At 33.9% G+C, this 105,627-nt stretch overlaps 7 protein-coding genes and 1 pseudogene across 19 annotated transcripts; 4 read left to right on the top strand and 4 right to left on the bottom strand.

Moving 5' to 3' along the window:
• Positions 1-9,488: 9,488 nt before the first annotated feature.
• LOC134268490 (serum paraoxonase/arylesterase 1-like) lies at positions 9,489-16,114 on the top strand. Its single transcript, XM_062750758.1, has 9 exons — positions 9,489-9,665; positions 9,948-10,018; positions 10,197-10,252; positions 10,333-10,519; positions 11,628-11,751; positions 11,895-12,092; positions 12,177-12,258; positions 15,369-15,503; positions 15,757-16,114. Exons 1-9 carry the CDS (start codon positions 9,601-9,603, stop codon positions 15,925-15,927), a joined length of 1,089 nt encoding a protein of 362 aa, XP_062606742.1. The 5' UTR covers positions 9,489-9,600; the 3' UTR covers positions 15,928-16,114.
• A 1,924-nt stretch (positions 16,115-18,038) lies between these two features.
• Positions 18,039-21,814, bottom strand: LOC134268487 (death-associated protein 1-like). The gene is made up of 4 exons (XM_062750755.1): positions 21,691-21,814; positions 20,770-20,875; positions 18,711-18,768; positions 18,039-18,523 (listed from the first exon to the last, which is right to left on the bottom strand). The coding sequence occupies exons 1-4, from the start codon at positions 21,740-21,742 to the stop codon at positions 18,413-18,415; spliced, it is 327 nt and encodes a 108-aa protein (XP_062606739.1). The 5' UTR covers positions 21,743-21,814; the 3' UTR covers positions 18,039-18,412.
• Positions 21,815-22,091: 277 nt separating this feature from the next.
• LOC134268488 (UPF0449 protein C19orf25 homolog) lies at positions 22,092-23,959 on the top strand. The gene is made up of 2 exons (XM_062750756.1): positions 22,092-22,278; positions 23,372-23,959. The coding sequence occupies exons 1-2, from the start codon at positions 22,146-22,148 to the stop codon at positions 23,674-23,676; spliced, it is 438 nt and encodes a 145-aa protein (XP_062606740.1). The 5' UTR covers positions 22,092-22,145; the 3' UTR covers positions 23,677-23,959.
• Positions 23,960-25,688: 1,729 nt separating this feature from the next.
• On the bottom strand, positions 25,689-28,251 carry LOC134268485 (toll-like receptor 2). The gene has a single exon (XM_062750754.1). It carries the CDS (start codon positions 27,942-27,944, stop codon positions 25,875-25,877), a length of 2,070 nt encoding a protein of 689 aa, XP_062606738.1. The 5' UTR covers positions 27,945-28,251; the 3' UTR covers positions 25,689-25,874.
• Positions 28,252-30,113: 1,862 nt separating this feature from the next.
• On the bottom strand, positions 30,114-32,056 carry LOC134268486 (toll-like receptor 2; annotated as a pseudogene).
• Positions 32,057-48,768: 16,712 nt separating this feature from the next.
• LOC134268483 (neurogenic locus Notch protein-like) lies at positions 48,769-57,451 on the top strand. 2 transcript variants are annotated; one of them, XM_062750752.1, is made up of 8 exons: positions 48,769-48,870; positions 49,310-49,410; positions 52,711-52,761; positions 54,444-54,503; positions 55,303-55,443; positions 56,107-56,258; positions 56,464-56,593; positions 56,675-57,451. In XM_062750752.1, exons 2-8 carry the CDS (start codon positions 49,326-49,328, stop codon positions 56,836-56,838), a joined length of 783 nt encoding a protein of 260 aa, XP_062606736.1. In that variant the 5' UTR covers positions 48,769-48,870; positions 49,310-49,325; the 3' UTR covers positions 56,839-57,451. The 2 variants fall into 2 exon arrangements, with proteins under 2 accessions (XP_062606736.1, XP_062606737.1); XM_062750753.1 differs by lacking the exon at positions 54,444-54,503.
• A 328-nt stretch (positions 57,452-57,779) lies between these two features.
• Positions 57,780-89,924, bottom strand: LOC134268482 (spectrin alpha chain-like). 12 transcript variants are annotated; one of them, XM_062750739.1, is made up of 52 exons: positions 89,766-89,924; positions 84,938-85,198; positions 83,539-83,889; positions 83,316-83,420; positions 83,076-83,167; positions 82,798-82,942; positions 82,319-82,609; positions 79,913-80,014; positions 79,564-79,701; positions 79,063-79,407; positions 78,769-78,911; positions 78,561-78,622; positions 78,316-78,428; positions 77,451-77,465; positions 76,320-76,388; positions 75,151-75,267; positions 74,839-74,965; positions 74,448-74,638; positions 73,928-74,077; positions 73,581-73,673; positions 73,334-73,468; positions 71,404-71,549; positions 70,922-70,939; positions 70,049-70,066; positions 69,223-69,421; positions 68,963-69,070; positions 68,738-68,829; positions 68,358-68,619; positions 68,120-68,184; positions 67,909-68,008; positions 66,796-66,915; positions 65,416-65,564; positions 64,982-65,171; positions 64,519-64,785; positions 63,972-64,241; positions 63,762-63,866; positions 63,558-63,667; positions 63,350-63,448; positions 63,121-63,241; positions 62,883-63,004; positions 62,443-62,674; positions 62,040-62,276; positions 61,517-61,843; positions 60,936-61,115; positions 60,690-60,802; positions 60,412-60,429; positions 59,618-59,672; positions 59,442-59,536; positions 59,160-59,315; positions 58,764-58,910; positions 58,312-58,459; positions 57,780-58,105 (listed from the first exon to the last, which is right to left on the bottom strand). In XM_062750739.1, the coding sequence occupies exons 2-52, from the start codon at positions 85,181-85,183 to the stop codon at positions 57,980-57,982; spliced, it is 7,425 nt and encodes a 2,474-aa protein (XP_062606723.1). In that variant the 5' UTR covers positions 85,184-85,198; positions 89,766-89,924; the 3' UTR covers positions 57,780-57,979. The 12 variants fall into 12 exon arrangements, with proteins under 12 accessions (XP_062606723.1, XP_062606729.1, XP_062606725.1 ...); XM_062750745.1 differs by having other exon boundaries at positions 66,796-66,873; XM_062750741.1 differs by lacking the exon at positions 60,412-60,429.
• A 662-nt stretch (positions 89,925-90,586) lies between these two features.
• LOC134268480 (proprotein convertase subtilisin/kexin type 7-like) lies at positions 90,587-103,204 on the top strand. Its single transcript, XM_062750738.1, has 16 exons — positions 90,587-90,694; positions 92,345-92,993; positions 94,521-94,719; positions 94,979-95,074; positions 95,167-95,257; positions 95,522-95,576; positions 95,693-95,831; positions 96,024-96,124; positions 96,340-96,507; positions 96,761-96,868; positions 97,333-97,438; positions 98,275-98,431; positions 100,376-100,470; positions 101,424-101,517; positions 101,974-102,088; positions 102,580-103,204. The coding sequence occupies exons 2-16, from the start codon at positions 92,364-92,366 to the stop codon at positions 102,886-102,888; spliced, it is 2,463 nt and encodes an 820-aa protein (XP_062606722.1). The 5' UTR covers positions 90,587-90,694; positions 92,345-92,363; the 3' UTR covers positions 102,889-103,204.
• Positions 103,205-105,627: the final 2,423 nt, after the last annotated feature.

The raw sequence follows: 105,627 nt of genomic DNA, 5'->3' as shown, positions 1-105,627 counted from the left end.
CCTTGTCCACTTCTTCCAAATGCCTTTAATTGTCAAATTATCATCATGTATCTCAGGTGAAATTGCATACAGTAAAACATTACAATTCTGTCAGACAATCTGATACAATTTGTATTTTTCTACTTTTTAATATTTAAAAGGTTAACCACTTAATTCACTTTATTGGAGTTAGGAATTTTAAGAAGGATTTATATTGCGTTTGAAATTATACCGTTTTCTGGTGCTGTAAAGCCATGACATTTATTACTAGTCCAAAAACTACATATTTTTTAAATTCTCTGTTTTATGAAATGGTAGTACCTGTAATAATTATTCATATATAATAGGCATTATGAAATGGGCATTATTCATTTACATTTTACACTTGGTAATTACATTTTTCATTTGAACAGCATGACTGATAAACATAGATTTCTTTTATATTGATACATTTATTGCCATAATAGTACATTATACAATCCTCGTCCTTCCCGAGTAAGAGCATCAACAAGTTGTTTCATAATTTATAGTTATAGCTTATATTTTATTTATTCTTATTAATTAAAAGTAAATTTTCATTCCCTGTATTTTAAAATGTGTTTTGAACTGTACATTTATGAAATTTGTATAAAGGAATCAATTGTTTTGGTCCATAGCACTTTTAATTTATCTGCAGCCCTTTTAAATTCTGTTGAAAAATTCTTTTTTTTAAAACATGTATCTTATGCAATTAGACATCAAAATGTTTAAAATGTAATACACACTCATCAAAATGTTCAAGATAATACATCGAAATTTTTCCAGTAATATATCATTATGTTTATTAAACCTCTAAAATTGTATTGTGTTCTGTTTTCATTATTTAACTTTCATTCATAAAAACAGAAACCATCAAAATATCAGTACATGTATTTCAAAGGAGTTCATTTTGACGACAAGCTGATAGCAAATGTTCATAACCTTATCATAGAGCCAAGAAATAAGACCACCACCTTTTTAGTTGTTTTCAGGTTTTTTTTATTGAGATTGTAAAACTTTCACCACTTTATATAAAAAACTAATTTAGCAAAGTCTAGGGAAATGTCTGTTGACCACTCATGATTTGAGCAATATGATATAAAGTGTGCATAAAGTATTCCAGCACAACTATTGTTATGCAGTGTAGGAGGTTGCATTTTCTTTCCGGACCGAAAAAAGATTAAAATCTTTAATAATATTTTGTGAAAGATTTCATAAACTTCTTATTGAATGTATCAGATGTATGTTAAAATCTTGCATTAAGCAAATGAGGGACAATATGAAAATCATCTATCCTTCTGTGTTCAGTAACTAAGAAGTAAAAAAGAATTGGATAGATTAAACTAGCAGTACTTACCGGTCCCTGCTGACAAAGCAGGTAACAACATTGTCATTGTTTGTAAGGCTCACTATTATACATGTTTATTTAAAGGAAATTTGATTTGATTCTACACCTGGGTAATCCAACTTATCTCTCCTTTTCTAATGAAAAAAAACATCAAAATCATATCTCCGTTTTGAATACTGTGAAATCACTAATTCTCGTGGGATTTATTTATCGCTGTTTTCGAGGTAAGGAGAGACCCACAAATTTAAGAACACCACGAAATGTAAACTTTCATATGCATAACTACAAGACATTTTCCAATCACGAAATCAAATCCCCACAAACCAATAATATTTCCCCAATCCTCGAAAATTTGACCTCACAAAAACATGATGTTTCTGTATTTTCAAAAACCAAAATGAATTTGAATTACCATATGTATGGCACGCCAAATTCACAAAAATGAGCTAAACCTAGTTTCACAATTGATAAACTAGGTTTATCGACTGTAAACTATAATTTACAAACTGTAAACTATAGTTAACGATTCGTTAAGTATAGTTTTCATTTGTAAAACTATATTTAACGGTTGTTAACTATAGTTTACGAATGCTAATACAAGTTTATCTGTCTGTAATAAAACGTTAACAATAGATTTTGTTGATAAACATAGATTCACGTCTGTAAACTATAATTTACGATCGTTAACTATAGTTAAGAGTTGTAAACCATAGTTTACAAATCATGAAACTGTATTTATCAGATAATCTATGTTTTGCGATCACAAATGATTGTTTTTGGTGTTAAGTATAATTTATGGTTGTGAAACATAGATTATCGCGTTAACTATAGTTTACAAACGTAAAATATAGATTAACATTAACTATAGTTAACAGTCCGTAAACTATAGTTTACAACAGATAAACCTAGTTTATCGACTGTGAAACTACGATTAGCTCATTTTTGTGAATTTGGCGTGCTAAACATAGTTTCACAATTGATAAACTAGGTTTATCGACTGTAAACTATAGTTTACAAATCGTGAACTATAGTTTACAATTCGTTAATTATAGTTTTCATCTGTAAAACTATACTTAACGGTTGTTAACTATAGTTTACGAATGCTAATCTAAGTTTATCTGTCTGTAATAAAACGTTAACAATAGATTTTGTTGATAAACATAGATTCACGTCTGTAAACTATAATTTACGATCGTTAACTATAGTTAAGAGTTGTAAACCATAGTTTACAAATCATGAAACTGTATTTATCAGATAATCTATGTTTTGTGATCACAAATGATTGTTTTTGGTGTTAAGTATAATTTATGGTTGTGAAACATAGATTATCGCGTTAACTATAGTTTACAAACGTAAAATATAGATTAACGTTAACTATAGTTAACAGTCCGTAAACTATAGTTTACAACAGATAAACCTAGTTTATCGACTGTGAAACTACGATTAGCTCATTTTTGTGAATTTGGCGTGCTAAACATAGTTTCACAATTGATAAACTAGGTTTATCGACTGTAAACTATAGTTTACAAATCGTGAACTATAGTTTACAATTCGTTAATTATAGTTTTCATCTGTAAAACTATACTTAACGGTTGTTAACTATAGTTTACGAATGCTAATCTAAGTTTATCTGTCTGTAATAAAACGTTAACAATAGATTTTGTTGATAAACATAGATTCACGTCTGTAAACTATAATTTACGATCGTTAACTATAGTTAAGAGTTGTAAACAATAGTTTATAAATCATGAAACTGTATTTATCAGATAATCTATGTTTTGCAATTGCAAATGATCGTTTTTGGTGTTAATTATAGTTTAGGTTGTGAAACATAGATTATCGCGTTAACTATAGTTTACAGATGTAAAATATAGATTAACGTTGTTAACTATAGTTTACAGTCCGTAAACTATAGTTTACGACCGATAAACCTAGTTTAGCGACTGTGAAACAATGTTTTGCTCATTTTGACTTTGAATTTGGCGTGCCATACATATGTAAACTGAATTCCGAAACTTCATAAAAATCAGATACATAGCGGGTTCCAGTAACTTTTTTAACAAGCCTCTTTCTTTACTCCTCACTAAGTTACAAACAGTAGTGAAGACGAAACTTCAAGAGTACTGTGCAACAATTTATTCGAGAAGTGGTGTAAATCAGATGTGGATACTAAAAAACTCCAAGGAATTTTGGGAACATGTAAAATCGCAAAATTTCACCAAAATCGACAATATAAAACTTACGACTTTTCAAATTTATTATACAGCTATGCCAGAGTGCAGGTTGTCTGGGCGGTCGCAGACGTGTGTAAACACTGAGACAGGGAAATTCCTACACGGGAAAACCCTTAATATTTTGTGTGGTAATGGTATACGTAACAAGTGCTTGTAAGCTATACCACGCAAGAAATTAAAGTCCATGGATTTCTGACATCACTGACAGCTGCTTTTTCAAAATTACACTGTACGTACTTTGTTAAAACAATCTGGGACCTTATTCATAAAGCCTCAAATTGTACACACAAGTACTTTAAAGTTTATTCATTAAAAAAGAATCTCCAGTTTCTGATTGACAAAGCCTATGTGGTTTTGGAGACCTGATCTGCCAACAATCTATTGGAATTCCCATAGGTACCAGTTGCTCTCCGTTATTAGCAGACCTATTTTTGCATTCATATGAAGCAGAATTTGTTCAAATTCTTTTACGTGAAAAGAAGAATGCACTTGCTTTAGCCTTCAATTCGACATGTTGATATATCGACGACGTATTGTCAATAAGCAATGGTTATTCCGTAAGTTCTATATTATATATATTCCAGTGAGCTTGAAATAAATTATACCACAGAGTCTGACACGTCTGTTTCATATTTAGATATTTAACTAGAAAAAATCCTTATCGGTAGTTTAACAGTAAAGCTTTGTGATTTAAGGTTTCGTCTAAGTTCAACATGTCCAAAAAATTATTTTTACAATAGCTCCAAAATTATGTGTGATATAAGGTCAAAATGTTTACAGTTTATAAATATATTATTGATTAATAGATAGAAAGTATCACTTGATAACAAATATTTTTAAAAAGATTTTTATTTGAGAAAAAATGTGCATATTTAAAGAGAAATGCACCTGCTTAATTCTGTTCTTTTTGTGAAAACCATCACTGCAGAAACAAAATACGTTTATCATTGAAGGGCAAGTTGGATGTGAATGGTCTCTGAAATGCTGTTATTGAAAGCATGACATGTATAAAGACAAGACCCTGTAGTGTAGAACCCGCCATTTGCAATGTACTTTCGCTTTCAAGTCTTAACATTTGGACAAAATAAACAGGGAAAACAACTTTTCAGAAGCTATCCAAGTCCAACTTGCCCTTCATTGATAAACATATTTTGTTTCTGCAGTGATGGTTTTCAGTAAAAGCACGGAATTAATTAGGTGCATTTTCTGAAAAAATATGCATTTTTTAAAAAGATTTTTTCTCAATTTAAATATTTTTCCAATTATTTTTTATCAAGTGATACTTTCTATCTATTAATCAATGAAAAATATATAAACTCTAACAGTTTTAACTTTATACCTCACATAGTTTTGGAGTTATTGTAATAATAAATTTTTGGACATGTTGACCTTTGACGAAACCTTAAACCACCTTCGCCAGCCAAGGGTTTCTGATACAATGAAGCGTATTGAAGTGGTAAAATTTCCCGTTTGAATGGAACGTTTTGAGCTATCTTTAGAACGTTGATTGTCATACAATGACACGCCCATTTCTTTAGAAAGTAAAAATCGGTCGAATGGTTCATTGAAATACCTGTAGAACAGGTATTCTAAAAATATAATATCCAATCAAATTGACGGTCTACATAAACACAGCTAGAGTACGCACGTGTTCGACCAATACATGTGTTATGGAAACTCCAATAAACATGATAAATTCATAATTATGTACAAATTCATTGCAATACGTGTTTTATAGAAGCTGGAACTCTCTAAATCTCTCTTATAACTTTAAAAATCCCCATTTCGGTGTAACTCATGATAACTCACTCTTTTCTCAAAGAGTGGGGTGTCCTAAAACATTACGACGAATATTTCTTGTACGTTTCTAAAGAAATGGGCGTGTCATTCTGTAATAATTGACGTTCAAAACATGACTCAGAACGTTTCATCCAAACGGAAAATTTTACCACTTCAGTGCGCTTCATTGTATATACGCTACTCTCCTCATAATCCCTTGGCATACGGTCTGATTGGGATTCTGTACGTACACCCGGTCGACCAATCAGCATTTGTTTTTTATGAGTGACGATATTTGCGTTCGGGTTACTTAATTCTTGGCTCTTTAATCTCGGAAATGAAAAACGCAAGTAAACAACGATCCGTAAGATAACACTTTCAATTTGCTACCGACGGGTATGTATAAGAAAAAAGAATTTGACGGAGAGACTTTCTATATACTCATCTTCTTGTTCTCAATGAAAGTCAATCAATACATGTAAATTAAAACGTTTTTCGAAAAATATAATCATTACAAAATAATTACTAAAATCTAAGTCTATAATTTTTGTTTTGTACATATTTTTTCAAAGTGCGTTAAATCTCCACATGGTAAAAATTGTTTAAGCTACGTTTACACTATGTTCCCGGCAGCCACGGCAATCACGTTTCAGGCCACCGTGGAAAAAACGGGACGGGCGTGAGAAAACTTGGGGCAACGGGATGGGCAAACGTAACTCATCGCGATTGCCGTGGATGCCGTGCCAGATTTTTAAACTGTCAAAAAATTTGCCACGGCGGCCACGTTGCAGATGTGAAACTTAGTAGGTCGTAGTAAAACGGAATAAACGCAACAAAACACGACAGCACGTAATAGACCGTAACAGAACTTGGAGGCAGTCCGCAGTGGGACGGGAGAATGTATATTTCTATTCATCTCACGGTCCATTCACATTTTGAGACGTTTTGCTGAGTTTAGTCCGCGTTCTGTCACGGCTAGTTCACGGTTGTTGTCCGTTTTATCACGTTCTGCCACGTTTCATCACGGTCCTCACGGCAAACTAGGGTGTATGGTAGCCGTTTCCTCGCGTTCAATCGCGGTTCGTCCCGCCATGTTACGGTTTATGGTCCCGGTGCGTTGCGTTCTACTACGGTCTGACACGGCGCACGCGGTCTGAGAGGAAGCATATAAAAGCCGGGCACTGCAGAGATGGATCTCCGCCTTCCGTCTTCCGTCCGATCATCCGTCTTATTCGTCTCATTCCTAGTTGCTGCACTCCTGCCTTCCCTCTCTGTAACTGCTGCTGGTTCTCTTCATTTTGACGAAGTGATTTTAGGTATGCACCCAGCAAACACGCGAAAATAAAATCTTCGTCTTGGGAATTCATGATGTTTTATCTTCGAAGGTTCATGATACAATGATTGTTTCTGGTTAGGAGACCTTCTCTGGTACAAACGTGATCCATAGTTTCCCGGTGTCCATGTTTCATACGTAGAAAGACTTGACAGAACGTGAGAAACGTATAAGAACTTCATAAGAACGCGAGAAACGAGAGGGGACCTATCAGAACGTAAGAGGCCTGGGGGCAACGTGCTGGCATACGTGGCAGAACCGTAGTGCGCCGTGAAGCCTCCGGCACTCCACGGCAACTTCTTCCTACGGCCCATCACGGATTCCGTAGAAGACCGCAAAAGAACTTGTCAAGACTTGGATATAGAGGGGAAAATAACCAAAATCTCACGGCGCACTACGTTTCGGGCAAACGGGGCTGCCGTAGCTGCCGGGAACATAGTTTAAACGTAGCATTATGTACACTCTTAACGCACTTTGAAAAAAAATTTCAAAGTGCGTTGAGTATGTCCCAAATTTAACGCAATTTGAAATTTTTTTCAAAGTGCGTTGAGTTTGTCCCAATTTTAACGCACTTTGAAAAAAATTTTCAAAGTGCGTAATTTTTTCAAAGTGCGTTGCCACACTGCGTGTATATAGTTGCAATTTCTCTAATTTTTCAGAATCGATGGATAGACAACCACCCCATACAACTGAAGCCTACTCAAGTTGGGGACGGATAAATGAAGTATACATAAGTGAAAGGCTTTTTCGATTTATTTTAAACTTAAGTTTTTTTAAAAGACCTAATTTTTTGTATGCATTAGACAGCAAGATTTCAATGTGAGATGACCAACTTAAGTTGTATGAAAAAGTTACCCCAAGATGCTTATGAGTTTGAACATATTCTAATTGGCTATCTTGGAAAAGGAGTTTTGGAAATCTTTGTTTTTTCTTGTGTTAAAAAATACCACCTTAGTTTTAGAGGGATTAAATTTTAGCAACCATTTTTTAGACCACTCTTCAAGAGATAAAAGATCATTATTCAGATGACTTTTATAGATTTGACACATTTAGATGCATACTGCAAACTGTTATCGTCTGCAAAAAGTCTACAGAAGCTTGACATCTTATCAGCTACATCATTCACATAAATTAAAAATAACAAAGGACCTAATACAGAGCCTTGTGGAACACCTGCATATAGGGATTCAGTAGGGGATACCAGGTTTTTGTATATCACTCTTTGCGTTCTGTTCTCTAAAGAGCTTTTTAACCAACTATACATATCTTTCTTTACACCATACATGTTTAATTTAAATAAGAGTCCTTTGTGCCAGACACGGTCAAAGGCCTTAGATAAGTCACAAAAAATCATACAGCAGGATTTGCCTTCATCAATATTTCTAACAATGTTATCATATGTTTCTGACAACTGATATACCGTAGAGTGACCAGGTAAGAAACCAGCCTGGAATTTATAAAAAATATTGTTAGAGTGAAAATAGTTGTACAAGTGTTTAAATACAATACGCTCCATCACTTGACTGACACGGCTGAACAATGAAACGGGTCTATAGTTAGATAAAACTGCAGGATCATCTTTTTTAAACAAAGGGATTACATTAGCTAATTTCCATTTTTTTTTTGGAAAAACACAGTCTTTCAATGAACGGTTAAACAATAAGCACAGAGGTTTGACAACAGATAATTTTGTTGATTTTAACATTTTATGGCTAATACAGTCTTCTCCAATGGCTTTATTGACACTTAATATAGATAAAATTTCAATAATTTCTTGTTCACAAATAGAGATATTGTCAAAAACACTATCACACTCAATGTTTTCTTTAGGTAATTCAGACGTTTCATCATCAACACATGTAATTGAAACAAAATAAGTGTTGAGTACCTGTATCTTATCTTCATCAGAAAAAGCAAAATTAACATCACCAGATGCAGATGTGTATTGTAAAGGGGGATGTCTGTGGTTGATTTACTTTTAAATGTATCTCTTAGAAGTTTCCAGAAAAGCTTAGAATTGTTTTTACTTGAATCAATTAGCTGTAATTCAAGAGTATGTTGATAATTTTCAATAGCATGTTTTTCATGTTATTAAATTTATTTCTTATATGCTTTTAAAAATCATCCCAGTCACTCTGTTTATCACTTTTTTGTGCTTTTCGTCTCAATCTATTTTTTCCCAATGGGTTTTCCTTAATAGTGAATCAAACCAAGGTTTGCCTTTAGGTCTTATTAAAACTGATTTTTCCGGTACACATTCCCTAACGAGATCTAGATATTTGATTGAAAAATTTTCGGCAGCTTCGTCAGTTGATTCTGCATTACAAATGAGATTTTCCCAGTTAGCATTTTCTATAAGATTATTAAGTTTTTCTATATTAGCATTTTTTTTTGTTACTTTATCCTCCACAATAACAATGAACTTGGTGATTAGTTTCATTGTTTATTTATATGAACCCAAACACAATACCTTTTTTTCTGATTTTATTATTCTGAAATTCTGATATGTAAGACTAAGCTAAGTTCTGTAAAATGTTTCGTAAATAATTACATACCTGAATTCCCTACAATATAAACATTAAAAACTGCAATATTATAAAAAAGAAAACGTGTTATATATTAGTTAAAATTTGTATCTATGTATTCAACATTGTACACTGTACAATAAAGTAAAAAATACAATGTATTACACTTACAAATTAACAATAAAACACTTGTATTAGTCAAGTAGTGAATTAACATGTTTTCCTTTTTAGATCCCCTTCCTTTTCCCCTGTACTTTACCCTTGTCCTTAAATGTTTATCTAGTGAGGTTACCCAGGGATTGTTTACACTGCGTTCAAAACTATTGATCCACATTATACAGCTGGTCTACTGAGTCGACTTTGGTGGAGACACAACAAAAAGCCATGCTTTTTAGAATTCTGTTTGGGATAGCATTGGCAGCGTCCACTACTTTTATTCTAAAAATGGTGTAAGTATCATTTGACCATATAAAAATATCTTGTTTCATACTTATGTAAAGGCAAATTAAGATCTCGTTTTATTGAAGTGGTGAACAAGCTTTGTGCAGCAGCGTAGCAGAGTGTTAGGGTACCTTACTATAAAAAAAATTCAATGATATTCGCTATGCTACGACGGTGCCACGAGTAACCTGTCAATTCTATAAATATTGAATAAATTTCAAAGTGTTCAGTATGCCATAAGTATGCTTCGTTTAAATATTGGACGGATGTATTTTTCATTTTTACTTCAGTTTGTACATGGGCTATCACAAAACCCTCTGGAATCATAGGCCCGGAAAATGTCACATTGTGGAAGGAATCGGTATGTTAATTATAGTGACTGTCACATCCGATCTCATCGGATCTATTAAATTATTGTAAATATTCTATATCATGACCTGTATTGTTTGACAATGATTTCCAATCTAGAAAATCATTTTAATTCTAATGAGCATGTTTTCCATATACAAACAAAAACATCTTTTTTTTTGCAATTGAAGACTATGGTTCTGAGGACATGCAGACCACCAAGTCTGGTTTGACTTTCATCACGTCTGTAAGATAAATTTTATTTCAATGATGCGTGAAATTGATTTGATATATAATATGTTGCATAAGTAATCTTAAATTTTGAAGGGGGTTAATGGAGGGTTTTTTAGCCAAAGCTATAAAGAATACTACGAGAAGCACAAAGTAAGAGGGCGGATCATGTTATTTAACATGGAGAAACCAGAGGAGGGGGTCAAAGAATTGACGATTATTGGAAACAAGTTCAGTTATGACGACTTCTATCCTCATGGAATCAGTGTGTTGGAGGACAAAGGTAGCTTTAATAATGTAGGAAAACTAACAATAGGAAAATGGCATTTTATAATAAAAATTATATGCTAGTATATATACCGAATAATACGTGGCAAAATGTGTATCACGCCCCATCAACTTAAGACTGCAATGTCAACTTCAGAGCTTAAGTCCAGAAGGCTGAAACTGGTTGAGGGTTGATATGTGGTTTATGATTCAGATTTTGTCATGGGTTATGGGGGGATCGGGGGGGGGGGGGGCACTTGCTGTGGCCTTCAACTCGACATTTAGATATATCGACAACGTACTGTCAATTAACAATGGTAACTTTCATTCCTATGTCGATACGATATATCCTATATCTAGTGAACTTGAGATAAAAGATACCACAGAGTCTGACACATCTGTTTCATATTTGGATATTTTACTTGAAAAAGACGTTAATGGTAATCTAACAACCAAGCTCTATGAGAAACGAGATGAATTTAACTTTTCAATCGTCAACTTCCCTTACTTATTTGATTCGATACGCAAGAGCATGCTCTGTATATGAGCAGTTTCTAAGACGAGGTAAATTATTGACAAACAAGTTGATGAAACAAGAATTTCAGCTGTCTCGTTTGGGGTCATCATTTCGTAAATTCTATGGTCTTAACAATGACCTTGTCAGCAAACACAATTTATCATTGAGTCAAATGCTGACTGACGTTTTTCATACTTATTGTTAGTCCATTATTTACACACTGAATTGACGACGGATTTTTCCGTTATTTCCCGAACATGACAAGGAGCACACGGCGGGTGTGACTGGTCGGCAGGGGGATGCTCACTCCTCCATGGCACCTGATTCCACCTCTGATGTTTCGGAGGCCCGTGTTTGCTCTGATCCTATTTTGTGTTGTTTTATGGACTTTTGATCTTGGATACTATTCGTTATCTCCATATGTTTCATCCAAAACACTTCATCGTATTATTGAAGGGCAGTACAAAGAGGGACAGAATTAAATAAAAATCAAAAACTTATACAAATAGAAAGTAAATTATTTTATTGCAGTTTAAAGACAATGAATTTTATTTGTTTTGCAAAAATAAACAGAATTCAGCGTTTTTTAAAATCTATATTACTTTAGGAAAAGTATTACTATTTGTTGTGGTTCATCGGAAGGAACAAGATACTGTGGAGAAATTTGAGTTTCTGGAGAAGACCTTAGAACTGAAGTACCTTAAAACTCATACAGGAACTTTAGCTCACGTGTAGGTTTTCATGAATTACGTTCATTGCTACCTTATCATATAATGCATCCAACGTTGCTCTTTACATATACATTTTGCCATAAATAATGGCTTCTGGACTTTTAGGATTGATGTAAGCCGTATACTCTTCTTTGATTTTTCAGTCTTAATGATGTAGTGGCAACAGGACCAGAAACCTTTTACGCGACAGACTATTTTTATTATCGAGATTCTAGACACGTCCTAGAGGCACTTTTCGGACTTCACTTTGGACATATTCTGTACTACAATGGCAGCGATTTTACCATTGCTTCAGAACCAACATATTTGGCAAACGGGTTTGGCCTCTCCAAGAATGGGAAGTTAGTGTCTTTTATTTTCTTCTCGTTTTGTTGTTTTATATTTAGGAATGAAGCTCTTTATTATCCTTTTGTTCTTTGTAATAGATTTCTGTACGTTGTCTCCAGTGGTGGTCAAAAAGTGATGGTATTTAAAAGAGAGTCGAATAACAGACTTACGAAAGTCAATGTGAGTGGGAAAAAAGATAATTACATTCCTGATATCAAAAAAATTGACTTCTTTAATGTAAATGTGTATAATTTCACAACATTGGATATCCATAGTATAGTCATCAACTCATCATGTAATCAGCCAAGTTGACAGAATGTTTTATTTTAGACGTTGCGCACGGTGTTGGTACATTGACGTTACGTCAAAATAACGTTAAAAATTCATAACGTTGTTGTAACTTTTTGAACCGTATACATGCATATTTTAGATCTTTGAATGAATTATATTTTTCAAAAGTATAAAAAATAAAAGGGCACACAATGTTCAATGTTTGAACCTTCTTTATTGAAATATTTAGATGTTTATTAATAAATCTTAATAATAAGATTTTAATTACTGAAATGCCAAAGGCACTCAGTGAATATTCCTCATTCTATTTTTCTCACTTGTCTGTCTTATAAGGAGAAAATATATAAGTATTATTCCCTTTCAACCTCCTTCAAAATTTTTCTTCAGTTAGGTCATTGCAAGTCTTTTATTTCTATATAGTGTCCGCATGCGCTTTGGATGCATAGAGAAAAAATGAGTTAAAAGGATGTAATCACTTTAACAAAAGAATTGACCTATAGGAGAAAACAATTTCCGGGAAAAAAACGACATTTAAAAATCAATCTTTATTTGTTGTTTTCTACCGTATAATATGTCTAAATTTTTCAAATTTGTATTTGATACCTCAAATCTATTATTTACAACTTAACAATAAACCTCCAAAATTGACCGAAACAGCATTTTGTCCATAAAAGCATAGATTTTTGCATGAATTTTGGCCTTGAAGTCCTTCAGGGCAGGCCTGCCCCTAAATAAAATTGCGATATTTTGATAAGTTAGGATGTAAGGAATAAATTAAGATAAGATTTTTTTTAGGGGCACCCCTGCCCTGGGGTCGAAATTCACAAAAAACCTACAAAAAATAAGGAAACTTGATTTTCATCACCTGCTTTAAATTTATGCCACTAATTCTTACAGTCAGACTAGCTCAGTTGATATAAGACCTGACTTTTACACCTTGGATACTTTCTTTTTAAAGTCGGGGGTTCAAATCCACCTGGCACAACACTTTCAAACTTTTAAATTTCGCCTTTTTAAAGACTATTTAGGTTTTTTATATAGATTTGTGTATTTACCTGTGTTTTACCTGTATTTTTTCAAAATGTTGGCTAAGTGGGAAGACACCAAATAAGCACAGTTTTTTCGAGGACAAGAGTAACTCACTATTTGTTACACAATACAGGTATTCTTAACAGCACTGAGCTGCAATGAATTTCAATTGTATATATTCCTTATAATTAAATCACATTGATTTTGGCTGCATATTTCAGTAAATGCACTCCCTTGGATTTCATTTAGGCCTATATAATTTGCACACTTTAATGACATGTTTTATTATATCCACGGATAAATGGCCTAGACATGAAGAACAGAATTTCAGAGAAAGTAGACACTACCTTTATGAACCATGAGAAGTAAAGACAAATATCAATTAGTACATATGGAGATAACAAGCTCATAAAATCAATGAAAGTGTTCCTCCTACCTCTACTAACTGAAATAAAAATTTAGGAAAAACATTATTACATGTATATGTATTTAGCCTAATGTCATTAATCGGAACGGAAATCGACAAGCTTTTTGTAGAGAAAAAAACCAAGCCCGGTCCTACAGGTCAGATCCCTAAATAATGAAGTGATCCTTTTTATACCTACTACGTTTCAATGAAACTGGTGTCATTTGAATAAAAAAATCAGTATCAATTTAGTATATTGAGGGGATGAAAAAAAGGAGGGATGGAGACGTTTCACTATTATTGAATATCTGGTTTATCATAAAAATTCTTGGTGAAAGAAGGGGGGGGGGGCTTTTATAATGCATACTTCGTTTAATAGGGTATTTTTGTGGAACGATATCATTTTGGGCTTTCATAATTTTTTCCTTTGGAACATGTACACATGATGATTAAGTGTAATAAGTATAAATTGTGAAAAAAATCTCCAACAAGCTCCGGGGTTGAATTATCGGGGGTGGGATGGGGGTGGTTCCTGCATGCATGGCCACATGTTCTGGTACTACGGACCTGTATGAAAAAAAGCCACGGTGATAATAATTTAACGCTCCCGACGTCATATGTATGCATTGCGTAAAATGACGTTTTTCGTACCTGTGACAAAATGGCTACACTTTTATTGATGCTTGCATTTATTTCATGTAGACCATTATTGTAAAGATTGTGTAATTAGTAAATGCAGCATTAAATGTTCTTTCAAGCTATATATATGATTGCTTTATATCTTACATTAATTGATATATTTTTGATATGTAATTGAGACATGTTTAGTAACAATACAGTGACTCGTGCGTGCATAACAAAATGGCTACACTTAAGAAAGCCTTTCTATCATTTACGTTGGAAAAGTAATCAATTCAAATAATCTAAGAAACATATGTACTAAAAGATTATTCACCAAAATTAATATTTGTCTGGGCTTTATGTCTAGTACACATCTCCATTTCGGCTAATGTCAGTGTAAGGAAACGAATTCTTACTGTTAGACATTTTACTTACGCACTGTAGATCCAGTCTAAATTCATGAAATTGATAAAATGATGTTAAAAACTCAACAATATCTTAAAGAATGCATATATTTTATTCTACCCCCTAAATTTTATTTAATTCAGAGAATTTTAAGTGCATTTTTCATACCTTTTAGTTGCGCGAACAATAATTGATGTAACGTCGGACACTGGAATTTCGCCGTAAATGACCAATACCGAGTAACGCCTCATTATAGTTAAAATAATTCTAAATTATTTAAAAGAAAATTTTAAGAATTATTCATTACCTTAGGTAACATAAATGATTTTATTTTTAATTTAAAGTAAATATGACATCACAAAACCGCCAATTTCTTTGCGGCATAAAGAGTTAGTTACTATAGTACCAACACCGTGCGCAACGTCTTTAAACTTTTTACATACAGGTAAATTGGTAACATGAACTATTTACAAAATGCTACTCAAAAAGTGTACTTCTCATTTAATTTTACTACATAAATACATGTATGTACATGTAGGAAATTCCAGTTGATACTGTCCCAGACAACTTAGTGGTGGATCCTAAAACGGGAGACTTGTTGCTTGGATGCCACCCAATAGTATTTAAAACCGCTCACCATCTCGATAACCCAGTGGAACCCGCAGCCTCACAGGTAAGAAATATTTGTAATTAATTTTATAATTCAGTAACTTACTTACTAACAGATGTAAGGCGTGACATTGATGAGACAGATGGTAGTCACTCGGGAGAGGGCAAACGAACAGTTGTTAAAAGATGTCCTCAGATTAATTCTTTTTTAATTAACTAAGTTTAATTCTCTCTCTTTTTTCCCTCTAAATACAGTTACCGGTATTTGTGGTGAGGTATATATGTGACTTGTCTACACTGTGAACTTCTTTCTTTAGGTACTGATGTTACACATGGATAGCAATGGTACCAATTTGACAGGTATTACGGAGCTATTCTCAGACGACCTTGAACTTTATGGTTCCACCGTGGCTACATTGTACAAGAATCGCATGTTAATAGGCACAATCTTGCACAAAATGATGTACTGTGAAGTGAATATATTATAAGGGACGTTTTATGGTCAAAATTTCCTCTTCATCTTCATGAAATGCATGTATGTTCGTACTCTTATTCGTCAATGAAAGATGAATTACAGTGAAGGAAAATGTGAAAATGTATAAGAATACAGACATGAAAGTGAAAATGAAAACAGTATAAAAGTAACTCATATATAACTCATATATAAAAAGAAGTAAAAAAAAATTGACATTATACATATAGGCTTGATGTCTTTGACCCGCATGTTTCATATATTGATATTTTACTAGAAAAAGACATGGTAACTTACAACAATGATTTATAATAAATGTGAAATTTTAGCTTTTAAATCGTCAACTTCCACTACTTATGTTGCTATATAATAATCTTTATCTGCATATGATGTTTATATGTCTCTCAGTTGATTCGATACGCAATCCTGAGCATGTTCTACGTATGAACAATTTCTAAAACAATGCAAGCTACTGACAAGCAAATTGATGAAACAACGATATCAACAGTCTCGTTTGAAGTCCTTATTTCGCAAGTTTTACGGTCGATACAATGACATTCTCAGCAAATACAATTTTGCATACCAATTGTCAGGCCGTTTTTACACACTGAATTGTCTACGGATTTTTTACCGTTTTTCTCGATCATGACAAGGAGCACAAAGCGGATATGACCAGTCAGCAAGAGATACTCACTCCTCCATGGCACCTGATCACATCTATGATTTTTTTGGAGGTCCGTGTTTACTCTACTCCCGATTTGCATTGTTTAAATAGATTTTCAGATTAAATATTTTTTCGTTTTTCTCCATATTTTATTTTCAGACTTAATGATATCCTGAGTAGCAGTAACAGGATCAGATTCATTTTACATCTAATAGTGTACAAAACTGTTAGATATCAAAATAACCCAGATGAACCAACGACCTTACAGATATATGTAAACGCAATCCTAGAATTCTTCTGCAAGTTTTCTTCAGTGTTGATCTTCTATGGTACTTTCATCAATACTTGCAATTGGAATTCAAAGAATTTTTCCACCCGTAAATCAAAGATAGTTTTGCCCTGCCGTCCATTTGGAAATATCTCTGTCAAAAATGGTTTGATTGTACCAAAAGCAGAACTTGACCTAGATATTCTTATAATAAATCTGTATATCACATTTCATTTAAATATATGCAACCTATGCAAAGAAAATGAACGGAAACTGCAAATTTTTGGAATTTTTCCAAGTCCAAGAGGCATAACTCTGTCCAAAATGGCCCGATCGTTTCCAAAACAATACTTGACATAGATATTCTTATGATAAATTTGTATATCAAATTTCATTTCAATGCGTGCAACCTCTGCAAAGAAAATGAATGGAAACTGCAAATTATTGGAATTTTTTCTAAGTCCAAGGGGTATAACTCTGTCCAAAATTGCTTGATCGTACACAAAACAGAACTTAACCTAGATTTTCTTATGATAAGTCTGTATATTAAATGTCATTGCAATATGTGCAACCTCTGCGAAGAAAACGAACGGAAACTGATGGTGGACCCACAGACTGACCGACTGACAGACAGCAGCAAAGCAACATGCCCTCCCTTCTTTGAAGGGGGGCATAATAAGAGATTTACGTTACTTCAAATAGGTCAAATAGAAGAATTACAGGGTATAAACACTTTATAAGTATCAAAATGAAAACAGACACTTATTTGTTGATTTAGGACCACTTTTATTTTTCAATGAATATAAATGTGCACATGAATTAGTAAAAACATGGTTTTTTTTTTTTACAATCCCTGATTTTCATTAAGCATTCCTCTCCCCAATAATTACAAATTACTGAAAATATAATTTCACAGGTAATTATTATACTCTTAAAATTGCATTTTTTTTCCAAAGCTAGCAAAAACTGAATTATATTAAGCAGACGTTCTTTTCTCAAAAGTAACTATATTCTATATATGGCACAGATATATAGACATAATATACATTTTTTAAATAAGATATAATCATGCATCAAAAACAACCAATTCAAGAATTTGATTTAATATCTGTAGAAATTACAGTCTCCTAATTATGGTAAATCAAATTTGCACAACTTTACCATATTGTAGGTTAACACTCCCTTAATATGTTATATTAAGGCAGGACCACATTTTTAATCAAGAATCGAAGCCAAAACCAGAGACGTACAAATGAACAGACATGAAACCCTTCACCATCCTAAACTGAATTGTCTACCAGTATCAGTCACAAAATTATTTCAAAACACAGATATCTTCTGTGGCATTTTAAAAAAGTCACAAACGTTTATACTAAATGCATTTACAAAAAGCATTAATAATGCGTAGAATTTTTTTTAACTTGTAATAATTAATTTACCAAAAAAAAAAACTTTTTAAATTTTGTCAAAAAAAGAAAAATACAATGCTATTCCTTTTCTAACATTTTTTTTTGAGGTCCTGTCCTATCTGCCAGCCCGCTGGTAATGAGGTCATTAGACACGCTAACTTCAGCGGGGCTGTTGGATTATATTGGGCTTCTGTACTGGTCGATTCTCATGAGTTGGTAACGGTTTCTGATGATAACTCTTCACAGCCTCAGGAGGGAAGTCCTTGTCTCCCTTTAATGAATACAAAAATGAATACAAATATGAAAAAAAACGTGTAGTGATTTCAAGCACTTGTTTTTAAGTAAACTCACATTTTTTTCTATTCTGTGCCTAGCTTCAATTTCACTAAAGAAAGAATCATGCAACAAAGTTATGATTAGTGAGTTCTGAAGCCATGCCCCCTTCACATTATACAAACCTTGGTTACTGCTCCAGATAGAAGAATAGATTGGTGGTGTTTATCAGCACTTACATCACTGAAAATAAGGAAAACATACTGTATATAAAGTAATCTCAACAGCTCAATCATTGTCATTATCCAAAAAATAATTTATAGCATTGTACTAAGGCCAAAATAAAAAATACCTTTGTTTCTCCTAACGCGGCCGACCCAATTAAATCACGCCGACTGAAAAGATTTTTTAAATAAGAGGATTGAAATATTTTTTTTTTATTGTTAACCAAGTTTTATAAAATACAATTTCATCGAAATCAGTTTTTATCAGAATGGCCGGCGTTGTTCTACTGTGATTTTCAAACATTTGTTGGAAATAAATTGACGTCCAGATGTGATTACAGGGTATTAGCTCTTCATAAAATAATGGCGACATCTCAATCTTATGCTTTTAGCTAATTGGAATTCTTCATTCTTGAAAAAATTCGATAATAAAATTTATCATGACTAATTAAGAGTGTTTCGGATGTGTCTTGGCGTCTCCATATGAGTGAATAAATTTTCTACAGGGACGTTAAACAACAAACAAACAAATCTGTCTTTGAATTTGAGGTACGTGATACATGGTAAGGCCCGCATCATGAGTAGATGAGGGGGCCACCTAGTGAACACATCATTCAACTTCACTGCATTTTATTTAATTTGAGTTTTGATCTAAAAACCAGATCATCCATGTTCTTTGTTTACTATATTCCATTATGGAACCATAGGAGTTGTTGTAAATATCTCTGCATATTCATCCTGATTAATATAATTCAGATGTCCTTTCTCCGTGCCTTTATTTAGTGGTTAAACTTCGTGACTTTGACATTGTATATATCATTTTTATCATTTGTAGATTCGGTTTGGTTCAATTAAATTACGTTAACATACTCTTTCCAAATAGTTTTGAAATTATGATTCAGCTTCCTGCATGAGACGTCCAATGTATTTTTCTTGAATTAGGCCCTTGAAGATTGGTTGTTTCTTTGCTTTTAATCCCTTCGAGATTTGTTAGGATGACATTTAAACATTTCCCCATTGCTCCAAATTTAGACGTACTCAGCACATTTTTGCCATTAAGCAGTGGGGGATCTTTTTTTAGCCAGCATCTTCTGCCACACTGGACATAAGTTTTTATGGTCCCCTTTGAAGAAGCGTTTTCAACGTTATTCATCGGGATTTGAACCTGCGATTTAAAATTAGCCACTTACTTGATAACTCCAAAGCAAAATGCCCCAGAACCACTGCAAATCTCATGGCCCTCAAAAAAGTACAATGATCAACTATAAGCTCTGAAGGCTGATGAAAATACTCGTATGTCTGGTCTTTGCGTATTTGAGAATCTTGTCTATTTTATTCAATTTATATAAATGTAATGGCGTGAGATATTTCACAAGTTAAACTAAATAACAGTTGTGAATTAATTAATCATGAATTTTGCTTTTAAACGGCATGTGTATGATACTTTGTTCGCATTTTGCATACATATTTTGTTCACAAATTGCTTTCTTTTGTACTTTTCTTATTTATAAAGGTAATTTTCCATTAAATTTTAGAATGTATTTTCAAAGCTGCTGCCAGAAAATAACATTGTTTACCTACCTACCGACCCAACTTGAGAATTAAGGGTCGGGTTAGGGGAAACAAAGATATTTTTAATTCTGGCCTTATATAGTAAAACATCTTTGAATAAATAAAATAAAATGGAAGTTTTATTAGATTTGAGAGATTAAATCGCCATTACAAGCAAAAAATCAGGCTTTTCTTCAAAAGTTAGTTCACTCAGCTTTATAGCTGGAAGAATGGTGATATATGATTGAACATACTGTAGAAGTACTTTTTTCCACGGGGTCATAATTCCACGAAATCTCAATTTCTGTTTAATCCGCGTGTAGAAAATTACGCGGATTTCCTAGACTGCCACTATATGCCTTACATTTATATTAAGAATGCGTGGACAAATTTCCGCGGAAAATTTGTGACCGCGTACATAGCGCAAATTAATACCACGTGGAAAAAAGTTCTTCTACAGTAATCTTACACAGTCCCAAACTCCTCAGCCTGCTCCTGTTTTTCCTCCCTTGATTGATGAGAATCGCTTTTATCTGGCTGCTTGTGCTGTACAATTCGCATTCCCCCAGCCTTAACTAAAAATTAAACAATGAAGAAATTCTTAAGTGTCACAACTGGGATTTTTAAAAACACACCGGTCTGCTTTTCAACATTTATATTATTCTTTTCACTTTGATACCCCACTGTGGCCCCACCCTACCCCGGGGGTCATGATTTGAAAAAAAAAATTGAATCTAAACTTCCCAAGGATGTTCCACATGAGTTTCATCTTTCCTGGCCCAGTGGTTCTTGAGAAGAAGAAATTTCAAAGATGCCATCATTTTTTTTCACTAATTCATAATTATCTCCCCTTGAAATGAAGAGGGCATGGCCCTTCATTTGAATAAACTTGAATCCCCTTCACCCAAGGATACTTTGTGACAAGTTTGGTTGAAATTGGTCCAGTGGTTCTTAAGAAGAAGATGAAAATGTGAAAAGTATAAGACAAAAAGATGACGCCAATGACAACAACGACGACAGACAACAACAAAATATCGATCAGAAAGCTCACTTGAGCCTTTGGCTCAGGTGAGCTAAAAATCTTGGTATGAGGTGGGGTGATAAAATCAGACACATAAATAACAAATAATGAATAAATTGTCATTAATTTTTTTTAATAAAACAATTTAATCATTTAGCAAGAAAAGTGTGTCTCCATAACACTGCCTCCCGCCCAAGGTGCAGTATACAAAACCATTCTGCTCATGTGCATGCCATGCCATAGACCTACTACTGCGTAATATGGATCATTGACCCCAGCAGCTGTTCGCCTTACGGAAGCCATGCTCGTGATGCTATATATAAATTGATAAGACTTTCTAAAGATGTTTTAATTTTTTTTATATCTCACCTGCAGGGGGGTGTCCTGCTAATAAATCACTTTCTTCTTGTGCGTCTGACATTTCTGTTATGTGTCAATTCAAACCTGCTTTCTTCTCGAAATCTCTATCACACTGTGACACTTGTTTACGTGTTGTTCACTTTAGTAAGGTAACGCCTTATAGTCATACAAAATACAGACACATTTTCATGATCGAGTGATGATTTAGGCTAGCCGCACTATAAATTTTAATTGCAAGATTATCAAAAACATTTCCATATGGTATTTAATAAAGGTAAGAAAACAATAAATAAAGGAACGTTGGAGATAAAATGGTTTCACTTTCTTTTATTTTTGCTATTTTGGTGTTCCCATACTTTTGTCCCATAAATTTTTTTTATTTTCTAAATACCGAACCCGAACTTCAAAAATTTCTACTCTTCAGAAAGGGAGGTAAATAAATCTTGTGTAAGAAAAAAATAAAAATGTTGGGATTTTTCAAGGCAAAGTCAAAATCGATAACAATTCCTGATCGACCTCATCCACCTTCATTTGAACAAATAAAAGAAGACGTGGACATTGCGCCTGACAGTGACATAATGTTTTGTACGCGTTCACGTAAGTTTTAATCATGTTGTATCATCTTTGTATGATCATGTAGCCATGCATGTAAGCTAACGTTTTGTTATGTTGTGAACATTACTGTTCATTCCATGCAATTTGTTCAAATTTTATTGACTTGTAACTGGACATTTATTTTCTAACATTTTTAGACTACAGACACTTTAACATTGTTTAAATTCATATTCGGTATAATTAAATAAATCATATTGCCATATGGAGGGCGTGCATGTTTCTAAATAATGTCTTAATTATTTCAACATTACAACTGCCGTATTTATACCCCCCGCTTGAAAAGCGGGAGAGTATATAGTAATCGGTATGTCCGTCCGTCTGTTACGATTTGGGGTACCCATCTCTTATCCGCAACTCCTCTCATACCACTGAAGGAAATTTAATGAAACTTTCACAGAATCTTTATTACATATTGCCATTGTGCACCTCCTATATTACTTTTTGATTTGACATATATTTTGGATTTTCCAGAGCAAAACATGGACATTGCCATTATATTCATATGGGAGGCGGATATCATTTTGTGAGCTCATTGCTCACAGTACCTCTAGTTTTTTTTGAATTTGAAAGTAAAGTAAGAAGGCCAAAAAATCTTTGTACATACTTTTTTTTATTAATCAATGAAGTTATCCCCCTTAGATTATATTATAATTATATAAAACTTTCATAGCATAGATGCAAACATGCATAGAAGTTTATTATACCCCCGCTTGAAAAGCTGGAGGGTATTTAGTAATCGGTATGTCCGTTCGTCTGTCTGTCTGTTATGCTTTGGGGTACCCATCTCTTATCTGCAACTCCTCTCAAACCACTGAATGAAATTTAATGAAACTTTCACAGAATCTTTATTACATATTGCCATTGTGACCTCCTATTTTACTTTTTGATCTAACACATATTTTGGATTTTCCACAACAAAACATTGACACTCCCATTATATCCATATGGGAGGGCAGGGAGCAGGGGGTATCATTTCGTGAGCTCATTTCTCACAGTAGCTCTAGTTTTATCCTGCAATCCAGAGCATGAGAAATATAGATTTTGATAAGAATGCTGTTCATCCTTGGATTTGCAGGTTCTGGTAGCGATTCCTCGGAGGAGTATTTTGACGCCCGGTCGGAGTTTGATACGTCTGGAGACGAGGATATGGAGGAGGAACAGGAACACGCATATGACCAATCCGTAGAACTGTTACAGTTACACCAACGACTCGTTACAGCGCCCCAGGCTCTGGAGGCGGAGCTAGACAAACTGAGAACTCTCGGACAGGAAGTGTCTAAAGCAGTGGAGGAAATCCGACAGATGTCAAATCACAGTCCGCGTCAGTCAGAGGATTCCAACATCTCAGGTCAACAGAAAAAGACGAAAGTCAAAACATAGTCTTCTGTACGTTAGATATTGTGTGTGAAATAATTTAAAAAGTATATCTGATGTGTAAAAATATGCCAATGTTTATGTTATATTCATTATAGATATTTTCTCCAGTGCATTTAATGGAGTAACTGGGTTATACATGTATGTGTGCAGCAACAATTATGTTGAGTTGACTTACTTGGTTTTCTAAAACATATGTTAAAAGAATGTTCATTCATATCTGTAAAAGTTTTATGTTCATAAATAATGTGCAATGTTTCTTGTGATTAAATAAATTTAGTAAATCCATTTTGTATTTGAATTTTTAACATCCCAGGAAGTTGTCAACTAAATCATTACATGTATTTTAAATAAAGTATAATTGAAAAATACTTATGTTTTAAGTAGACATGTACATAGTTTTAAAAGTAATTCAAGTGTTGCCTATGCTGTAAACCACGTAGTTAATGTCATTGCTCGATGTTTACACATAGAAATCATATGACATTAATCTAGACTTTCTCTCATTATTGAATCTTTAATGAATTGATAACAGTTTATGTGACCACTTTTCATCACATGGTTTAATCGTGAGAAGCTGGGAAACAAGGGCTATTCAGACACTGCATTATAAATGAATGGTAAAGAATCAGTAAACTAGAGTGAAAATAAAAGCTTCATTAAAGCTGCTGTAAAACGTGTTAAAAATCCCATAAATTTTCACTGAAATTTTTACAGCAACCAATGCCTGTTTTATAGACAAATCTTGGATTTCAATGATAAAAAAATTATATTATGGGCATCAAAAATGGGTATAGTTTACAACAAAAATTATAATAACTTATGTACTATTTGCCCATTTCAACAAATAATATCTGATGATGTATGACTGACTTTAAGACACATAGCAAATTTGATATACATCATATAAGTTTACAATGTTTTTAAACGTTTAGGTAAAAAAGCTTGTTAAATATATATTTTGAAAAATGAGTGAAAACTACAGTGTGTAGGAATGTCTTAACAATTATTTTAAAATATCAGTAACTGTAGTTATCCAAGTTTGTTTCATATTCAAACAGATAATAGAACATGAATCTATTGCTTAAAACACTTAATACAAAATTTACCATAAGATGTACTTGATAAAAACAGCAATGTGAAAGAGCAAAGGTATGCATTTATATGCAATTTTCTTCAATATTAGTGGTACTGTTGTTCAATTTCGTATTCGGGGAGACAGTTTAATTTATGGAGGAGTCTAGAAAGCAATCTTTTTGCAAAAAAATCGAAAGGTTTATTATGTTACATTAAATTTCTTCATGACAGCGTCCAAATCCTGCACCTCTGAAGAGTAAAGGGGTTTTCGGGATAAAAAAAAGTTAATATTTTCTCACATTAACAATATTCGTTGGATCTTTTACCTTTTGACTTGTTTCTATTTCCAAACTTGAAAAAACACCTTTCAGAAAGAAAAAAAACAAGTCCAGGAAATCATTATCTGCTATTTTCCATATACTAAATAAAAAATGTGTTCTAAATACATTCAGAAATTAAATAAAAACTTTAACGTTTTTAATCAAAAGAGATTTATAAGTAAAATTTTAAAAGTAAATCTTTAAAAAGCGTCTTTTGCTTCTTTCCGAGCCCCGATGACATTATTTATTGAACGTCCCTCGCATATCCTATTGATGAACCAGACAAGGATCCATTGATTTCCTGTAAAAGCTTTTGAGATTTTTTTATTATAATATAAAAGATTATTAAGGAAATTCTTATTATTTATTGCCTTTTTCCAAGTTAAAGAAGAGGCCCATGGGCAACAATACTCACCTTAGTCAGCATGGCAAGTTCTTTGCCAGCAGATGTTTTACTTTATATTCCATAGTAAAAGAATAATCCCCCATTGTGGCCCCACCCAACCCCTGGGGCCCTTAGCTGTTACAGTAACCCACAAACATACCAATGTGAGAACATTGTAACATAACAGGACTATGAAGACTCTACTTTGAAGTAAGAGAGGAAATGACTGATTTTCAAATGATAACATCTACAAGAAAATTGTATGGATTGTATTTCAAAAAAGTAAACAGAAACACGGTACGTAATTAAATCAAGCAGGAATGTGAGAAGAAAGATGATAACTGATACTGAAACACAATAACATTTTCTTTGAAAATCCAGTATATACCAGTAAATAGCTTGAATTTGAAATTGTTTTAAAATTAAGATTTAATGGCGGATATCACTCTGTTCCAAAACATTTCCTTCCCTGATTTTTCGTTGGTCCACTCTATGAAAGTGGTTGTCTTCAGCAGAACATGCAAGGAATTGGTCATATTTTTGGTAAGGATATTCTCCAGAATAATAACGATGACCATCTCTTTTTCCTTATTTATCGTCCGCAGCTGTGCCAACATGGTTTCGAATCGACACCAATGGCTCTGTGCAAAGCTGTTAGACAATACGATTAGAATTTTTCGGCTTCTGTGCATGGTGTCAGTTATATTATCTACGATAAGTTTTCCCACTTGAAAATCTCTATCATGTAGACAAAGTTTGAATTTTTCTTCTTTCTCCAGTTTTGGTACAATCTCTGAAATGACCCATATCCTATCATCAGAATTATAAGCTACAAAAACATCATAAGCAAATTCATCACCTCCTAATATTTCATAACCTCGTCTTTTGGCACGCAAGAGATACAAATAGTACTTAATATGCCAGCGCTTTTGGTATAATACACACGAAACTATAACGATGATAAACACTGCAAATGACACCGATATAGCCACAAGAATGTATGCATTGAAAGGGTGACAAAACTCGAAGCTTAGATGGAAATCTGCGAGATTCCGTCCTATCCATTCTTGCGGGAGATGACATACATACTGCTTGGGCCAGCCGAGGAGCTGATGTGAATGATTTTGAATCCAGTCTCGAAACCAAACTAGATCACATGTACACAAGAAAGGATTACCTTTCAAGCTAATGTGTTCAATATGAGCTGGAAGATTTGTTTTATTCAAAGTCGTTATCAGATTGTAATCTAAGAGAAGAGTCTTTAACTTGACTGATGTCGATGAAAATATCCCCAGATGGGATTCATTTATAAAACAGTTTTGTAAGGAGAGCGTTCTCAGGTTTGGCATGATGGTGAAGAGCGTTTTCGGAAACGTTGTTACGGAGGTGCCTTTTAATACAAGTTCCTGCAGCTTGGTGAGAGGACGTAAAAGATTTAATAATTTCCTTTCTAAGTTATGTGACGAATTTAGCTGTATACCAGTCATATCCAGAACTTCCAAATTACGACAATATTGGAAAATGTTTAAAGTGTACCTCATGATATTCATTTTGTTTGCCATGTATAAATACATCAGAGAAGAACTATTGAAAGAATATTCATTAACTGTTACACCTGGTGCGAGGTTTTCGATGGACAAGTATTGAAGATTTGATAAGTCATTAATGAAGTTTTTGACAATGGTCTGAATTTTGTTAAATCCAAGCGTTAGAATTTGCAGATTTGGCAAGCATTGTTTCATAAAATTTCTTTTCCAAACGACGGATATTAGATTATCACTCAGATGAAGAACTTTGAGCTTGGGGAAACTTGGCTTGCCGCTAAAGCAAAATTTGGGAACTGATAGTAATTTGTTTTTCCTCAGATTGAGAACTTCCATATTCGGCATCACTCTCTTGAACTCGACAGTTGAAATTTGGTTGTTTGTCAATGAAATCAGCTGCATCTGTTGAGGTAACGACAACAAGTTCCCGCAGAAGTTGTAAAACACATTGTCGTCTAAGTAAATTCGTCGTAAAGTTTTCAACTGTAGGAAGAAGTCGTCTGACATATTAGCCATATGAAGTTGTGTGAGATAGAGTTCCTGTATGGTCCCATTCTGCAATCCATAGACCACCTTCTTCAGTTTCTTAGCATGTAATTTGTTTCCACTTAGATCCAGGGATTGTAAGTAAGGAAGCTCCCGGAACGCAGTTTTATCCACTTGATCAATTCTATTCCTTCTGAGGACAAGTTTCGTCAGGTGAAGATGGGATATATTCTCGAAAACGTTATTTCTCATGCGGGACAGATGGTTACGGCGAAATGTAAGAGAGGTTATACCACTAGGAAGGGGAGGAATGTAGTTCATTTTTTTGCCATGTCCCTCACATACTGCTTCGTTATTCCGACATACACAAAGAACAGGACATGAAATATCAACCAGTATGGACGAAAAACTCACTTGTAGAACAAGTAATAAAACAAGACAAAGCCTCATATCCAACCACATCGTGAAGCAAGAATTTTTGATTTATTTAAGCTATTTTTGACAAAGTATTTTTGAAATACTTTTAACAGGAAATATTTGCGTTTCCATATTCCGTATAATAGTTTCCGTGTCTTCAACAACATGTACAGTTCTTTTCTTATTGACATGCTTATAAAGATCATTATGAATGAATGTTTAAAAGGAGCTTGGACACTTATTCGAAGCTAATGATTTTTGAAAAATATTCAACGTACTATTAAAGCATTTCACTCCCAATTATGATAAGAAACTTATTGGGAAATTACTAGGAGTATTAAAACGAATTCCGGGAAACGTCAATGTCAACCGAATAGTAATTCAATGGCGAAAAAAATCAAAGTAGTTTCCTCTTTTTTCTTTAGTACTCTACTTTACGTAAGTGGATTTAAATGTGTAGTAATTTTTTTTTTCATATTATGTAACGATACTCTTCCAGATTCTGATAACTTCACCAGTCCTTATACTCGATCCAAAGTCACCATTCTCTCTCTCTCTCTTAAAAGTATCAGATAGATGTTGAAATCTTGCATTTAGCAATTTAGGGACAATATAATGAAAATCATTTCTCCTTCTGCCTGAAATAATTCAGAAGTAAAAAAGGAGCTTTTTTATTTCTAGCTTTGGAAGTACTATAGAGCAAATTATTCGACAAATAGTGCAAATCAGTTGTATAGACACTAAAACACTCGAAAGAACATTTACAAACTTTAAAATCGCAAAGACAAAAACCATATACATTATATTCGAACCTACGATTTTTCTTCACATTTCCCGCAATAAAATCAAGTTCAGGCTGTTATGACATCCTAGGCAATGCTTTTTCAAAACAAACAAAAAGAAGAAGAGTTTCCCCACCTTGTCTTTTGTCATCAGCAAATTTCTTTTTCTAAAATATTTCAGTTGTGTACATATGTAGGCTGAAGTTAATATTGAAAAGATGCTTGAATTTCTGGACTTTTTTTTATCTTGGGTGTGGTTGTAAAGTGTCGAACAGGCTTGCGTCTTAACTTAATTGTGGTAGAATTTTGTGATTTTTTTTATATTCACATCTGATCATCATTCATTCTCGAACGTTGGCCTATTGCAAAACAGCGCTAAAGCTTATCCTTTACTGTTGTTTTAAATATTTTTGTGAGGAGTAAGGAAAAAAAGCTTTGAAGGACTCACTGTAACATCTTTATTTGTAAGGATTCTTATCCACTATGGGCATGGTGATTCGAATTCAATTTGGTAGGTGGGAATTTGAGAGAAAATTTATACTGACGCACAATTTTTAAGAACGTTTGAATTGTAGATAAAGTCGTGCTTGCTGAAACAAAAATAATATCAAACTGAAAGGCCTTACAGCATACATGTAATTGCCTTACTTTGCAATGAGAAGAGGAAATCAACTGAACATGTACGTATCCCATTTAAAAAAAAGATTTTCAAATATGGGTAATGTTGAAAGAAGTTTAATCCCATTTGAGATTATACAATCTATTTTCCATATACAGGAAAGTCAAGAAGAAACTTTTAGAAATACACTGAGCTTTATAAAGAAATTTAGATGCACAAGCTAATTTAATTAGAAACTCAGAAAAGGTATACAACCAATAAGCTGTGATAACTATACAAAAAAACGTGGGGAACTAGCACTGATTTGTAATCAAATGACTAATTAATTTTCCCTAGAACAATGTATGCAAACAAATTTTTAGCAACACTTTTTAGAGTTAAAATAATTGAAAACAGAAAAAATAATTGTACATGTGTATTTAAGTTGCAATTGCTGCCACTAGTCTGTTCCAAAACATTTCCTTCTCTGGTTTTTCGTTGGTCCACTCTATGAAGGTGATTGTTTTCAGAAGAACATGCAAGAAATTGGTCAATGTTTTTTTTGTCAGGGTATTTTCCAGAATAATCCCAATCACAGTATCTTTTCCAACATGGTTTCAAATAAACACCGATGACTCCGTGTAAAGCTGTTTGAACGTATGATAAGAACTTTTCGACTTTTGTGCAAAGCATCGGTTAATTTGTCTACGATAGGTTTGCAAACTAGGAAATCTCTGTCGTGTTTACATAGTTTTATTTTTTCTCCCTTTTCAAGCTAAGGAATTATTTCCGAAATAACCCAAACCCTATCTTCCGAAATGTAGGTTTCGAACACTTCATACGCAAAATCCAGTACATACTGGTAAATAGCTTGAATATGAAATTGTTTTAAAATTAAGATTTAATGGCGGATATCACTCTTTTCCAAAACATTTCCTTCCCTGATTTTTCGTTTGTCCACTCTATAAAAGTGGTTGTCTTCAGCAGAACATGCAAGGAATTGGTCATGTTTTTTGTGAGGATATTCTCCAGAATAATAACGATGACCATCTCTTTTTCCTTATTTATCGTCCGCAATTGTGCCAGCATGGTTTCGAATCGACACCAATGGCTCTGTGCAAAGCTGTTAGACAATATGATTAGAATTTTTCGGCTTCTGTGCATGGTGTCAGTTATATTATCTACGATAAGTTTTCCCACTTGAAAATCTCTATCATGTAGACAAAGTTTGAATTTTTCTTCTCTCTCCAGTTTTGGTACAATCTCTGAAATCATCCATACTCTGTCATCAGAATTATAAGCTACAAAAACATCATAGGCAAATTCATCACCTCCTAATATTTCATAACCTCGTCTTTTGGCGCGTAAAATGTACAAATAATATTTGATATGCCAGCGCTTTTGGTATATTACACAGGTTACTATTATAATCACAAGCATCGCAAACGATATGGCAATTGCAACAACAAAGTAGGGGTTCAGGGGATGACAAAACGAGTAACTCAACCGAAAATCTGCAAGATCCTTTCCAATCCACTCCTGTGGAAGATTACACTTATAACTATTCGGCCAGCCTAACAGTTTGTTAGAATTGGTGTCAATCCATCTTCGAAACCAAAATAGATCACATGTACACAAGAAAGGATTACCTCTTAGCCCTATGTTTTCTACATAGGATGGAAGGTTTGTATTGTTTAAAGGTTGTTATAAGATTGTTGTCTAACAAAAGGGTTTTTAACGAAACTGATGCAAAAGGTTGTAACTGCAATTGATTGAAAAAAACAGTGTTGTAAATCGATTTCCGTTAAGTTTGGCATCAAAGAAAAGAGATGTTGTGGAAAAGTTGACAGAGAAGTCTTTGCTAAAATCAATTTTTCAAGCTTGATAAGAGGTCGAAAAAGCAAATATAATTTCCTCATGTTCCTTCTAGGGTGAATGGAAGAGTTAAGCTGTATTCCAGTCATATCCAATACTTTCAAATTAGGGTAATGCTGAAAGAAATTTCCACTCCATGTTCGAATATTATTTATTCTATTTGCCATGTACAGGTAGGTCAACGAGGAGCTATTAAAGGAATATTCGTTAAATGTCACGTCAGGATCACGACTTTCAATGGACTAGTACACAAGTCTTGATAAACCACGAATCGGGTTTTTAGGTATTGTTTTAAGTTTGTTATATCCAAGATGCAAACGTTGAAGATTTGGAAAACATTTATTCTGGAAATCATTACTGTATACAACAGGTAAAAGATTATCACTCAGATCAAGCACTTTAAGTTTTGGAAAACTTGGCCTGCGGTTGTGACAAAATTCTGGGACTTCCCTCATCTGGTTACTCTTCAAAATAAGAACTTCCAAGTCTGACCTCTCCACATTGAATTTTACAAATGAAATGTCATTGTTCTTTAATGAAATCAACTGTATTTGTTTAGGTAATGAAAATAAATTCCCGCTTAAGTTGTAAAGCACGTTGTCATCTAAGAAAATCTTCTGTATAGCTGTCAGGTGTAAGAAAAAGCGATCTGCTAAATTTGATATGTGTAACTGAGTCAGAGGAAGTTCTTCTAATGTGCTGTTTCTTAAACCGAATAAAGCCTTTTTAAGATATTTATTATGCATTTTATTACCACTGAGATCGAGATACCGTAGATGAGGCAACGCTTGGAAAGTACGTTTATATATCTGACGAATATGATTACTTCTTAAAACAAGTTTCTTTAGATACAGATAGGAAATATTCTGAAATATATTTTCCTGCATGATGAGTAGATAGTTATGACTGAATCTAAGTTCAGTTATATTCCTTGGAAGAGGAGGTATGTACCATAACTGTCTGTAATGTTCTTTGCAAACTGCAACATTTTTCTGACACACACATACATTGGGGCATGAAATATTCCCGAGTCTAAGAGCAGAACTTACTTGAAGTATAAACAAAATCCAAAACATTCTGATCATGTGGATCGTACCACTGTCCTGTTTTGCAAACCTTTGGTAACAGTTTATTTTATACAGTCTACAGGGAAATTAAAAAATTTCCTTATAAACAATGGGTTTAAAGAGCCATTGTCTAAAGATCATTTTAACAATATAATACTTTATATATCATTTAAATAGTACTGAGTATATATTATATATAACTAATTCTTCTACTTGTGATACATGTATTGATTCTGGATAAGTTCGAAATATATCAAGATATTGATGTACTTTTTTAACATATCATTTGGTTTAGTTGTTATAGAATATGTCTACCAAATTCGGATGAATGAAATGAAATTAAATATGATACATGTATTGATTAAAAAAATGATTTATAACACACGCCCGCTAACTTTTCTAAAAACCCTCGCATATATGTGTTAAATTCAAATTCAACAATTCCTGTCTTTCCCCCTGAACTATTAATTTTATGAGAGTAAGAAAAAAAGCCCAATTTTTACATGATCGAGTTATTCACGTTTATCATTGTTTAAAACTTCATGATAAATAGTGTCCTCTACAAAAATTTGAAATTTTCAATTAAAATTTGTCTTTAATGATTACACCAACCCGATCAACACTCGGGCCGTGCTAAAATAAGACCCCACTGGAAAACGTGAACGGCTTATTGCTCGCTTGAAGAACTTCTCTTGGAGTGCTCGCTTGAAGAACTTCTCTTGGAGTTCCCTGACGATCCGGAATGCCCAAAGATTCCGTCAGCTTTCCTGACGATCCGGCCCAAAGATTCTGTCAGCCACGATTTGCGTTCTTTTCCAGCTATGAGTCTTATTATACAGGTTCAAGACAAACTCCGAACGGCGTTTTAACTTTTAATATGGAACTGACAAATTTTGATACAGGTCGGTGTGCTCGGGACGGCGGTCCGATTCCGACTGACTATCCAAAACAATTTCAACAGTATATATAACAATTATGATGTGACATGTGTAAAAATGACATTTGGAGATAAATAGATAAAAAGTTTTGACACTTGAGTAAAACCTCAAAATAATTGAGGGCCGGATTATCGCCCTTTTGATGTTAATTTGCCTAAAGATAATTTAGCAATATCAAACGATGACAGGTGTTAAAAACAAATTAGCTTGGATTAACTGAAATCTCCGGTAATATAATTCAATAAAGATTAAGAGTCGTAAATTCAACACAGACAATAATTTGAAAAGCTCAAAAATTTAGAAAGAGTTGTTTTAAAAACATGAAACATTAGTTTAATTTTAGAAACTAGAAAAATCTTTTAAAACAATAAAATTTCATCGTGATAACCGGTCTTAGTGTACTCAATTCTTTCAAATCCATAACTTATTTCAATGACTTGAGTCTTATCAAGCTAATTAAGAGAATCTTGTTGAAGGAAAATAGAGCATGCGTGGATGTAGGGGGTGGTGGACTTTAAGAACAGGCGTGACCATAGTAAGTAATCGTATATAGTTTCGTTGAAAGCTTTAAATCTTCTTGAAAAGTGTCTGTCAGTATTTGACTTAATGATGCATTGCAATTTCTGCAAATTTTTGCAATTGCATTTTCTGCGAGTTTATTGTATCGACCATAGACCGAACGAAATGATGATTTTTAAACGAGACTGCTGATATTTTTGTTTCTGCAAATTGTTTTTCAATAACTTGCATCGTTTTAAAAATTGTTCATACGTACGCTCATGCGTATCGAATCAACCGAGAGATATATACCCTGTATGTAGGCGATGAAGGTATATTACTGCATAAGTAAGGGAAGTTGACGATTGACAAAATAAGTCGTCTCATTTGTCATAAAGCCTGGTTGTTAGATTACCATTAACGTCCTTTACAAGTAAAATAACTATATATGGAACAGATTTGTCAGACTCTGTGGTATCTTTTATTTCAAACTCAGTGGGATAAGAATAAGAATGCAAATAACCATTGTTAATTGACAATGTAGACAATAGTGATGGGAACTTTTACTAGTTGAAAAATAGAAGTAGAAGCAGAATGTTTTTATTAAGTTTTGTCAAACTAGTATGTTTTTAACTTTATTGAATTTCAAAATGTCATTGCAGGATGTCTTTCGACAGGCTAGCGGTATGGCAGAGGAATAAAATGTAAACTCTAACCAGCTTCAATGTAATATGATAATCTACATAATTTAACTGACAAAGTCCCCAAAAAGTAGAGAGAAAATATAAAATACGACTGTAATGCATAATAATTCTTCTTTCAATTACGGATTCTTTTTAATCTTCGCTATCATTTTATGGGAAGAAAGGAAATACATGATAATTCAATGGTTGTATCGATGATATATTTTAGGAAAATCCTTAAAATGACAGCTGCCCTGGGAGTACATGGTTCACAACCAATCTTTGTATGGCGGAATATTCAAAGGGATATATTAGTATTTTTCTCATATCTGTCATTGTTCTAAAAGGAAAGTGTTGCTTGTTTCATATGCTTTGTATTGAAAATGACCTTTGTGGTGGAAGGCACGTTGTGTTTACCAGCATATGATCGACCTCTTGCGGAATAGGATACAAGGAAGCAACAGTACATAGAGCAGGGTTAGGATGCGCATGCATGTCAGATACATTCTTAATAAATATAGCTGAGAAAAACCCAAACCCTCAAAATATATGCATACTTATATATAATATCATGCAATTTTAATAATAGTTTTACTTCCAGTTTTCATAAAACAGAGCAACTTTCAAAAAGAGTTTTATTAGGAGTAGAAACCCTCAAAATGCATGCACATTTATACACAATTTAAAATATACACAGTTTGAAAAAAAAGCTTTAATTCCAATTTTTATGAAATAGAACAACTTTAAAAAGGAAATCAGTTTAAAAAAGAGTATTACTAGGAGGACTTTTAAACGACCATTTCTGTCTTTGGACAGTTTTCAAAAACCTTACACAATTGAATATTTTTGTTCTTCTGCTATATTCGAACCTAACTCCCAAATTTTCATTTCAAACATTATAGTTTTGTCATTTCATCAGGATATATTCACATGCATTATATCCCTTCAAGAACAGAATATTTGTATAAGATTTCTGACATGAATTTTTCTACTTAATTGTATTCTTCCAAATCAAAATAATCACCTACGACGATTATTTTTGCTCTCGCATTGGAATATGGTGCAGAAGATGGAAAAGGATTTGTCTTTTTGATAAGGATTTTTCAGAGTGTTGTTATAGCTAAATAGGTAAATGGCTATTCCTTGTACTATCTAGATTGTGTTTTTCAAAGGTGAAACTATGACTGCAGTGGATGAAATACCATAACATTTCACCCACTCTTTCTTTGAAAGACTTCTTAGCCTGTCAACCATTTAATCAACTATAGAAAGCACAGGCTTTGCCTATATATGGTTTTAATACACATTTAAGTGCATTTAAGTTATGAAAATATCATAAATTAAATTAACCAAGTCCTAAGTATGAATCTCATAACCAAAAGATACACTGCATGTTGAAGTGGAAATCAGCCAGAAAGTTATCTAAACACTAAGCTTTACCATGCATCTATAATTTCCCTTCTATGTTGTAATACTGAGCTGAAGTTTATCTGCCACTGTGTTTAAATATTTCTGTGAAAAGTAAAGAAAAAAGGCTTTGAGGTCTCGCAATGTTATCTTTTGTTTGTTTAAATATCTTCAAGTATGGCAGTGATTCGAATTCAATATGGTTATTGGAAATTAAAAAAAAAAATTTAAAAAGCCTAACACACCATTTTCAAGAACGTTTATAAAGACGCGCTTGCTAAAATTCACTAAAAGCTGAACATACAACAAAAACATAGTCACAGACCGTATAGCATACTAATAATTATTAATTACCTAACTTTGCGATGTAAAGAGGAATTCAACTTTATTACATTAAAAAAATATTTTAATGTATGGAAATGTTAGAAGCAATTTCCCTTCATTTGAAATTAATCATTCTATTTGCTATATTGAAACATATGGAGATAACGAGTAGTTTTCAAGATTAAAGGTCAATAAAAAGGCATGTTATACAAAATAGGAGCAAAGCAAACACGGACCTCAACAACATAAGAGGTGGGATCAGGTGCTATGGTGGAGTGAGCATCCCCTGCCAACCGGTTACACTCGCCGTGTGCTCCTTGTCATACAGGAAAGTCAAGAAGAACTTTTTAGAAAAATATTTAGTAAACATACGATCCCCATTATTTGATTCTATTTACAAGTTCACAAGTTTTTCCCATTAATGATTATTCTTCTGCTAAATTGAACAGATACGGAGGAAAACCTCCAAGTCGTCAATTCAGTGTATAAATAATGGACTAACAATAAGTATGAAAAATGTCAGTCAGGGTTTTACTGAATGATAAATTGTATTTGCTGACATGGTCATTGTAACAACTATAGAAATAACGAAATGATCTACAGCAAATTCAAATGGAAACCAAGTTAAAGGTAGAAGTTTTGACGAAGACAAAAAAAAAAAAACAACAACAAAAAAAAAAAAAAACCCACTGGAAATTAGCAATGAATTGTAATTGTAATAAAATTACTTTTTAAATTAATTTTTTTAATAACCAAGCAAGTATCGCCACATAATTTAGAAAACGTCTAACGTTAACTGGGCAAAATAAGTTAGGGATCATATTTTTACACCAGAATAATATTTTCGTACCCATGAATTTATGTGACAACAAGGCTTAAGTAGTTTTAAAAACATGTCATTTACACAATTCGATACTTAAGTCACACGTGTTTAATGAGTTTTGGGACATATTGGACAAGAAAGTACGTGGCGTTTAAAAAAGTAAGTGGACCAATGGAAGCATAGAGGTATCAAAGAGGGGTTTCTTTTGTGAACATAAGAAAATTTCAGTATATCTGGCCAGAACTGGTGATAAGAGGCTATGAGGAGACATACGAGTATGGACGAACACTCCATGGCAGCAGGGATGCTGGAAGCTGGCAAAACGCAACGCCACGTAAAAGAAAGACTTTATCTTTCCCAAAGCGGAATTAACGGTTATGGAACCGATATTTACAGGCAGAAAATTGTCAAAAAAGGCAAAAATCGGGACGTCCAAGGTGTACGGCAGTCCGTGAGGATCGTTATTTGGCCAATTGTTCTGAGACGCTCTGCTTTCAAAGTGCTCTTAAGCTTAATACTGGGCATCGGAGAGCAACGGGCAGACGGATTTCTACTCAAACAGTTTGAAACATACTTCAGGAAGCAAATCTCAAGGCTTGCCGACCAGTCCTACGTCCCGTATTAAAATTAGAGTGTCGCAGAAATCGACTACAATGTGCAACAAACACAAAAAATTGGCAACAACGTCATTGGTGTTTTGTTCTCTTCTCAGACGATTCGCTATTTTGTTTTCACTTCCATGATGGCAGAAGACTTGTTTGGATTGCAAATGGGGAAAGATATGCTGATTGTGTCATTTCTGAGCAATACAGAGTAAATGGAGGTTTGGTGATGATTTGGGCAGGCATAAGTATTGACTGCAAAACTGATCTGCACATTATTGAAGGCAACCTGACAGGTTTAAAATACCGAAATGATATTCTTCATCCTATTGTTATACGTATTGCATGTACTCTGGGGGAGGATTTCATCTTAATGGACGACAATGCTCGACCTCATAGAGTCCGAATCGTAAACGAAAACATGGAAAGTGAAACAACTTAGCGTATGGACCCATCAAGTCATTCTCTAGACCTGAAGTTAATTGAACATGCCTGGAACATTCTTTAGCAACGCATTTCAGTTCGTGTTACACTTCCCCAAAACCGACGTGAGCTTTAGACAGCATTGCAGGAGGAATCTTTATTTATTCTAAGTTAAAGCATTATTGCTAAAAAGTCAAGAGTGCAACAGCTTTTTCTAATAAATTGAAAATTTGATACCTTTAGAAGATCTGTGAAATTAAAAATAATACTTTATGTTGAAAATAAAGTCTTACCTATAAAATTTAATGCATCAAATTTTAGACTGCAGTAACTTTTTATTGACTAAGTAATGGTAATGGGTGATTCTGAAATAAAAAGTAAATGTTCCATATCAAAAGTCCAGCAGAAAAAAGTACCCGGTACAATACCCGGGTATTTAAAAGTTCAAAATATATTAATATATGTGATGAATAGGAAATGAGAGTTCTGCATCATGAGGGACGAGGGACGGAATCGAGGGACGGGGTGTATTTTTAGAAAGGGGAATTTCCGTGATCAATATACCTGTCATGCAATATATATTTTTTAGAAATGCTTTAAAATGTATTCAGTTAAATGAGTGGCTTCGATTTGTAGATGGAGTATTTATCTACCTGTCTAATCGTATTGTCTATGTACAAAAAAAATCTGCTATAAATAATTAAATGGGAAAAACCCAGTCTATATTCTAAAAAGTATATATAAGAGACGTTCTCTATATCATTGTTTACAAAAATTATGGAGTGGAAAGAACATTTAAAATCTATTTACTTCGATTTGGAAAACCCCGTAAGCTATTCGGGTCCAACAAAGATTCATCGTTATCTCAAAAAAGAGGGAAAATATAAAGTTGGGTTGTCAGCCATAAAGCAATGGCTTCAAGACATCGATGCTTACAGTCTCCAGCGCCCGCAGAGGTACAAGTTTAAAACAAACAGAGTGATTTCTCAAGGAATAGACTTTCTTTGGGATGCAGATTTAGCAGATGTAAGTTCCATTACCAAAGAAAATGACGACTTGAAATTTCTGCTTGTTACAATTGATGATTTTTCTCGATATGCTTGGGTTAGACCTTTGAAGAATAAGAAACATGAAAGTATAATCGATGCTCTGAAAGATATATTTGAAGAAGGTAGAATTCCTTCTGAACTTCGGACGGATAAAGGATCAGAGTGGATCAATAGATGGACCAAGCAGTATCTGAAGAGGAAAGACGTACATCATTTCGCCACGCAAAATGTCACCCATGCTAATTATGCAGAGAGGTTTATCAGGACATTGAAAGTCATGATGTATCGCTACTTCACACATAATCGCACATACAGATACGTTGAAGTTTTACAAGACATCGTTCGAAATTATAACAACCGACCGCACAGATCCCTGAATGGTCTATCTCCAAGCGATGTGAACAAAACAAATGAAGATATCCTGTGGAAGAAACTGTATGTGGATGTGTTGAAACCCACTGTGGTGCGAAAGAAAAATTATAAACCACATAAACGATTCAAATTTAAAGTGGGTGACTATGTCAGATTGTCGGGAATAAAACACACTTTCCAGAGAGACTACGAACAAAAATGGACCGAGGAAGTCTTTATTGTCAACAGAAGATTTTTACGTCAAGGAATACCTGTATACAAAGTCGTGGATTACAGTAAAGATCCTATTGACGGAACTTTTTATGAAGCGGAATTGCAGAGGGTTAACAAAACAAGAGACGACTTGTGGAAAATAGAGAAAGTACTAAAAAGACGCAAGCGCAGAGGTAAGACGGAAGTGTTGGTCAAATGGCAAGGATACCCCAGAAAATTTAATTCCTGGGTTAATGAGGATGAATTACAGGATATATAAGAGGCCAAATTGAAGTTTTGTTCATTCTATCCAAGACAATCATGCGGTCAACATCGTGCTCTGTTTGCCAGCGAGCATTTTCCAGGTATGATAACATGAGGAGGCATGAACGTATCGCTCATGGAACAAACCAACCATATTCTCGAATCAATGAAGCGTATCCTCCTCCTCAGAAAGTACGTCCTCCTCCTCCTCCTCCTCCTCCTCAGGGATTGCCTCCTCCTCCTCCTCCTCAGGAATTGCCTCCTCCTCCTCCTCCTCCTCCTCCTCCTCCTCAGGAATTGCCTCCTCCTCCTCCTCAGGAATTGCCTCCTCTTCAGGAATTGCCTCCTCCTCCTCCTCAGGACTTACCTCATCCAGAAGAGACATCAGATTTTCAGAGGTTCAAATTCATCCATCCCTTCACGATGATTATCGCAGGACCAACTATGTCAGGAAAATCCACATGGATCAAGAAAGTATTAATTCACAAAGATCAACTCATAAGCCCAGTACCAGAGAAAATCTTATGGATTTATAAGCGATGGCAACCTCTATATGATGAACTAAAGTACTGGATTCCAGGTATAATATTTATTGAAGGCATTACAGAGGATATTAAATCAGATACAGTTATCAACCCCAGGAAAAGAACTCTATTGATCATTGACGACATGATGAAGGATGCAACTCAGGACAAGGAGATCTGTGAGTTGTTTACAGAGGGTGCACATCATCGCAACCTAAGCGTAATTTGTATCATGCAGAATTTATTCAACAAAGGAAAAGAAAATCGATGTCCTGATGATGTCAAATGATGTCCTGAGTTCTCTCGCGCTCTTATATAGGGTTTGAATATATCCGTCTGAAATCGCTTTGATTCCGGGGTCCCTTGCTTTAAATCTAACACAAGGGCTCCGTAGGGAACTGACACTGCTTTTTCATAAACGTCTGGAAGCTTCTGGGCGTTTCCAGGGTACATCTGTCGAGCTAAAACTCCGATCTGTTGTCGATCTCTCGGATTTTTAAACAGAACTATGTACTGACTATTTAAACTCATTGTTCGATTTTCTTTTCCTTTGTTGAATAAATTCTGCATGATACAAATTACGCTTAGGTTGCGATGATGTGCACCCTCTGTAAACAACTCACAGATCTCCTTGTCCTGAGTTGCATCCTTCATCATGTCGTCAATGATCAATAGAGTTCTTTTCCTGGGGTTGATAACTGTATCTGATTTAATATCCTCTGTAATGCCTTCAATAAATATTATACCTGGAATCCAGTACTTTAGTTCATCATATAGGGGTTGCCATCGCTTATAAATCCATAAGATTTTTTCTGGTGCTGGGCTTATGAGTTGATCTTTGTGAATTAATACTTTCTTGATCCATGTGGATTTTCCTGACATAGTTGGTCCTGCGATAATCATCGTAAACGGATGGATAAATTTGAACCTCTGAAAATCTGATGTCCCTTCTGGGTGAGGTAAGTCCTGAGGAGGAGGAGGCAATTTCTGAGGAGGAGGAGGTAATTCCTGAGGAGGAGGAGGAGGAGGAGGTAATTCCTGAGGAGGAGGAGGAGGAGGAGGTAATTCCTGAGGAGTAGGAGGAGGAGGCAATCCCTGAGGAGGAGGAGGAGGAGGAGGAGGAGGACGTACTTTCTGAGGAGGAGGATACGCTTCATTGATTCGAGAATATGGTTGGTTTGTTCCATGAGCGATACGTTCATGCCTCCTCATGTTATCATACCTGGAAAATGCTCGCTGGCAAACAGAGCACGATGTTGACCGCATGATTGTCTTGGATAGAATGAACAAAACTTCAATTTGGCCTCTTATATATCCTGTAATTCATCCTCATTAACCCAGGAATTAAATTTTCTGGGGTATCCTTGCCATTTGACCAACACTTCCGTCTTACCTCTGCGCTTGCGTCTTTTTAGTACTTTCTCTATTTTCCACAAGTCGTCTCTTGTTTTGTTAACCCTCTGCAATTCCGCTTCATAAAAAGTTCCGTCAATAGGATCTTTACTGTAATCCACGACTTTGTATACAGGTATTCCTTGACGTAAAAATCTTCTGTTGACAATAAAGACTTCCTCGGTCCATTTTTGTTCGTAGTCTCTCTGGAAAGTGTGTTTTATTCCCGACAATCTGACATAGTCACCCACTTTAAATTTGAATCGTTTATGTGGTTTATAATTTTTCTTTCGCACCACAGTGGGTTTCAACACATCCACATACAGTTTCTTCCACAGGATATCTTCATTTGTTTTGTTCACATCGCTTGGAGATAGACCATTCAGGGATCTGTGCGGTCGGTTGTTATAATTTCGAACGATGTCTTGTAAAACTTCAACGTATCTGTATGTGCGATTATGTGTGAAGTAGCGATACATCATGACTTTCAATGTCCTGATAAACCTCTCTGCATAATTAGCATGGGTGACATTTTGCGTGGCGAAATGATGTACGTCTTTCCTCTTCAGATACTGCTTGGTCCATCTATTGATCCACTCTGATCCTTTATCCGTCCGAAGTTCAGAAGGAATTCTACCTTCTTCAAATATATCTTTCAGAGCATCGATTATACTTTCATGTTTCTTATTCTTCAAAGGTCTAACCCAAGCATATCGAGAAAAATCATCAATTGTAACAAGCAGAAATTTCAAGTCGTCATTTTCTTTGGTAATGGAACTTACATCTGCTAAATCTGCATCCCAAAGAAAGTCTATTCCTTGAGAAATCACTCTGTTTGTTTTAAACTTGTACCTCTGCGGGCGCTGGAGACTGTAAGCATCGATGTCTTGAAGCCATTGCTTTATGGCTGACAACCCAACTTTATATTTTCCCTCTTTTTTGAGATAACGATGAATCTTTGTTGGACCCGAATAGCTTACGGGGTTTTCCAAATCGAAGTAAATAGATTTTAAATGTTCTTTCCACTCCATAATTTTTGTGAACACTGTAAGAATGATATAGAGAACATCTCTTATATATACTTTTTAGGATATAGACTGGGTTTTTCCCATTTAATTATTTATAGCAGATTTTTTTTGTACATAGACAATACGATTAGACAGGTAGATAAATACTCCATCTACAAATCGAAGCCACTCATTTAACTGAATACATTTTAAAGCATTTCTAAAAAATATATATTGCATGACAGGTATATTGATCACGGAAATTCCCCTTTCTAAAAATACACCCCGTCCCTCGATTCCGTCCCTCGTCCCTCATGATGCAGAACTCTCATTTCCTATTCATCATATATGAATCAAAATACAGCAATAATGTGCATACACGTGATTGAGGAGCTTAAAACTTAAAATTATCGGTCTTATATTATTTGCTCTCTGTTTTACAAACTGAAAACAAAGACTTGAAAGAAATTTTAAACTAAAATAAACTATGAATAACAGAATTACAGGATCTCCTACATTTTCGATCCAAATCTCTGCAGTCTGGAATATTTCTCAAAAATCCCAAACATCTGGGCTGTCGTATAAAATAAAAATACAAGTAACTAGAGCAAAGCTCGTTGCAAAGCAACGAGTAGGTCTTCCGTCTTGTTTGACCGGAAGTAACTTTGATTTTAAAAAAAAGAAAGAAATTTTGTCTCTATTGATTTAAATCTTCCAAATCTTTGCTGAAAATTTCAAAAATAAGCCATTTTTGCAACTTCCGGTTTAACCGGAAGTGACGTCAACAGTCGGAAAATTAAGTTTTATGCTTCCAATGACAAATATTTCCTAAAAACATGTCAAAAACGACAGAAATACGCAGTTTCATACTACTTCCGGTTTGGCCGGAAATGACATCACAGGACGTATTTTGATGACATCAGTAGATTTTACTAGAAATTCTCAACAACTTTGCTTCTTTGATGCATAACAAATTCTCAATACTTTTTGAGATATCTGGAAAAAACTTTCGGCCCCTTTAAATCCCTTAATTTAGGGGTCAGCCCTTTTTTGAGATATCATTTCAAAGATCTTCAAATTCTGCACAAATTATGTTCTACATGTTGTAACAAAATATTTTTAGTTTAGAAGATAAAAAGCAAAATATGAGTAATTTTTTGCTCTTTTAGGCGTCCTAATTTTTGACCCCTATATAGCGCCATTTTGAATAGAGAAATCGAAAAACAAAAACCGATGTGCACAACTTCAATCCTTCTATTATCTAAAATCAGTAAAAGAAGTCGGTTCACTTTGTGCATAAAATGGCCCTGTAGATGTACCAATTAAATGATCAACACTTGATTTTCTGATTGAAGCATTTAAATAAAATAGAGACTTGGTGCTTTCATACCCTATTAAAATTTTTCTCCTAAAAGTCCAGGTCTAGGAGAACTGGCTTTATGAAATTACAATGTTCTTGAATTTTTAGATAAACAGGTATAATTGAGTACTTTCAGTGAAGAAAAATGATATGAGCGCACTCTCTGATCTAAAAAATAAAACATGCCCATTAATCCTCAGAAACAGTTCTATCATTTACTAGTTGCATATTTTAGATCAGAGGTTGCGCTCTATATTAAATATCAAAAAATAGCTTTAAAAATTGGCCGTTTTTGTAGACTTTTTCAGAATATGAGGAAATTGACGCATTTCGTGACGTCATAATACATTGACTAGCCAGAAAATGACGTCATTTTTTATAGATACGCATTCACCAAACATCTAAGTGATATTTAATGCATTGTTAAGTAAAACTATGCAGTTTCAGTTTTTCAGAAATTCACAGGGACAAATAAGGCAAAAGTGAACCTTGTTCTTTCTGCTCCAGCTTTGGCCGTCTCTGAGCCTTTGTCTGGAAACGAAAGCCTATAAATTTTCGTTTAAAGGGAAATAACTCAAAACCGGAAGTGACTTTTTGAAATGTTAGACAGCATTTCGATAGAGTTTAGTAACGTCTATTAACTCTGAAAATTTGAGAGAAATCCATTGAGAAATGAGTGAGTTATGAGGCTTCAAAGTTAGCGTCTAGGAAGTAGAAGAAAAAAAAAAGAATAATAATCTTTACCAACAGAATCAGTAGAAGGTCTTCCGTTGGAAACGAAAGACCTTAATTCCAAAAAAAATTTCACTGACAAACATAACTTGTTTTGATGTAAGCTATGTTTTTCATTTTTGCCTTAAATACTTGCAAGATCTAAGGTCAAAAGTGCAAGAAAATTAATATGTTATAAATCTTGTTGACCCAATCGCTTACAATGTTTGTGTCCTTAAAAGTAAAAAAATATAACGTTATAATAACACTTTATTTTTTTAATATTATACAATTATTGCTGGTTTTTGAGGTCAATACAATGATTTAGCCATCTGAGGAGTACAATATTCATCGAGCCCGAAGGGCGAGGTGAATATTGTACTTCGAAGATGGCAAAATCATTGTATTGACCGAAAAAACAGCAATAATTGTTTTATTATATGATTCACTGATAAAATGATACAGCTCATTACTTGTTTGCATTTTATTAAGTCCTATAGCCAAATACAAGAGAGAAGCAGAATTAAAATGTGAATAAACCTTACTAGTCGTATCAATTTGAAATGCTTTTTTTAATCAATTTTAGTTGCCATGAAAGAAATATATAATGTCAGTCTTTTTTATATAGGATAGATTTTGAAAGGAAGTTGTATTATCAGGGAAAAGTGACTGCCAAAAAGTAAAAAAAAAAGTTCAGTAAAAGTGTTGGGGGGGGGGGGGGGTCCTGCATCCCCTCTTACCCCCTTCACCTAAAATATATATTCGCTTATGTTTTGCTCACATGAAAATAAAAATCAGTCGTTTAAATAGCTTTCCAGAACAATTTGTATCAATTTGGAATTTCCCAATCTATTTTTAGATCAATGTAGAGGAAATAAATCCTTGTATTGACCTGGAACGTCACGTGCAGGTCAATACAACGTAATATTTTTCTAACATAGTTGGATCTCAGCCAATCAGAGAGATGGAAATTATTCTATCATATAATAAATAACGTTATAATAACACTTTTTTTTAAAAATTATGTTTTAACTTTTCTTTTTACAATGATTCTGAATAAGTCAAGGCATAAAGTCAAGTTTAAAACTATTTTATGTATTGTAACCATGAGAATATAAATATTGCTCATCTTTGTTTAAAAATGATTTTGCCAAAATTTTTTGTTGTTTTTGTTTTTTTTGGTTCCGTGGATTGTAAATTCTAATAATTACTGCAGATGTAGTAGAGACTGTGGAGAATTTTATTTTAAGTTCAATGGATATATCGAATTTTTATATAAATGACAGTACTATAACTATTGCTTACTTATAATAATACATCGTCGATATACATGTGCATGAAGGATATGGAGATAACGAACAGTATTCAATATCAAAGTCCATAAAACTACAAAATAGGAGCACAGAAAACACGGACCTCCAAAACATCAGAGGTGGGATCAGGTGCCATGGAGGAGTGAGCATCCCCTGCTGACCGGTCACACTCGCCGTGTGCTCCTTGTTATGATCGGGAAATAACGAAAAAATCTGTCGTCAATTCAGTGTATAAATACTAGTAATGGACTAACAATTAGTATGAAAAACGTCAGTCAGCTTTTGACTCAATGATAAATTTTATTTGCTGACAAGGTCATTGTATCGACAATAGAACTAATTTATAAATGTTGAATTGCATAAATATTGTAAATGGGAAACTTCAGTATCCATCAACTTGCTTGTGTGTAAAATCCGTGATTTTTAACAGACATTTTGTCGATGACCAAAGAAGGATATGGAGATAACGAACAGTTTTCAATCTCAAAGTCCATAAAACAATACAAAATAAGAGTAGAGCAAACACGGACATGAGTGAGCATCCCCTGCCGACCGGTCACACCCGCCGTGTGCTCCTTGTCATGATCAGGAAATAACGGAAAAAATCCGTCGTCAATTCAATTCAGTGTATAAATAAAGGACTAACAAATGGTATGAAAAACGTCAGTCAGCATTTGACTCAATGATGAATTGTATTTGCTGACAAGGTCATTGTATCGACCATAGAACTTACGAAATGATGACTTTAAACGAGACTGTTGATATTCTTGTTTCATCAACTTGCTTGTCAATAATTTACCTCGTTTTAGAAAATGTTCATACGTAGAGCATGCTCTTGCGTATCGAATCAACTGAGATATATATATATATATATACTCCGTATGCAGGTGATGAAGGTATATTGCTGCATAAATAAGGGAAGTTGACGATAGAAAAGTTAAAGTCATCACGTTTATCATATAGCTTGGTTGTTAGATTACCATTAGTGTCTTTTTCAAGTAAAATATCCAAGTATGAAACAGAAGCGTCGGACTCTGTGGTTTCTTTTATCTCAAGCTCACCAGGATATATCGAATCGATGTAGGAATGGAAATTACCATTATTAATTGACAATACGTCGTCGATATATCTAAATGTCGAGTTGAAGGCCACAGCAAGTGTTTTCCTCTTTTCATGCATAAGATTTTGCATAAATTCTGCTTCATGTGAATATAAAAATAAGTCTGCTAATAACGGAGCGCAATTTGTACCCATGGGTATTCCAATAGATTGTTGGAATACCTGGTCTCCAAAAACCACATAGATATTGTCAATCAGAAACTCAAGCATCTTCTTAATGTCAACTTTGGAGTACTTATGCGTGCAATCAGAATCTGTTTTAACAAAATAATTTTGCAAATGACCAATGACGAGGTAAGTAAATTTACGAGTTCCATTTTTATTGAAGAGGCAGCTGTCAATGATATAAAAAAGCCTGGATTTTAATTTGTCGAGGGGATTATTGTTGTGTATAAAGTTGAAAAGTCGTAAGTTTTTATCCAAATTTTATGAACAGTTCTACCATTATATGATTAATATTTTAGATCCTAGGTTCTTCTCTATTGAAAATCAGCAAACAGTTTGGTCATTTTAGAAGAAATTTTTAGCATTAAGAAAATGACGGAATTCATTACGTCATATTGCATTCACTTGCAAGGACATTAGATAAACAGTTTTAATAGTAAAACTGTTTCTGTGGAGTAAAAATGTATTAATTTTTAGTTCAATAGGTGGTCTCAGTTTTATTCATTTACTACATGTACTTATAAACACCTGTTTCCTTTGATATTTAAGTTCATTGCAATTTCACAAAGTCTGTCAAAAAAATGACTCTTGGAGAGCAGTAATTGCAGCCCGGAGGACCGGGCTGCTCTATACATATAAGTTTAAGTGTTGGTATATGGGGATTGAGGAGGGAGTAGTTATTCAATATTAAAGATTTTCTAAACATTGAAAAGATGGTTAAACAGAAAGTTTTTTCCCTTTATAGATTACGAGATACATAATATATTTACTTCCATAATGTGAATCTGTAAAAATATATATGTTTTTTATATTTAATATTTAAAGTTGCTCATCATTTACTATCGGAAAAACGACAGGTCCCCCTTTTTTTAAGAACATCGAATTTTACTTCTCGCATAAAAACGTACTCTGCACAGTTCGTATTTTATATTCTATAATTGAAAATTAATACATTTTTGAATATATGTGATGCATGTGTCTAACTAAAATTTATATTTTATGCAGCCAACATTTACTCGAGGAATTGAAGTTTAAAATGATATCGTTTTTGTTTGACATTTATCCGACTATAAGTTTTCCAAATATTCGCGACTATCGTCTCCATGCCTTTTCACGCATATCGAAGCAGTTTGATGATCAAGACTCATTTCCATAGTTTACTTTATATATTTCCCGGGCGACTATTGATGGTAACATCAATGTTTTCTTGTTTGTTTCTTTGTGCAAGATATTTGAAATTTACGGGTACAGAGTGGTAGCCATTAAACTGTTATATCTATCAAGAGCCATTTTAATTATAGCTTTTTAAATAAAAAATACGGACATTTAAATGTACATGAATATATTTATCAATAAAACGTATACTGAAAAGTCCAAAATCAATTTTCAAGTTGAACTTTCGTTTTTGCAATGATTAATTCAGCAGTGAGGCTAGTTTCTTTAATGGACTAGTTAAATAAATAAATGGACGTACCTTTTAAATGTAAGCATAAAAACAATATTTTATTCATTTTAAGGGGATTTTTTACGTCGAAAAGCAATTCAGTGATTCACTAAAGGTTCAGTTGAAATGGAAGACTGTAATTCTGTGTCACAAGACTATCATGTATAACTGGACACTGATAAAACTAAACCATCCACCCAATATAAAAGTTTGGTTATTCTACAAAATCAATGGATGCACTTGATTTAAAGCAATCAGTGTGGCATAAAAATTGTTTCTATGGGGGATGGATATTTATAAGTATACACAGTTACTAGTATTTCATATAGATATACTAAGAGAACCTACTCTTTAAGATATTATAATTTTCATAATTTTTAGAAAGTTTTTTCACTATTTAGTAAATCGCAAGCATTAGGGAAATGTACTGCATTCAGTCTTTTTAACCTTTATAAATGAAATGTCTCTTTTTTTTTAGTGTTTCAGGTGCAAACATGTCAATACATGCCAATGACATGCTTGTATTTCTGATATGGATCTGTTTATCATTGGGAAACCCAAAACAGTTTTATAATAAAGGTATGTAATCTATGTATGTAATCATTTGTCTTTGATGTATTATGTCCTACATTTATATTTTTTTATCAGTTACATAGCGTATCATAAGGTTTTGATTAATAGTATTTACACATGTTTTAGATTATTTTATAGATTAAAAAAATTATAGAACAACAAATGCTGAATTGATGTAAGAACCATTATGCTGTGTATGTTCATTTAAATATTTTATGAATAAAGTGCAATTCATTGACCTATATCGAATCCTTTTGGTGCATCACGGATCTTAAAAATTATAGTTATTGCTAAAGAGTTGGATACATTTCAAATACAGTTTGAATATTTGGCAATGTAAGTGTGCATCATCATAAAGGACCTTCCATACACTAAACCCTTATTTCTGACAAGTCATTATTCATTCATGTAGTTATGTTTTAATATAACTGCAGTGTAGCAACCTCTAATGATAAAACGCCGCTTAATGATACAAATAGCATTAAGTGTTGCAATTGCAACGCCTAATGCCATAAATTATTGCATTAATAGCTGACATTCTCAACCGCTAATGCTAAATCGCCGCCTAATGATAGAATTACATGTATATCATTAAGCGTCACAAATGCAGAGCAACATTGATGCTTAATGAAACAAGCAAATATCGACATATTCGACGCTTAATGATACACACTATTGTATCATTAAGCGTTGAGTTGCAACCTTTAATGATATAAAATTTATAAATGGTTGAAAAATTCTAAAGCTAAAGTTTGCACTAATGTCGAATGAAATTAACCCGATAAAATCAACTTAAAATTGAAACAGCAAGTTTGTCATTCTGATGCAGTTCACAAGGAGAAATTAACTTGCTTAATAAGTTAAAATTGTTTGTAAACATATTGCAACCAAATAGTCTTTTTTTTTATTGTGAAATTAAAATTGTTGAATGTATTTCCAGTCGGGATCATTTAATTTTCATCGGGTTAAGCTCAATTATAGCTATTTCTTTCAATCGAATCTTCTCGGGTCTTTCCGTCAGAGGTCGGATGTATTGACATCACCATTTCAATTTATACATCTTCCTGTTTATTCTGTGGTAAATTTTAGGTAATATCTTTAATTCAATAAAGATATTCAGTAAACTCCACACATAAGAAGTCTTCCAACATTTATTTAAAAGTTTGTGAAAATTGGGGTTGAGGGTTGTAATGGTGTCTAATAATAGGTTGCTTTTTCTGCTAGTCGGAAAGGCCTTAGGAATTTGGGAGTACAGGTAAATATAAAATATAAAACACGACAGCTGTTGTCATGTTGTATTTACTCTCAGTCACGTATTATGTTCAAGATTTAGAACATGACAACTTAATAAAATATGATTGTAAACTATTTCTTTCAAATGCAACGCTTAATGCTATTTGTATCATTAAGCGGCGTTTTATCATTAGAGGTTGCTACACTGCAGTTTTAGGGTCTATAGCATGATTTTATACCCGATGGGGTCAAAATTCACTGTGCCCGAACGATGAACTATAGTTTATGACAATTGTGCCGTTAAGGTACTGTGCGGGTTGCTACATTATCCTTATAACCAAATCATTCCCCAAAATCGCTTCGTCAACTGATACAATCTAGGAAATGTCAGGTCTACATTGACTAGCTCCAGAAAAGAGGAAATTCTCCAAATTGTGATTTAACAGAACTGTATCAGAAAATAGTATTGAGACTACCTTATAATGAACATTTTCATTTCATATATACCGGTATATACATGTATATAAGAACTAGTATCATTTTGGAAGTCCTCGATCATCATTTGACCTGGGTGGTCACGTGAATGCTTGTCTTTTCAATAATTTTTGCTCAGTTATAATCAGAGAGCTAGGAATTGTTCGATAATTATCACACTCATTTGAGTACCTGGGGTATGTATAAGTTTGAATGATTGAAAACAATATACGAGGGCTGTTCAATAAATAATGTCCTCGGTGCTCAGAAAGAAGCAAACGACGCTTTTCAATGATTTAGTCTTCATGGTTTTACTTATTAATCTCTTTTAATTCAAACACATGTCTGTAACATTTTTTATCCAATTTCTGATTGTTTTTAGAACTTATTTTTCGGTATGACCCTTAGTATACTGGAAAATGGCAGATCCAATGACTTTCTGGACTTGTTTTTTCCTTCTGAAAGGTGTTTTTTCAAGTTTGGAAATAGAAACAAGTCAAAAGGTCAAAGATCTGGCAAATATTGTTTTACTCTTCAGGGCATGCGGGTTTGGACGCTGTCATGAAGAAATTCAGTGTAGTGGATTCCTGATTCTGGGTCCCTGCTCTAATAAACCTTTCGATCTTTTTGCAAAAAAATTGCTCTCTAGACTCCGACAGATATTAAACTGTCTCCCTGAATACGAATTTGAACAACAATACTACTTATACCTAAGAAAATTGCATATAAATCTGTCTTTGTGCTCTTGCTTACCTTTGCTTTTGTCAGACCTTCGCAGTTTTTATCAAGTACATCTTATGGTAAATTTTGTTTTGATGATTTTAAGCAATAGATTCATGTTCCAATATCTGTTTAAATATAAAACAAACGTGGATAACTACAATTGCTGATATTTTAAAATAATTGTTAAGACTTTCGTACACGCTGTCGTTTTCACTCATTTTTCAAAATATAGGGTGACCTTTGAGTACCAAGCTTTTTTACTGTCAAACGTTTCTTAAAAACAGTGTAAATTACTCCCGATATGTTTATCAAATTTGCTATGTGTCTTAAAGTCAATCTTACATCATCAAATATAATTTGTTGAAATTTGGCAAACAGTACATGTACATAAGTTGTTATAATTTTTGTTGGCAAGGAGGGTACATATTTTTGATGCTCATTATATAATTTTTTATCATTGAAATCCAACTGCTCATTTGTCTATAAAACAGGCATCGGTTGCTGTAAATGACACATATTTCAGTGAATATTTCTTTGGGATTTTTAACAAGTTTTACAGTAGTTTTAATGTAGCCTTTATTTTCATTCTAGTTTACTGATTCTTTACCATTCATTTATAATGCAGTGTCTCGAATAGCCCTTGTTTCCCAGCTTCTCACGATGAAACTATGTGATGAAAAGTGGTCACATAAACTGTTATAAATTCAGTAAAGATTCAATAATGAGAGAAAGTCAAGTTTAATGTCATATGATATCTGTATTGTATGTCATACAGTTCAGGACATTATTTATTGAACAGCCCTCGTACATGTTATATGAACATGTTTGCTGTGTTTGAGGTAACGGGCTTGACGTAACTGTTATCATATGTTGTAGCCAGTCCTTGTAACATTGTGCAATACCGCGGGGAAGTTCGAATCCCAAAAGGTAAAAATTAATATTATTTTAAATTTCAATAATTTAAAATCTATATATTTATACTTATTAATGGACATGTCCTCATAAATGAGTAGCTGCAGAACTGTAGCGTTTTGGTTTTATATATTTGTCTTTGACCATAACCAATAACGCTACGGTTCTACAGCTAATTTTATAAATGAATTGCTTGTTGGCTTGTTTATTACGCATGTCAGCAGAAGTTACATGTCAATACATGCATGTACATAGTTGAATCATAGACCTAAATTTCTGGCATGGTGTTTGTGGCATATCTCTGTCCCTTGTATGTAAGACAAATTATATTTACATGCTAGAAAAGCATGTCAACATATAAAATAATTATGTTTACATGCAAACTATTTATGTCTAAATGTATAATGTACCTATATCTTTATATAACCTGTCGTTAAACTTTTGTCCTATTTCCTTAAGGGGGACCTATATCGTTCTACCTCAAAGCAGTCAGTATCTGACACATTCGTTCAAGATGCAGCATAAATATGTTAACATGCTACTTATATATGTCAACGTGCGAGATAACTATGAAGACAGGTTACTTGTTTAAGTCAACATCCAAATCATTTTATGTAGACCTACAACTTATTTATGTCATCATGCGAGAAATTTATGTTGACTTACAAGTTAATATTGTTAACACGATTTAAGTATGCTGTATGCTGGGCAAGTATGGGGTTAATTACTTAAAAAGTAATCAACTTAAATTTTACGTTGACTTTTTCTTCAATTAAGGAGGTCGCCTGGGGTTTCCATTGCGCAATATACCGCACATCATAGTAAAATGAAGCGTATATGCTTTTTTTAAAGCAATTAAGTAACCACTGAGAGTTAGCATGCTAAGTGTAAATTATACTGTATTTCATGGCCTCTGGTTTAGAACATGAACCAAATTCAATTGTTGGAAAGTTGTTACATAATACCCATGTGACCTATAAGGCCCGTAGGCCTCTTGTTTAAAATATATATTTCCATTTCTTATTTTTTTTCCCCTGTGATAACTCTTTGAAAATTAGCGGAGTTGATTTCGTGATAATTCTACTGGAATGTAAATTAGGAAGGTCGATAGGTCATGAGCTAAGGAGGCCTAATATGCATGCAAATCTCGTGCGCATCTGTCTCTGTGTCTGACGCTAAGGAGGCCAAATATGCATGTAAATCTCGTGCGTCTGCCTTTGTGTTTGACGTCAGTGGACGAGGACTATTGAAAGTGGCATGGGATTCTTCGTGTAATTTAAACCTATGTCTACATTTTTAAAGTATAATTCTACAATTCTATTTCACAATGAAATGGAAATATAAGGAATCACTGTCTAGTTAGGATAGTATGCCAGGGACATCAACGATAGTTGAAAACGTGGGATAATTTATGCATAACAGTCTTTGCCTGTTATGCGAATTATCCCACGTTACCCACTATCGTTGATGCCCTGGCATACTATAATAACTAGACAGTGATTCCTTAATATCATATTTATAAAGACATGCACTTCATACAAGTATACCATATGATAGGATTGCACATGTAACCAAATTGTGGTCTATCATGCTATATATGTTCGTTACATATATAAGGATATAATAAAGAGTAAAAGCAATAAAACTAAAAGCATATAAAACAGCTTTAAATTAAAATCTTTCCTCTTTATATACAGTTCCAGATTTCCTCTCAAACCGAACACAAACAAATTTGTGCAGAGGACCTGACAATGCAGGTACGATATGAATAAAAATGTAAAAGGGAAGGGATCCAGGCATCGGGATGCAATTATCACTAAAATTTCAAGATATTTTCTGCTTACAATGACACTTAGAGTTTAGGTCAGATAATAAGAGGAATTTTATTTACCATATTGAGTTTGAAATTTTCATATAACATTACAAGTGAATTCAGAGAATGTATGTCCGTCGCTTAAAGAAAAAGAAATTAATCGTATAAAATCATTGCAGAACTTAAATTGTGAGATTTTGAGAAGTGGAAGTTAAAATACACACAGAGAGAATGTATTCATGAACTACTTTGACATTTTCTTTGCAAAAGTCTTCTCGTGATATCGCGCGGAAACGAGTGTTACGGTACATGTACATAGAAATACATAATTGTGTATACATCTAGACGGACAGACTGACGGACGGATCGCAATTAATATCCACACTTTCAGTGAAGATCGGTGGAGGGGGCAAAAAGGAATCTAATGCATTTGCACTAAGTATATATAGAATAAATGTTTCTTTAATTGAAATTGTTAAATTGAAAAAAAAAGAAGTTTTATTTCATTTAAAGGGCTTATTGAAAGGATCAAGTTTACATTGTGAACGTGCAAAAATGTATTGATCAAACACGTCATGAATCATACACTTGTGTGTTCCAGATAAAATAGGTTCTTTTCATTATATTTCCATATAAAATGCTAGAGAAATATATATAAGTCATGACATTATACCAAAAATTTGAGAAAATATTAACATCAACCTGTGTCCAAGCACCTCAGAAATAAGATTTGTTATTTACAGGGCGGGATCAGTTGTGGTGTGGTGGAGATTTTATACTTCCTGAGTGCGTCTGCACTTACCACCATGTAGCTAATGAAGAATATCACGATTATACAGCGTGTAGGAATAATGACCAGATGGACAGTATAAAACATATGAATTGTTAGTCTCTTTGTTATACAAATGAAAATATATATGTTTTACAATTCTCCCCTTAAAAAAAAATTAACTGTTATATAGTCTCCACGGAAGCGTATTAGTGCCACATAATATTTTTTTTTTCAAAGCTGGTAATTCCAACTTTAATCTTGGCTTTTTCAACTTAAAAGTAGATTTTTCCAACTTTAAAATTGGTATTTCCAACTTTAATCTTGGCTTTTCCAACTTAAAAGTTGATTTTTTCCAACTTTAAAATTGGCAATTCCAACTTTAATCTTGGCTTTTCCCAAAATTAAAAAAACTTGACTTTTCCTGCTTTGATCTTGCCTTTTCCAACTTTAAAGTTTGGCTTTTCCAACTTCAAATTTGTTTTTTATTTTAACTTTAATTTTGGCCTTTTCAATTTAAATTGAGCTTTTCTAGCCCTTTTCCTTGACTAATATGCTTCCGTACTTTTCCTTGCCTCACTATAGAGAAACCAATTTAAGTCATCTAAACAAAGTAAGTTTTACAAATTGAAGTGTAATATTTTCAGTTCATGATTTTGTAACAGAAAGTCTAGAAGTCGGCCATGTTTTATTGCAAACTGGAACAATTTACTGAGAAATATTCATCTTCATTGTTCATATTTACTATATTGGACAATGAAAACTTTCTTCATTACAGGTGAGCAGTGTAAAGACTACAGTGTGGATTATAGTGGTCCTTGTTTAAACGGAGGGACAATTAATTGTGGCCCTGACATTTTAGCGGCTGACGCCAAATGTTCATGTCTCCCTGATTTTTCTGGGAGGTTTTGTGAATACCAGAATATAACAGTAAGCTATACATGCTCACTCTAACTGTAAACTACTTAACTGACCCAAACTTTCTAAACCTCTGAAAAAAATTGAATTTACTTGTGATCACTTTTCTCCGTAAAATTGGAACAAATTAACGATCTCACTTTAAATCAAATAAAAGTATTTCAAAACTGAACATTTAAACCAAGTTTTAGTTAATAACATAATTTTTTTTATTTAGGAATACAGAAAATGCCAAAGTGGTCTTCCAGCATCAAATCTTTCAGATTGTAATAAAACCACAGTCCAGAATCAGACGTGTCAAATCTCCTTAGGGGGTACTGTCTTTGTGTGTTCGGGCATTGCCACAGGTATAGAGGCAGAGCAGGCTTACTACATAAAAGTTTCATGATTTTTAAAGCCTAATTGCATACTGTATGAAATATTTTCAGATGGAGAATATGGTCAATGCCAGCCTAATCCAGAATACACAGAAATCACTACTTATCGTGCACCAGCACAATTGACAAACTCCTGCAATAAAATTGAGGAAACCTTACGAACATGCGTGTCTTCCATTATTTTACTGTTTCTGCTTTGTGGAAATTTCATATGAGATTCCCGCCCAACTGAGACGTTTGCAATACAATGCATACTTGAATTGAATTGTACAATTCAAGCATTTTAAATACAACACTGTACGATCATACTATGCTTTAGACTTTTTCTCATTGGAAAATGTCAAGCTTTGTATTTCTTTTGTCTCATCTAAAGGATAAAGGACACACACATTTCCCTGCCAAAGTTTTGTCTCTGGTCTCTGGCGATGAAGATAAAGGATAGAAAAAATCTACCCCAAGTCAAAATAAATTCCGGTATTTAATTTAAAAACAAAACAAAACTACAGCTAGTTATATCTAAGTCTTGTAACAGAATGTGAAACTTTGAAGACTTTATTTACAACTTTTTACAAGGTAGAAGTATAAATACCCAGTTCTGGCACGTCCATCCAAAGCTCTTAATCTTGTTCATACAAGATCTTGTGAAAAATTATCACTTCTTTCCACATGTTCCATTCTATTACTGTTGCCTTTCCTTTTAGTGATATTGTATATGTGAATGCCAAATTTATTTGTGGCCTAGTGACATTATTACATCATGAAAAAAAAAAATGTTTTGGTACATGTACATGTGGATTTTAAGTCAAATAAAAGATCTCTAAACACCAACTTTGCATTTGTTTTACTTTTATACTTACATTGCCATTTTTGACTGGTATAAAAATAAGAATATTGATGTTAAACAGAAAAAGAAAAAATCAAAATAAGATTTCAAGTAAGGACATAAATACATAGCAATTGTTCTTTCACAATTTGTTCATCATAATCATCCAACATAACTTGACAATTGTAAAATGTGAATGCAAATGCTTATATGCATGCGTCATTTGTACACTTGCAATTTGCCAACTTGTGACATGTAAAATATACTTATTTTTAAGCAAGAAATCTATCATGAGCTAATAAAAGATGAGGAAATATCAACACAAACACTCTATATCTTAAGAAAATCTTTATTGAAGCTATTCTGTTTACATGATAAGATTTTTTTTGTTAATGGTCCATGATCACTAGGAGATTCAAAGTCTATTACATTTAAGCTATGCAACCAACGCACAACATAAGCCACCTTAAACAAAGTTGGAAAGTGGGTAGTAAAAAGAGAGGGATTAAATGCACCTAAAGAGTTCACAACTGCTAATTGACAAACATGGACTTGGTGAAGTCCACAAAGTCGTAACTGTCTGGGATTTGTCGCCCTGACTTGTCTATATAAGGCCTCATCCTGGCTATACAGTAGTCCGCTTGCTCCTTTGTCAGGTTCTGAAATTCAACACAATACATTTTGTTGAAACTTAATTCAAAATCGTAATTTTTTTATTATAACATTCATAAAATTCTTGTTTTGACAAAACATAACCTTTCTCTTTATATATCATTTGCAATCTTGTAAAAGAATCTAACATTATATCACACAAAAAAGGGATTTTATTTGAAATAAATCAAGATAAACATTATGTGATATTTACCGCATAAAGTTCCTGTGCTGTAATGTATGGTTTGTCTCCAGAAGTAAGAGCTCGGAAGGCTTGTTCCACATCAGAGCTGGACTGAACATTCTCTGTCTCCCGACTTATCATAAAAGCCATATACTCTTGTAAGGACACATGTCCATCCCTGTCAGAGAAACGTTTAGAACTGCATGAATCATGCACAGAACAACAACTTAAAGATTACATTGTCAATAATTGAAAGTCCTTTATAGGTAATCCTTCAATGACTCAGTCTATTGTTTATCATTCCATTCTTCACAGTGCAGCCACTTGCACATGTTCTGATGATATAAAAGAATTTGAGCTGTTTGCTAGTACTTCTTCTATAAACAAGATTTGTGCTGTTTACTGGAATTTCTTATAAGAATAGAATTTGAGCTGTTTACTAGTACTTCTTCTATAAATAGAATATTTGGTGTATAGTTTACCTGTTGGGATCCACCATGTCCAGGATGGCCTGGAACTCTGGGTCCACCTGTCCCTCCTCCACTACAGGGAGGTCATACCCCAGGGCTCGCAGACACGATTTAAACTCCTGATGGTCCAGTTTACCAGACTTGTCCTTGTCAAAGTGCCTGTTAAAATAACGTTTCAGTGTTATACTTTCAATACAAACACAGCATTTCACAAATTGCACTTCCATAAAAAATATTATGTTAGCTTCTAATATAAAGATTCTTATTTTTCTATTTTGAAAAGTCATACATGCAAATAAACCACTACAAATACAGATTGATCCCATTAAGACAAAAGATTTGCTTTTAATATTCATGCAGGTAATTTTATGATTTAGAAATAAACCAAGTTGTTATCATAACACTTACTTGAACATCATGGAGAACTCTCGGAGTGCATCCTCGGACACACCGCTGCGGTTCCTGGCCTGGATCTGTTGCTCTAGATTGTGCTGCATCCTCATTCCCAACTGATCCAGTTGATCCCACTGCTGAGCTAATCCCACTGTGCTGTGCTCAGTGTACCTACAATGACAGACAAATAGGTAATCAGTGATGAAGTTTGTGTATCACACAGGAATTCTTTACTTTCTTCATAGAGTGATTAATGTCTAAATGGGGGAATTGCCAGTAGATTTAATCAGTGTATACCTGTTATCCAGAATGAGACGTTCCTCCATAGCAGCACCAAGGTCTTCTATCTTCTTCAGCTGACCCTTCTGGGACCTGACTTCTTGAGCCTTTTGCTGAACACAGAAAAAAATTATCAAGTTCTTGCTCCACAATCTAAGCTTTTAAATAAGAATTGATTTAAACATGTACAATACCTTGGTGGCCTCCAGCTGATCTTCTAGTGTTCCAGATCCCTCCATCATGGCAGCTCTGTAATTGACAAGTAGAAATTAGTGAACAGTCATTTCTATCAGTTTTGTTTTTTGTTTAAGTTTCTAAGTTCCCTTAATTAAATGCTTGAAAATATATGAAATATATGCGCATTAACATCATTTAAACTTGCGATAGAAAATGTGTGTATATCTGTCTAAATGCTATTTCAGTGGGTGGGTCAGCTTTTGTAAGTGGTGTTAGGATTGTATTCATACTCTATATCTGTAAATTTGACAATGGACCACAATGCTAGTCCTCAAATTCCAGCAGTTGTTTAGATTGTTAGTAAAACTATGACAAACATGTACTGAAAACAAAAGAAGTCCATTTTAACTGCTATTTTAACAAAGGACCTGAAACACATGTTTGAATGTTGCCACAATGCAGTCATCAGAGCTCATCTTTTGCAGGCATGTTAATATATCACTGTTAAAGGAAAATTTTACTACTTGGTACACAACAAAATCAGGGCCAGAAAAATCTTTTTTTCAGCTCTCTTTGGAAATTTTCAAAAATATCATGCTTTTAAATTCTATTTTTCATGTTCAAAATATTAACTTTTTTGTTGAAGGAAAGCCTATGAACAATATGTTAACACAGCATTCATTCTCTTTTTGCAGTAGTTAAGAAACAATACAGTTGACTATATATGATCACTGTGTGTCATAGCAACATTTGGGACTTTCAGAGCAAACAGCATTGGGAACAAGACATGCTGAAATAGATAAATAATAACCCTTCCAACAGCCACATTCTGAATGGTGAAGTAGTGACAGTGTCAAATACAGGTACATGGAAAGAAAAAGTACATATTTTGTTACACAGAATTCTCCCCAAAATACAAGAAACATAAAAATAACATCATATTTGTGAAGAGTATTATTACATGTACGGTATATTTTTTTTCATAAAATGAAACATTTTTAAACGTATGAGACAAAACAAAATATTATTCTGTTTCTCATTCATAGCCTTACACCTGTATTATAAGTGTAGTGTAACACCTGTACTGACCTAGTTTCTGTGAGCCAGGTGTGGAAGGCGTTAGCGGCCTGAGCGAACTGCTTCCTCAGCTGATCGTTCTCCTCCTGTCTCTGTTGTTCTCGGCTCAATTCTACGTCCCTCTCCTACAACATTCAAACAACACATTACATTCTACAACTTCTTCCTCACAGTACACAACAATCAATTCCTGTTAAACCACATGCATTCTGTATCACATTGTACACTTGTATTTCAGCAGTAGGTAGATTTTCTTACCTTGATGATCCTCTGTAGGTTTTTCCATGTGTCCTCCAGGGCCTCCATGGTGAACCAGGTGTAGGGGTTAGTGCCCACCTGGAAGCTCTGAATCTGTTTGTCAAGGGCAGCCAGCTGATTAAAGTCTGCCTGAGCCGCACTCAGGGACGCCTTAAACTGGTCGTGGTTCTCCCTCAGGTACTGTAAAAAGATTTATTATTAGTAAACCCAAATTTCTTCTCCAAATATGCATACCTGCAGTTAGACCAGTTTATTTTCAAAACAATGTATACCATGTCATGAAGTCTCAAGATTTGTATAAATGAAAAGTAATGCAGAGAAAAGGTTCCTTTATCATCTATTTATGTTTAAACTAACGATGAAATCATAGAACAAAGTACACCAAAACTTGTTTAGTGCGAACACGGATATTGCGAATTCATGGATATAACGAAGTTATTTTGGATCGCCAGCCATATAAATTTAACAAATTCCTTATATGGATATAACAAATTAAGATATAGCGAATTAATTTCATAGGTCCTATTGACTTCGTTATAAGCAAGTTTTACTGTAGGGGATGAAGATATTGCTAGAATTACCTTTATTTCTTCCACTGAATTACACCTCACAGTATCAGTTAAATCTTCCTCTGCATTCTCAAACCAGCTGTTAAATGCTGATGCCTTCTTGGCGAAAGTCAGATACAAATCCTCAATCTGTCTGTATTTATCCTGAAGGCGCAGCAGTCGCTGTTTTCTTCCGTCTGAGTCGTTGAGAAGTTTCTGCCAGCGCTCCATTACGTCGTTGTAACGTTTCTGGATGGCTGGGGTCTGGGCATGTTGGGCTTGGATCAGCTGATCTTTAAGGGAAGTAATGGTCTGGATACCCTCCTTCTCGAAAGCTTGAAGACCAGCATCGAAAGTTTCCTATGTGATACAAAAACATGCAATTAGACTTACTTTAATTGGACTTTTTCCAAATCGTAGGATGTACATACTTTTATTCCAGCAATTACATGTATTCTGACTTTTTATTTGCAACATCTCTATAGATTTTAAGGGTAGAGCATTTACATGTACTTATAATATGCTGTATTTCTCACAATAGTTCATTTATGGTTACCTGTTTTGTGAGCAGTGTCTGTACTGATGACAGATCCCGCCCGTAATCCTCGGACCTGACTTGAGTCTCTTTATCTGCAATCCAGCTCTCCACCACATCCGTCTTCCACAGGAACTGTAGGAAGGCGGAATTATCCACCAGGCCATCCTGTCGCCTCTTGGCAGCATCATTCAATGCATCCAGTTTTTCCTGCAGGCCCTTAATCCTTTGTTCAATGCTATCTTTGTTGTGGTTTCCCTAAAGAACAGAAAAAAAACTGCTTTGAAGACTTTTGATCCATTCCTTGCACTAGATTCAAAGCAAGCAATGAAATTTTTATTTGGTAATTTATAAACTTCATAAACTTTGTCAATTCTTATAAAAAGAGATAATAATCATTATGGTGTGAAGAGAAGTATCTGACCTCTGCTATGAGTTTCTCTCCCTCCTTCTTGATCTCGTTACACCTCTCCTTGTGGATGTGGAAGTCGGTCTCGAACACCTCGTGTTTCTTCAGCAGCCCCTGGACGGCGGCCATCGTGTCTCCGTAGTCACCACCACTCAGCAGGTGCTGCTTCTCTGCTATCCAGGCCTCCTCCTCTTCCACATTAGCACTGAACTGTTGGTAAGCATAGGACTCCTCCAACTTCTGACCTCTGTAACAGAGCACAGCCATTATACATCTAGGCAGTTTTTACCCCTTCTTCTTTTCACAAGTTTTATTATTTTCTTTTCATTTTTCATATACTAACAAAACTTTTCCAGAAGAATCCAACATTTGTACAAGTAATCAAGATATTTATGACAAAAATTAAAGGCTGCAATAAATGGTAATTTATCTTTAAAGTATCAATTCTTTTGTACCTGTTGGCAGTCATTTCTTTGAGCTCCTCCCAGCTGTCAGCTAGCTGTTTCAGTCTCTCTGTGATATCAGCCGTGTTGATGTCAGAGTCCTCAATAATCTTAGCTCCAGTCTCCTGTACAGCCTGCAAACACAGAATATCCTTATCACTCAAAATCATACAAAATAGCAATATAAGTATCATAACAATGTCTGTAGAAAACTGTACACAAATACTGAAACACTGAGAAATTATCTTACCTGTATGGCAGGTTCATGAGTAGTCAGCTCAGCTTCCAATCTCTTGTGTTTCTTCCTCAGATTCTGGACACTGGTCAGTTCTCTACCGTAGTCATCAGATCCCACCAACAACTTCTTCTCCCTACAGACAAATCAATTCAGTATTTCATCATGTCCAAAAAAAAAATGTAGCTCTCTTTTTACTAAACAAATATCAAGTAAATAATCTCTGTATGTTAAGTGATATTACTTGATCCAAGCTTCTTCATCGTCAATGTCCCTCAAGAATTGGTGCATCTTGTTGGCCTCATTCAGTCTGGTGCGGCGCTGGATGGCCAGTTCCTTGATCCTGAAATATTTAGAGTAGGATCATCAATTACAAAGGTACTTTACCAATACAGTTCATGTCTATGTAAATCACTGACATCTCTACACAACTGTTCGTAATCATTACTAACTTGTCATATCTCTCATTAATGGTCCTCTTCCTGACTTCAATACTCTCAGCATCCCAGACCTGGGCATCTACAAACTGATCTGCTTGGGTGTTCAGGTCTTTGATACGATCCTTTAAACAATCATCATTCATGGTTAAAAACCAAAAAACTTCAAAATTTAATTAAGGAATTCCTGAGGAGTCATTATTCCTAAGTCTACTGTACCTCATGGGCTGCAATATCAGCCTCCAGTAGTTGGTGTTTCTTCAGCAGATTTTGAACAGAAGCCAAGTCTTTCCCATATTCCTCTGATGAAAGCATTTGTTCAACCTACAAATAAGGAAATATATTTTTTCAGTAAGTTACCTTAAGATAAGCAAAAATAACTTCCTAAAGAAAAGAAAGTTTTATCAATACAATTCCAGAATCCCATACCTCTCCCAGCCAGAACTCCATGTCCTTGACGCCGGCGTTGTAGGTCTGCTGGCGGTTGGCCTCCTTCAGTTTGTCACTCTTCTCTGTGGACTTGGCCACCAGGGTCTCCCACTGGGAGGCGAGACTCTCCAGTCTGGCCTGTACAGCGTCCTCTGACCCTGCACACTGCTTCTGGTCAATCAGGGTCTGACCGGTGGCCAGCAGGGCCTGTAGTCGGTCAGCATTAGCCGCCAGTTCAGCCTCGAAAGCCTGGTGTTTCTGATGTTTACTCTGTAAGTCAACAGTAAAGAATTAAATGATGTTCTCCCTTAAACTGGCTTTGAAACTTGTTTACATAAAAATACTTCAACATATATTCTCCCTATAGGTAAAATCTCCACTTGAATTACCAACATTTTCAATACAAATCAAAATGTAAAGAACATGATCAATTTTCTGAATGATGAGAAAGTGTATCCATTTTATTGCCAAGTAATTTAAATGCATGCACATGTTAACAAATCTCTCATCTTTTTTCTTATAAGATCTGAACAGGTATGATAGATACCTGGATGTTAGTTGGGTCTTTGTACGACTCATCCATGGCGATCTGGAGTTTCTCCTGTAGCCAGTTCTCCATTTCGTCAGCGTCTCTGGAGAACTGTTGGAGTGTCTGGGCCTCTCCCAGCTTAGATCTGTTATCAATCAGAGCCTCCTTCAACTTAGCCCAGCGATCCAGCACCTGGTCTCTCTTGTCCTGAATGGCTTCACTGTCATAGTGTTCTCCATTGATCAGGAGGTCAGCAAAGGACTGCAGAGCTTGAATCTTCTCTTGCTGTAATTCACATAAAAAAAATTAAACACCTAAGCATCAGCAAAATTTCTGTGCATGTCCTTTAATTTCAGTAATGCTAATATCGTTTTGCACAATGTACCAATCTTAATATAGCGTAACAAGTATGTGAATTTTATTCTTCACAAACATTTGTATTGATGACAAAATTATTATCACTATGTATCTCCAACATTACCTGACTGCTGATGGCTCTGTCAAAGTCCTCATGTTTTTTGATCAGTGACTCCACATTGTCTCCGTCGACCTGGTCACCTGACAGGAAGGCCTCCCGAGACTGCATCCAGCTCTCCGCCTGCTCACAGTCACGGTAAAACAACTGTAGCTCCAAGCACTGGTCCAACTTCATCCTCCTGGCAATCCACGCTCTGAAAAAGCCAGAAAAAAATCATCAATGTACAGGGGTTATGTATTGTTTTAAGATAGTTTGGAAGTCAGTCAGTTTTGTTCTACAGGCTATGAAAGTGTTTTTAAAAGAGTTCTGGTATATACATAACATTTTTTTGACACAGTATAATTGTACAATCAGTATTTTTACTTTTTCCTTCTTTCAGATGTACAAACTAAATGCTTTGCCAGTAAGTTGTAGTTAAGAAATGTTAATTTGCTTACTGTTCGAGTTCTTCCCTGGCTTTAGCCAGCTCCTCTAGTTTGTTTCTGACGTCAGGGCTGGCATAGTGCTCATTCTGTAGAAGGTTCTGTCCAAACACCTCAAAGGCCTGGAAGGTGCCAGAGCGAGCGTCTATCTCGGTCCGGTGTTCCTATCAACGACAACAGACATTACAAACTGTGTTCACATTGTGACATTCATTATAACAAAAATACTCCGTCTTAATATCACTGTAAAAAACAAAATTAGAAACACAATTATTTATTAAGTCCAGATATGTATTAATACTAGCAAACCTTACGAATCTGAGAGTACAGATAACTGAAAATAGTACAATAGTATTTTATCTTATTAGATAATATTTGAATTAAGTTTCTGCATGGCCAGTATTTTAAAAATTATAATTTTTTTACAAAATTTTCCATGATGCTCAGGTCTGATTTTGAAGGCAACCATGCTGGGAGTAGAGGATAGAAAAAGTCAATTTAAAAGAACTTAGAGGGAGAGAGGATCTACATGTATCTATAGTCAGGTTTGTGTTAATTCTCCACATGCTCAATTAACCAACCGAAGCCTGTCATTTTTACTTTAGTATTAATGTAATGGGCTTATTAATATTACAGTATAAATTGTTGCTTATGTTTCAAACGGTGTGTAATTCAAGAAACTTTTATGCACTATATTTCATGTGGTGCAAGGTGATTTACAATAGATTACGTGTGCATGGAAACAACTTTTATTACGGGCACATTCCAAATACATCGTGACTGGTACATATTTACTTTGGGTGGGACACATTAATATTCACACATCATACATGTTATTTTCAGGGAATCACACTCCATTTTTATCACTATTTCATATAACAGTCACAAAAACAAAAGTCACAACCTTAGAATTCAATCACACAATCAGAATATTTTATTCTTTCCATTGAATACTTAAGGCAGAGAAAAAAATCTATCTAAGATTCTGCATTGTCTACTACAAAGGTTAATGATAGGCCACACACTTTGACACTGGATGCTGTTAGCCTCTGAAAAACAATTCAACGTATTAGTTTCTTCTACAGCAATCCGGCATTCCTTCTTGGTCAATCTGATAAAATTCAAGATGCAGGATAATGGGGTTTGAATAGAAAGGAGAATTACAATACACATATTATAATTTTATGTGTCGAATTCGCCTTCCCCAATAAACAAATTATTTGTTGGATGTTTGCAGAAGTGAATCCGGCAAAATACCAATTTTATTTTACTTCTCTATCTTCAACCCTAATTCTAAAACATCTTGCATCTCCTTTCTATTATAAGACCCCAAACACTGGTATTTCAAGTGCACCATGACAACATCTGATCTAGCCAATCGCGTGCGTTTGTCACCTCGTCCTCTGGTAGCCCCTCCTCCTCGCCCGGGAGCTGAGTGATGCCATAGTGACTTACAATCTCCGAACTAAACATCTGTAAAGGGGAGTAACTCTGTATTTCGCCCATTTCAACGGCCTGTAATGTCAGAAGCAAGCCTTGCCATTTGTTCTGATCACCCTTAAATCTAAATTTAGATTTGTTTTTTCTTTCTTTCCTTCCTTTTTAAAGGAAATTTTCTGATCTAGGTATTAGTGTTTTTGGAAACCAATGCCTGAGCAGAAATGCTCACATGAAAAGCTGAAAAAATTTTCTTTTTTTCCTTTCTCCAAAATGTTATATACAGTATCTGAACTGAAAAGATTTCAGCCATACTTTTAAAGCTGCTACTAGCCATTTCATTGCACATGGAACAAGACACCACATTGGACAATATCGAGAACAGGGGCAGACAATTCTACAAGGCTTACTGGTGACATCTTTGATTCACCAATCTACAATCAGTCTCACTCTAACAATTCTAAACCCTAATGTTCTATATACAACAGTAGTATTTTTTCATATATTTTTTAGTTCACAGACAAAAAAATATCAATTTTAGACACACTCTCACACCATTTATAGAAATACTATATTATGTCCTCACACTTTTACAGAAATACTATATCATTACTTCAACTTTTGTTATATCACACCAAAAGATGTTGAAAGTCCAGGAGAAATATTTTCATATGAATTCTAAAGTATGAAATAATCACCTCAAAACTAACTTAACAGACAAACACACAAACAAAAGAAAAGTAAGCAAGCTAAATTCTACAAAGCAGAGCAGAGAACTAAAATTCAGCAACAGACTTATCTAAATAAAACTTTATCCTGGATAACATATAGAATGACATCTTATTTTTCAACTGACAAAAACAATCAAAATTTAATTCCAGAAAATTAAAAATTATTAAACTTTCCATAACATTTTAATCTTCTTTATAAACCAAAATAGTTTTCAACAAATTAAAATAAAGTATTTAAGTTTTTGTTTCCAATAGCTATAGCACATAACAAATAATGAAATAATAAGAACTGAGTACGTAAAGCTAACGTGAAGCCACACGGTGGACATGCATGACTTACCTGGTGTCTCTCTAACAGAGCCTCGGCCCCCGTCACATCCTTAGCCAGCTCGTCTGACGACACCAAGGTCATCATGCTGTTAATCCACGAGGTCAGGTCCCTGTACAAGAAAAAGCATTTCTTGTTATCACAGTAAAAATAAACAAAGTACATGTAAATGATGCTGAGGATGCTGAAGTTTGAATCTTTATTCGAGTTAATTCAGTCTCACCTGTAATCACTTAAGAATCTTTGCAGGTCATAGCTATCCAGGAGTTTAGCCTTTCTGGCATCAGCCTAATTCCGAGAGAAAAGAGAATAAAATTTTCATTTAAAATATACAAATAATATTTTTATCTTTGATACACTCATTTTTTTTCTTGAACAACAAAAAAAAAAAATGGTGCATGCTTTCTAGTATTACAAAACACATGAAGTTTGAGGAACCAATAAAATCAGCTGTGACAAACCTTCTGTGTGAGGGTGTTCCATTGTTCGTTGATGTCTCTCTGGTGCTCGTAAATCTGTTCAGCCTGATCAGGGTGAGTCTGCATCAAACGCTTAGCGGACTCGTCCAAATCACGAACCTTCTCTCCGAGAGCCGACAAGTCACGCTCCAGAGCATCATGTTTACGCTGTAATGCCTGTACACTGGCCAGGTCATGACCGTAGTTATCACTGTTCAAAGTCTCATCTTTTTCATCGATCCAGTCCTTAGTCTCATCCACATCTCTGAAAACGGAAAAAAAGACACTATCAAACTTAAGGCAAATCAAAGAGAACTGACAGCTTGAATTAGTCAGCATGACCAGATACAGTTATAAAATGAATTCTGTTTTGTATGTGTTACCTGTGGAATCTCTGGACCTCGTGAGCACTTCCCAGGGACTCAGCTCTTGTTGCTGTTACAGCCTGAAGGTTCTCCCATCTATTGTTCAATGTCTGAAAAGGAAGTGCTTCATGAATAATCTTCATAGTTCAATCTCACACATAATAATTTTTTCCTAATAGTTAAGATTCAAGAGTAGCAAACACTGTACTAATTTTATTTTAATGTTTGATAATAAGACTTTACAGCAATCTGTTCTCTGATCTTCTCAGCAGCCTCGGTTCTTCCCATGGCAGTCAGTCTGTCTGCAATAGAGTTCAGTTCCTGCAGACGAGCCTCATTGGCCTTTAGATCCTAAAATAAAAACAACAAAATTTTAGGTAATCTTCAAGCTTGTAATCATGATTTATATTTCATAAAATTCTTATAAGTTCAAATTACATGTACATCTAAAATCATTATTCACAACATGGTCACTTTATGCAGAATTTTATCGAAAATCCAACCTTCTGGAAATCGTCGAATTTCTTCTGCATCTCCTCCACCTGTTCTAGATCCTCCCCGACTTCCTCCCCCACCAATGTGTTCTCTTTCTCCGTGATCCACGAGGCCAGTTCTGCGGCCTCACGCACCAGCTGGTACGCCTTACAGGACTCCGTCAGTTTCTCACGACGCTGGTTACCCTGGTCCAGGAGGTTAGCATACCTGTAAAAGGAACATCCAAAATTATTTATAGAATATCCATGTTTTTTCATTTTTTTTTCACAATTTTACAAGAGATAAATAAAACAAATGTACACACATACAAGGTAGGCAAAAAGCTGATATACTGCTAGATAAGAAACATAAAAAAAATATTTGTATAGATCTAAAGAAAAACGAAAAAGTATAAAAGAGCAAATCCTGAATAAGAATTGATATGCTACAAAAAAAAAAATTTAAAAGACTAGAGACCAGGGTTAAACAGTTAATGCATTGGAAAAATAAGTTCACATGATGATAGTCCTCTGAAAGTCAAAACTAGAGAAGAAAGTTCAGTCCTTGGGACTTAAGCAGATTTTTGCCAATAAGAAGACAAGATTTATATAATAGAAGTATCACTGACTTTTGTTTGTCAATTTTACTGAAACTCCAACATTCAGCCTCTTGTAGAAAAGTTCACAGAGAAAACAGTAATGAACAGAGATAATTAGTATTGATTTCTATTCTTGATGAAATCAATGATGAAAGATAATGTACAAGTATATTCATAACTCTGTATACAAGAGACACATACAAGCTGCATGACCTCTGAAATGTCTTTTACAAGGAATGTCCAACACAATAACTTACAATGGCTCCAAGTATTCACTGAAACAATATGCAACATGAACATGATGAAACATATTGAACGATTAAACCCGACTCCCAAATGAGATGCACTTAAGTGCTGAAATGTATATCTCCTTTCCAAAAACACAATAATAAATTGTCTTGATCAAAGAAAATGGACATTCTTAAATGTTTTTACTCAAATACTTATGAACATGTACATGTGTAAACATGATGAAATATGAAGATATTCATGCCACGACTGTATATACAAGTACACTGTATATGATCTGAATAAAATTAAAGCAGACTATTTAAGACCAAAATAATGTAAAAAAATAAAGACAGGTTTTAAAACAAAAAGAACAAGCAAGTTAGCATTACAAATTAAATATGGGATATTTGTGCATGATCAATTTTACACATGTCAATTGAAAACTGCAGCTGATGATAAACAATATAATGTAATAAATAGATAAATAGAAATGTAATCAAACAATATAATGTAATAAATGGCATAAAACAGGCCAGATTATGTACAAAGCATTACACAAAAAGCAGGACATTACATCAGAGCTAAATTTAGTGGAAAGCTTGAGGAAATTGGATGCAAATGTGTTACAAAAAATCAATGGGTTCTGAAGTGGAATTTCACAAGACATTTCATAAACAGTGATGTAACAAGCACTTCATAGTAGACTCATGATACAATGATATGCATATTGTGATAGTTCAATGTCAAAATGTTATGAAAGTGATGAGTTCTTTTGTATAAAGGACAATCTTGGTATAAAGTGGAAATATTTCATGGCAAAATTCTATATAAGGTGGTAGATTGATGTGACAAACAGTTAAAATGTTCAAAAGGATAAAAGGCTGATATACTAAACTTACATCAATTCTATTTTATCTCTGAAATATAATGGCAGGGATTTTCAAATTCTAAACTAGCGAAGCAAAATTTCTATTTGGAAGCTTGAAAACTGAACACTCAACTTCATAGATAATGCAAGAAAATTTTGATCAAATGTTCATTTTGACCATGATGACAAGGTCTACTAAGTAATATTCTCCTCATTGGTCTGAAACAAATAAACTACACAAACATACAGTAGTTATGTTGCAGCAAACTGACCAAACAGATAAGTGCATGTTTATTTACATGTATCTATTTTACAAATTATAAAATTAATTAAAATAAGGAAATTGTACAAAAGAAAAGAATCCAATGAATTTCCCACTCTGATCAATTTTGACATTCTCAAATATATCAGTTACCTCATCCTGTCAAGTCAATTAGTTAAGACAAAACAGACAAAAAAATGTACATCTAGACTTGCTCCATGCAGAACTTGACATGAGTTTAAGGGACTTACTGTGTTTCTATTTGGTTTTGTCGTACTGAGATGGTGAATTCATCCATCAGATTACTGCGGCTAGCAGAGAGACTGGGATCCAGCTTTTTGACGTAGGCAGCAGGGACAAAGCCTTGTCTATCATTCACTTCCACCTTCCACCAATCCTATATAAATATACATAATTCAAAAACCATGTTTTGTTTCATGATATTTTAACAGAAATTTTGTCTTACTTTTTTTTCGTTTTAATGTTGCATTTATTACACAATTTTCAACACAAGTTCTCAGGTATAAAATTCACCATAAAATGATATACTTTCACCAAAACTAGAAGTCCCTGTCGAGACTGAAGCTCTACTGGTTTGTTCTTAGAGCAAAGGAAGAGGAAAGTACTTAAGCAGTTGGGAATTGAAACTTTACACTAGCAAAAAAAGAGAATAATGATCCTTGAATAAGTCTCTTTATGTTCTTAGTGTAGTCTACTTGCATGCCACATTATATTATAATCAGACTAAAACTGTATTTGAAGTAGCATTTTGAGAGTAACAGAAATTGCTATTTTTATTAACCAAGTTAATGATGTTCATTGAAGTCAAAAATGGATATAAAGAATTATGTACCTTAGTGTAGTCTACTTGTGTGCCAAGTTATATTGAAATCATACCAAGACTGTCGGAGGAGTAGCATTTTGAAAGAATTTCACAGAAATTTCTTTTTTTTAGTAACAACGCCAATACCGTTCGTCAAAATCAAAAACCGATAAATAAAATTATGTATCTTAGTGTAGTCTACTGGTGTGCCAAGTTATATTGAAATCAGACCAAAACTGTAGGAGGAGTAGCATTTTGAAAGAATTTTACAGAAATTTCTATTTTAAGTAACAATGCCAACACTGTCAAATCAAAAACCAATACACAGAATTATGTATCTTAGTGTAGTCTACTTGTGTGCCAAGTTATATTGAAATCAGACCAAATTTGTAGGAGGAGTAGCATTTTGAAATAATTTCACAGGAATTTCTATTTTTAGTAACAACACCAAAATCAAAAACCGATACACAGAATTATGTATCTTAGTGTAGTCTACTTGTGTGCCAAGTTATATTGAAATCAGACCAAAACTGTAGGAGAAGTAGCATTTTGAAAGAATTTCACAGAAATTTCTATTTTTAGTAACACCGCCAACACCGTTCGTCGAAATCAAAAACCAATATACAGAATTATGTATCTTAGTGTAGTCTACTTGTGTGTCCAGTTATATTGAAATCAGAAGAAAACTGTAGGAGGAGTAGCATTTTGAAAGAATTTCACAGAAATTTCTATTTTTAGTAACAACGCCAACACCGTTCGTCGAAATCAAAAACCGATATACAGAATTATGTATCTTAGTGTAGTCTACTTGTGTGCCAAGTTATATTGAAATCAGACCAAAACTGTAGGAGGAGTAGCATTTTGAAAGAATTTCACAGAAATTTCTATTTTTAGTAACAACGCCAACACCGTTCGTCGAAATCAAAAACCGATATATAGAATTATGTATCTTAGTGTAGTCTACTTGTGTGCCAAGTTATATTGAAATCAGACCAATACTGTAGGAGGAGTAGCATTATGAAAGAATTTCACAGAAATTTCTATTTTTAGTAACAACGCCAACACCGTTCGTCGAAATCAAAAACCAATACACAGAATTATGTATCTTAGTGTAGTCTACTTATATGCCAAGTTTATTAAAATCAGATCAAAACTGTAGGAGGAGTAGCATTTTGAAAAATTGTTTACAGACAGACAGACGGACAGACAGCCGGACGCCGGACGCATTACTATCGCATAAGCTCTTCTGGTCTCTGACCAGTAGAGCTAAAAAAAAAACATAGCTGCATGTACATAAACCTCTTTCAAAACAAAAACATGTATTACATTTTATTTCTTAAATCACAACACCCACTAACCTTGTTAGTGCTGTTCAGCAGGGTCAGGACATCCCCTTTCTTCATGGAGACCTCCCTTGGTGATTTCTCACTGTAGTCATACAAGGCCATGACCTTCTCTGTCCCAAGGTCATCCACAACAGGGGCCTCTTGTTGCTAAAGAAACCATAAAACATCTTTTCAAAACAAGGTTCTACTCACTTGAGAGATTAACTTATGATTTTTTTTTTTGCTAAGTGAACAAATTCTGCTGGGCTATGAGAGTTACCTTGCAGGCTTGAGCCTGGTCTTGCAGGCCTTCAATCACAGTTCTGTAGGCCTCCAGGTCAGACATAAAGGCATCATGTTTCTTCAAGAGGGCCTGAATAAAACAGTCAAAAATCAAGACAATGACAGCTAATGTTGAAAGGGGTGAAATAACTCACATACATATAAATTTTTTCCATAGTTTCAATGATATCCTTAATTAATTTTAAATCAAAATGTACTTCATATTAATGATATTGCACATTGAAAATTTACAAAAATGGAAAGCTTCTCCAACATATGACATACATGTAGCATATCAAGCGTAAATGAACAAATAAGTCAAAGCTCTTTTTTCCAGTGCTGTACCTCTGCCGAGTCTTCATCTTTTCCGTAGTCAGTGTTAGCAGCGATGGGTTCCTTCTCCTTCATCCAGGACTCGGCTTCGTTAGCGTCGGCGAAGTACTGCTGGGCCTGGAGGGAGTCCTCCAAGTCCTGCTTCCTCTGTAGGGCCTTGTCCTACAATCAACACATCAGCAACTATAGCCATACCTATACTTGTAGCCTGTCTTACTAAACAACAGCTTTAATCCTCAACTTAATAAAGATTACTATCATTGTGACATCTTTTACATCATATCAAATACTGTAACAGTAGATATACATCGATCTTGTGGTGATGATAATATTCAAGTACATGTAGATGAAAGTAATCATATCATTTTCACAGTATTTGTTGTCTGCTTTCCTTCTTAAGAACGATTAAAAATTTGCTTGTGAGCCTTATTCACATTTTTAATAACAAGATAATTAGGAATTATTTTTAATATGTATTCTCTGTTAAAAGATAAAATCTGGTTTCCCAACTTTGAGTTGAGTCTTTCTGTACCTTCAGTTGCTGCCACCTGTCCTGTAGCTCCTCAATCTTCCTCTGAATTTCCTCAGTCGCGAAGTGTCCATCATCCATCATTTTGTTGCCATGGCTACATACATTGCTGATACGAGGCTCGTGTCCAGCAATTTCGGCCTGAAGAGCCTGATGCTTCTTCATCAGATTTTGGACACCAATAAGATCACGGCCTGTGATATTAAAATATATTTTTAACTTTCATACTCAAACGAGTTGATCTCTGTAAACACAAAAAATTTATGCACTTTGGAAAATTATACAATGGTCATTTAATAAAATATCTTAGTTCATATAAAGTACATGTACACGTCGCTATGCAAATATTTCTTTAAGTCTAGAAAAATCTGGCAGAGAATTGTTGGATCCTCACCTCTGTTTGTGGAGGAAGCTATGGGTTCCTTCTCCCTGATCCAGTCCTCCTCGTCTTCAGCATCTCGTAAGAACTGCTGGAGCTTCAGGGCATCAGCCAGCTTCTGTTTACGGGCCTCCATAGGCTCCTACAATAGGCATACATGTACAATCATAAAAATTGTGTATAACTAACATCATATAATACAGACCATTTACAAAATTCATTTTAGGTCAATTTTCCTCCATCATCAACATAAAATCGCTTCAAATTACAATGATCTGATGATAAAGCATTTCCTAATTGATGCCATATAGAAGCTAGATTACACACCTGAAGAGCATCGTATCTCTGGACAACTTGTTCCTGTTTGGCTTTGATGTTATCTGCATCAAAATGGCCCGAATTGACAAACTGGTCAGCCTGAATGACAATGCTCTCGATGCGATCCTGAAAAATACAAATGTCATTAATATTATTTTTGTTTCTTTTTTCCCATTAATAAACCTTCTCAACTCAAGTTTTTCTCAGGTAAAACTGCTAGTAAATGACTGTTGATATCATGCCTGTGACAGTTTTAGTGAAACCCACAAATAATGGTGTTGAAATGGACATCAATGTAGGACATAAAGCAAAATAGGGGAAAACAAATCAAAGGGTTCAAAATAATTGTGTATTAGTATACACATAAAAATAATTCTCATCTCACAATAAAAATATTTGAAAACTTTTGATGTCAAATGTGTAAATTTTCAAGTAATATTTTAATGATAAAAAAAAAACTTGGTTTAAAAAAAGGAAGAAACTTAGCAAGTCCCTGACGTCATTTAAATTTGGGGAAAAAAACCTTATAACCATGCATGATACGTCTTCCAATGACTAATGTTGATTTCTAACTTTTATTTAATTCTGCAAACAAAAAGATTTTTGAGACACCATGCAGTTTGTTATTTGATTGCAAATCCATCGATGGATTATTTTTTCACCATGAATGGAGGCTATTCTATTTGAGGAAGAACTTACTACAGTGCAAGGGCCATTACTCTGCAAGAAAAGGTGATCAATCTGAACTCATTAACTAAGTACTAAGTAATAAAGGTAAGGGAGTGACAAACACAACTTTTTTTTTATGACTAAATGTATTCACTATATGAACCTTGACTTTTCATTATTCACAAGTTTTCATTGTTTGTGTTCACCTAAGTTTCCAATAACTTTATATCCCTTTCTTTAGTGTATCTTCAGATGGGGTAAATAAATGTTACATTTCACAGGTACAATTTGTTTAATTATACCGATAATCAAGTCAGGTACCGGTAGTTTAATTTAACACAGGCAATGATTGCCTTTATAAACATTTAAAATGTAAATTAACAGAAGTGAAAAGCAGTTTCATCACAGGGGCAAAAAATAAATGATAGATTTAGCAGACAGTACAGAATACAATGATTTACAGCATTTTATGTTACACGTGTCCGATACACAGAACAAACGATTCTCACCTGATGAGCGGCCACATCTGCCTCCAGTAGGGCGTGTTTCTTCTGGAGATTCTGAACACTGGTCAGATCCTGTAGAAATATAGAGTGAATAATCAGTTACACTGGGAAGAAACTATTCTGTTAAAGATTTGTAGATATATGTATATGCATAATTAGAATACAGGAAGCAATACAAAATGTAATGTTAAATTACACATTATTAGATCTGATATTTACAAGTGAAGTAGAGTACATACAAGAATTCACAGTTAAATTACTTTTTTTTTTACTATAAAATAAAATATTGTACTTATATAAAATTCTTTTGTTACTGCTATAAAAAATTAAGTGTAAAGCTATTGAAAGCTAAGTCTGAATACAAAGAGTTGTCAATGTGTTCTATCATTTCTTCTTCAGGTGTGCAGTGATGGGTACACATCAGGAAAGCAGGAAAAAAACATGAAGAGTAAAGCTACAAAATATCCAGCTGTTAAACTTTTCAACTCTATCAGTTTTTCTGCAGAAAAGCATAAAATGAGCATCTATTGATCTCCTAACCAGGCTCTGCTTCCTATCAGTGCACTAAGCTGGATTTTCTTTACACATGTATAGCTTATTCTACAGAAAAGCTCTTTGAAAAGTCTATTGGAAATGCTTTGTAAGAATGATTTTTATGTCTTTTCATCTCTTGATGATTCTGCAAGGTGGTGATAGTGAATTTTGCAGGTTAAAATACAATGTTGGTGATGTAACTGTTGTGAAAATCAGATGAAAAGGATGATGAAGATTGTTGGTTACATAATATCTTTATTATAATGAAGTGATTCTAAATATATGTATCTCTAATAATTCTGATTATAATATCAAGCACTACAAAACTGACAGGAATGTCATGGATTACAGAAAACATACAACTACAGGTACAAAGACAGGCCACACATAATATGGGAAATCTACTTTCCATTTTGGGAAGATTACAAATATTAGAAACATTTCAGGCTATTTTTAATTTAACGCTTAATTTTAATATCCAAAATAATTTTTTTACTTTCAAAATATTTTAATATCTTAAACATTTTAGGTGTGAATTTCCCATACAGCCCCCTAGCAATTGAACAAACACTGCAAAGTAAACAGTGCTGGGTAACTTACATGTCGATGTAGTGGCTAAGCCGAGCACAAAAAACCACATTGTGAGATAACCAAAATTAAGAAAATGTAAATTAGACGCTTTTTTAACAATTAATTTTTTTAACTTTGCCATGACATGCAAAAATTAGATAAATTTATCTTTAAGACCTTTTCAAACAAAATGGGTAATTCATGCTGTAAGGAAATGAAATAAGTTTAATCAAGTTAACATGCAATATAAATCTGCCACTCTACAATTTGAAACAAAGAAAGCAAAATGTTTAGGCTATCTAAATTTAATTCCTTGGTTCTCAGGCCAATTTTCTCCAAAACAGATGCCTTTTATTTTTTATTTTATTGGCAATAAAGTAGATGAGGGAGGTATTTTTTTAATTTTAATTTCCGAATTTTCTTTAACATGAATTTAATTTTTTTAATCACAGATATACTTTCCATTTCTGGTCAAAATTTCTGCTCTATCCATTGCTTAACAGCGTGTAAACATCGTAGGTAATGTCCTCGAATGTATTTTCAAACTAAGTAGCCAAAATCTCATTGAAAATGACTACCGGAAGTGATATTTGAATACTAAACTACGAAACAAATGAGGTCGGAATTTTTTTTCCCAATCCGGTCTCCGCAACACCAACTTTTTATTTTATCAAAAATACAAAAAAATCGGCAATGCGGTTACCTCAAAACGGATGCGGGCGGGCCTGAGAACCAAGATTTCAATTTTATTTGGCCTTATCAAACTGATATCATTCAAAACTTGAATTCACTTTAATACTGCATATTGTAGAATGGCTTTTACAAAGTTATTTACATTAAAACTCAAAATTAATTCTATTCTATCCATTCAGTGCCCCCTTTCCTGCGTCCTCACCTTCCCATAATCCTCTGACATAAACTGTCCCTCGATCTCCCCCAGCCACACTTCAATGTCCTCAATGTTACGGTTAAATTGCTGTTGCTGGCTAGCCTCCTTCAACTTGTTTCCTACACAACGGTAAAACTTATATTTCAAATACTGCACATTCAATCTTTTCCTCATTTTTCTTCCTTTTCCATTTTTTACTATTGAGAATGATGTATTTATAGAACTGTGATTAATGATGAAAAACAGCTTACCTTTTCTATCAGTCTGTGTCAATAAAGTGTTCCACAGTTTGACAATCTCTTCAACTCTTTCTCTGTTATTTGAAATGAAAAAAAAAAGTCAGATCTTAGCTTTGGCTTTACCAGGTCAGTATATCAATGATAACTGTTCAGATTTTCTATTATTTTTTTTTATTATTTCATTTTGTTTCTGATTACACTACAGTAGTAATCTACTGACCTGATGGTCTCTGAGGCGTAATGTTTCTCCTCTATCAGCTGTTCTCCTGTCTGCTGAATGGTCTCTATACGATTCCTGTTGGCCTCCAACTCTGCCTCAAAGTTCTGGTGCTTCTGCACTTTAGTCTGCAGATTGGTGGGGTCCTGAGGGAAAAAAGATCAATCATTAACAAGTCAATGCAAGACAAATTCCCTATTAAAATACCAGTACAAGATAATTTTTTGAAGTTCACACCCTTCACTGCAAAAATGTGCATTTTTAATTTATATGACATATTTATGAATATCTACACACCAGATAGCTTTCATCAGAAGCTGTCTTGAGTTTCTCATTAATCCAGCTCTTTGTTTCATCACAGTCCCGCTCAAAGGTCTGGAATTTGTAGGACTCCTCCAGAAGCTGTCTGCGATTGGCCGAGGTCTCGTACAGAGCGTTACGTCTCTCTAACAGCTGGTCTCTCTTGGCTGCGACGTCATCATAAGCATAATGTTCACTCTCAATCAGTTTTGTGGCAAAGTCATCCAACATCTTGATCTTTTCCTCCTGCGCTGCCAGGGACTTCTCAAAGTCCTCGTGTTTCTTGATCAGAGCTTCTACCCCATCCAAGGAATCTCCAAGGTCTGTATTGGCTAAGAAGGCCTGTAAAGAAGAAGATATTTTTGACATCTCTTTATTACAAATCAGTGATAACTCACACAAAAAAAGATGTAAATTCAGCTTTGGGTCATAATTTAATCACACACGTCTTCACAGACAATTTGGTGCTATTAGAAATCAACATTTGAGACTCCTGACCTCTTGTTTGGTCATCCAGGCGTCGGCATGCTCCATGTCTCTATAGAAGAGCTGGAGATCCATACACTGCTCATACAGAATCTTCCTCTCCTCCCACAACTCCAGGAGGCTCGACTTTTCCTTCGAAAGCGTCACCAACTGTAAAATCAAAACACCATCTTATCTTCAATTCTTTCATTTCTTGATCTTTTTTAAACAAAAGTTCATAAATGCATTCACTTTTACATCTAGAAACAATAGACATCTTTTGATTAAAAATCACAATTGAAAATCATCAGTTATGTGTGCTGGAATAACTTATATAAAAGAAAGTTGCCACCAAGGAAAGTTGGTTCAAACGAGTACTTGCCTTTTCTCTGACTTCATCTGCAGCATAGTGGTCAGCATTGACCAGTCTTTGTCCAGCCTGGTCTGTAGACTTAAAGCTATCTTCTCTGGCATCAATCTCTCCCTGTAAAAAGAAATTAACACCAAATGACAACAAGAGGCCCACGGGCCTTATAGGTCACCTGAGTATCATGTAACAACTTTCCAGTGATTGTATTTGGTTCGTGTTTTAATCAAAAAGCCATGAAATTCACAAATTTTGAAGGAGGCACCATTGCTTATCAAAGGGCAGATTTCAAAGCATTAATCTAATTTTAATTCCCCTGACCCAGCGGCCCTGAAATTATCTATTTTGAAAGAGACTTCTTTCTTCATTATAAGGCCAGCATTTTTTTAATGTTTAGGTTTAGTTATGAACATGAGAATTTTTGATAAATCAATAATAAACATTTGTGCATTCTTTTTTTATGCCATTCTAATAGGCTCCTTACAACTGGACACGTAATACTTACAAATAGGAAAGTAGAACATTTAATTGCTTATTTCATCATCTGCCAGTTTGGGCCAGTTATATAAATTTTGTGATGTTGGTTAAAATATTTTTTAAAAAATCAATTCTTTAAAAGTCTTTCAATTTATCTTCATTTTTTACATATGTGTTAGGTGAATGTGTAGACAACTTTCTAAAATTTACTTGATGCCTAAAATTATAATTCCTATCATAAAACAGACAGGGAGTATTGGGAAGTATGGTGAACATTTTTTCAATTAAGTGTAAAATAATTTTTCTGGCTGATACAATTGATACTACTTGCCTGTATATATTTGTATATTCTTGCCGCCTTTTAATAGCTGAATTTTTTTTTTGTGTATTTCTTCAGGTTATTGTTTATTTCACCTCAAATGGACTTAACTTCTCCCATAGTTTTATTCATTACATCTGATGCATAATCAACCTTTTTTTGAAGAATGATGCTTAGACTGTAAGCTATAACAGAGACCTAAACTGTAACAATGTCGCTGGCAATATGCAATAGCTACCATGGGCAGTTTAGAAACATGGGGGAGGAAAATAGTTTACAGATACTTTTGAAACGAATACATAATTATCTCACCAGCATGTCATTGTGCAGCAAAGTCTTCAACATTTTATTTGTCCTTTGAACGGGTGAAACGTTTTGAATGGCACTTGTTTCGATGAATTTTACACTAAACCAAGCTCAGATCGCGCTTTTTCTACCCGCCGTTTCATGTTAAACCGGAAGTGCGAGTTCATAAATTTGAAATCTCTCCCGACTCAAATTTGACATCGGAAAGAAAAAAAATTGTTTTATTTTTTTCCCTTTCAAAACCTTGAGCAAAGGGTTTGTAAAACTGAAAATAAAATAAATCCTGGCCTTAAATATGTAATTAGGTCATTAGTATATTAACCAAAAGCAAAGGATAAGATGTTCAAAGAATTCATGCATTTCACTATTAGAGCCCCACCCTAAAACAAGAACCCCTGACCCTGGGGCCATAAAATTCACAATTTTGGTAGAGGCACTCTTGCTCATTATAACTATGTACTTAGTTAGTTTATTTAATACCCAGGAGCAGAGAAGAAGATTTTCAAAGAATTCATGTATTTTCACTATATAATCAATAGAGCCCCACCCTTACACCAGAACCCCTGACCCTTGGGCCATAAAATTCACAATTTTGGTAGAGGCACTCTTGCTCATCACAACTATGTACTTAGTTGGTTTATTTAATACCCAGGAGCAGAGAAGAAGATTTTCAAAGAAATAATGCATTTTCACTACCTACTTGAGCCCCGCCCTAGCACTTGAACCCCTGACCCCAGGGCCATGAATTTCACAATTTTGGTAGAGGACTCATTGCTGATTACAATCATGCAAACAGTTTGACTGCTTGATGTCCAGGAGTAAAGAAGAAGATTTTTAAAGATTGCATTAATTTTAGTGGTTTTGGCCCCACCCCTCAGGCCCCAGGGGGGCAGGGATCATGAAATTCACAATTTTTGTTCCCCTTCACCCATAGATGCTTTGTGCCAAATTTGGTTGAAATTGGTTCAGTGGTTGCAGAAAGAAGCTTGTTCAAATGTTAACGCACGGCGCACGACGGACGACGACGGACGAAAACGGATAGCAATAGGTCACCTGAGTTTACTCAGGTGACCTAAAAATCTTTCAACATACACACTGAAAGCATTTGTACTGACAAAAATATAATCTGAAGTCTCTTTTAATTCTATTTTTGAATTACATGTACACTAACTTATTATTCAATCCTTTTACTTGAACACTGCAGCATGATAAATACTGCAGCTCTTGTATTACATACAGTTGAATTTTGTTTCATTTGAATACTTTTTGTAATAGTGCAATATACATGCAAGTAGTAGGAAATGAAATTAATTGTCCACCTTGTGTTCATTGTGCCTCTCCACCAGAGCTTCAGCCCCCGCCACGTCCTTGGCGAGGTCGTCAGCGGAGATGATGTTCTTCATGTCATGGACCCAGGACACCAGGTCACGGAAATCCGCCAGGAATCGGTGGAGGTAGTACGAGTCGTCCAGACGCGCCTTCCTCTCTGCTCCCTTGTTCTTAAGCTTCTCCCAGTTGTCTACGATTTCTGTCTGCTTGGCGCTGATTTGTGGGGCCTGCTCCTTATGGATGTCTTCTAATCTCTCGGCTTCTTTGCTTAAAGCATGCACCTATCAAGTAAGATATACCCTTCAAAACAGTCCCAGGACATTCATGTAAATGATCTTGTTAATTTGAAGATATTTCAGAAGTTTTAAAGGCATCATCTTCTAGTTATCAAGTAAAGTTTGCACCAAGAAACAATTCCTACTACTAAGTTTTTAAGTTAAGTTTCATAACAATTGAATGGAACAGAAACCTTTTCCTCGAGAGCAGCCAGATCTCTCTCTACTCCATCATGCTTTCTCTGCAGAGCCTGGACACTTGCCAAGTCCCGGCCATAATCATCAGTGGACAAGATAGCGTCCTTCTCCATAATCCAAGCAATGGTCTCATCAGCATCCCTAGTATCAGAATTGTAATTTTATCAATATTTATATCCTCCAAAAATAAACTGTCCCCCCCTCCCCACTTTATAAATATATATTTGTACATCTTCAAGGAATATTAATTCCAATTATGAAGAAAATGGCCTACCTGTTAAATCTCTGGATTTCATGAGCTCCAAACAATCTCTCTTGTCTCAACAGAGACAAATTCTTCAATCTCTCCCAAGCTTCATTCACATCCTACAAAGACAAGGTAGAGCCATGTCATTCTTTTTTTTAATGAAATAGCTTTGATTTCAAAGATTTATGCAATGTTTTGACATGAAGTGTATTTCAGCATATATTTCAGAGAAAAAAAATTTAATATCAGACTGAATTTTTAACTTACACTCTGTCTTTGTCTAATGGTAGCCTCCTCTGGGTGTTCATCTTCTATCAGTTGTTCTGCCAATGTGTTCACTTCTGTCACACGATCCTCATGATTTTGTAAATCCTGCATACACAACACCATATCTTATTTCTGTTCTATCTATTCATTCCTGATCATCACATACCGGAAATTGTACTTTACATGATTAAATTGTTATCTAAAGCTAAGAAAATTGACAAACCTTCTGGAATTCATCAAACTTTTTCTGCAAAACCTCCACGTGTTCCAAATCCTGACCAAACTCCTCTGAGGTCACGAAAGCCTCTTTATCGTTGATCCAGAACATGACCTCATCACACTCCCTCATGAACTGGACCAGCCTGAGGGCCTGCTTCAGCTTCAGCCCCTTCTCCCTCAGCTTAGACAGCAGCAGCTCCCACAGTCTGTGGAGCTCATCCAGGCGTTCTCTGATGGTGACCGAGGCAAAGTGTTCCTGGTTGATCATCTCTGTCCCAGTGTTGTCCAGCACCACTATAGCATTAGCATGAGCGGCCACTTCTGCCTCAAAGGCTTGGTGCTTCTGAATCTTGGCCTATTGAAAAGAAAAAAAAGATTAATGATTATTAGGCCAGGTAAAATTAATCTTTAGATTCTCATCCTAATTTGCAAAAAAATTGGGGCGGGTGGGCGGATTTTAAATTTATATATAGGCCTAAGTAAACAAAAAAATGGATCTTTTCATATTCTTTTGAATATTTAAAGAAAATTTTTGCTTTAAAAGTTAAATATTTATTGTTAATTAACAAATCATCAAGTACACATTATACGGCACACCCTGAACAAAATGAGGTGGGGATACCAATAAATTATGTATGCGTGACTTCTTTTTTTGCAAAATCTATATAAATGTTCTAATAATTATTCTACTGAAAAATCTAAGCCTTCTCTTAAGTCTGTCTACGATGTTGTAGATTTTTTTTTTTTATTTCAAAGCTAAGTCACACAGCTGGAGATCGTTATATATATAACTTGACCAGGTGTCATTTTCCTCGTCTATTTTTACTTAACAATCTCTCTACATACTTGCTACTGCCAGTGATGGTATCTATAAGTGTTTATGCTATTTTTTCTTCTCTGTCTTCTCTATACTGACAAATTATCTTTTCCTTACACATTTAAACTGCTTTTATTGCCGATTTTTCTCCATTCTTCACATGGCGTTTTTGCTATAAATAGCGACACGTATAGATACTAACTCTAAAATTCTTACTGAATAAAAATACATGAAAATACCCAAAAATCAAAATAAAAAACATCGGGGCGGGACATTTTGAGAGGGGCGGGCGGGGATGAGAATCTAAAGATTAATTTTATATGGCCTTAACATCATTTGATAAAAAGATAACAAATTCCAAAACGCAGAGTAAGATGGTACTGAAAAACAAGAAAAGATTTAATAAAAGCAGAATATTTATAGTTCTAACATTACATTTACAGGTTTATCTCTCCATAAAGTATACCTTTAAATTAGTGGGATCTTAGTATAATACCTGTAAATTGGTGGGATCTTTGTATTATACCTGTAAATTAGTGGGGTCTTTTTATTATACCTGTAAATTAGTGGGGTCTTTGTATAATACCTGTAAATTAGTGGGATCTTTGTAACTCTCATCAGAAGCGGTCTGCAGCTTCTCATAAATCCAGCTCTCCAGCTCATCGGCATCTCGCTTGAAGTACTGGTACCTCCTGGAGTCCTCGAGCTTGCGGCGCCTCTCCTGACAGGTCTGTTTGAAGTTGGAGTAGCGGTCGAGGACCTCCTCTCGCCGCGTCTGGATGTCCTCGGCGGTCTCGAGGATCTTAATCTCTCGAGGCTGGACCTCTGTCATCTTGTCCTCCTCTTACTGAAAATCAATAACGATTACTGTTAGAGCAACAATAGGTAAATTTATATAAGAAAATCTACAACTGTAAGTATTGAAAGTAGGCACATTTATTTATGTTAGATTAGTGTAACAGATGAATATGTAAAAACCTGCAAGTCAAGTAGGCAAAGAGAACTACTAACTTAGCCACATTTACACTATCTTATAAACTTAATTCTTGGTCAGTTAAAAGTTGCCATCATGCAAATAATAGTTTGAGTGATTAAAACTGAAATCATCATTGCTAATAATTAATCTTAACGATTTGAAGAAGGAAAATGAAAAATGTTGAAATGTTTTTCTTTTTTATAAACCATATTCTAGTCAAAAAAAATTGTATCATAGCAACTGTGCAGAAATCCTGATCCTTATGGAAATCAACATAAAATGATAATGAATGATCAACAAATACTTAGGAACATGCCTCATAAATCTAGTCATAAATTTATCACCTCAAAAACAATATCCAATGTCTAAAACAAAACCTAGCAATCAAAAGCTGAACCGTAACTATTGATCAGGCTTAGAGAACTACTGTAATTAGAAAATATATTCTTCCAACCAATTGATCACAGAGATTCTGAGAAAAATTGGCAAACTACCAGTCTACTAGCATATCGTGTCACAGTCTCTTCTCCTGAATTCAGTCTATAATTAGTAAAATACTGAAACGGTATACCTGGTAACATGCATCTACTTTGATAGTCCAATAACTAAACTTTGCATCTTAAAAGATTATAGAATCTAGAATACGATAGCAATTTGTTAAGAGAGCCAACTCATTTACAGATTTATTACTCTTTTAAATTCTACATGAAACATTTTTGTCACCTGTTATGGCTGTACCTTGACTTTTTTTTCCCTAAACATAGCTGTCAGTGTTTATATTGTCATTCTATGAATTCAAAAACACTTGAATCAATCTCAATAATGTCATGCTACAGTCTTATAATTAAGTAAATTTTTTAAAACTATGTTGACCTCACTAAAGTAAACTAGATTTGAATACATCTAAAGAGCTGAACAGACCAAAAGACCATAATTATATATCAATTACAAACTTGTATTCATGCATCTTTTCCTTGGAAAACTTTTAAAGAATGACCTCTACAAAACTTTTCCTAACTAACAGACTCCAATAGAAATAAAAATTTCACAGAGGAAAAACAACATAAAACTGGATCATTAAAACTTACCACTGACCCTCTGCACTGCATGTAACAGGTAAAGAATCAGACAGTAGATACCAAAATAGATTAAGTAGGAGACTAACAGCAAGCACAACCATAATAGAAAGAGCTCAGGATGGTCCTCAAAGAATGGGCATCTCAGCATCAGGCTAGCTTAATTATCACAGAGACAACTGGTATCCACTTACATCATCAAATCATTTAATATCAAAAAAGTACAACACTGCTGTCCTGTAATATCATTTACTAGATTCAAGAAAAGTTTGAAAGCTAAACTGGACAAAAGTAACATTCCATCTTCAATTCAGATTTATGTAGTCCTTAAAAGATATGGCATTGTCATGGTATAATCCACAATTGTTAGGTGTATGACAGAAATTCCTAGATGCTGTTGATGTTTTAATCATCAATCATTATATGAGATCCAGTTTTGAATGAGAGACAAACAGATTCTTAGGAAACTGGGCACCATAATGATTTTTCCCATCCTGAACAAAACAGAGAGTTTAAAAAAAAGAAGAAAGGGAAAACAGAGTTCAGTGTCCGTCAGACATAGGGGGATGTCAGTATAAAATGAGAGTGTATCTACAATCAGCCTTGTTTCAGCTGATTTCTTGGGTGATAACTCCACTGAAAATCAGGAAAGATCAATAGAAAATGTGTTGCAGTAAAGTGTATGTTTGCAAAATCCATTATCCTGAGGCTGCACCCTTCACTCCGAGGTGAAATTTTCTCCTTATGTCTATTTATATATTACATGCACATTAAGAATAATGTGTACAAGTGAAATCTGTGTAAGCTAGGCTGGCTTAGACCATCACTTCAAGGTTGCTCTGCTATAAATATTTAATCAATTCTCCTGGCAAAGTAACTAATCATGGCCTATTCATTTTCATTCAATGAAAGCAGTGCACAGAAAATTTGTCATTGGATACATAAACAGTAATTAACTTAAATGATGTCATTAAAATAGTTCTAATATGTTCAGCCATTATGAATACCTCACAAGGAGACAGAATATTTCGCAAAATAACCATCATTTTTTTTTTTTTTGCAAGGCCATATTTGGTATGATAATTACAAATTTAAGTTAAACAATAAAAAGGTTATTCTATTATTGAAATGAAGTTTACACAGAAGAAAGATGAGAATTCTATTACATTAAATGATTATAAATGATTAACATGATAAATCTATGGAATGTAGTCAATGTACATTCTCTATAATTAACTCAGCCTGTTGTTTTTTAACTGATTACAAGATAACCCCCTGTGGAGCCCCTTTACACCAGCAGCTGAATCTGCTGTCAATAAACCAAGGGCTGTGTGGCAGAATGCCTACAAATGATTCACCAGGATGTAGTCATAGCAACCACTTATTCCAGACACTGAGTATTGATCTGATCTGAATGCTAATCACTCCCAGGCAAAACAGAACTCTAAAACAACTGACTGCAGTCGCATAATGAAATAATAAAAAAAAAACTAAGAATTGAACAAAACAGTGAACTAAGCCTTATGAATGATGGAGATGTGATTACAGTAATTAGCACAGCTAGTTTATGAAAAATTCTTTGCCTGATTTTGATCTCCTTATTTATGCTCTAATTGACACAGCTTCATGACTTCACATTATGTATATCAAAACCTTAATTGTCCAAATAACATTTTTGATCTCAACCTGTTTCTCAGGTTCTTCACAGTCTGATGAATCACCAATTGATAGTTAACTTTACACGATATTCATCAGTGTTAAACACATGTTAAATCTTATCTATATCTGCTTGTTTTATATTTACAATTTGTTGTTAAACGTTGGACATTATCACTGTCTGGAATGATCATTATATTCAAAACCAAATTTTCAAAAGTAATTTTTGAAGGTGTTTTAGAAGACTATATCATGTACTAATTATCAAAAGAATTACAATCAACGAAATGATGCACCAATATTGATTATCATTATTATAATATTAGGCCATATAAAGTTAATCTTTAGATTCTCATCCCCGCCCGCCCCGCTCAAAATGTCCCGCCCCGATGTTTTTTATTTTGATTTTTGGGTATTTTCATGTATTTTTATTCAGTAAGAATTTGGTTCAAAGTTTAAGAGTTATCTCCCGTCTGTATTAAAAGTCGCGTGTCGCTATTTATAGCAAAAACGCCATGTGAAGAATGGAGAAAAATCGGCAATAAAAGCAGTTTAAATGTGTAAGGAAAAGATAATTTGTCAGTATAGAGAAGGCAGAGAAGAAAAAATAGCATAAACACATGTAGATACCATCAATGGCAGGAGCAAGTATGTAGAGAGATTGTAACTAAGTAAAAATAGACGAGGAAAATGACACCTAGTCAAGTTATATATAACGATCTCCAGCTGTGTGACTTTGCTTTGAAATAAAAAAAAAATCTACAACATCGTAGACAGACTTAAGAGAAGGCCTAGATTTTTCAGTAGAATGATTATTAGAACATTTATATAGATTTTGCAAAATAAGAAGTCACGCATACACAATTTATTGGTATCCCTACCTCATTTTGTTCAGGGTGTGCCGTAAAATGTGTACTTGATAATTTGTTAATTAACAATAAATATTTAATTTTTAAAGCAAATATTTTCTTTAAATATTTAAAAGAATATGAAAAGAATTAAATCTATTCATATCTGCATTAAAAAATGAAAAAAAAAATGTGTACGGGGCGTCCATTGTTTTGTTGATACTTAGGCCTATATATAAATTAACAATTATAAAAAATAAAAAATAAAATCCGCCCACCCGCCCCAATTTTTTATCAAATTAGGATGAGAATCTAAAGATTAATTTTACCTGGCCTTATGTCAAAAGTTTAAAAAGAATCTGTTGTTACCCATACCAACTTCTTGTTGCTTTAAAGATGCAACAAGTACAAAGTAAATTCTGTCTAATATTACTTCACAAATTCTAAATACCAGAAAACAGAGTAAACAAATTACCCCATCTGGGCCTCATTTCTAAAATTTTTTAAATACCTGCCTATCCAGCAATATTTTTACCTGACCAATGTCCCAAGAACAACCGAAGAACAATAAAGCAATTAAACGCTGGTTATTAATTCAAGAGAAAGAGATTTTAGCAATCTATTGCATACAGATATGAAAGAAAATGCTGAGTAAAAGATATGACTGGCTTAGGTTCATCTGTTCATTATCATAACACCGCGCCCTACAGGCTAGTCATCACTCCTTCAATATTTTAATTTGGAAATGTTTGCATCCACAGAAAAAGTCGCACAGAAAACTATCTATCATTGTTAATCTTTAAGAAAAGGTTTCATTGCCAAGGAAATACTTTAATGGAAATAAATCTTAATACTTACAAAATTCTCAGAAGCCGCAGAAATATCGCCGTCCCAAGTGAAGCGAAATTCGATATTTTGTTGAAACAGCACTTCCGGTCTCAAGCGGTTTGCAGCTTTAGAAAGTGTTTAAATGCTTCATTTATGACCAATTAGTTTTCGTTAGAAAATTTCTAATTTATTTTACAATTTCAAAAGCAACAATTTACATAAATTTCGTCTTTATTTACAAACTTATTCCTTAAAAAATACAATTTATTCATTCGGGGGAGGTGAAAAGCACGGCGGAGTATTTGAGAAACCAAAGCAGAAGAAAATCTTTTCCCGAATTGTTGAGCACGCGTTATCAGTATATTTGAACTTAAAGTAATAACATGCAAATGTTGCAAAAAAGAAACTATTCAAATACAGTAAAAATAATAACACTGAAATATTTAATTATCAATATTTTTACGGTATCTCGGAGGCAGATAAACACATATCGTACGAGTTGACCATAAGTAACAATCAACTTTCACTTTCATTATATCCATTTCCTACAGGCAAGTTTTTATGGCAGTTTATGAAGAGTATATCACCAAGTGTATAATAAGTCAAAAGTGTGTATGCTTAACCTGAAAAATAACCTGAAAATGACACAAATAAGATAGGTAACAGATGTTGAACATCATTAAGACAACAAAGAGAACAATGTCAGAATGTAGACAGCTGTGTGGGGGAGTGTTTACAAAGATGTTCAATGAAATTAGTTAAAGTTTACGCCACGTACATCTGGCTTGTATGTTTCTTCCTAAGATGTTTATATACCAAGATAGAATACATTTGACATTTGGTTTTACCCTGTTAATCATTTAGAATGATACCTTGGTGTGCTTTTTCCTTCAAAAAGAGAGTATACAGCTACGATAAATTGTTCATTTGGGAAATTACAAAATAATTTAAAAAGAAAGGTAAGATTTCATGACTGTTAATTTGATCAGTCAGCAAGAGTGTTTATTTATTATATTCCACGTACGGAGACTTATTTGAAATTTCTTAAATGTAAATGAAAAGACTTAATTTATATTCTAGTGTTTAAGTGTATATTAACATTTATGTATGGTTAACCCCCAAATAGGATCATGAAAATGATACAAAAAAGATAGGTAACAATATTAAGATCAGACTCCTGGAGTCTCCAACGTACCTCCCCCAATAAATTGAACAATTTACTTAGAAGATCTCTCAAATCTTAAAATTTTCTGAAAACTTGGGCATTAATTCCATGTTGGTTATAAATGTGAAATCTTTAGTATGCTAAATTATAATCAATTTAATTCTACAAGTATTGATTTTATATATTCTAAACCATCTTCCATGCTAGTCAATCCAGAGCTAACCATAGCAATTAATGCATGAATCATAGTTGGATGATAATGAGGTTGATATTAAGTTGAATATTACAATTTTGACCTTGACCTTTGAGTTTGACCTACTTTTGAAAAACTTTAAACTTGGCCATAATACTTCTGAATGTAGATCATATTTCACAAATATATTCCTTGTGACAGGCTCTTTCTTAGGATGCCAACATTTTTGTACTTTATGGCCATGACCTTGAAGTTACTGTTTGACCTACTTTTTTGAAATTTTAACTTTGCCAAAAATGCCGAAACATTGTCACATTAGGGTGTTCATATTTGACATGTGTATTCCTTGTGCATGTTACAAAGTCTCTTCTTGGGTACCAACAATTTGACCTCAGACCTTAAATAAAATTTGGCTTAAATTTAGAAAACTAAAAGGGAAATAAGTGTTTACATTTACAATCACATCCTGTTTACATGGTAATTTTGGCTAAAATATTAAAATGTGTCATTTTTGTTAAGCATAAACAATTAAGATATACTTTTTTATTACATACTTAGTAATAAATATAGGATTTTTGCATAATGGATTATTTTCAAATTACGGATTGGGCACATTTGAAATAAAAGTTCATGTAGAAACAAACCCAAACCGTATGAGACAATAGACTGTGTACATTTAAGAAGTACATGTATTTACTTTTCTTCTCAACTTAATGTGTACTTTATTTTATTACTAAGTATGTAATAAACATAATAAAATATACCCTTTTCCACCATCACATCCTGTATCAGCCCTCGGACCTTCATCCCTCAGGCTGATATTGGTGTCTCAATCGAGCTGATACAGGATATGATGTAGAAAAGGGTATGTATTATTCTCTATGTACGTTTTGATAAAGAAATATTAGTATAGTTCAGTGAAAGAGACCATAGTTTAAATTAAAAAACCATAAATAAAACAAAATGATTACTATGAATTTTTTATTTGCTAGTTTAAAGGGGAAAGAAGGATGATTTTAGCTCTACTGGTGAAAGACTAGAGAAGTTTATGTGATAATAAAAAATTCATTTAACAATGAGACAGGTTATCGGTACTTGGTTCCTAAAAAAAAGTAGAAATTTAACCCTTTTCCTGGTTTTGATCATGTCTTGCAGGAGAAAACTGGGGGAAACCCATATGTGTAGTTAATAAAATTTTAAAATTTTGTGGAGCAAAAAAAATTATATTTTTAATAATCTTTTTTTTTTCAGATGACATGACTGTTCAACAATGCAAGTTGATCATGGATCATTTTTTCAATTTTTTGTTTTATCAAACATACTTCTAGAAACCATTATCTGTGAATTTACAAAAGAAATCCCATTTCCAAAGCATGTTGACAGCGTAGAACATTCCCTTATATGGGCAGTGAAAATAAAGGATGTGGACCATGATATATTTAATTTGGATATTTCAAGACAAAGTGGAGATACAAGGAACATTCATGATCATGTTGTTTTCCAGTTTTCTTCCAATTCAGAAAATAAACAATCCAATTTTCCTCTTGCCCAGAAGATAACAAATGATTGCAAATTAGTTTATATTGAAACTATAGACATCTTAAAAGATACATATTTATTAGGATTTGATATAGATAAGCTTCATCATTTTAATTCCACATATGACAATAGTTCTTCCATTTTAAAATCATACAGTACTCTTCATACAAAGCTTTTACATAAACACTATACACAACACATCCCAGACTTGTCTTTCAACTTCATCCGTGATTCCCTGTCTCATTGTTTGGAGAGGCACCCTATGGTGGAATGGTTCAGTCAGCAAAATATACGAAGGAGAACCAAGAGGGAAACTCCGTTTCATTTTGTAGATCCATTCTTTAAATTACAGTGGCATCTTGTACGTATATGTGATATAAAAAAGTCAATTTTTAAATTTTAATAAGTCCTTTTTAAAAATTGATCAGTTACTGTATATACTTGCCTATAAGGCGTTTTTATTAGAAGGAGGGGGGAAGGGTTGAGTTGAATGTTGGTCCAAATTAACTCTATGTCCAACTAATAGGTGAGTCATCGATTTAAGATTTGTTATTTTCCTTGATGATTAAATGTAATGAAATTTCTACTCATTTATTGTTTAACAGTCTGCATATGTTATGTCATTTATAAATTCTAAAATAATTTATGCATAAAACAGGATAAAACATCAGGGTTTTATTTTAAATTGTCAACTAATTCTTGCAAGAACTTAATATAAGAAGGTCAATGATAAATCCTTTGAAAATAACCCTAAAAAATTATACAACTGACATAAAGGCGGACAACTTCAAGGCGTGTATATATGGTATAGGTATATTTTTCTTGAGATTTATTTATTTATTTTTTTTTGTTTTGTCTTTATTGTTATCCTTAGGCTAATACTTACCACTTGCATAATACAATTTTAAACTATTGAAATATAACATTTATTTGGATGAGAGAGAGAGTACATGTATTATTTGTCACTATGAAGGTCTAAATCAATGCCATATTTCAGACCGATGTTCTCCCCCAAGATCACAATTGAATTAGGAGAAACATTTAGACTTGTCTTTTGTAGCAGACTCTTAATAATTGTCCATAATGATTCATAAAAATGCCCCAAGAGTCCTGTTTATTAAGTATTACTAAAATTGTTGATGTAAATGTTTCTTTAGAAATCTTTTTCGATATCTATGTGTCATACATCCTTAGGGAGATAATGGGTTTGTCATGATCAAGTTTTATTTCTATTGATCCATTTTATTTATAGGTACATTACATAGTTTTTGGACTGCAAGATATATATATAAAGCTTACCATTTGCTGAAAAATCTTTTATCTCCATCTTTAAAAGGAAACATCTGGTGAAGATGGAAATAAACTTTTTTTACATGTTAAAAGTATTAATTTTGAAAGAAAGTAAATAATGTCATGATTTTTTATGAATTAATTAAATTTATCCATTATCTTAATCCCTTTGATCCATTTAGCAAGAACTTTTCAGGCCTTTGATAATGTTAATTATTGTTTACTGTTAATGAATATTTCGTTAATAACATTCTACTGGGAAGTTTGAAATTTTCTTTGATGTTATTGTAAGATATCAGAAATACCATAGTGTACTCAGTATATGGTAAAATCTACTTTTTTAAGAACAAACACCTTAAATGATTTTACTTCAGAAGTATACATTTTAACAATACAACATAATATTTGTTGTATTTCTTAATCTCAAGAAATGATTAACAGAACTTTGAAGGAGTAAATTTTGTTCTATGGTATTTATTTTACTCTGAACAATGCTCCATATTTTCTTTTCTTTTTTTTTTTTAAATTTAAGACAACCTGTTCAAAAATTTTGAAAAACAATTAATCAACAGCTAATTTATATTTCATAAAATTACAGATTAACAATAAACGGAAAGACATGGACATTAATGTAACAGGGGTATGGGAGAGAAATCTCACAGGTCAAGGGGTCACAGTGGCTGTCGTTGACGACGGTGTAGAATGGAATAACCTTGACCTCAAGGACAATTACAACAGTGCAGGAAGCTGGGACCTGAACTCAAATGACCCTGACCCTTCTCCAAGTGCCTCAAAAGGTCAGAATCATCCCACAGACTCTTTAAAGAATTATTATTTCGTACTGTCAGTATATACAGGTAAACTCAGTTATAACGAAGTCACTGGGACCTATGAAATTACTTCGCTATATCCGTAATTCGTTATAACCGTATAAGAAATTAATAGAATTCATATAGCTAGGGATCCAAGATGACTTCGCTATATCTGTAAATTCGCAATATCTAAACAAGTTTTGCTGTAGACATGCAATTTCTTTTCAATTTTATGTGTTTTCAGATTCTAACCACCATGGAACACGGTGTGCTGGAGAAATAGCAGCAGTCCCAAATTCTTACTGTGCTGTGGGGGTAGCTTACAGGGCACAGTTTTCAGGTAACTGTAGATATCCATTGTATGTCCTATCCATACTTCAACTGTAGATCTACATGTACTGTGATATTCATGGTGATTTTTCTTGGTTTCAGGGCTGAAGGTTCTTGATGGACCAATGACAGACAGTCTGGAAGGTCAGGCCTTCAATAAAAACCTACAGATCAATGACATTTACAGCTGCAGGTAGGGGCTTAAGCCAGATATAACCAATCTGTTTATGCAATCACAAAAAAATAATGCTCTCATATACTGTAGCTACATGTATGAGAGTTATTCCCCTTTACACACTTTTGTAACAGTACACACACAATCCCAATTCTAAAGTGAGGCTTCTTAAAATATGGAAAGAAACAACCATATTAAAACTAAAGTAATGTTCTCAAAGTTGATACTCTCAGAAATACAAGTTATTTTCATATTTTATCACTGTCCCTCATTATTTTACAGCTGGGGTCCAGATGATGATGGAAAAACTGTGGATGGACCACATGTTCTGGCAAAGGTTTGTATTGGCACAAAATTTCAAAAAAATACTTCACATGCATATGTGTTCTCTTAAGCCTTGAAGCAGCCTTCATTGCTAACATTTCTTTCAATTTAAAATTTCTTTTTTAACAGGCAGCCATGCAGTATGGCATAGACTTTGGCAGACATGGATTTGGGAGTATATTTGTTGTTGCTAGTGGCAATGGAGGTCGTTTCCAAGACAACTGTAACTATGATGGCTATGCCAACTCTATATATACAGTCACTGTTGGTGAGTCACTTCTGGTTTTAACCTATACAATCAGCTGTTAAAAATTGTCGAAGCATATTGATTTTGAAATGTACCCCAAAAAATCTTGTGTATATATGAATGTAACAGCTGGTTTCAATGTTTGTAAAGAAACCTTTGAACAGTATTTACTTGATACATTGTAAATCAGCTTTGTTCCATGTTGTGACCTAGGTGCGGTTGATGAGGAAGGAAACATGCCATTTTATGCTGAAAAGTGTGCCTCCATGCTTGCAGTCACTTTCAGTAGTGGAACTTCAAATCATAGAAGCATAGTATGAATTGACAATTTCCTTGACTTATGAATCTGAAATAATTCCCTCAAAATATTTCTGGAATTAAAAAAAAACTTGTTAAATTGATTAACTGCAGATAAATTTCTATATGATACTGGTAAAGTTTTATTGAATAGTAAATCAAAAAGTGACACACAAAAAGTGACAGACTTTCTTGAACTCACTTGAGATGGATATTTGACCATTCCCTGTAGGTGACCACTGACTGGACATTGAAGGGAGGGGGAGGGTGTACCACCACCCACTCAGGGACCAGCGCCGCGGCACCGCTAGCGGCGGGGATGCTGGCTCTCATGTTACAGGCCCGCCCCTGTCTGACCTGGAGAGATATACAGTACCTCATCATAATGACGGCTCAGAAAGTCAGTGCACAAGTCCTTAAAACACTAAAGCATTTAAGATGGAAAATATTCTTTTAAATGGATTAACATTAATTACTTTGTATTTTAAATTTAAGATGAATATATGTGCATAGTGCATATGAAAACTGCAAGACTAAGATGAGCCTGCACAAAGATTGATTTGTGTGTTCTTTTAGTTGATGTTCAATTTAAAGAAAGGATGAAATGAAGAAGCTTATTTTGTGTGACATGAAACATGTTTTATTGGTCATAGGTGGATGTAGATCACTCAGAATGGAAGAGAAACCAAGCTGGATTATACCACAGTCACAAACATGGCTTTGGACTCATGAAGGCCTGGAGACTTGTTAATGCAGCAAAGGTAACTATACACTTCATACAAATAATCCATTTTATTTGGTTGTTAATGTAACGTGAAGTGGTCACCCATCCAAGGGTTAAACAGGCTCTTCGTTGCTTAACTTGCCTGAAATAGAGGGAGACTCTACCACATCACTGGAAAAGCTAGCTCACTAGCGAGGCAGTATAAGTTCCCTATATATACTGTCCGCTACATTAACATGTAAATGCACATGTGCATGTAGCACATTCTAATCATTTTTGTTACAATTAGATTGTTTTCTTATCGCTATTTTTGAAAGTCATTTGATAGGATTTATGTTTAATATCGATTTTCATGTAGTGTTCATTGCTGTTAGTGAGGCAAAATTTTCTTGAATCATGGTTACTGCTCATTATAATCTTTAGCCTTATAGCAATAATAATATACACAGGAATTATATTTTGGTGAGCTCATTATCTTGCATAATAAATGTTTAATTATAGGTGTGGGAGACAGTTCCATGGATTACGTCATACCTGTATTCCAGTGAAGGAATCCATCTACAGATTCCTAAAGGGACCAATCAACCTTTAACAATCACTCATACAGGTAAACAGGACAGATTCATACTTCTATATAAACTGTAATATAAGTATACAGAGATAAATTGAAATATATCATAAATGCTTTACTTTCCAAGTTCCTTTGCTCATTTAAGCTATCAATATTTTCTGGACAGGTTAAAATCATTCTTTTTTTTCACTTGCATTTTGCTTTCAACCCCATCTCCCTGGTTGCAAGTTGGCAAATATAAAATGAGGCAAAAAAAATTAGACATCATTTATATCTACATATATTAAACACAACTATGTCTGGTTAAAACAGACAACATTACCGGTATCTATTTAAAACAATTGACCCTCTGTGAATGTAGGATCTGGTTTCTGAAATGGCCTGGGTGATCTGACAATATCTGAAAATTCTAGGTTAAATAAAAACTGCACAATTGATTTTTTATTAACCACAGAACTGTTCCCCCCCCAGGTTATACAAGTATACCTAGGACAATTTTTTTTTATTCCCCATGATTGAATTTTGAATTTTCTATCATATCTAAATGTAAAAAGTAAGACATTTTCAATTTCAATAATGTCATCGAATTTTCAAATTTTAAATACAACATAAGCAGATTGATACATTTTTGATGTACAGGTTATGCCATGTAAACAGATTTTCCTATGCAATCAAAGGGCACAACACAACCAGATTTGAATTATTTTTGTATGAATTAAAAGAAATGGCAATATGTTCTTGAGCTATTCAAAAACATGAATTATTCTAAGACAATGGTACTGAAATGCACCAGAAGAAAAATACTATTATACCTGCTACATGTATATTAGTAGTTCTAAACATTATTAGAAATCTACATTAAAATTTTGTAGTGACAGAGGAAGATATCACAGGGCTGAATCTGTTTATCCTGGAGCACATTCAGTTGTTTGTGACGATCACTCATCCATGTCGCGGCAAACTGGAGATTGTCCTTACCTGTCCAAGTGGTACTCACTCTATTGTAGCCACTCCAAGGGCAGCTGACAGGTGAGCTAAATATTGTCCTCATGTGTCGATGTGGTACTCACTGACACTCTTTTATAGTCACTCCTCATGAAGTTGAGCTAAAGGTTGTTAGGGATGGGTATCGCCAAAAATTTCGTATCACGATATATCACGATTTTTTCCCACAATATCACGATAATATCATGATATTTTTAAAAGCAGTTTTTACAATGATTTTATATGAAAAGTCATTATTTTTCTAAAAAATATGGTAGAAAAACAAAATTTTACTTTCTTGAAATTTTTATGTATATAAAATCAATTATGTTTGGACGGTAAAATGCCATTCTTTTCACTTTTTACAACATTTTTTATATTTTCTGTAATTGTAATTTGAAAGATTGAACAAATAAATGAATTATTTCTGGACTTTATAATATGTACCTAAAGACCGGTATTTAGGTCTCCGTATCACGATACGTATCACGCAACAAAAAATCAGGATATACCGGTATACCGATAAAATCGCACATCCCTATAGGTTGTCCTTGTCTTGATGGTACCCAGTTTATTGTAGAAAAATACCAGAAAGCTGAACATTAAGCTTTAGATTGTCCTTTTCTGTCCAAATGGTACTCACTATATTATAACCACTAGCCACTCCTCAGGAAGCTGACAGGTGAGCTAATTATCATTAAAATATATATCAGTACTAGTGGTACTCACAATATAAAAATAGTCCTCTGTAAGATAAAAGGTGAGCAAAATACTCCATGGGTTCAAAAAGGGACCCCCCACCCACCATCCCACACCCACACACAAATAACAAAAAGCAGAATGCCAGATTTCTAGAATGATACTAGGACTTCTGATTTCTGACCCTTGGGCTACATGAATTAGAAGCACATGGAGGTAAACTTATTTGGCTCTTACTTGTAGTACCGGTAATAGACAGGTAGTCAGTGCCAGGGACTAACATTATATTTTAATGGGAATTTTTTTTGGTACTTTATGAATTATAGATTGACTAATAAAACATGCATTCTGTAGTAAAATTGTCTTACATCAGAGATTCAGGGACTAACATTGTTGATTCATGAATTCAAGGCATTATTTGATGCATCTAAAAAGTTCACAAGAGTTTTCTAAAACTTCAGGGAAGGAAAATCACTTTGCTGTATGCAAGAATAATTTATGAGCATGTTCACTATGACCATGTTTTCTTTCATTTTGAAGTACATACCTATCACAAGTAAGACCATATAATGATTCAGAATCTATTCTTAGCGAGGAGATGTCCTTGAATTCGAGTGTCCTTGAATTTGAGTGCATATTTAATAGTATTAGATAAGAGTTTCAAGTGTATTCAGAGTAATCTGTATCTTACACACACATCCTCTTCCTGGTTATGTGAGCTATATTTAAATTATTTCTTTGTAGAACATTATACCAAAAGGAAAAAGCATTTGATAACAAAATGACCTTTTCTCTTGTTTTCCTTAATTACTACGTAACAAAAATTGTTATCAAAGTTAGCAAAGTTAAAAGTATAAGAATGTAATTCGTTTAAAACTGTCAAATAGGGGACACATGAATCTTAGACTAGTAATCACCTATTTATCATGCAATTGTTTTTTTTTTAAAGGTACAAGTTGATCTTTTTTAGCATCTTCCAATAAAAACTTATTCTGTCCCCAAAATAGATTTTATTTCAAAGGCCAGTCTACATCTGATTCAAACCTGAATGCATAGTGCAATTTGAACAAACTTTGATCTACACTATACGTATATGTCAATGCTGGCATCATGTTTTATTTGATAAATTGTTCTTAAAATGAATTTTGAAGATTTTTTTTTTTACATGTATTTAGTTATTCCATTAGATTCTTAGCTATTCACTCTCCCTGTCTGAAGAAGCCATGATTTTAACTCATAGAAAAATAATTTTTCAGTATTTTATCTAAACATGTGTTTTATTGCATTTAGGTCAGATAAAGGGTTTCAGGACTGGGCTTTCAGCACTGTAAGATGTTGGGGTGAGGATCCAATAGGGGTGTGGAATATAACCATTACTGATCATGGTATTGTTTGAGATTCTTAGTGACTAACAAATCCTAATAAATACCACAATGTAGTAGATAGTTCTTTTGTATGTCTGGTCTTCATATTTTTCATTATAAATACATGTTATTGAATTCAATCTAATAAAACTAATCTGATGATATACAAATTAAAACCATGATTTATTAATAAGCAAATTAAGGTAATTTGATTGAATAAATTTCTTTCAGTTAGGTTTTATTAATTGGGGCTCATCTAGTGTTGGCAAATCGGACGATTTTTAGTAACCGGTTACTCGCTTCTTCAGTTCTTATGCTTTACTAATGTAATACACAAGTATACTGTATATGGACATTATATTTACAATACATACGTATGCGATATTGTCAGCGAATATTGATTTTAGATTGAAGAAAATAAGAAATTTGACACACGCTTACAATCGTAATAACAAAATTTTGCTTTCCTTATGCTTTCCTTTTCAGCCCCGAAATATGTCGCTATCAATGAGAAAAATAATTGTCTGCATATTCCGTAATTGATAGTTAATTTGTTGAGATTTTGAATCAACTGTCCTTTCGTACAGTTACACTTCAAGCTTAATTTGTCTGAGGCGGCATCTCGTTAAATTATCAAATGACTCGCCTGTAATCATAACTCAGGCCTTCAATAGTTGTATACCCCCAAGCAATCAAAGCTATTAATTATATAAACTGTAAAAACCAATCAAAACAATTTGACCCACTACGACCATGTATTAGTCTAACGGTACCTAAAATTAGAGAAATGTGTATGTTTACCATTTTATATGCATTTACTACGTAGATTTTTTTTTCATGCGAGCAACCGAATAGTTTTATAATCGTTCGACGGTTAACCGGTTAACCGGGTACTCGTTGCCAACACTAGGCTCATCTTTTGATCATTACGATCATTACTAAGCATCAGCTGACAATTTGTTCTACACCTATAGATACCAGGACATATGGGGCTGGTTATATACAAAACTGGAAACTTAAGCTCTATGGAACTTGGATCACAAAGCAACAGTTTGCAGACAGAAAAAGGTTTGTTTGTATATTGTTTAACATCCCTCTCAAGAATTTTTCACTCATATGGAGACACAACTTGCCAGTGGAAGGATGGAAATGTATATCTATACTCGGCACTCAGAGCCCAAGAGCAGTGACGGATCTTAGTCGTCAGTTTTTATGGTCTTATCTGAAGGACCTGGTAGAAGGCAATTCGATGAATTTCAATCATCAATCTGATACTTATAATGCTTTATACATTGTTTACAGAATAGAATTTACAGAATAGAATTAATCTATCCTCTGTCATGATTCATTAACAATTCCTTAATTGTTAGACAGTCTGAGAATACAATTCTTATTACTATGATAATTATAATATTTATTATACAATGATTGACCAGTCATCTATTTAAATATCCCTTATTTGTACAGTATGTGCTGCACACTTGTAAGAGAGATTTGATCCTATTGTTCTCTTTCTATTTTTAGCCGGATTGAGGAGGCAATGGATGGTCGGTTCCTCGATGACAGTTACCAACTGCCCTGCCCCAAGGCGGGCCTTGACGCTCCCCCAAAACACCCTCTGTCTCCAAAATTACTGAAGGTACTAGTAACTGATTTGTCTATGTCATAAAGGGAACCCCTTAGGTTAAAATCATTTAAATGAGCATGGTAATGAAACAACACAAATCCAGAATTAATGACTTTTAATTGAATATATATGTCTGTTATATATGTATCTATAGATTTGGTATAATTCTGGTATCCCTATAAATAGCTGTTACTTATAGGTCCTCAACTTGTTTAAAGTATTAGAATGCAAAAGAGTGTTGGATATAGATTTATCAAATGATTTTACTTTTTATATGGAGGAATTTATTTGAATAAATGGATTAAAGTAAAGTTTTTCACATTCAAACTTTCAAAGCAGTAAAACAATTTACTTTTCGATACTGCAATGCAATCATGTAAAAGTGCCAAAAAAATATGAGTCCGGATTTCATACAGAAAATTTATACAATAAAAAATATTTATTACTAGATTTTAAAATTTTATAAATGATGCCAAATGTGTCTTAATATTCTTATTTTTCAGTTCCTTGTGTTAGCCAGTATATTTTGCCTGGTGATGGCGTTATATGAAACATTCGAGTATGCAGTATGTTACCGTGATGAGAAGAAAGCACAGAGACAGAAAATGATGGCAAACCTTCAGAATCAGCAGCCATCTAGAAACAAAACTACTGATGAAGCAGATCAGTCTGAGTCTCAGAGACTCTTAGACACTGAATCAGACACAGCCATCTCTATGGAAACTTTTGATGTTCGTGAGAATGTTCCAGATTTCGAGGATGGCACAGATAATCAAGAAAACAGTGAACTTCAACAGTTGATTACTAATTAGAAAATAAGGCATATTAAAAGTGAAAAAGTGGTGCTTTCAAAGAGTGTTCAGTGTCTAGGTGTTTATTTGAAATGGTGCTATAGGTGTACAGTTGTATATTCAAGATTTCCAAAAACTTACATGTATTGTGTTTTTTATCCAGGACATGTCTTTCATTTTTATTCAGTCTATGCACTTCTTCCTATTATTATTTGTCATTGTGACAGTCACTTTCTGAGTATGAGGGATTTATTGTTTTTGAGAGGAGAATTACTGTCTTTTTATGTTTATTCAATATTTTTTAATAAAAGGAAAGGCCGGAAGGCAACAATGCTAACCTTGTCACTTCTTCATAAACATGTAAATCACCCCGGTCACAAACAGAATTTAGAAGCAAGATCAATATAAATGACCTTTATAAATCACAAATATAATGTATAAAAATTCTTCATGTGCATTTTGTCACTGTAGATGGTAATTTCCATGTCTAAAAAGTTTGACATAGTTTAAAGTAACATTTAGAAGGGGTATTGATACACAAATTTCTTACGATTAACAACTCAACTTTTCACCAATCAGAAAATCAAATCCCAACAAATTTTAAAACAGACAGTACAAAGGCCTATAAGGACAAAAGTTCTGGGGTATATGTACATTTTGATGTAAGATTTTCTAAATTAAGTAATAGGTCATGGGTCAAGATAAAGTCTGAGTTAGGTCATTTTTTATCTTTATTTTATATTTCTTTTATCATCTTAGTTGTTTGTCTGTCCCACTATTACAATTCAATGGTCAAGAAAAGGTGAAATGCAAATTATTTAATAGTTCACAGGAGGCCATACCCAGTAACACATGTAGTAATGTGGTATGTTGTACAATTGTAGGAATAGCTGAGGAAAAGAATGTCAAGTCTACATTCTTTACATGATAAATCTTACCTGCCTTTGCTAATTTAATTCAATTATTCATGTTACAAAATATTACAATGCTCATCTGAGTGTATTGACCCTGCTGTTCTTCTCCAGATTTTCCCCTCTTAATACAGCAAAACTCGGTTATAACAAAGTCACTGGGACCTTTGAAATTACTTCACTATATCCGTAATTTGTTATATCTGTATAGAAAATTTGTTAAAAGTATATAGCTTGGGATCCAAGGTAATTTTGTTATATCAATGACTTCGCAATATCTGTGTTCATACTAAACACGTTTTACTGTACCCATTATGCCCCCCACCCCCAGGGGTCATGATTTGAACTGTTTAGAATCTACACTACCCTAGGATGCTTTCACATGAGTTTCAGTCTTTCTAGCCCTGGAGAAGAAAATTCTTAAAATATTATTTTCTATATATTTCAATGTAAAACTAGGATTCCTTTTTGTGGCCCTGGCCTACCCCAGGGGGACATGATTCAAACAATATAGAATCTACACTACTTCAGGATGCTTCCAAATAAGTTTCAGCTTCTCTGGTCCACTGATCCTTAAGCATGTTGAAAAAAAGAAAATTTTGAATGAGAAGAGATAGGGCTTTTATATTTCACATGTACATTACCTGTGACTTTTCCAAATATGCTATAATTTTTTACCCTGTAGCCTTGACCTACTTTTTAAAAACTTCAACATTACTTTAAATTGGTGATAACTTTTGGCAGAGAAAAGATAGAGCTTTCATATTACACATGTATATTACCTTTACCAGAACCTTTTTACACTTACTATGATTTTTAACCCTGTGACCTTGACCAAAAAATTTGACCTATTTTTCAAAAATGTTATTTTTTCCTTCTAATTTTTGAGGGAGAAAAGATAAGGCTTTCATATTTGACATCTGCATTACCTTTAACAAGATGTTCCTGAGCATCTATGCTATTTGACTCCTTGACCTTCATGTTTGACCTCAAAAAGTTCTACATTGGTGAATACTTTTGAATGATACATGATATGATACAGGGATCATATTTGACACAATATGCCACAGATAATGACATCTCATCCACTAAGACACCGAAAGCAGGGGGCCACAATTCTTTGAATTTGCTTGTTTAGTCTACTGCATTATTCCATTTGTATGGGCAGCTTTCATTGTCAGCTAAAACTGGATCCTGAGGGGTAAAGCAGGTGACTTGAAATCAAGTTCATATAAATAATAACAATTAGCAACTACATGCAGTGAATTTATTGCAACACACCCAACATATGGTATACAAACCTGTGTCTATATTCAAAATACATGCATCTGAAAAATTTAGCAGTTATATTGGTCAAATATAATATTTTTTTCATAATATGTATATTTATTGCAAAATAGAAAATTTTTTTTTAAAAAGCTACAGATATAAATATATTATCACATTTAAAGGGAATGGGACTGGAAACTTAAAAAAAAAATGTAATGGATTTCATTCTATTTGTGACAATACTGTTAACATAGTATGTACAGAATTGAAGCAAATTAAAAATATCACACTTCCTTGTGTGTAAGTATGCTTCTGTTTGTCACTCCTGATGACTTAATTAGTTAGTACACAGCCAGTAATACTAATTAGTGATATGTCTGATTAATTATGGTAGTCTTAGAGCAACTTAGTGAGTCAGCATGGAAACTTCGTCATTGAGGTTTAAATTACATTTAGAAAACAGTCTACAGCAACAGTTGTATTGAGTCACAAGAAAATATATAAGGATTTAATGATTAAAGAGGTAGTATACTGTTTCTAAAAGGAATATTAACTTTTTTTAAAAAAAAGAAATGCCCTT

Source organism: Saccostrea cucullata, unplaced genomic scaffold (genome assembly GCF_032062105.1).
Source record: "Saccostrea cucullata isolate Sc308-1 unplaced genomic scaffold, CSIRO_AGI_Scuc_v1 ctg656, whole genome shotgun sequence".
In the NCBI taxonomy this organism is placed as follows: Eukaryota; Metazoa; Mollusca; class Bivalvia; order Ostreida; family Ostreidae; genus Saccostrea; species Saccostrea cuccullata.
This window is presented reverse-complemented; position numbering and strand designations above follow the sequence as displayed.

What these genes read in the sequence shown, in the direction of transcription:
- LOC134268490 (XM_062750758.1), top strand. Translation starts at nt 9,601, where the DNA reads ATGCTTTTTAGAATTCTGTTTGGGATAGCATTGGCAGCGTCCACTACT. An exon ending in ACTTTTATTCTAAAAATGGT is followed by an intron (nt 9,666 to 9,947) that starts GTAAGTATCATT and finishes TTTTTACTTCAG; the next exon opens with TTTGTACATGGGCTATCACA. An exon ending in TCACATTGTGGAAGGAATCG is followed by an intron (nt 10,019 to 10,196) that starts GTATGTTAATTA and finishes TTGCAATTGAAG; the next exon opens with ACTATGGTTCTGAGGACATG.
- LOC134268487 (XM_062750755.1), bottom strand. Translation starts at nt 21,742, where the DNA reads ATGTCAGACGCACAAGAAGAAAGTGATTTATTAGCAGGACACCCCCCT. An exon ending in AGCAGGACACCCCCCTGCAG is followed by an intron (nt 20,876 to 21,690) that starts GTGAGATATAAA and finishes TTTAATTTTTAG; the next exon opens with TTAAGGCTGGGGGAATGCGA. An exon ending in GCTGAGGAGTTTGGGACTGT is followed by an intron (nt 18,769 to 20,769) that starts GTAAGATTACTG and finishes CCTTATTTTCAG; the next exon opens with TGATGTAAGTGCTGATAAAC.
- LOC134268488 (XM_062750756.1), top strand. Translation starts at nt 22,146, where the DNA reads ATGTTGGGATTTTTCAAGGCAAAGTCAAAATCGATAACAATTCCTGAT. An exon ending in AATGTTTTGTACGCGTTCAC is followed by an intron (nt 22,279 to 23,371) that starts GTAAGTTTTAAT and finishes TTGGATTTGCAG; the next exon opens with GTTCTGGTAGCGATTCCTCG.
- LOC134268485 (XM_062750754.1), bottom strand. Translation starts at nt 27,944, where the DNA reads ATGTGGTTGGATATGAGGCTTTGTCTTGTTTTATTACTTGTTCTACAA.
- LOC134268483 (XM_062750752.1), top strand. Translation starts at nt 49,326, where the DNA reads ATGTCAATACATGCCAATGACATGCTTGTATTTCTGATATGGATCTGT. An exon ending in GGAAGTTCGAATCCCAAAAG is followed by an intron (nt 52,762 to 54,443) that starts GTAAAAATTAAT and finishes CTTTATATACAG; the next exon opens with TTCCAGATTTCCTCTCAAAC. An exon ending in CAGTATAAAACATATGAATT is followed by an intron (nt 55,444 to 56,106) that starts GTTAGTCTCTTT and finishes TCTTCATTACAG; the next exon opens with GTGAGCAGTGTAAAGACTAC.
- LOC134268482 (XM_062750739.1), bottom strand. Translation starts at nt 85,183, where the DNA reads ATGACAGAGGTCCAGCCTCGAGAGATTAAGATCCTCGAGACCGCCGAG. An exon ending in CAGATGTGGCCGCTCATCAG is followed by an intron (nt 75,268 to 76,319) that starts GTGAGAATCGTT and finishes TGTATTTTTCAG; the next exon opens with GATCGCATCGAGAGCATTGT. An exon ending in AAGACCCAACTAACATCCAG is followed by an intron (nt 64,242 to 64,518) that starts GTATCTATCATA and finishes GTTGACTTACAG; the next exon opens with AGTAAACATCAGAAACACCA.
- LOC134268480 (XM_062750738.1), top strand. Translation starts at nt 92,364, where the DNA reads ATGCAAGTTGATCATGGATCATTTTTTCAATTTTTTGTTTTATCAAAC. An exon ending in TTAAATTACAGTGGCATCTT is followed by an intron (nt 92,994 to 94,520) that starts GTACGTATATGT and finishes ATAAAATTACAG; the next exon opens with ATTAACAATAAACGGAAAGA. An exon ending in CAGTTTGCAGACAGAAAAAG is followed by an intron (nt 101,518 to 101,973) that starts GTTTGTTTGTAT and finishes TTCTATTTTTAG; the next exon opens with CCGGATTGAGGAGGCAATGG.